General features: G+C 32.8%; 1 protein-coding gene across 1 annotated transcript; it reads right to left on the bottom strand.

Moving 5' to 3' along the window:
• Positions 1 to 35929: 35929 nt before the first annotated feature.
• LOC129231262 (uncharacterized) lies at positions 35930 to 94471 on the bottom strand. Its single transcript, XM_054865543.1, has 10 exons — positions 93991 to 94471; positions 82887 to 82956; positions 63825 to 63861; positions 57607 to 57661; positions 50177 to 50245; positions 48428 to 48522; positions 43380 to 44867; positions 41481 to 41569; positions 41269 to 41329; positions 35930 to 36122 (listed from the first exon to the last, which is right to left on the bottom strand). Exons 1-10 carry the CDS (start codon positions 94469 to 94471, stop codon positions 36030 to 36032), a joined length of 2538 nt encoding a protein of 845 aa, XP_054721518.1. The 3' UTR covers positions 35930 to 36029.
• Positions 94472 to 120000: the final 25529 nt, after the last annotated feature.

Below are 120000 nucleotides of genomic sequence, written 5' to 3' on the forward strand. Positions count from 1 at the left end.
CAGTCGGGTATAGTGCTTGTTGCAATAAGATTTTCAATGTCTTTGTTAGGAACTTTTCGAAGAAAAGGTGGAGAAGATAACTTTGTCGTGTTCCAATTAGTAATCTCTGTGTAATCTTCTGCTTTGAAATTTAGAGATGGAATGACAAAGTTTCTAATGCTTTTGCCTTTAGAAACAGACTCCCTGGCTTTTAAGACGTTTTTAAACGCTAGTTCTCTTATGTGCCTCCTTTCATCAAACACCATTGCCATTAATAAGTTTTCGGGACGCGAAAAGAAAGAGTTTCTTTCAATGACAGGGTGAACAACTTGTATGAGATTGTCAGGTAAGTATCGACAGGTTTGAATTGTTCTGTAAACATGAATGGCACCGTCTGTGAAATTTTTGCGGTTCTTTATTTCAAACCAGACCGGCATGTAACATCTCAAAATAAAAGTCACTTTGTATTTTAAGTCACCTGATGGGATCGATACACTTACGTACAGTCTAAGGACTCTATTTGCACAAGTGAGACATCTGGAATGTGAGAGTGGGCCGGGGGTCACGATTTGACAAATCATTTGGGCAATTGCCACCCTTTATTGCCTGAGATACATCTAAAAGATATCTTTGATCCTTGCTCAAGCACTTTCTGTTTACATCTGGAATTGCACAGTCAATTGCTTGAAAATCTATTACTGGCAGTTTTTCGCAACCTCTGAGTTGATCTCCTATTGGTCCAGAAAACGAATTTGAGCCAGTTGTTGCACCATCCAAATACCGAAAAAGATGGCGGAAAGGCAATTCAATGAAATGTAATAAACAAATAGCCCATTGCAATGGTCGTCCAATATAAATTTCAAATTGACGAAAGTAGTATAAAAAGGAGAGTTCTGCCCCAGGAGGCGGAGGGCGGAGGGAACCACGCCCCCGCCCCAGGCTACTCCGCCTCTGCCCTCAGGCATTTCCCCCCGGGCATGCCCTGAGGCGTTTTTCGAGTGGAGTTGAGTTGTTTTAGCCTGAGGCGTTTTTCGAGTGGAGTTGAGTTGTTTTAGCCTCAGGCGTTTTTTGAGTGGAGTTGAGTTGTTTTAGCCTCAGGCGTTTTTTGAGTGGAGTTGAGTTGTTTTAGCCTCGGGCGTTTTTCGAGTGGAGTTGAGTTGTTTTAGCCTCAGGCATTTTTCGAGTGGAGTTGAGTTGTTTTAGCCTCAGGCATTTTTCGAGTAGTGTTGAGTTGTTTTAAAAAGTTTATAGTTTAGGAATGGCAACACCTTTTAGTTTCGGTTTCCATCATGCGCCCCCTAGCGGTAAATGATGGAACTACTATATCACTGTAACATTGATAATATTAGGAAAATTACTTTTTAGAATTTAAAAATTACATTTCTTAGGATGGCAACACCCTTTAGTTTCGGTTTCCCATACTCCGCCTCCTAGTGGTGAATGATGGAATTACTATATCACTGTAACATTGATAATATTAGAAAAAGTGCTTTCTTTTTGAAAGTTTTTATTTCTAGGATGGCAACACCCTTTAGTTTCGGTTTTCTTCCCTCCGCCTCTTAGTGCTGAATAATGGAACTACTATTACCCATTCAAAGTGTTAACATAGGAAAAAAGGCTTTATTTTATAAACGTTTATATTTCTAGGATGGCAACAGCTCTTAGTTTTGGTTTTCAACCCTCCGCCTCCTCGTAGTGATTATGGGAACTACTTTAATGCAGCTTAAAATGTTTATATTTTTAGGATGGCAACACTAACTAGTTTCAGCTTTAGAGTTTGATGTAACGTAAGAAAAAAAGATTGTGGCGCCATCTAGGAAAGGAAAATAGCACAATTATTAAATTTTATATTTTTTTGGAGTTTCTTTTTCCCTGTAACTAAATTATACTTTTGTATTCTTTCTTCTATCAATGAACAAAAATGTTTCCATATAATTAATTTTTACGTTTTTTGCACCGAGCGGGATTCGAACCCTCAACCGTCATAAAAGACCTCCGTGGCTGTCGAATTACATGCACATAAATCGACTGAGCCACGGAGGTCTGAAGTTTCTTTCGTTGTCTAACATCTCGATGTAATTTTTTGATGGATAAGTGCGCGTCTCGCCATCTATGAGGAGAAAATAGAAGTACATTTTCTTTAGAGACGTCCATATAACCTGATATATCTTGATGTTCTTTTTATTTATAAAAATGGCATCACAAGAAGAGGTTGTATGTATTACTATCCTTTATGCAAGTTTATCTCTCGTGATGGGTATAATATATATTTTAACGGGTAAATCAGACTTTGTGATTGATTTTCTAGTTAAACCGAACGATACGTCTAATTCGCTCATATCGTTTCGAGGATAATTAATATAAACGTCTCCAATAACCTATTCTCATGCTGTAATGAAGAAAGCTTACCAGGAACCGGCGCGAGAAGCAAGTTTTGGTGGTGTTGATGCATTATTTCGTGCTTCACGAGGAAAAGCATCGAAGAAAGAGATCAAGAAATGGTTGACGGGGGTTGACGCTTATACCTTACACAAGCCGGTGACAAGGAAATTTCCTACCAATCGAGTCATCGTACACGCAATCGATCATCAGTGGCAAGCAGATTTAGTCGATGTTTCAAGTTTACAAAAACATAATCGTGGATATCGATATATATTAACATGCATTGACATTTTATCAAAATATGCCTGGGTACATCCACTTAAATCAAAACGAGGTCAAGATATAGTTACTGTTTTCGAGAAAATCTTTTCTGAGCGAAAACCAAAACTTTTACAGACTGATCAAGGAGCTGAATTCAAAAATGCAAAATTTCAAAAGTTTCTACGAGACAATAAAGTCAAATTTTTCACGACATTTAATGCGACGAAAGCTTCCGTTGTGGAAAGATTTAACCGCACACTGAAAACGAAAATGTGGAAATATTTTACAAATCAAAACACCTATAATTTTATCGACGTATTAGACGATTTGGTGAAAAGCTACAATATTACTTACCATTCAACTATTAAGAGAGCACCAATAGATGTGAATGCGGATAATGAAGGCGAAGTTTATTTCACCGTCTACGGAGAAAATCAGGACGTACAGCAGAAACCTTGTCTTTTCAGCATAGGAGATATTGTTCGAATTTCCAAACAAAAACTTACTTTTGAAAAGGGATACGAGACGAATTGGACAGAGGAACTTTTTATCGTCACCGAATGTGTCAAAAGACATATTCCAGTATACCATGTGAAAGATTTAATGGGAGAGGCTATTCAAGGTACTTTTTATCCACAAGAATTGCAAAAAGTTAAACTAAAAGAAGATTACACCGTCGAAAAAATATTACGAAAGAGAAAAAAGGGGGAAAAAACGGAGTATTATGTAAAGTTCCGAGGATATTCGGACAAATTTAACCAATGGATTCCAGCTTCACAATTATCCAACCTATAAATACGGGGAACACGATTCATATTTGCTCAGTTTTTTCAAAATGTCATTCTACGTCACTTTACCCAGCGACAATTCTTTAAATTATTTTCCTGAGAATAAAATATCACATTTTATTACACGTTTACCGTCTCCAATCGAACTTACTGGTAATTGGGATTGTGCTTTAGTAGAACTGATCTATCCACATACTTGGTATAATGTAAACCGAGAGAATAACTTAATAGGATTCGATATAGGTGATGGAAAAGAATTAGGAAGAAATATCCCACCTGGGTGTTACGAAAGTGTACCAGATATTTTAAAAGCCATAAGTATATTTGATCACGAGAATAAAATTTCATTCAATTACAATCCAGTAACAAAACGAGTTCGTGTTAAAGTGAAAAACAATGCACGTGTGGTCTTTCATGAAGGGTTATCGCAGATGTTAGGATTCCCACCTACAGTCATATGTGTTGAAAACAACAAAAATACCGAACAAACAGTATTTAGCCCCCAAATAGCCGATCCAAATGCGCATTTCAAAGTGTTGATGATTTATACAGATATTATTGAACCACAGATTGTAGGCGATGTTTATGCTCCTCTTCTTCGGACTGTTAGAGTGACAGGCACTGATGGAGAAACGATAAGTGTAGAATATGAAAGACCTCATTATTTGCCTGTGAGTCGAAAAATTATAGACACTATAGAAATAGTTATAAGAACCAACACTGGATTACTAGTGCCATTTGAACGTGGAAGATCGTACGTGAAACTTCACTTTCGTCAGAAATACTTAGCGTGATGTATGTGCCATATAGATGTTGTCAAAAATCCTTCGAGGACTACTACAGCCTTCAATCGGGAAATGAAGATATGAACTCAGTAAAAATAGTAAAACATTTGATATGATTGGACAATTGCACAGTGATATATTCAAACAACCCCGGCTCATGTTGAATTTAGTCGATATTAAAATTAAAATGATTCGAAGCAATGCTTCCTTTTGTCTTTTATCACCAAAAGCGGATGCTGCTTACAAGGTGATATTAGATCATGCATCTTTATTTATTAGAAAGGTTAAAGTTAGCCCAGGAGTTTCTCTGGGTCATGCGAAAGCTTTAGAAAAGAGCTCTGCCAAGTATCCTATCGACAGAGTGCTTTGCAAAACGTATTCCATTTCTAAAGGAAGTTTTTCCTTCATGCAGGATAATGTATTTTTAGGTGTGATGCCTAAAAGGGTGGTGATTGGATGTGTCGAGAATGCTGCTATGAATGGTCAATATTCCAAAAACCCTTTTCTATTTTCCCATCACAATGTAAATTTTGTATCTATTTATGTGGATGGACAACCTGTACCAAGTAAACCCCTTGAATTAGATTTTGAAAACAATAATTATATTCGAGCGTATCACAGTTTGTTTGACGGATTAAATAGTGATAAAGGCATCTATTTATCACGTGAACAATATGCACAAGGAGCAGTGTTGTACAGTTTCGATCTCTCAGCTGACCTATGCAATGGCCCTCATTTGAATTTGCAACAGCAAGGAAATTTAAGAGTCGAAATTAAATTTAGCAAAGCAATAACACAAACTTTATCGTTATTGATCTATGCTGAATTTCAAAACGTGATTGAAATAACTAAATCACGTCATGTACTATGTGATTTTGCCAATTAGAAAAAATAATGGATTCCAATCAAATACGGAATATTTTACAGCATGATTCAATCACTAAAAATATTTCATAGATGTATTTCCAAGTGATCACCTCGCCAGCATTGACATCGATACAACCCCTACATGTTTTATCGCAAATGTCGACACTTCTAAAGAGTCTGGGAGTCATTGGGTTGCTTTCTATGTGGAGGGCGAACATCGCCAATTAGAGTTTTTTGATTCGTATGGAAATGCACCGTCCTTTTTCAAAGGACCAATTCATGATTTTGTATCTCAATTTTCAAATGTAACCCACAACCCCATGACATTACAAAGCAATGTCACGGCTGTGTGTGGACAGTATTGTATTTATTATTTATATTCTAAATGTCGCGGACATTCATTGAAAAATATATTATCTACTTTTGTAAATAACCATGTGTCTAATGATAAACGTGTATACAATTTTGTAGCAAAACATTTTCATGTATTTCCAAATTTCAATCAATAAATATATTTAAATGAATATCATTCTCGTCTCTCTCTCATTTACGATGGAGTTTCCAAAGTTACAAGTTAGCTTTACGATGGTCGCAGCCGGTCCAACTTCGTCTGGGAAGTCATTTTTTATATCAAATCTGCTTAAACATAGACAAGAAATGTTTTCAACGGTACCTGATAAAGTGATATGGTTCTACGGTATCTATCAAGATTTATACGATACAATCCCAGATGTGACGTTTGTCGAAGGAATACCTTCTAATTACCGAGAGTATTTAGGAAACCATACGGTTTTTATCGTTGACGACCTGATGGCAGAGGCCTGTAGAAATAATACTCTAACACAACTTTTCACGCGAGGAAGTCATCATTTGAATATATCTGTGATTTTCATTACGCAAAACTTTTTCCACAAAGGAAAAGAAATGCGTGAAATTACTTTAAATGCTCAGTATATCCTTCTTTTCAAAAATAGGAGAGATCTTTCACAAGTGACTCATTTAGGAAAACAACTATTTCCCAGGCATTTAAAATTTTTTCAAGAAGTGTACGAAGATGCAACGAAGGAGAAATTTTCATATTTATTGATTGATCTAAAAAACGACACACCGGAAGAATTACGATTACGTACAAATATTCTACCCAATGAAACTCAGTATATATATCAAAGAAAACTAATATAAAAGTGATCAACTATAAGTAAAGACGGTCATTTTTGAAAATGGCATTAACGAAAGAACAATTGCGAGATCTGCACCTCCTTCACTTGTGTCCTCAAAAGTTGCAAAAGGTTTTATTGAAAAATATAAATGTAAACTGCATCAAAGCCATTTGTGAGTGCTGTCACAATACATTGAAAGGAAATATTCCTTTATCAAAACCTCGGAAGAAAGTTCTTTCTAAACATAAGAAGACTCTGCGAAGTTTAGCAAATCGAAAATTAAGTCTTGCTAAGAAACGCAAGTTACTTGTACAGAAAGGTGGATTCTTGAATTTTTTAATTCCCGCTGCAATAAGTATATTATCAACGCTCATCAATGGAAAAAACTAGAAAATTTGCTCTTGTTCCAGAAGAAATGGTTTCAAAACACACTATAACTCAAAAACAACTTAGCGAACTTGATCGCGAAATGTTGAAGATTCTACACAGCAATTTGGAAGAACACGATAAACTAACTAAGTATACGGAATTACTGCAAAAGAAAATACACATGACTGAGTTTAATTCGACGTGGAACCAAGCATCTCAAGAAAAAAAATATAAAGAAGAAGAAAAAACCAACAAATGAAGATGATACTTACGGTTTAACAATTATGAATAGTGTTGCAAAGAATTATCAACACCAGGCAAAAACCCTTTTGGAACTTATGAAAAAACATTCAGATCTTCTATCATGGGACAAAAACGGACAGATTATTTACAAAAATCAGAAAGTTGCAAATACCAATATTGCTGACTTAATGAATTTAATTTTTAGCAATAGAAAAAAAATTCATATACCCTGGAAAGATGAATTTTTAAGCACCCTGAAAGAAATGAACATTCCTCAACACTTTGTGAAAAATGTGTATTTATCTAATGTAAATCCATCTCTTTCACCCAAAGCTGTTATTTCACCGAAAAGGATGAGGCAAAAGAGACAGCCTGATGTCAAGTGGGAAAATATGTATTAATAAAATTTTTCTTAATCATTTTTACTGTCTTATTATTGTATACTTTTGAAATTCATCATGAAAATAATGCCAATCAATGATAATTTTGTTTTCAAGTAAAATTGAGAAAATAAAGCTCGTTTGTAGGTAATCCCCGTAACTGCTAACTTCATGGACCGAGTTGCACGAATTTCGTTATTATTTAATTCAAACAATTGTAACAATAATTAAAGTGGAAATTTGTATTTATCTCGTTGAAACGCGTATTTAATTGCATTCGTAGTCGCAGTAATCAGATTTTACAACCTTAAGATTTTTTTTTTTTAAAGAAATACTTATTAAATAATTTTAAAAATTAATCAATTTCTATAAGTAAGAAAAACACATAAAGAAATATATAAATTCATATATAAGTAATAATTTTTATATATAAGTAATAATTTTTTAAAAATCTAGTAATGCTTCTTATTTTTTTCGAATGGCCAGTTAAGTTCATCCTACCAGTTTTCCGACTAGAAATAAGTGTTGTCGGCTAACATAGTTTAAAGAAACTCTTTAAGCTGTATTCAATGGAAAACCTTACACACCTGCCAACCCCTAAGGATACGTCTCTCCCCCAACTCCCTTAAGCGCTGCCTTTCTTAGAGAAGGTACGGCTGCTCTTTTCACTTTGCAAGGGACAAGTCTGGACAAAGGTAATTTGGGGTCGCCTAACCGTAGGTGTACGAACAGGTTTAGGACAATTTGACTGATAGCACAGCAAGAGCTATTTCGATTCACTTTCAGAAAAGTACTCGATCAGTTCGCACAAGTTTTCTGTTAGTAGTTTCTTTTTTTTGGTGTCCTGAGCGATATTTTGTTGTTATCTTAAAGTTATTTCAGAAATTTTTTTTCATTACAATGGATAACGCTATAGCCGGACCGAGTGGTGCTCAAAACAACTTGTTCCATTGTGAAATTTGTGATAAGTCTTTTTCTAGAAAAGATAATTTGAAGCGTCATTTGAAAATACATTCAGGACAAAAGGACTTCGCATGTCAGAACTGTAGCAAAACTTTTAGCAGAAAGGATGACCTAAACCGCCATATGATTTCTCACTTGCCAGAACGAACCTACGAATGCGTAGAATGTAACCTGACCTTTACGCGTCATGATAATCTAAAAAGACATTTGCAGCTGCATTTCAATTCCTTCAAATGCGACCAGTGCACAAGTATGTTTGTTCGTAAGAGTAATTTATTGCAACATGTACGTCTACAACATGGTTCACACAAACGAAAGAATGATGAAGAAAGTGCAACTGTAAATGCGAAGAAACGAAAGAATAATCAAGAAAATGTGGGTACAAATGCAAAACCAAAAGAGGATTCCAAGGTATTGGATGTGTTTTCGAAAGTGGAGCTTGCAATTCCTGAAAATTCCTGTTCTGATTTGAATGTGTGCATGAATGTTATGAGACCAGTGATAACCGAACATTTAGAAGAACGTGTGTCTGAAGATAGATCCATAAAGTTTTATTTAATGATAAAGTGTCAATTCAGTCGAAAAACAATTGATGGAGGAATAGAACGCATGACTACTTACTTAAGAAGTAAAAATCTAATAATTCTGAACATAGAAAATATTTCAGAACAACTTGATGAAGCTTATGCTAAAGTTGAAGAATCGTTTGCAGAATTCCTTCGAAGAGGCTCTGGTTGGAAGTTAGATAAAGTTCTAACAGTGGAAGTTTTTTCTGAAAAATATAAACCCTTGACTGGAAGTAATTATATTCCCTTACCTCCGAAGTTGAGTAAGAAAAAGGCTATCTTAAACATCCAAAACGAGGATGACAAATGTTTACTATGGTGTTTGGTAGCACAAAACATAAAAATCGACCGTAAAAATCATCCAGAACGAGTAAATAATTACTTACCTCACGAAAATTCTATTAAAATGGATGGACTAACATATCCTGTATCTGTACAGAAAATTCCTGTGGTGGAGCGGCAAAATGATCTACGTATAAATGTTTTTGGATATGAAGATGGCCAGATATTTCCGGTGTACATTTCAAAGAAGATGAATGAAGAGTGCGTGAACTTACTCCTACTTAGCAATGGTGAAGTACAACACTATACTCTTATAACAAACATGTCAAGATTGTTGTGTGATGAAAGCAACCATAATGGCAAAACTTTTATTTGTTTCCGATGTCTTCACCGATTTTCAAGAGAAGATTTGTTGAAGGACCATACTAAATACTGCAGTGAGCATGGTGCTCAAAAGGTAAAGATGCCTGTTGAAGGAAGCAACTTGTTGTACTTTAAGAACCAGCATTTCCAACACGATATTCCGTACACTATTTTTGCTGACTTTGAATCAATATTAGTGCCAATCGATGGCGTGAAGCCCGATTTAAACATGGCATTCACCCAAAAGTCCGCAATACACATTCCTAGTGGATATGCATACGTTATAATTGGCCCCGATGGGCAGTGCGTGAAACCAATGCATTGTTACAGAGGGGAAAATGCTGTAAATAATTTCTTGGAGAAATTATTAGAAGAAAAAAAAATTTTAGAAAATATATTATTTGCCATCAAACCATTAAAACTTAGTTTTGATGAAGAACTCTCCTTTCAGCAGGCTACGCATTGCTTCTTGTGCAAGAAAGAGCTGAAAGAAGATCGGGTAAGAGATCACGATCACCTATCGGGTAGATATAGAGGTGCTTTACATAGACAGTGCAATTTAAACTTCAGCTTGAAGAAGGTAGTTCCTGTGGTATTCCACAATCTGAAAAACTACGACGCCCACCACATTATGTGTGAAATTGGAAAAATTAAAGGATACGAGTTGAGTGTCATCGCCACCAATATGGAGAAATATATTTCATTTTCATTAACGAATAAAAGTAAGGAGAAAAAAATTGAATTGAAATTTATTGATAGTTTGCAGTTCATGCCGTCTTCAATAGAAAAGCTTGTTTCGATTTTATCCGAAGAAAATTTCGTGGTGCTAAAGCAAACCTTCCCAGTGAACTCTAACTTACTGATTAGAAAGGGTATTTACCCATATGAATATGTTACATGCTTTGAAAAATTTGACGAAAAGGAACTGCCGAGCAAAGATGCATTTTACAGTTCGCTGAAAAAAGAAGGAGTAAGTGATGAGGAATATGCCTATGCAAAACTAATTTGGGATAAATTCAAGATAAGTTGCTTAGGGGAATATCACGACTTATATGTCAAGACTGACGTGGCTCTTCTAGCTGATATTTTTACTCATTTCAGATCCGTCTGTAAACGGCATTACGGCTTAGAGTGTCTCCACGTGATGACGTCACCCGGGCTAGCCTGGCAAGCTTCACTTAAAATGTTGGAACGCCCCTTGCAACTTTTCACAGACATTGAAATGCATCTTTTTATTGAGCGAGGAATTCGTGGCGGAATTTCGATGGTAACGAAGAGGTTTTCCCAGGCGAACAATTCGTACATGGAAGCTTACGATGATTCCAAACCTTCTAAATTCATTGCATATTGGGACGCCAATAACTTGTATGGCTGGGCAATGTCCCAACCACTTCCTTGCGGATCGTTTCAGTGGGTTTCGGTTCAAGGTCTTGATGAGGCCTGGATAAAGAGTATTCCGGATGATGGAGAAAATGGATACATTTTAGAAGTGTCACTCTTGTATCCTACTTCTTTACATGATACACATGCAGACTATCCCTTAGCAGTAGAAAGAATGAAAATTTCAAAAGAAATGCTATCAGACTTTACTAAACGGTACTCGAGCCACAATGTTACCCTCCGAAAAGTTAGTGCCCAATCTATTGGATAAAGAAAATTATGTAGTGCACTACAGGAATTTGAAATTATATCTTAGTTTAGGTATGAAACTTTCGCAGGTGCACAAAGTTTTAAAGTTTGAACAAAGTCCATGGTTAAAAAGATATATCGACTACAACACGGAACAAAGAAAACTTAGCACGACGCCGTTTGAAAAAGACTTTTTCAAACTAATGAACAATTCAGTCTATGGAAAGACAATGGAAAATGTCCGGAACCGTATAGATGTAAAGTTAGTTTCCGAAGAGAAAAAAGCCCTAAAAATGGTTGCTTCGCCTTCCTTTGACTCGTTTACAATTTTTAACGAGGACTTAGTCGGAGTGAAGCGTCTGAAAAAAAGTATTCTCCTTAATCGTCCAATTTTTGCAGGCTTTACCGTGTTGGAATTAAGTAAAGTTCTTATGTACTCATTTCACTACAATTTTGTAAAGAAATTGTATGGCAACAGAGCACAATTGCTTTTTACTGACACAGACTCTTTTTCATATGAAATAGAAACTCCAGATTTGTATGAGGATATGGCAGCTCACATGGATATGTTTGACACTTCGGACTATCCTAAAACTCACCCTCTCTACAGCGAAATTAATAAAAAAAAAATAGGGTGTTTCAAAGATGAGCTAAACTCTAAAATTGGACTGGAATTTGTAGGCCTTCGGTCTAAAATGTATTCTTTGTTGCCTGAAGAAGGAGAAAAAAAGACTGCAAAAGGAGTGTCACGAACGGTTGTGGAAAAAAATATCAGCCACGCACAGTACAAAGAGTGTGTTCTAAATGTAAAATGCACTAGGGAAATTCAGTCGCGGATCCAGAGCGAAAAACATGCTCTATATACAGTGGAGACTAATAAAATTGCATTGTCCCCGTTTGATGACAAACGCTATGTATTGGAGAATGGTATTGACACTCTACCTTACGTTCATTACAGGATTCAAAAAGAAGAATCGTAAGTCTTTTCTATCACAAAATTATATTTATAAGTAAAACGATATTAACTTTCCATATTTTCGAGTATTTCTTTTTTTTAAAAAAATCGAGGAGTTTTTATTTAAAGGAACCAATAATATTTTAAACTATTTGCTTCATCTCAAAATGAATGAAATCAGATAATGTGTCATTTTTATCATTTGTATATACGTGTGTATGTTTAAGTGTAGGACTTATACTTTTAATATATTTGTTTCCAATATTTTTTATTTCTTGTTATACATTCACTTGACTCATTAGTTTAGCTGCTATGTGTTCTCACTTAAGGGAGCAAATAAACTTTCAAAGTATTTGCTTCATCTTCTTTAAATGAGCGAAATCGTAAAATGTGTAATATTTATAATATGTATATATATATGTATAAAAGTTGTGTTTATGTGTGTTTAAGTATTTGTTTCTACTTTTAATATATTTGTCTACAATATTTTTTATTACCTTGTTATACATTCACTCGATCTATTAGTTTAACTGTTATGCGCATCTGTAGGAATCTAGTCTTGATAATTTGCTTTCTTTCTTTTTTTTTTTGAAACTTTCACTATGTTTTTATAATTATATGTACATAAATAATAGAATTGGTGATAATAGTAATAATAATAATAGTATTAGTAGTTATTTGATGATGCTCATAACGTATCGGGTGGTGGTGGGAACAACCTAAATAATCATTGTAACGTATTTCTTTAAAGCATCGATTTCTTAATGATAGTAATATCTGCTTAAAAGATATGTTTGAACATGTCAGCTTACTCTTCCCATTGTTATAAGAATCTATATCCGTAGGCGTGTCGTTTAGAGCTATTAGTGACGTCAATACATACAGTTCTTCTTATTGGATAAAGTAAATATGCCCTGGTCGATAGTAGACGTTCAGAGAATCATTTTCCGTGCAGTGCTGTGTTTGGAAGGACATCGAATAATTTTGTTCTATGTATCTTGGCTTTTTCTTCATTCACTGGTGCCAAAGCTTAGTTTGATTTACTTTTTATGTTCAAAGAAAATACATTTTACTATGGAAACTTCTAATCCATCGAAAAAGTTAAAAATGGACGATATGACAAATGGTAAAGATGTAACTGGAAAATATGTTCAGCAACAAGACATTGGATTCCAGTTGGATTGCATTCCTAAGAATCACTACTATCTTGGTGGAGAGGTTTTTGCGGTTGTCTCGTGTTTCCTAGGATACACAAGGGTTCATATTAGAAGATATGTTGCTGGTGATATTGATGGAAATCTATTACCGACAAAAAATGGAGTTTCTCTTACACCGACCGTATGGGAGTCATTACAACGCCAGTTGAACACATACGTAACATTCGCTGACAACAATACAGCATTAGTTATTTCGAAAGATTTATTCGTCACAAAGGACAAAACTGACGGTAAATTACGTGTAAACCTTCAACGAATGTTTCGGAAAAAGGACTTGTGCTTTCAATTTGTGCCACAGTATGTAAGCTTAGAACACTTTCAAATTAGAAAGCTGTGTTATAACATGAATGCTATTTCTGAAGTTTTGCGCGATACTCTACTGCGTTCTACACTCGAATATCACGTACTTCAAAAGCTTAAAGATTACTCGCCCTCGAAAATGTCTGAGTATTGTGGTGATCCCGATAATCCCGAAGGTTTAGAAGAACTAACTCTATCTGTGAGTAAAATTTTAAAAGATTTTATAAGTAAACATATAAAGAAACATATTGAATGTTTCAGTAGTGTTTCGGACATAGAACCTAGGTACGATCGCATGTGCTTGCAAATGAATCAAAGTGAAAAATGGGACAATTATCATGAGTTAGCTTTGTATGATATCAATTGGGCTGAAGTTGCTGAAAAAATTGTATGTGATAATGCTAAATTTGATTACTTTTGGTATCTTGTGAAAATATTTGAATTTTTTGAATGTTTAGACTCTAAGAGCATTTACAAATCTGTAAAAAATCTGTATCTCAAGGATGAATCATACTCTTTTTATACGAATGTTATATGAATACATTTGATTGTAACTGTTTATTTGTAATGTCGCTAAGTGTGAATAAATATGTAATGATTTGAAACTATATGACTCTTTACTGAATTTTGCGATGTAGCATACTTATATTAAACGTTACACTAAACACACTTGATATTAATTTCTAATCTAACTTCGAAATAAAGAATATAATCCAGTACAAATAAAATATATAAATTAGCTTATTAATGCCGATTTCAATCTTAAAAAAAAAATGATAAAGTTAACTACAAGAACACATTTTTTCTTTTTGTTCATTGATAGAAGAAAGAATACAAAAGTATAATTTAGTTACAGGGAAAAAGAAACTCCAAAAAAATATAAAATTTAATAATTGTGCTATTTTCCTTTCCTAGATGGCGCCACAATCTTTTTTTCTTACGTTACATCAAACTCTAAAGCTGAAACTAGTTAGTGTTGCCATCCTAAAAATATAAACATTTTAAGCTGCATTAAAGTAGTTCCCATAATCACTACGAGGAGGCGGAGGGTTGAAAACCAAAACTAAGAGCTGTTGCCATCCTAGAAATATAAACGTTTATAAAATAAAGCCTTTTTTCCTATGTTAACACTTTGAATGGGTAATAGTAGTTCCATTATTCAGCACTAAGAGGCGGAGGGAAGAAAACCGAAACTAAAGGGTGTTGCCATCCTAGAAATAAAAACTTTCAAAAAGAAAGCACTTTTTCTAATATTATCAATGTTACAGTGATATAGTAATTCCATCATTCACCACTAGGAGGCGGAGTATGGGAAACCGAAACTAAAGGGTGTTGCCATCCTAAGAAATGTAATTTTTAAATTCTAAAAAGTAATTTTCCTAATATTATCAATGTTACAGTGATATAGTAGTTCCATCATTTACCGCTAGGGGGCGCATGATGGAAACCGAAACTAAAAGGTGTTGCCATTCCTAAACTATAAACTTTTTAAAACAACTCAACACTACTCGAAAAATGCCTGAGGCTAAAACAACTCAACTCCACTCGAAAAACGCCTGAGGCTAAAACAACTCAACTCCACTCGAAAAACGCCCGAGGCTAAAACAACTCAACTCCACTCAAAAAACGCCTGAGGCTAAAACAACTCAACTCCACTCAAAAAACGCCTGAGGCTAAAACAACTCAACTCCACTCGAAAAACGCCTCAGGCTAAAACAACTCAACTCCACTCGAAAAACGCCTCAGGGCATGCCCGGGGGGAAATGCCTGAGGGCAGAGGCGGAGTAGCCTGGGGCGGGGGCGTGGTTCCCTCCGCCCTCCGCCTCCTGGGGCAGAACTCTCCTTTTTATACTACTTGCATACGTATTGATATGACAGGATAATATCAAGATGTTGTCATGACAGCATGAAATCAAGGTCTAGGCAAGATGATCTTGCTTTTGTAATCTTGCATACGTATTGATATGACAGGATAATATCAAGATGTTGTCATGACAGCATGAAATCAAGGTCTAGGCAAGATGATCTTGCTTTTGTAATATTGCATACGTATTGGTATGACAGGAAAATATCAGGATACATTGACATGACAGTATGAAATCAGCACGTTTGCAAGGTGTTTTATCCATTTATTTATTTGTATTATTTTCACTTCAAACTCGAAGATTAAATTTCATTCTTTAATTATTTCTGTTATTCTTCAAGATAGTTTTCTAGTCTGAGAATATTTTCTTAAAGCTGACATCTGATCGGAAATTCATATAAAGATATTAATAGTACTCGCAATTTAATTTAAAAAAAATGAAAGTTTCTTCGTTTTTGCGTAATACTTGACTTATTTTTTAAATTCTTGCTTCTAATTGTATTATAAAGACATAAAATGCCTATTTAGAAATAATTGCGGAAGTTTTTATAGCACATTTAAGAGTAAAGGTAGCAAAATAATAAATAAATACAATAAAGTACATTTTCAAATGGATGTCAGCATTGAAAATATCCCATGGACAAAACATATGAATTTATCTCAAAGAATAACATAAATAACCATTGAATAAAATTACTCTTACTTGTGAGATTGAAGTGATAATACGAAATTCTGGACTTCATGTCCTTTGTTATTTTCGGCCATTTCTAACATTGATCGCACATCGTCTGCGATATGACTTGTTTAGTACTATATTAATAAACAAATGCAAATATCAGTTATTCATAGGTTATTCCTAAAACAATACTATTCCACACTAATAACTAAGCAACCAACTTAACGAAGCCTAAAAAATGCAAAGCCACGTGCAACTCCTCTGAACCGACTGAATCAATGTGCCAGCAATGCGAGGGACGCTGGGTAGAAAGAACTGTGCGCATGCGCAAGTATCAACGAAGGTCCACCTGCTCTATTGTGTACTAATTACCTTGACGGCGACAGCATGAAATCAATATCATCTTGACGGCATCAACATGTATGCAATGTTGTTATTTTAAGGTAATATCAATATTGATATTTTAAGATGAATGCAATGTTGCATACGTGTTGTTATAGTAATATTGCTTTTTAATCTTTATGCAAGCTTTATGCAGTATGAAACACGTCAATATTGACGCCGTCAGTATAATATCAAGATCTGTCAAGGTTGATGCAAGAAATTTTGCTAGTAGGGGGGGGACAGGAGCCGTTTCTAGAAAGAATAACTCCAATGAGTAGGGTCCTGTCGTGATTGCGAAAAACATAATTTGAATTCAAAATTTCAAAATTCAAATTAATTTTTTTTTCTTTCTTTTTTTATGCAATTTCTGAGTAGTGTTCAGCCGCACTTCGAGTCTTACTGTTTCTAGGTCGCTTTTCGTTTCAAAGGTGTATTTTCGTAATCTAGCCATAAGATATCTCCAAGTATGTTCCATTAAGTTTAAATCTGGCGATTAATAAGGAGATAATTCTAAGCTTAAGGACAAATTTTGAGGCACCAAACGTAAGCGTGTGTGCTTCTTATCGTTATTTTGATAAAAAACAAAGTTGTTTCCGACTACCAAATTTTGGGCTAATAGTTTAAAATTGTTTTTTAAAATATTTAAATGAACAGCATGATTCATTATTTCATCAAAAAATTCCATATTTCCAAGTCCTGATGCTGAGATGCATCCTCCCGTCCTCATTAACTGATCCAACTAAGTTCTTTAGATAAAATTCTTCATTTTTTTTCTTCCATTTACAATTATACAACAATTTAACCCAAAATGTTGAATTTATTTTCATCTCTAAGTAAGACGCTGTTCCAAAACGCTTTGAGCTTATTTATTATTGATTTCACGGCGGAAAGCGTAAGCTTACTGTTTTTCGTAGGAACAAGAAAATTTCTGCGGGAAGAGGTCCCATTTAATCCAGCTAATCAGCTTGGTGAACAATTTTAGGTGAAAATTTAACGTAAAATGGTTCATTCAATTCTGCATAACTTTTTCAGTTCTGAAATATGTATTTTTAATATTTCTTTTAACTGTAAACCTCCGATCACGCATTGTTAACTTTGCCAGTTGACTTTTGATGCTTACATTGTTTTCGATCCTATTCTTGTCTTTAAAGCATTTTATCAAGCACTTCATTATAGAATGGTATAAATTTACCAATTTAGAGACATTTCAAACCAATTGACGGCTACTGTGAGGGGAAAAAATTAAATTTCGAATCGTATTTGTTGTTTTCTACGCATACCCGCTATTTTAAAATAATAAGCAGAATATTAGGGAATAAATAAACAAAAATTAAAGACAAATGACTTATCAGTGTCATTACAATGCAAAAATAATAAAAAAACCACATATGAGAATTTTAATTATGAATTTATTCGAAAATATTTCAGTGTACGATGATTTTTGTGGCGAATTTTTTCGGTCTCTTCGTTTTTTGACAAATTTCAAAAAATAAAATCTGGCAATATTTTGAAAAAAAAAAAAAAAAAACTACTGGGTTTTGTTCAGAATGGCATAGGAATGGTGTGAAAAAAAATTGGACTTTATATTCGAATTCACATTTGCATTAATTTGGTTTTACTACAAAGTTTCAAGGTATACGAACACTTTTGGGAGCCACTGTATCTCTTCTTTCAGAACATTTTTTATAGCACTTATGGAGCACCAGTAGTTTTTGCTGTTAATTTTACAGAAATATCACAAGGCAATGAACGGTCTTCAACCAGGGAAACAATCCTTTTTGACGGCACTCGACTGCGATTCATTGTAACAAAATTTCTAGTAGTGTCATGTCATATTGAGAGCTTGTAGCAGTTGAAATTGTATTTCTATTTCTACGCACGTACTAGAACGCGATGATTTTACAAGTGTGGCCAAATGAGTTCCCTATCTAGTCGCAAATATGCCCAGTGGCGTAGCAAAGGATGGGAGGGGAAGGGGGCAGGGGGGTCCGGCGGATCCCCTCCGAAATGACTAAGTGTCAATATATGATTGGAGAAAAAAATTCCTTGTGTGTAAAACAAGCATTTTTCATCAAGTAAAAAAAGGAACAAAAAAAAAAAGTTTTTATATTTCTCCTGTACAATATGTGACATATATTTTTTTTCTTTTGAAGGAGAATTGGAACAGTAAAAGGAACTAAACGGGAGGGGGGGCGAGGGGCATGAAATGAGGGGAGACGTAAGGCGTTGAGCTTTATTGCAATGATTCTCAATTTGTTCCTAATGTGCAAGATTATTCCTCTCTCCAGTCTTCAAAACGTTTTTTACCCTTGTATCCTACCAGGGCCGATCCTAGGGTGTCGGCCGCCCGTGTGCAAAGACCTGATGTGCCGCCCCTGAAGTCCAATTTGCATGTTTTGATTATAACGCCCATATAAATCTATGTAAATCTTTCTTCAAATTTCTGTATCAAGTTCTAATCAAAAAAAAAAAAAAATATATATATATATATATATATATATATATATATATATATATATATATATATATATATATATATATATATATATATATATATATATATATATATATATATATACAGAAGAAGGATGAATTTATATAAAAAGTTAGAAAAACTCCTTAGGTACAATTTATATCTTTGAAGAAAGTAATAGGTACAGAACATTTACTAGTCGTAAAAATGCATTTTATAGTCTGTCGTTGGTGACATCAGAGGAAAGACAGAGGAAGGAGAAACGGGGGGGGGGGGATCGTCCTCAGAAAATATTCGAAATTGGCGTATAAAAAATAGCTGTAATTAATCTTTGGTTGTGTTTGATTGCAAGGACGAAAGAGTCGGGAACATTCAAGGTCCATGGAGAAATTTTCAATATTGACGTCAAAAATTGCAATTTTAGGAAATTTTTCGAGACTTAAGGGGAAAAAATGTTGGAGTTCTTTTCTAAAATTCTTTAAAAATTGATGTTTAAATTGCAGCTATTCTTTGTGACCTTAGTTTAGAAAGGATCGACTCTCTTCCAGAAAATTTTCTGAAACGAAAGTTTTAAACAGGCAATTTTGGGAAATATTTGTTGATGTTGCTGGAGGGAGGGAGATTCGGTCGTCTTCTATCGAAAGTTTTCAAAATTGAAGTTTAAATTCAAATTTAGGCTGTCTTTGGTGACGGTAGGGTGTCTGGCATCTTTCCTCTGGTAATTTATCGGCACTATTGATTCAAAAACACATTTTTTGCTAGATTTGGACAGGATAGGGGAAACAGGAAAATATTCCGATCTGAGAGAAATAGTTTTCGGAATTAAAATCAATTTTAGGCTAGTTTTGTGAAAGAAGGGTTTTAGGGCTCTAAAAAGCGCAATTTCGTACTATCTTTGGTGACGTTAAGGAAACCGAGAAGCTTCAGCGGATCTTTCTGAATATTTTTCGATATTAATATCTGAAAAATACAACTTAAGACTTGTCTCCGATTGATGGGGGATGCTGGATGCCCTAGCGCTGTGAAAATTTACGTAAGCCATCCGGAATTTTTTAGAAATGGAAGTCCCAAATTCGTATTTTAGGCATTGTTTGATAACGATGGGACAAAGAGCGGTTGAATGAAACTGAAGTCAATTTCAGGCTAGTTTAGGCAGGAAGGGTTTGGTGGCTCACGGAACCATCTAAAAACGAAAGTTTGAGATATAGTGATTACGTTGGAGAAAAGGGGGATCCGCAGTATTTCCCCCAAAGTTCTTCGAAACTGATGATTGGAAAACGCAATTTTAGTTTGTTTTAGAATACGTTAAGTGAGAGGGGGTAGGATTGGGGGCCTCTCTAGAGACGCTAATTCAAATCATCTTTGCTAGTAATCTTAGGTAATGAATTTCAGAGCCCTCTATCGCAAACATTTCAAAAAATAAATTCGAAAAATACCATTGAGCAATTTTTGATGACGTTAGGAAGGGCTGACCCCAGAAAAGACATTTTGAATTTTGGAGCCGTCATTTTTAGGCTATGTTTGATTACATTAAGGTAGAAAGGGTGAATAAGAGACTTAATTGGATCCTTAAAAACGGTGGTTCAACCAGCGAAGTTTTCTGGAATTAGAGTCCTAAAAACGCAGTTTGAAAGCTTTTTTAGTCTCGTCAAGGCATCCTTTTGGATCTTCGTTTTGGACAGGGCCGATCCTAGCAGGTGTGCAGAGTGTGCGCCGCACAAGGGCGGCCAAAGCAAGGGGCGGCCGCAGGCCGCATCATATAGTTCTTATAATCAAGCAAAATTCCTCAAGAATTTCTCACAAGATAACTTATAATAAGTAGAATAAATATGCTGATTTTTAAATGTTCAATTGTCAAAGTATGTTTCGATTTCCCGACAGCATAGCATAGTTTAAGAAAAATAGAATGTTAGGGAACATGGTGTGGGTTCATTGTCCATTAATATCTACTCTTAACACACATGCTTCATTTGGTTGCAAAGTTTGTGACAGAACTGGTAATCAGGCATGGATACTGGGGAGGGGAAAGGCCCCCTTCTGAAGCATGAAATGGTGCCGTCTAAAAGGAGCACCGAGGGCGACCACTAATGTTTACCCCTCAAGCTTTTATAGACCTAAACAATGATGACATATTTTATTTATTAAAAAAAAGCTATACTGATTAGATATTCTCGAAAGCATTTCAAACAACAAGCTATGTAACAAACTCTCTGTTTAACAATCGTGGATGCGTGGAGAGAAAGTGGAAAATTGCGACTCCCTTGAGAGTAGCATATATGAATGACAAACTAAAATGTTGTACTTTTCCCTCTTTACGACAATTTTTCTGATTAAAATCTTAAATGAACTGCCCGGTTTCAGATCAGGTAGGAGGCAGGGCCCTTGCCCCGGGAAGCAAAGTTAAATGTAGCTCCAAAACGAAGATCCGAAAGGATGCCATGACCTCCTTGACGACACTAAAGAAGACTTAAAATTGCGTTTCTAGGACTTTACTTTCGGAAAATTTCGCTGGTTGAACCATCGATCTTAAGGACCCAATTAAGTCTCTGATTCACCTCTTCCACCTTAACTTAATCAAACATAGCCTAAAAATGTTGGCTCCAAAATTCAAAACGTGTTTTCAGACAACAGCCCTTCCTATCACCAAACGTCATATAAAACTGCTTTGGCATTTTTCGAAATTTTTGCAGTGGAGAACCCCGAAATCCATTCACAAACATTACTACGAAAGACAGTCTCAATTAGCGTCTTTAGAGAAGCCCCTAATTCCACTCCCTCTCACTTAACGTATTGAAAAACAAACTAAAATTGTGTTTTTCAAACATCAGTTTCAAGAACTTTTGGGGGAAGACTCCGGATCCCCTTTTTCTTTAACGCAATCACTATACCTGACAATTTCGGCTTTAGACGGTTCCGTGGAGCCACAGCTTCCTGGCTAAACTGGCCTGAAATTGACTTCAGTTTCAAAAACACAGTTCGTGAGGACACACTGAACCCCCGCCTGCTCTTAGTCCCATCGTTATCAAACAATGCTTAAAATACGATTCTGGGACTTATATTTCTAAAGAATTCCGGAGGAGAACTGTCAGGCTTATGTAACTTTTCACAGCGCTAGGGCATATCCATCAATTGTCGAGGTGAGGTGGACAATAGTCTATAGTTATATTTTTCAGATATCAATGTTGAAAAATATCCGAAAGATCCGTAGAATCTTCCCAGTTTTGTTAACGTCAACAAAGTTAACATAAAATTGCGATTTTAGAAATATCCGCTTAAGAGCTCCAAAATCCTTCCTTCCCAAAAATAGCCTATAATGGATTTCAGTTCCGAAAAATATTTTGGTTCGGAATATTTTGACGTTTCCCCTATTGTTTCCAAATCTAGCCAAAAACGGGTTTTTGAAAAAATAGTGCCAAGAAATTACCCGGAGGATAGCCGCCAGATCCCTACCGTCACCAAAGACCGCTAAATTTGCGTTTTAAACTTATATTTCGAAATCTTTCGGTGGGAGACGATTGAATCTCCCTCCCTCTTGCAACGTCAACAAAGGTAACCCAAAATTGCGGGTTTAAAATTTCAGTTTCGGAGATTTTTCGGGAAGAACGCCGATCTTTCCTAAGCTACGGTCTTAAAGAAATGCAACATTAATTTCACCTAAAGTCTCGAAAATGTTCCTAAAATTGCGATATTTGACGTTAATTTCGAAAATTTCTCTATGCATCTTGAATATACTTGAATCTTTTGTCCTTGCAACCAAACATAACTAAAGATTAACTAAAAATATTTTTCATACGCCAATTTTGATAATCTTGGAGCAATCCTCCTCCCCTGAACACCTGACACCTCCCCCCACGCTTCCCCCTTCTTCCGTCCCTTCTCTGTCACCGAAGAAAGACTATAAAATGCGTTTTTACGACTAGTAAATTTTGGTATCTATTACTTTCTTCAAAGATATAAATTGTACCTAAGGAGTTAGTTTGTTATTATAAAAAATTTCTTCCTTTTTATAAGATCATTCTTCTGTTCCCCCTCCCCCCTTTTTTTTAAATTCGAACTTGGCATAGAAATTTAAAGAAAGGTTTATATAGACGTTCAAGATTAGTAAAAATATGCAAATTACTCTTGAGGGGCGGCACATTAGGTCTTTGCACACGGGCGGCCGACACCCTAGGATCGGCCCTGGTTTTGGAGCTACACTTAAAATTCGTAACCCGGGGCAAGGGCCCTGTACTCCTACCTGATCTGAAACCGGGCAGTTGATTCGTGATTTTAATTAGAAAAAATTGCTGTAAAGGAGGAAAATTAAAAATTTTAGTTCGTAGATTATGTATGTTTGACTCTCAGGGGAGTCGCAATTTTCCATTGTCTCTCCAGTCTCCACGACTGTTGAACACAGAATTTGTTGTTTGAAATACTTGCGAGAGTATCCTATCAGCATAGTTTTTTTTTTTTTACATAAAATATGTCTTCATTGTTAAGGGTCAATAAAAGCTTGCCACGCTGGGGATTAGCATTAGTAGCCTTTAGAAGGCACCCTTTCATGCTTTGGGGGGGGGGGGGGATTTCCGTCATTGCTTCTCCCTGTATCCATGCCTGATTTCCAGTTCTGTCACAAATTTTGCAACCAAATGAAGCATGTCAGTAAAGAGTTGATATTAATGGATAATGGAACAACACAACGTGCTCTAACATTCCATTTTTCTTAATATGCCATGCTGTCGGAAAATTTGAACCTATTTTGATAATTGAACATTTAAAATTCTGCATATTTATTCGACTTATTATGCCATCTTGTGAGAAATTCTTGGGGAATTTTATTTGATTAAAAGAACTATATGAGGCGGCCTGCGGCCGCCCCTTGCTTTGGCCGCCCTTGTGCGGTGCACACTCTGCACACCTGCTAGGATCGGCCCTGTATCCTACACACATTTTTTTTTATTTTAAGTTAATTATTGATTCCATCAAGATGAATTAGTAGACGAATCGCGGCAATACATTCCCTTGAATTCGAAACCAGTGAGTTAAATGTATTCTGCCACTCTGGGCCTCGGACTCCAGTATTACTTCTTTAGTAAACAAAAATGTTTTTATTCAAAATATGCTGTTTACGTTTTGTGTTCTTTTTAATTTACTATAGAAAAAATGCAGAAGTCCATTAAAAATAATAATAAAATAGTTAAATTAATTAATTCTCTTGGGGGGGGGGGCACGGGCCCTTTTGACCCCCCCCCCCAAAATCCTCTACTGAGACCGTTTACTGAGCATCTCTATGTCAGGGGCGTGAGGTTTTACTTAGACACAACTCCCCCCCTCCCCCACCTTCATAAAAAATCCCGACACAAGGAAAATTCATTTTGAGCTGTACATGAACAAATTCAAAAGTAAATCACATAAAAGTAAAATTTTCAAATTAATGAAGAAAACAAAAATGGAAGATTTTTTTTATATTTATAGATTACTCACTTTTACAAACTAGACCAGTGCCAGTGACTCACAGCTTGCGAAAGCTGACGACACTCATAAGAACGTATTTTTGTTCATCAATGAGGCAGAGCAAATGAACACTACTTGTCATATTTTAGCCATGAAAATGACGCTCAAAAATGACGCTTGATGTACTAAAAATATTTTATTTGCTGTGGTAGATGTTGAACATTTGCTATGAGATACAATATATAGTACTTGCACTTCAACAGTTTGCGCTTTTAACGTTGTGTGAAAGAGGGCTTTCCTTTGTTTTCAAAATTGTAGTTCTAAAAACGCAGTTTTAGACTATCTGTGGTAATATTAGGGAAAGAAGAGATCCTATAGGGCTTGCCCCAGGAAAATTTTCAAAATTAAAGTCTTAAAAACGCTATCTATGGTTGGGGGGGAGAAACAGTTTTCTGAAATTGAAGCTCTAAAATCGCAGTTGTAGCCGACCTTTGTTACGTTAAGAAAACGAGTTTTCGGAAGCTCTTTTCCGGAATTTTCTCGAAATTGAAGCCCTGAAAACCAAATTTAACACGATTTTTAAATAATGTTGACGAGAGTAGGGGAGGGAGAGGGGCGCTCCACTTAAATTTTCGAACTTGTAGCTTTAAAAACGCAGTTTTGATAGATCTGGATAATGTTAGTTGAAGGTGAATTTTGGTGCCATTCCCTCGGCAATTGTTTGAAATTGATACTCCAAAAACGCAATTCTTTGATCGTGTTAAGGAAAGAGAGGAGGAGGGGGGGGAATTAGGGGCTCTCTCCTATAAATTTTTCAAAATTGCAGTTCGACAAACGCAGTTTTAGATGACTCTTAATGATAAAGAGGGTGTTATTCTGGCGCTACAGTAGGGAGTGCTCTCCTGGAAGTTTTCCAAAATTGATGTTGCATATACCCCAAAAAGATGGATCAGACACACCGTGACAGATATGTTTCGGAAATCCTCAAAACTGGATTCAGCTATTCAGCACACATCGAAAATCAGAACTCGAGAATTTTAATGCATCAAATATTCTTCTATACATGTTAGATATAGAAGAAAGTAAATATGATTTACGAAACATAATTTAAACACCTTAAGAACAGACTGTTCTACCTCCATCAGCGAAAACCAACATCGCTGAAAGTTTTAATAAAAATCATCTAATAATAAATTGAAACAATCAGCTTAAAAATGGTAGAGAAGATGGGAGTAAAGTGTGAAATGAAAAATTCTTCACAAGCTTAAGCTCGTTAATGAAGAAAATATATTAACTGTCAATTGGAGGGATAAAAAATATGTTATTAGCAAACTTCAAAACTAGTTCTTAACGATTGTCGAGGTGCAAAATGAATCAATGGAAGACTAGAGCATACTGGTCAGAATTATTACAAACAATAAAACACTTTTGACCTCTCTCCCTCTCATCATTTTTACACACGCATTCTTCATGCAGAATTGTGCTACTTTAAGAAAATTTATAAAAAAAATTGAAAAGAAATCAAATCGTTTGATACAGCTTTGAAACGGACACCAACTCCATCAGGCACGTAGCTAGAGCTTTGTTAAGGGGGGGGGGGGGCAAGGTTGCAAGAACTTCAAAAGAGGAGGCATGCTAAAGCAGAATAGCTCATAATTACACAAGATAAGATAAACCCAATTAAAACTGATTATAAAATATGATAATTAACTAAAATCAATTAAATAATTGAAATTAATAGAGCCATTAGTTAAAATTAGTTAACAAAAATTTTATATTAAGTGGTAAATTAATTATTGTCAGTTTGCAAAATTAACATTAAACTGAAAGTTATCCCATAGAAAGTTTCCAAATATGGGTAAAAAAAATTCCATCACAAAAGCGTCCTCTGTTTTAATGCTTTGAAAATGAGTGATATAATTCCTATTAATAAAAAGTGCACAATAAAAGAAAATCGGAAACCGAAAACTGTTCTAGAGATTACTTGGAAAATGCATGCGAAATTTGAATAAAATATTAAAGCTTTGTAATATATTTCAACAAAATATGCACATTTATACTTATGCCATTTTATTTGAAAATAAATAAATCTATATCTATGGAGTTGAATGTATATAACTATATGAATGCTATATAACGTATAACCCTGTCCGACTTGAACATCATTTCAGGCCTTAAAGAAAGAAAGTGGCGCTCTTTCATTTCTACAAAAAACTTTGAGCTCTATTACAAACTTAAAAATTTACAAATAGAAGAAAATTGCAAAATATGGCCTGAAGCTTGATTTTAAGAACAATTATAGCCTTTAACAGGCGTTCATAAAAGATAGAGATGGCATTGATTTATTTTGTGTACAATGAAGTTAATATCAATAAAACATACATTTAGCAGCAGTTAATTATTTTTATGTAAAAGGCTTTTATATTTCTTTACTTGTCGCTTTTCATAGCTTAAAACATTATTTTTGTTGTTGAAAAACTTTAGAAAAAGAACACACAGAATTCGTATGTAGACTGATTTCTACTACGTACATAATCAATTGCTTTACTTTTCTATATTGTTCTTCAGCTGTAAATCAGTGATTTCGGCTATGAAAAGAGACAACGATAGGGGGGAAGCCCTTTCGCATAAAAATTGATAGCTATTTAATTTGTGGTTTATGGCTGTTAATTTTACTGTACAAATCATTTATAAAACTGTATACTACTGCTACTTTTATGGCGCAGTGCAGCTGATTTCGCAGTATATTACTGCTAACTTTACAGTTTGATACTGTTAATTTTGCAGGGCAATTCCATTAAAAAAACAATATATTATTGTTAATTTTACATATAATCTCTGTTAAATTTACAGGCCAAGTCATTCCCAAAACAGTATATTACTGCTAATTTTACAGTTTGATACTGTAAGTTTTACAGGGCAGTTCCATTAAAAAACAGTATATTACTACTCATTTTACAGTTAATCATTGTTAATTTCACAGGGCAATTCCATTAAAGACAATATATTACTGCTAATTTTACAGTTAATCACTTAAATTTCACAGTAAAAGTCTGTTATAAGACAGTATACTACTGCAAATTTTACAGTTTAGAATTGTAAATTTTACAGTTTTTCTTTGAAATCTCAGCTGCCAGTATTATACTGTAAAAACAACAGTTTTTTTTTCTTTTTGCAGTATAGATCCTAAAAAATTTCTTTTAAAAAAGAGAGAAAAACCTATGCTGCTGCTGCTTTTTTTCTGGTGGATGCAGTTAACCAAAACATATGCTCAATATAAAGCTGTTTGTTTTATCTATATACTTTTTTACTCTTGCAATCATTTCTTTTCTGCAAGAAATATATAAAAATGAAATAGTAAAAAAATAAAAACAGCTGTGCAGCAAATGTTGCAGAAAAAGAGTTAAAGGAAAGGAATAGAATATGATATTTTTGAATTTTCTTCTTTTAAAATAAATGAAAAATATGTTAACCAGGGCCGGAGGGGGGGGGGGGGGGTTCTCCTTCTCTCAAATTGTAGTTATGTGGTCGAGGGGGGGGGAAGTGAAGAGTTTCATAGCTTATTGAAATAAAATAAATACAATGTGTTGAGTTAGAACCCAACTATAAACACTTGGATCAAAAAATGTATTTAGAGCAAAATTTAAATGGGTTGTCCCCAGACGGGAAGTCATTTTATTTTTATAGTGCTTTTCTTGTGTAGTGGTCTGAGCAATACCTTGTCCTTTCAGTACAAAGAGTTAGTTTGCTTTGTGTTTCTGTTCAGTGAAGTTCGGAGATTCTTTCTTGCACATATATAATTTTTAAATTTAGTCACTAACTTTTCCTTTAATAACGTAAACAGTAATTTGTTCTATTTGAATGCCACGGAAAATGAAATTCTCTTCTTTGTGGTTGGAAAAAGCAGACAAAAAAGCATGCAACATCAGCAAGCACATGGTGCAATGCAGAAAATGATGAATTTAAAGCATTTTGTTCTGGTTGTACGTTATCTTTCCAATATTGAAAATCAAGGATTTTCACAAGAAGTCTGATTCTGATGTGGCGTACATAAGAGGTTTAAAGTAGCTTGAGAAATCAAGCTCTGTTTTAAATTCCATAATCTTCCTCCTCTTCTGAAAACAAATTAGTTGTGATAAAGCAATCCAAAGCTTTTGTGCCAAATTCAATCCAAGATAAAATTTTGAAAGTGGAGGTTTTCATAGTTTTAGTTGTCGTAGAAAAAAATCATTGATTTGCATCTTTAAATGATTTATCTGTAATTTAGAGGGATATTTTTGATGATTCCGCGATGGCAAAAAAAGTATCAAATTATCTGATAAAAGTTAAGTACCCAATAAATTTTGGACTTGCACCCTACTTTAAATCCCTCCTTATTAAGGATATTTCTTTCTCATTGTTTAATTCACTTTGATGAAACAATAGCAAGGCAAGTAAAGAAGCAATTGGACATACATTTATCCTACCGGTAAATGTTTCTACTTCATAACGTGTCACTGTGTTAAATAATAAAAGATTGAATGCATTATATTGTAGTTTTCAAGAATTTAAAACGTTTTATCATTCATTACGAAAATCAAGCTTATGAACCGCATTTAAATTAAAAAAAAACATGATATGTGATGTCTTTAAAACGTAATAAAATTTTTATCAAAATTGTGTCCTAAAATTTTTGAAATTGCACTTGCATAATTTTAACAAAATGCATTTTTTTGTTTGTTTAAAGGGGACGATATTAAAACAAAGAAGAGTTTTTAATATTTTTGGATGGAAAGCATCAGTATCTGCAAGTAATATATTTTTGCATTAGTTCATTCAGCGGTATGTTGGTATTGTCATGCATATGTGACTTAATTTTAATAACTAAAGTAAGTTATAGTTAACATTTGGGTATGTTTGTTTGGGAAGTATTTACCAAGACCCATCCAAAAATATACACTTTTCTAGTAAAACAAATGCATTTAACATTTATTTAGAAAAGAAATTGGCAATCGTGTTTTGTTGAAAGAGGTCAAGAGAGAAAAAAAATTCTGTCCAGTAGAATTTTTATGTATTTGTTCCAGCCCTTCTCATTGTCATTGTCTCTTATGGAACACATCTTCAATCTCCTAGCGCATCTTTATTACTATTACAGGTGTAGGAATTGCTCTAATTAAAAAATAATAATAATAAACTCCTATAATTCCTAATATTTTGAAATTTATACTAAATATCATAACATTTTCATAACTTTACATCACATTTTTTCAGAAAAAGAAAAATTTCTTGCTTAAATTGGTTCAAACTTTTTTATTATTCTTGTTTACTAATTTTTTTTACGTCTCACAATTCCAATTAGGGAGTGTGCAGTTGTGTGTGTATGGCAGAAGTTACTTTTCAGTCGAAAGTTGCATGTGGTATGATGTAACCTTAGGAGAGATTAATCACTAGCATATGAAACCTCAAATGGGAGACTTCAGAATTCAAACTTTTAGCCAATGCTAAATTGACTTGCAAAAAATCTAGAAAATTGTTTTTGAGTGATCTCAGTACCAGTCTGACCATATGAACATACAAGTAAATTTATGACAATGTTTCCTTTTTTCGGTGTAAATTAAGATTTTTCACTTTTGCAATTTGTTCTAAGGTGAATGGCGGGACACCTATGAACAACATCTAAGGGCACATGTGAACAGTTCCCATATCCTGTCCATTAATATTAATATTACTGTAATATACTGTAAGTGTTTTTAAAAAATGCATAGGTAAATGCAACAAAATTACATCACTTTTGGAATGTTGATTATTCATGGATGGGGTTGTGTGTGTGCAACTATGTTAACATTTTTCATCTTCAAATGTTTTTTAAGTCACTTAAAATATAGAAGCCAATTCTTTCAAATATTTTTTTCTTCTTATTTTCGAAAAGAATGCTCACCTTTAATTGACTCAAGGTAAGGAAAAGGGCAAGAATTCATTAAACAAATAGCAGGCATAGTGCTGCACCCTTCTTAGTTTAGTTTTACTGTCTTGTAATAATTTTTCTTTTCTTTCAGTGTCTTTGCAGAAATAAACCGGGAAAGAAGAACCAAGAGCAGAAAAAATTACTTTACAAAAAGTGATCAAAGTGTTATGTGATCAAAATGCTTAGATTTGGTGCCTTTGCTATTAATATTTTATTTCTGTGCTATATCTTTCAAGTACAGTATATTTCGAAAACCTTGATATGAAGAAAAATTATTTTCCCCCTTGTTTTTGCATATTTATCTAATGTTATTTTTCATTCTTATGTCGAAGAGTTTTTAATCAAAACCTTGTTATGTCGAATATTTTTCAAAGTCAAATATGATTTTTTCAGAAAAACCACAGTTTATTGTCTCGAAGCCACTCAAGGAATGTTTCCAAACATTTCTCACCCCCTTCATTATTTCTTTCAGGGGTTAGGAATGATTCGGAGAAGCTGATCTACAGTCACTTTCATTGTAAAGCCTGGGGAATTCAGAAAATTTAAGTCCTAAGAAGCCCAAGAAAACGTACTGAAAACTTTTTGCCCCCCTTCTCACGCCATTTTGGTGGACCTTTTGACCCTATTTTCACCTTTATAAAAAGGGGAGATGCACGGAAAACCCCTTTAGAGACACAGGGAATGGTGCAATCCTTTGTCCAACTTCTTTTGTTCCGGAGCGCTCAAAACTTGTTTGAAACTGTTCTGTAACTTGGTAATCCAAATCTTCCATCAGTTTAGTCGTGGTAAATCACTACATTTTGCTACTTCTTTAGAGCTTTTATTTTTCTCTATTATTTTTAGCTCATTTTAAAAATTAAAATTTTTGTTATTGTATTAAGACTTTTTTTCAACTTTCATTACATGTTTCCATTTATTTTTAACTATTGTGACTAATTTTTAGAATTTTTTTAAAAATTATGATTATGACCTTGTTATTTCGAAAACTCGATATCTCAAACTTTTTTTACCGTCCTTTCGACTTCGTGATATCGAGAGTATACTGTATTTGAAACATTTTAAGAATAGTTTCTTCATTAATGTTCTGCAACTTATCAACAAATGATTTAATTAAAGTTTTAGGACCAGCTGATAATGGGAATGTTATTCTTCATTGATTAAACAACGTGGTTGTTTTCTTCAGTCTAAAGTTCTACTTTTAGTCACTGGAGTTGATAATAATAATAATAACGTGGACCCGGAAAATATTTTCATTTTCCCAGCAGTTATTTTTCAATTAATTTTTTAAAATGTCCAATTTTTCAAACAAGGCTATTTATGACATCACAAATTATGAATTACGCGCATATTCCACTGGTGCTCTGAATGCTTACACTTGCTGCTTACAGCGGTTCCACATTATGATAATCAAGAAGCAAATTTGATATTGCACTCTACGCTTGTTATCAACCATATCGTTGCCATACATGTGAGTAAAGAAGCGAATTAAATATTATGCTCTGTGCAAATGGCAACAGTGAATGGTAGTTCATCATGGGCAGAAGAGTAGAAAATGAAATTGAGTCTATGCATTGATTTAAATAATTTTTTAAAAATAGTTAACTTTGTCAAATTATTTAAAAAATGGTCAAATACTATATTTTTAAGCATGCTCTTTCAGAAAAAAATACTTTCAAAATTTAGGAAATGACCCCATTCAGTAATGATTTGGTATAAAATTATCCTTGCAAATTATGCTTTTGTTTAAAGTGTCAATTTTTTAAAATTACTGCATTAAAAAAATATCCTTAGTGGCACAGAACTCACAAAAAATATTTGAGGTTTTACACAAGACCCTAAGTTTTTTAAAAAAAATGTTTTTTTTGTTTGAACAATTTGTGAAAAGCATAATGTTCCCTGCTGAAATAAATCTAATTGGCAGAAAAATTGATTCATAAAAAAATTAGTCATTTAAAAATTAAAAGACAGACTTAAAATTTTAATAGAAGAAATGTTAATGAATTAGTAAATATGAATGAATAAACATTGATGTCAGAAGTCGCTATCTAAATGCTAATTTTGCTACATTGGAAATTATTACCAATAATTCTGTATTACTTTATGGTGTTTATTATGGGATTAGCTTTATTTTAATAACATGCTATTACAACTAAAACTACATTGTTGGTTCAAAGTTAATGGCTGAAATAGTGCCGCCATCTGGCTGAAATTTGATAAAACAAATCTATTTAATAAATCTCTGGACTTGAATTGAAATTTACAAGAACTATTAATTTTAATGAAATATTTACTAAGTTTGCTGACCAAATTCGCTCTAAGCACACAATTTGTAGTCTTTTCTCTCATTTCTTCTCATGTTCTTTGGTCCGATTAAGCGGATTATTGGTCCTAATAAGGGAATCATTTTAGGCTTATGTAATAGGAAATGATTTGGTTCTTTAGTATTTGGTCCGAATAAGTGGCTGGTCTTATTAACCGGTGGTCCCATTAAGTGGATTCCACTGTACTGCTTTAAAAGTTCATTGGAATAGAAATATAAATAAGAGGAGGGTTTACAAAAACTTTAATAATAAGACAAATATGAGTTTTAATTTTCTTTTTCTTCATCGTTGTCTTCAGGTGGCTGGAAAATTTCTGATTCATTATCATTAGTTTCGTCGTCAACGAAATTTGTCTTCAGATCTTCCAAGAATTTCGGGTCAAAGGTACTATTTATCGAGATCGCTGTGATACCGTCAAACATTGAAGCATGCTTGCCCATTACACTGACTACAAGCTGAAGAACATTGCAACCCTGATTTGCTGCATGCCCAGCATGAACCACAACCATTCTTGCAGTAGCAAAAATTGCATTTAGTAATTCATCTGGAGCTGATGGCAATATTGTCGAACTTGGTTCCAGAAATTCATTTCAGAGTATCCAACCCCATTCCAAGGGTTCTTAATTGTTCCCTAACCAAGTTAGAATTTGATAATATACACACACAGCTGATATGAAGATGAGCAACTGCACTTGCTGGTGGAAGAATGGATAACTGTACTGGTTTATTGAGCTTTGTTGACTTGACAAATAGTGTGTAACGAAGAAGATGACTGATCGCTCTCCTCAGATTTTGGAAGCAAAAAATTGCCTGCAAGATGCATACTCCATTTTCATAAGCATCTTGCAGGTTTTTATTATTTTTTATTTTATTATTATTATTATTATTTTTTTTTTTTTTTGCCGCAAAGTGTAATTAAATGGATGAACTCTATCTACATGGGCCCAAAAAATCGCATTCATCATGTCTTCTAAGCACAAACCCTCAAAATAACTGAAAAAGTACAGAAAAATCAAGCAAAAATACCAGCTGTTGCCTGGGTCAGTAATATTTATGAGAAACATTAGCTACTTTCATTTGTTGTCTTTTTTTAACTGGAAGAACTCAAAGCAAACGGCTTTGAGGTGATTAAAAATCTAGCTACATCCTTCATCATAAGACTTACATAACAATAAGTACATAGATCAAAATAGTATTAATTACGAGAAGGAAGTATGACATTTTAGCATATACAAATTTGAAGAATTTCCAAAATAGAAAATTAATCTTTACTTGTTTAAAAAGATTTATCTGTTAATTTTATTTTTATTTATTTATTATTATTTTTTTTTAAACTTTGCATCTGAAACCTGCTCCATATGACTATTGAAGTGCAAACTGTTAAAAAAATGTAGCCGCTCATAATCCCTCTCTACTTGCATAAGTTATTTGAGAAAACTTTAATTATTGTGGCTTCTTGGTGGAATTTAAAATGTTGCCTAATTTGTGCTAATCGTGTTGGAATACCTTGGATAATGCTCCTCCTCCCTACTTTGAAAAATGGTCTGTCACTAAATTTCACCAAAGAGATATTGTTGCCAAATGAAGGGACACATTTGGTGATCATAAAATGACGTCAAAAAATTTTCATGCCAAATGTTTTTCAAATGAGTATTAGAATTTCTTGATTGTTTGAAATTGTGCAAAAAAGACAAATACATTTTTATGTCATCTAATTTGGTTGCCAGATTATTTTACATATTAACAAAAGTTTTAAAGATTCTTTTAATGGTGATATATGGGTACATTGTGAAAGTCAAGAAACAATATTATAGTCTTTGGTTTCAAAAACAGCAACAGTTGAAAAAATTGCCGAGAGCCTCAGCCATTGAAATCATTTTGCAAAACGTTTGGTGAGATTTCTGGGCAATTGAATAATAATTAAGTGTCTAAGCAGCGCAAATAAATAATAAAAAAAATACATCAAAGTTCCGTAAAAATAGAAAATACCCAGCCAAATCCATTTATTGTAAACCAATATTGTGGAAAAAATGTTACTTCAAGAATTGACTAGAGAAAAGCCTTGAACAGTCACACAAAAAGCAGAAATGATACCCAATTGTAATATCAACAGAGAGTTGAGATGATGCACTAAATACTGAATTAGGTTGAGGAAAGCCTTTGAGCATGAGAACTAAAAAGCAACTAGCTTGTTTTTTCTTAGAAATTTGGAACAAATGCCATCCACATTAGAAATATCAACTCTTTCAATGGACATATGAGGCAGTGAGAAGCAAAGGGATGCAAGTGGAAATTTTCAAGTTTTGAGTAAAACTCGTTTAAAGATAACATCCTAGGTAGGCTTTCATTGATTTTTTTCTCTAAATCATGCTGTACAGCAGCACCTACCAGGGCTACTAGTACTATCTCTTGCCCAAAGACAGAGGAGGGGTTCACCTTCCATTTGTACTGGTTATCTCCAAATTTTTAATTTTGCCACTTACATCCCTTTGCTTCTCACTGCTGTAATTTTGAAGTATTTTTTTGACCCGCATATTAGGGAATTTATGCAAAAATCATGTCTTAACTCCCTTTAAGGGGGTTTTTCCCCTCACAGTGAGACAAAAACTACCCAGCCTGAATATTTGAACACCAAAGGACCTTTGCCAAATTTGGAACAAATCTGACGTAAACTGTGGATTTCTTTAAGGAACATACATACACACAAATTATACTCCATTTATATATATATAAATAAATAGATTAGTGATTTAGTTTGTATTTTTCAAGAATTCATTTCTGTTTACTATTTTTATAATTAACCAAGAAAAAGGTTTAATGAATGATTATTTATATTCAAAAGTAATAGCTTTAGACTCAAAAACCTCAGATAATTAGAGAATATCAGGGAATTCAACAGCTCCCCAATAGGCACTGTTAATTAAAGAAAATTTTAAAAACAAGTAAGCTAATTGATCCCCAAAGATAAATATAATCACCAAAAGTTATATGAATAAGCAAGGTAGTTGTTGCCAAAGGTATTTTTTACAAATAGACAGAGCTCAACAAGAGTTGGAGATGGCACAATGTTAATGACTCTAACTCCTTTACCCCAAACCAGCCTAACTTCCACTCCACAGTCCTGGTTGATAGCAGCTGTTACTTGGTAGTTCAAAGCTTGGGGATATGCGCAGAATGTCACCTAGTTTATTCTCCTAATGAAATTTTTTGAGTTTGTTTTCAAATTTATATGTTTTTGATATACTTTTCCCATTTACATTTTATAGCATTAAAGAAACATTTGAATTCAGAGAAAGTTATAAAACCAACAAAACAAATGTCACACCAAACTTAATATTTGGACATTTTGGCCCATATTTATATAAAATAGAGCTCGGTTTTTATTTAAACAAAATATATAAATTGATACAGTAAGTATAACTGAAGATTAAAGCTTTTAAAAATTTTAAAGACCAACAAGAAGGTTATTCACTTTTTCAAACATAAAATCAACAACCAAGTCTCGTAAAGTATCCATAGGCACAAGATCAGGATTTTCCTGCATAGAAAATAAAGTACAATTAAAATTATTGCAAATACTTTTGTAAGTAAGCTTAAAAGAAGAAAGCACCAACGTTAAACAAACAAAACTGTCATCAAAATCCCTAGTACCTTTTTGAGTAACTTTACCTGCATATAAAAACCATCAAAAACACTTGAAGTATGTTTGGCTAAAGCTTGCAATTAAATTTATATTGCAACCAAAACATATTTACAAATGTTTCTTAAAAGAAAAACATTTGAATACTATATTTTACACTTTATGTTATAGAAGACTATATAATCAAATGTTCATAGAATTTAAAACAAAAACTCTTTTATTATATTTTGAATTGCCATTAGTACCCTATCAAATGACTAGGGTTGCCACTTGATTAAGGTGCTTGGAGTATTTTAAACTTTAAAATAAAGTTATATCTTACTTTGATATGTTTTAAAATGTTTTTCTACATGATTTTGCAAACATTTATAAAATTAAGCAGTGAAAGCTCTGAAATGACAAAATCATTATATATATATATATATATATATATTAGGGTGGTTCTTATTTTTGAAGTTGCAGATATTTTACGCGACGCCCCCTCATTTTGTTCCATTATACAAATAAATGATCCATGCAAAATTTTAAGTCAATCCATGAATATTACCACGTGCCCCTAGGGCCCCCTTTTTTGAGTTTCGAAGAAAAAATTGCAGATTTTTCTCATTTTTATGTAAAAGTATTCTAACGTTTTATATTTAAAGTAATTTTGACCCTCAATAGATGCTGCTACTTCCAGATCGACCATTCTTTTGCTTTCATTCTGTAAAATTTTACATGTTACAGAGGGTACATGTAGACCAATGGCCTTGGGTCACGCATACCGCTATTCTGCACTCGTTTCAGATCATGCGACAGGGGAACATTTCTTTCCACCAAGATGGACACAAGAGATTCTAAAGGCCATTAATGAATGATCTTTGACAAAAACAAAGTGCCTCCTCCAGGCTTTGGGGGGTGTTGATTTACGAAATTTCCTGTGTATGTTATAGGTGTGGCAAATAGGATTGCAAGGTTTTAATACTATAAATATAAGTAACGACAATTATGCTTTAATTCACTATTCTTTAGTTAAAAATATACCTAAATGCTTACGCAATTTTTTATTTTTAAAGTATAAATTTCGAAAAATCCTTGATTAATCAAACATAAAAATATACTGTATTTTCCATAACTAAAATATAAATTTAAAAAAAAATTCCCAATCGGAATAATGTAAAAATCTATACTTGAAATTAATTTTCTTCTATTTCAGTACTTAGTCCATTATTATCATCCAATTCTTCTTGCGATTCACAAGATTTAGTAACCGAAATGGGTATCTATCCTAACCTATTGAACCTTTTCTACATCTGGTCTACCACAACGCAAAAACGCTCGACAACTATTGCTATTTGCTCGCCTTTCATCACTGTTAGATAAATGCCATATTAGGCATAGAGATGCTGTTCATTTATTAACAGTCTATATAGATGTAGTAAATTAAAATCCAAATGACCTTGTGATCAATTGTACATCCCTTAAGAGAGCAAGAGAAAATTTTCGAGAGGTAAAATCAGATTTCATGAATTTAAATTTAGATTTTGTAGTTATTCGATGGGATACAAAGCTACATCCAGATGTAACTGGAAAGGAACGCCGATAGGCTTACCGTGATAGCTTCAGGTCCCAATGTTGAACAGCTACTCGGAATTCCTTAGATATTTCTTCAGTTGTATGTGATATCTTAGATGATTGCTCTTTATTGCTAACAGTTCAAGCTGTAGTGTTTGATACAACGGCTTGCAACACCGGCCATATAAATTGCGCACGCAATGTTTTAGAGCAAAAACTAAATGGTGATATATTACATTAGTCACACAAATCGTACTGCAGAATGTGTTTATGAAGAAGTTCTTGCCTTTCTTAATTCTAGATCCGATATTCCATTATTTAAGGGCTTCAAAATTTTGAGGAAAGATCTTCATCATTCAGAACTTATAACATTTCAATCAAGTACTTAATTATTAATCACTACTTAAATTCTAAAATACGAAGTTGATGACATATTATCGTTCGTAAAAAGCAGAATTGAGAAAGATCTTTCACTTTAAGATTACAGGGAATTTTCATAACTTGTAATAAAATGTCGTGGTGTTTCTAGAGGGATGTGTTTTCGGCAACCTGGAGCTTATCCCTGAGCCAGATGGGTGGCAAAAAGAATTTGTTGTTTGAAAATTTATATATTTAGGAAACAATTTAAATTGACCTTACATGAAGAGAAAACACTTGATTGCTGTTTTACAGTTAAATGCTGTATGAAAATATGGTTTTTTCGCAGCAAAATAATCTAGGCTCCTTTAAATAATATAATGTGTCTAAAAAACTAGCAGCATACAAAATGATGACAGACACACAGAAGAAGCAGCGATTTTAAAATTTATAAATCATTCATGGTATTTAGGAGATAAACTAGTAACTTTGTCCGTATTAGATTAAGGAACTAACTTTGAAAATAGGAAAAGACTAATCCAAAAAATACTTGTGACACGGAAGATGTGTCTGATGACTGTTTAACAAATTTCAGATGAGAGTAGATGATTTGGAATATTTTCTTAGTAAAGATCTTCCTCTTTATAGAATCAATTACAAGTAAATAAAACTGTTTGATAAGTTGCAAATACTAAAAGATTTTTTCCGATTTGATCCTGATTCATGGCAAAATGAAGGAAGCTATTTAAAGGAAAGAGAGATCGCTAAAATGCTGAAAGTTCTGAATGATACAACTAAAAGAGGAGCACAATTAATCGAAGTATTTCACAACCAATTTACCCAATATGAGTCACAAAAGCAATTTATTTTACAGACTGTCCAAGACTATCGGAAAAAAATACACACTATCGAGATACATTGAGAAAAGTGTACAATTAAGGAAAGTTTCTTAAGCATTATTTCATTCTTATTCAACGTAAAATCTTAAGATGATATAAAGTTATTAAAAATATTAATTTAAGTGCTACCTCACTGTAAAAATATTTCACAAAATTAGGAGAAAAGATGTGGGTCTGAAGTAAAAACTGGAAAATTTGATTGGAAAATTATCAAAAGTGTTAAAGTTCAACGTCCTAGGGGCACGTGTTATTGTTGACCGATCAAGTTCAAATTTTGCACACCTTACTTTTTATTCTAGTGTCACAGAACTAGGGGGGCGTCACTTGTTGAATTTTGAAATTTTTTTCCCATATAAATAAGGACCACCCTTATATATACTGGAAAAAGTGGTAAATACCGGGGAATACTTCTAAATAACAATATGTAAGAAATATTTTGGCTATCTGAATCTGATGTGTAGACTGAAGGTTAGAAATAAAGTTATTACAAATTTCCATTGGGTTTTAAATTATTGTGTAGGAAAGGAATATAAATAAATAAGAATTATTGCATATAACCAGGGCCGTCCGAAGAGGTAGGGCGAGTGGGGCAATCGCCTCGGGTGCCATGATCTAAAGGGGTGCCATAAACTAAGCTTTTGCTGCATTATAAATTCCTTTTTAGATTTATTCTTTTTTAAAGAATATTTTTTATAATCTAACACAGGTTTCAGATTACATGTTTAATTATGTACAGCCTAGTGCTCACACTTGGGACACTACCCTAACTTGGGACATTGCAGAATTTAGTTTTGAGGGCTGGTACACCAGTATAAAATAAATGTTATTTATACAGAATAAAGGAATCATTATCTTTTGAGGCTATCTGAGTTAAAGTTTAAGTATCATCTTTATGGGTTAGTTGAATGAATTTGTTAAGACATTACTTATGTTGGTTCTTACTAATGAAATTGTGTCTCATAGTATAGATGTGATAAAATTTGTTGTGAATTTCGCATATTATGCAGGAATGAAAAAGAATGAAAATATGACGAAACGAGGAACATTGTGAGAGCTAAAAATCAGCGGCATTAAAAATTATTTGGTTTCACCAATTGTTTTTTGCTTCCAAATATAGAAGGAAAATTAAAGCGGAAATATTACATTTAAAAGAATTAAGAAGACTAGGGAGACATTTAATATTTTTAGGTGCAAGTATACATTCTGAAACACCAACCCACCATTAATACGCCACTAGTGTATATATTTATTTAAATATAATGCATATTTAAATTTGCAAAAGTATTGAAATATTTGTATTCTTTTAAATTTTTGTTTTGTTTACAGTTACTTTTGACCTCATGGCGGGAAGGGGGGGGGGGCTACAGCCCCCTGAACCTGGGTATGAAGTTAAATATATATGGCTGGTTTATAAGTTGAAAGTAATAACTTTCAGATTGAAAAAAAAAAAAAAGATTGCAGAATGAAGCTATTTCCCCCAAGCCTTTCCATTCAATTGCAGATCACAATTTAATCTATTTTAAATTTTGACCAAATGGGAGAATGGGAGGGGCTACAGTCTCCTAGTCCCCCCCCCCACTTCTATTAATATGCTACTATATATATACTATATATAGTAATTATATTTAAATGTAATGTAATTTAAATTCACAAATGTATAGCAGTATTCGATTTTATCTAGTGTATGTCAGACCTCAAGGGGGGCTATAGCCCCCTTAGTCCACCACTGTGTGTGCCCTTGTGCTTGATGGAGCTAGGTACCTTAGTTAAAAGCCAACAGATTTTACATGTTCAGAAAAATAGCCAAGTAATTGGCATAAGAAAAAACAAGAAACAAATGCAGAACTAAATTTTAACTGTGGAAAGTTTCCATATGAACATACTACCCTTCGGGGAGTAGATTCATCTGCAAGTCTTAAGTTCATTTTTCATAAAGGGCTGCCCACAAATGATATCATGCCTTTTTTGGGGGGGGGGGCATGAAATTGTGAGTTTGTGACAAGGGGGAGAGGGAGGGAGGGGACAACAAGAAGTGTGACATCCGTCATTTTTATAACAATATGCTTACAAAAAAAACAGCTTGACATGTGACAAGGGGAGGAGTGAGGAAAAATGTGACACCTAGTGAAAAAGTGAGGGATTGGGTCAAAACTATTGAAAAAAGTGTCACCATTTATAGACAGCCCCTAATTTAATTAGTAAAGATGTTTTTTCTGCAAAAAAAAAAAACTTACCTGAAGGACATCAAACAAATCATCTGTTAAGGCATCAATACTTGAATGACGAGCAGGTTCTCTAGAAATAAAGAGAAAAATATAGGAAAATGTCTACATAATAGTCAACTGACATGCAATTCAAATTTAAAGAATCAAAAACATTTATGCTTCACTAAAAGTTTGTAGTCCATTAATATGCAGTTCAAATTTAAAAAAGAAATAACATTTACGTTTCACTAAAAGTTTGGCTTCTCTGCTTTTCCCATAATTCATCACGTTTCTCAAGCACCATATCTCGTAAAAGTTCATGTATATAAAGCTGAAAGAATATGATGATTAAAATTTACATTGAATATCAAAATTGATATAAGTAATAGTTATTAAAACTATACATAAGCAACAGCATAGGCCTTGTATTTATACAAATTTAGTTGTAAATGATCAATATGAAGGGTACCCATTTATTATACATTTTCATACATGAATATATCTGTAATTGAAAAATAAAAAATGTGCATATGTTGTCTGGGCTAATGGTGCAACAACAATGTTTTTACCATCCATGTCTGACGGTCCATGGTTTTTCTAACATCAATGTTTTGTGTTCCATGTTTTTTCGATGTGGTCATTTTATATTTGAACCAAAAATACCCTTTGAAACTGTGAAAAAAATTACAGTTAACAGTTATGCTGAAAGCTTTATTATCAATTAGTTATTGCGAGAGCTAAGACACTGGAAAGAGTGCCCTATTGTTAGTTGCCTATAGCTTATATTGCAGAAAAGTGAATAATCCTTTTTTTCCAGCACACTGAAAAATAATATGGAGTTTTTCTGAAGTTTTCCCTAAATACGTATAAACATGAGTTTTTAATTGTAGTTTTCCTCTAAGATATATGGATGCTTCACTTGCCAAATCAATTAACTCCATAAAACAAAAAGCAGAGAAAAGTGATGAAGAAAATTGTGTTACACATCTTAAAAATAACAAAATACAAGGGTAAATAGGACCTTGTGTTACATTTTCCGCCATCACATGGTCAGAAATGTACTGAACCAAAACTTTAAAATAAATTCACATGCTAAGCATTGATTAAGCACTATTAAAGCAGAAATTAAGATTTTTTAAACAAGTGGAGTTAATCGATTTGGCAACTGAGGCATCCATATATGTACCTATATTATTATCCCTAGTTTTCAATAAGTCATTTATTTAAAAACTATAATTTTACTTTTAAATGTACTTAGGATGGACTTTGAAGTTACTATAAATATTTGTAAATCTTTGAATATAATTTGAGTTTTTAAATATAATTTGTACATTTCTTCCATATAATTACATTCGAATTAAGTGTATAATGCATAAAATTTAATTATGTATTATATATTTCCTGTTATAATTATTTGTATTGGTGTTTCAGTTTTTTGTATTTTAAATGTATAAGTTATTTATCCATTTGCATTATTAAATTGGAATGTTAATAATTTAACATCATTTTTTTATTATTAGCTTTTCCTTTACCCTTTAACAGTTAAAAAACTTCTTAGTTTATAAATTGATTACAGTGAATTTAGTCAAAATTTGAGCCTGTTGTAATAATGTTATATATGTAAAACAAAAGCAACATCTAATAAAAAAAAAAAAAAACATTATGAGCATTTAGGATTTATTTCCGTACTTTAAACTATAGGAATTTTCTTGGAAATCTAAAGCTAAAAATGAAACAAAATTGTTTTGGGCTGTACGTTATACTTTCCCGAATATAAAATAAATTCAACCAATTTAAGCAAGAGTAAAATGAAAAAAATGTTCATCCATGCTATTTGAGTCTTTTCATTTTATGATCTACCCAATATGGTCACCGCTGGCTGACAGCTACGTCTAGTGTGATAATGCTGGGAGATATAAGCTGTGTTCCCTTCTGTACTCTTACCTCCATAAATTTTATCCTTTTTTTATAGTACAGATTTAAGTAAAATTTTGTGGAATTTGAACTTAGACTAATGAAGAGTTGTGAGGTGGGGGAGAAAGAAGATTAACCATATGGTTTAAGTGTTTGGCCAAAGTAAATACAATTACACTTATGTTTGCACAAATCTGGATGCAACTTAAGAATAATAAACTGCTTACCTCTGTTGCCTGATTTATGCCTTCCAAAACCATCTCATCAATGCCTTTCTTATGATAATCATCCTCTAAAACTTCTAAGCAAATTTCGGATGCCGAGGGCACTCCAAGTGCAACATAGAATGGAATGGCATTGATATCTGAATCTTCTAAAGAATCATTATCACCAGCACTATTTGATTCAGTTTCACTGTTTTGCATATCAGGATTTTCAATGCACAAGTTAGCAGTATCATCTTTTTTCTGCACTTTAGTTTGACTAAAATCTGAATCCTTTAACTCATTAAATGAGCAAGAAACAGTATTAAATTGGTTTGACAAGCAACAGTCGGTAAAATTACTAGTTTCTTCAACATTATTGGGAAGCTCTCCTTCATAAGGATCACAAGAATTTATCACAGTAACAACTTTAGGAACTTCATGATCAGATACATCTCTGCCTGGGGAATCTAGTTCAGAGTTTGGAGAATCTTGCCGATTACTTTCATCAAATGTATAATCTACGTGTTCACAAGATGGGAGTTCTGCATGAATTTCACTCAAATGATTAAAAGCAGTGGAACAATCTTCAGGAACATGAGGTGGTTGAAATTGATTAAAAGGAAAAAAATATTCGTGGTTGAATGTTTCATCCGATAGTTTTGAAGACTGGGCATTATAATTAAAAGAAAATTCAGATTCAGATATTGCACAGGAGTTGGCAGACAAATTTTCTGAAGGATTACTTACAAAACTAAATTCATTATCAAATGACATAGGAACACTGGATTGAAAACTAGAGGCATTCTCTTCAGTCATCATGGCATCTACATCCCTCTCAACATTACCAATATCAACAGGACACGAACGAATTACATAGTTAGTTTCCTGGCTGATAAAAGTTATGGCAGTTTGATTATCAGGAAGAGCAGACACTTGAACTTGTTGAAAATGTAAAGAGTTAGATGCACTCATTTCCTGACCATCAGCTTTAACAAACTGCTCAGCATAGATCATTTCAAAAGGTTGCATTATCTGGACATTAGAGTTTCCATCAGGATTAGAAGGCACAGACTCCAGATTAAAAATACTACTCATGTTTGATGAGCCCACATCGGCATTTGTTTGGAACTGAACTTGATTAGCTGCAAAAAGATGAGAAGCATTGAACTGACAATATGCTTCATTCAATTCATTTTGAAACGAATTTACAACGTTAACCGGAGTTTCATTATTCAATATAGAAAATTCCTGATGACATCTAGAAACATATGAATAAGATGTACTAGCAGAATCTTGCCAATTATTTCCTAAAGGATATGAAATATTTTCAGATCTTTCCCAAAATCTGTTGCCAAGATTAGGATTATAGTTTGTGTTGAAATCATCTGGCATCTGATTTGGCTGTACATGATCAGATTCAGCTTGAGCTGGTTCCGCTGCAGGGTTGGTCGTCATATCCTCCTCTGCATCAGAAATATCCGAATATACCTGAGGACCTTTTTTAGCTGTCTGTAAAAAATATAATTTCAACATGCATGAAAGTTCCTATTTAAATAGTGAATTTTTACACTAAAAAATAGAAAAAAAAAGCATATTGTCGCATTAGAGGTACAGTAGGATATCTTACTGTTATTTCTAGAATTAGATGTCTTACTGTTGCTCTGAGGCGACAATATGTAAAATGATATATGTAAAATTCATTTGAAATATTGAATATACAAAATCTGTGTTCCAAACAAATATCTAAGCACTTATATTACATTATTTACTTAGCAATGTAGTTACAAAGACTTGTCACTAATATCCTTTGCCTTTATACATCTTTCAAATGAAAACAACAATTTTCAGCTATTGCTGCCAGCATATACAGTATGAAATTCTAGTCTATAAATCTCTTTTAGTGTTTGTGAGAAAAAATGAAGCAAAATTGCAACTCACAGAACCTGCACCTAAAAAGCTATTTTCAAAGTTATTTTAATAGAAATAAATTTACAAAAAAAGAAAAAAAAAAATGCAGCATCAAATACATAATCCATGAAGGTAAAGACAATAATGAATTTGTAGATGCAGGAGAAATTCCCCAACTTATATGAAAACCATTAAGAAACATTACAAACTATGTTATTGAAGTTCAATTCAGGGCGTAAGTTAACATTTTCCCACTCTTTGGACTTAAGGCAGCATATGAAACTTGTTGATTAAAAAAAAGAACTTGTTATTTTGGAGAGAAAAAAAAATCTGTTTATAAACTTCACTCAGTGGCGCAACAGCCTATCTGGGCCAAGACCTACTGAGCCTATCTCAGTTTTTGTGGCTGAGGGCGTTGGGTTGCCAAGGCAGATGTTCCAGTTAGGCATGCAGCCGAACACAGAACTCTGGTGTTTAGTAAACTTAATATTAGATGACTGTTGATAACATATGCAGGGGAGGGGGGGGGGCTCTCCCATGATTTTTTTTTTTTTAATGAAGCCCTGCAAATGCAATTGAAAGCAATTTTGGAAACATTAGATGAAGGGATGGGGTTCAGGGACACTCTTACAGCAATTTTTTGAAACAAAGAGTTCCAAAATATCAATATTAGGTCTGAATATATTGGAGAGAGGAGGGTTGATGTCTTACATTATTTCTATTCCCCCCTTTTTTTATAATATTATGCATGTTAATTTCATCAAAAATGACAAATATATCTTTAATTTTGATGCCCTCATTTCAGACATCATCAAGACACGAAGATTTAAATTCTTATTATTAAGACTGGCACAAGATCATCATGGGGAAATGATAAACTGACTAGGGCCAGCCTAGATGAGCCCAGATCCTATTATAGGTCATCACATTTCTATTTTTATTTGATTGTATTTGCATTAAAATTGAAAAATTACATTAAATGTACATGCAGCAATATAAATCACATATAACTATAGGGTCCAACCCTGGCAAACTTAAGAAATTGCGCCCCCCCCCCCACCAGATCGCCCAGAAGTCACCGGAGGTCACTGTTACCTCCGACAAAAAAATTAGGGGGGGGGGGAGAGGGGACATTTTGACTAATTGATTCGACATATTAGGAGACAGCATTGCAAGTTTAATATTATTATTTTCTTTTTTTAAATTGTTTTCAATGATGACCAATGTTCCTTCGCAGTAGATGTTATATATGTATGTTTATGTGTGTGTACTCCAATTTTATCATTCGGTAAAATTAGGATTTCATTTGGCAAATTGAGAATTTTCCCTTTCCCCCCCAAAAACTTCAGCTCTCCCCCCACCATTTCACAAAAATTCAATAAAACCAATAATATTTGCAATTCATTAATAAATATAAATAATGTAAGTTTTTGAACCAAATGAGAATAAACATTTTACAGTTCCTTTTATAGCAATGTATTTATTATTTTTTCAAAACAACTTTAACTTTAAATATGAGGGCTGTTCAATAAGTAATAAGACTAAATTTATAAAAAATACAGCACAACTTTAATCGCCACAATTTACATGTTTTTTTTTAAATAACTTCTGCGAGACTAAATACATTTATTCCAACGTTCTGTCAACGTCTTAAAAACTTGTGAATGTTAAGTTTGTGAGAACTATTTCAAAGTTGCCTCCGAAAACTGAAGAGTTTAGACATGCTTTGTTGATTTCAAAATGTTTGCCACATAATGGTTTCTTAAATTGAGGAAACTGACTGATGTAAAATAATTCTGAGATTCCCTTTGATAATAATAGCAGCAGTGTTAATCATTGTCTCCGTGATGGATGTTGAAGGTTGTCCCTCATGTTCAATATCTTCCATATTTTGCCTGCCTTCCTTAAAAGCTTTATGCCAGCAAAAAGTACCGACTCTAAGCATTGCTTCAACGTTAAAAACTTCACGTGTCATATCAAAGATCTCCGATGCTGATTTTTGCTGACGAAAACAAACTTTTTAATCGCATAACTTTTTTTTTCAACAATGCTTCCATTTTGACAACTGGCTGCGTCTTGTAGGCGCCCGCCAACAGGCTTAAATTCAAACACGTAATACTCAGGAACATGATTCTGTACAAGCCAACTATTGGTAGGTTTTGGTTATACAGACAACAGGCATTTTTCATGCTACAGGAATTAACATTCTTATGAGTGGTTTCGCAGCAGCAAAATTAGTCTTATTACTTATTGAACAGCCCACGTTGAATTTGTTTCAAAACACTAGCAGAGTGTACAATAAACATAATTTACACATTTACTAAAAGAAAGAAAGAAACCTTAAAAAAATGTTTAAATAAAAATCAAAGCATATAAAAAAAATCCTAGCATAATTAGGAAAGCAAAGCAAATATAAAAAGCATTGCTGATCTGAAAATGGCTTATAAAACACGACCATTTACATACAGGCAAAATAAAAATATTATACATTCGCTAATTACGACCTCCCAATATTTCGTTCAAATAAGACTTTGAATGCTTACATTATTTATTATAATGAGAATATTTGGCGTAATAAAAACTATACATTACAAAGTGTCACTCCTCTCCACAAAAGAAATATTTTTTTTAAAAAAGGAATAATCCAGTATGGAACACCCTCCACCACCGCTCCCTGGTAAACAAATTGTGTATAGAAGTCTTAAACTAACTCATTGAATCGGAATGGAATTTAACACTACGAGTAAATCCCACCCCCTGCCTTTTTTTTTTTTTGAGAATTAAGGATTGTTTCATTTTTTCCTCTAACTCTTTTTTTTTTTTTTGCGAGTTTCTACTTATATGATCAATTTTATAAAAACATTCAAAAAAAAATCAATCAGTCGAAATGCCGCCCCCTTGGCTGCTGTGCCACTGGCGAGAGCCACTCCTGCCAACCCGTAGTCACGCCACCGAAGAAATGTTACAGGAAACTTCTCTTTCTATGCAAAAGTTAACATTGCGGCTGAAAGACAGATAATTTTTCATCTATATAAGCTCACTTCTTATTGAAAAAAAAGGGAGTTGTTCTAGCAGCCTAAAAAACATGTGCTGGCATTATTTTTATATCCATTCATTGTAATTTAATTTCAATAAAATGGATAGTAGAGAAATAGATTTACCTGATCATTCTCAGGAGGGGCTTCAGCTTGCCAATCCCAAAAATCCTCTTCATACCATGGAGTAATAGGTTCATGAAATCTACCTTTCGTTTTATCTGAAGAAATATGAGTTTTCACTTACGGACTAAAACAAGTTTATTTGTAAATGCAATATACAATTTGAAATAAAAGCTAAAATCAAACCTAAACCAGTAATTCCCAATCTCGGGGCCATTGCCTCCAAAAGAGGGGATTTGACTCCACAAACCGGTGATAAATTGGCAAGGGGCAATAGGAGGGATGAGTATTTAAAAGGCAAATTAATAATAATAAAACGTCAGTGAATGTCTAAATTTAAAACTTATATGAAACCGAGTGTTAAGTGTTCACATAATCACAAGTTAAAAAGGAAGCAAACTAAAGTTCTGGAGCCTCCTCCTCATACCTTGGCTGAACCTTAAGGACTTATTTCCTCATTCATTGGCTACTTAATTACTTTCCTTTTTTTTAAATAAAGTGCCTGTTTTTAACTCTCCCAGATTCTAATTTTAAGAAAAAAGAAGCATAAAAAATATGTACTTCGGTTTTGAAAAATACATCAATGTCAATTTTTGTTAAGTTTTCCTTCCAAATACTGACCAATTTTGAAAGGAAAAAAACACTAAAAAAGGCACTTTTATTTATTTAATTATTTTCAGAGAGATTGGATAAAATTCCTTATTATATACATTTTACTTCAAATTAAAATTAGGCATATACAATCAAATCTCGATGACTCGAATATTCCTTTATCTCAAAGTTTTGATCGGGTCCCAAATTCTTGAGACTGTTATAGAAACTTCCCATAATTCAAACTACTAATAACTCGAATGTTTTAGCCCGTCCCTTGGGACTTCAAGTTCTCGAGAGTTGACTGCATATTTTCAATAATATCGATGTTTACTAGCACTAACTTATGGTTTTTTTTTTTTTCAAGAAACATAAGGAGGGGGCGATAGGTTTCATTCAACCTTTAGAAGGGGGTAATCAACCCAAAAAGGTTGGGAATCACTGATCTAAACTATTATTACCACTACAACATAGCTAAAAAAGAAATAAATGGAATCCCAAAATTTTTGCAAGATTTGAATTAAATGGGAAATTAATTATTTTAGCATTGATCACAAAAAAAAAGTAAACAGTTTGGAAGCTGATAGTTTAGAGTGAGTGAAATTGCAACATTGAACAAGAGAACAAGGCACTTTCATTGTTGAACAATTTGATTTTTGCAGGAGGCTTTTTCCCGTTTCAGTGATCAGAATTGCCTCCTAGATCATGTGATTTAACCTTACTGGAGTCCTTTCTATGGGGTTATTTGAAGTCAAACTTCTATGTAAACAAGCTGACACCCACTCGTGCATTGAAGAAGAAGATTCCCCTGCATTAATGAAATTTAGCCAAATTTATTCAAAAATTTTCTACATTTCAACAAAAAAGTGCCTATGTGCTAGCAAAGCCATGGAAATCATTTACTTGTGGGGATATTTCATAAATAACCCTATCCTATGTCCTTTGCTTCAATAGAAAAAACATTTAAAAACAAATTCTATTTAATACGAATCTTGTGTAAATTTTGGGATACTCAATACATCTTGGATCATTAAAACAATTGTCATTCATTTCTTTTTACTAAAGTTTATTCAAACCTTTTCGGGGGGGGGGGGGGGATATACCTTAAGTACTGTATCAAAACATTAAACAGTTAATGAAGTACTAATTTTCAATACTTACTAGGTCTTGGTTCAATGAATTTTGAATATTTAATCAGGAATGTACGGAAGAGGTTTGTGTGAGCCATCACTGGAAAAACAAAACAAAAACTTTTATAACAATACAGAGCTCTCCAAAATACAACACATTTTACCCGGCACGCGGGAAGCTTGGGAACTAAAAAAAAAAAAAATTCCTCCTCTCTCTAAGGGAGAGTCTTAATTTTCACTTTCCTTTAGTCAACAAAGATAATTTCAAATTGTATTTTTAGGAATCCAATTTCAAAAAAATTCTGGAAGAGAGTCACTTCCTGTTCTTTCTCCCTTATTTGGCTAAAATATTCTTAAATGGTTCTTTAGTGATTTTAATTTCAAACCATTTCTGGGCAGAGATTCCAAGGAATCCTCTCTATATGTCTCAACAAAAATAGCTTAAAATTGCTTTGAAACTTAAATATAAAAATTTCAACGGCTCCCCTGAATTCTGACCATTCTTCTAACACTATCAAAGATGTCCTGAAAAGTGTTTTTAGGACTTTATTCCATGGGCGCCCATATAGGGGGACAAGTGGGAGCTCAAGGTCCCTTAGAAATTAAAACTTCCTTGCTTTTAGAACTTTTTTTTTTGCAAAAATTTAAAAACATTTCTTCTCCAGCCATTAATGAATAAGTTAGTAAAAATGTCAAACTTTACTAACTCTAATCTGTACAGAAATCGGTTTCTATGGGGAAAATATCTGAGCTCCCCCTCCCCCTTAAAATGTTGAATATGGGCGCCCATGCTTCATTCCCAGAAAGTTTCTGAAGAGAACATCTGAATCCTTCCTCATTTTCTTAACATTGCAAATCACCAAAGATAATCTAAAATAGCATTTTCAAAAACTAATTTGTTATGAGAAAAACCTTTGACATCACCAAAGAGAACCTAAAATAAACTTCATTTTTGAAAAATAATTTTGGGGATAAAATTACAACCCCTCTTTCCCTTAATTTTACTAAAATTGCCTGATAAGGCGAATTTTGATATGAGTTTCGAAAACTTCTCCGGAGGTGGACGCTGAAATTTGTCCCTGGACCACTTCTTCCGCCACCAAAAATTGATTAAAACTGCATTTTTAAGACTTCAATTCAGAAAAACCTGCAGGGTATATGACTCAATCCCCTGACCTCTGCCCTTCTTCTGATTCAAAGTCAGCATAAAACATTTAAGGGCCCTTGCCCCGGGTAACAAATTTAAGTGTGGCTCCAAAAGGATGCCATGACCTCCTTGATGAGACTAAAGAAGTTTTCAAACTGCGTTTTTAGGACTTTCATTTTGGAAAATTTCGCTGGTTGAACCACCGATCTTAAGGATCCAATTAAGTCTCTTATTCACCCTTTCTACCTTAATTTAATCAAACATAGCCTAAAAATGATGGCTCCAAAATCCAAAATGTCTTTTCTGGGGACAGCCCTTCCTAACATCATCAAAAATTGCTCAATGCCTTTTTTTGAATTTCTTTTTCGAAATTTTTGCAGTAGAGGGCCCTGAAAATCCATTCCCTAACATTACTACCAAAGATAGTCTGAATTAGCGTCTCTAGAGAGGCCCCTAATCCCCTCTCAACTAACGTATTCAGAAACAAACTAAAATTGCGTTTTTCAATCATCAGTTTCAAAGAACTTTCAGGGAAATACCCCAGATCCCCCTTTTCTCCAACGTAAACACTATAGCTAAAATTTTTGTTTTTAGACGGTTCTGTGGAGCCACCAAACCCTTCCTGCCTAAACTAGCCCTAAATTGACATCAGTTTCAAAAAACAGTTCGTGAGGGCACACTGAACCCCCGCCCGCTCTTTGTCCCTTCGTTATCAAACAATGCATAAAATACGATTTTAGGCACAGTGCCCATATGGCGGGAGGCAAATGGGGGCTCAAGCCCTCCTTTGAAATTAGAACTTCCTTGCTTTTAGTACTTTTTCTTCGCAAAAAATGTAAAAACATTTCTTCTTCAGAAATTAATGAATAAGTTATTAAAAATGTCAAATTTTAATAACTCCAATCTGTACTGAAATCGGTTTCTATGGGGAAAACATCCAGCTAAACCATGGAGAAAATATTTGAGCCCCCTCCCCTTAAAATTTTGCATATGGGCGCCCTTGATTTTAGGACTTCAATTTCTAAAGAATTCCGGACGGCTTATGTAAATTTTCATGGCACTAGGGCATCTGGCATCCCCCATCAATCGTTGAGGTGAGGTGGAGAAAGGTCTTTAGTTGTATTTTTCAGGTATTAATATCGAAAAATATTCAGAAAGATACGCTGAAGCTTCCCAGTTTCCTTAACGTCACCAAAGATAGTACACAATTGCGCTTTTAGAAATATCCGCTTGGGAGCCCCAAAACCCTTCCTTCACAAAAAGAGCATAAAATTGATTTTAGTTCCAAAAAAATTTTTCAGTTCGGAATATTTTACCGTTTCCCCTTTATGTTCAAATATAGCCAAAATTGTGTTTTTGAAACAACAGTGCTGATAAATTACTGGAGGAAAGATGCCGACCCCCTACCGTCATCAAAGGCAGCCTAAATTTGAGTTTTAAACTTCAATTTTGAAAACTTTCGGTAAGAGATAACCGAATCTCCCTCCCTCCAGCAACGTCAACAAAGATAACACAAAACTGGGTGTTTGAAACATCCGTTTCAGAACATTTTCAGGAAGAGCCCCGATCCTTCCTAAGCTAAGGTCACAAAAAACAACTGCAAATTGACATCAATTTTGAAAGAATTTTAGGAAATAACTCCAACATTACTTTCCCCTCCAGTCTCGAAAAATTGCCTGAAATTGTGATTTTGACGTCAATATCGAAAACTTCTCCATGGACCTTGAATGTTCCCAAATCTTTTGTCCTTGCAACCAAACACAACCAAAGATTAATTACAGCTATTTTTCATACGCCTGTTTTGAATGTTTTCTGGGGATGATTCCCCACCCTATTTCTCCCTCCTTCATCCTTCCTCTGATGTCACCAAAGACAGACTATAAAATGCGTTTTTATGACTAGTTAATTTTGGTATCTATTACTTTTTTCAAAGATATAAACTGCACCTAAGGAGTTTCTTACTATAAAACTTTTCTTCCTTTTTACATAAGTTCAACCTTCTTCTGTTTTTTTTTCTTTTCAATTAGAACTTGATACAGAAATTTGAAGAAAGATTTATGTGGACGTTAAGTGTTAGTCAAAATATGCAAATCGCTCTTCAGGAGCGGCACATTAGATCTTTTCACACGAGCTGCCGACACCCTAGGTTTGGCCCTGGCAAGAATGGTAAGGGCGGCTGAGTTAAGTCTATGCTTGGTCTCAAAAAAAACTAATAAAGGCACTGGGCCAAAAGGCAGCTAAAAGCCGCCATTTTGTTGTACCTTGTCATGGTCGTCCCTACCGTGAATTCTGGCTACACTTACACTACTGAACACTTATTACGAAAGAAAAAAATATGGGGGGGGGGAGGGCTAGTGTTAACTAAACCATCTGAACTGAAATATTGTTGGATTCTTGGCATGCCTTGCCTCCAAAAATTTACATTGTGGCCGTTGAGCAAAAAAGGTTGGAGACTACGGAGGATCAATTTCTTTTTTTTTTCGGAATTCCAAATCCACCAAGGTGAAAAAAGTTGTCCACAATGGCTAACAGTTAAATGTGAAATTTAAATTGGTCAGATAAAATCTTCATGCTCTGCAAGGCGGTCTTACGGCCCTATTCTCAATACCGTCACAGTACAGAGATGAAACTCGGCTCCCCAAAACCGAGAACTAAGGGAAAACTAGCTTCGAAAGTGGTGCGTATTCTCCAAGTTGTTTCAAGCACAAATTGCATTAGCCGAGTTTTAACTGAAGTAGAAATGAAACGGCTGTGGCCATTGGGTAGAGTGACTCAAGTAACATTTTCTACCTGACTGCATTCCACGTGGTAGCTAAATTCGCGAGCTGAAGAATGATTGACATAAGAATTAGGAGTAGCAAAATGGATCTAGTTCATGCAATTATTTTTTATTAAGACTCAATTTGAAATTTAATGCAGTTTTTTAAAGTTTCTAGAAAGAAACTTAAAACGTTATTTCATCTTGTTATTAATTAAATGCTTATTTCATCTCGTTATTAATCAACATGCAATAAAAACTAATTCAATAATATAGTCACTTTCTTCGCAAAGGATTCTTCGCTTTTAGGATAAAACCTCTATTGTTGACTCATTCCTTCGTGACTAACGTAATATTCAGAGACTGCTTCAATGCATATCAAGAGTTTTAAATGTCCAATAATCATTTACTTGTAGTTTTTGCAAAATTTTGTGAAAGAATAAAACTTCGGTGTAATATTCATGAAATAAAACATAATATAAATCACATACACGGTTTTTGAAACTAAAAAACTATAGTGTGAGGAAGGTAACATTTTTGCAACCTTGAATTTGCAACATGAAATTTAGCTATCATTTTCTCAAAAGTTTAGGTAAATGTTATTGTAAAAACAATGCAATGCATTATTTTCATTCCTTAACTTTTATTTTTACTCATTTCTTAACTCATTTTTTTCATAATGTGACAGATTTATTTCTTCAAAACATGACATGTGACGAATGTTAACCGCAACAAACGTAACTCTGAAGTTACCTTAGTCATGGTTACTGACAGTTTGATAGTAGACCGTTACATGTCTAAATATTAATAAGTAAACACTTTTTGATACTTTTATTATAATTAACACTTTTATCAACAAATTTTCACTATGGATAAATAAATGCTTTTTCATTGGCTTTGGGAAAAATTATTTTTTTCTCCTCTGTTTTGAAGTGAAACTTTTAATGCGAGAGCTTTGAATTTCTGATCTCCAACCTTTCTGTGTGATGGAAGTGGCGTAATTGTTTTTTAGTTGCTGCCAACAATAATGAAAAGTGATAGTATCTATATAAATTCAGTTTTGTTAATAAAATTAACAGTTTTATCTCAAAGCTAAACTTAAGTAAGCATATATTTGTGGAATTTTGTCACTTTAGGTGTTAAATAAGGCAGGCTTTCGAGGATTTCTTTGATTCAAGTCAAGTCATCACTTTAAGAGTGTAATTCACATTGCTGAGGTTTTGCCTTGAATTTAGTTTGTTAACTTTTACTATCAAAATTAACTTCATTATTACTATTATTTTTTTTTTTCGTTTTTGGTTAGATAAAAAATGGATTTTAAGTAATTTTTGGTTTTTTTAATGATTATGATCTATTTTCTTCTTTGAAATATACAGTCTTCTTGTGAATATGCCTAAGTCAGGAGCAGAAACAAGAGCTTGGCACAAGAGAAAACGTATGGGTGAAATGACAGCTTAGAATGTAAAAAAGAAAAGATAGAAGTTTTACTTCTATCTTGAGTCTTTACAACACGCTTTTTTATAAAAAATCACTCACAAGCGAAGCTTCTTTTTCCAGAAAACTATCAAGAAATGTAATCTTTACGAAATCAAAGTCAATTTTAAGGATTGTTTTTTCAAGAAGGCTTTTTCCAGGGACTTTTTTACTTTCATTTCTGCCACAGTAATTCCAATATTATTATTATTTAGCATGATAACATATAAGAGCCTATTTTTTCCTAGAATTACTTGGAAGAGCATGCTTTTTGCATCTTTCCCTAAACTTTGCATGCTGAGAAAGGTGAAGTTGCATTATTTTACAACTCTATACAAAGTTTACTTAGAAGCTTCCCTGCAATTGATTTTCATCTCCTGACTTCATTTTTGATTCCTTAATCTTCTTGATTTTTTTATCGTTTTTTTAAATATATATTTATTTATGTATTTATTTATTTTTTTAGCCGTAATATTCGCATTCGCTCTCTTGCTTTTTTCCTGTCATTTTCTTTTTGTTTACCTACCATGCTTGCTCTGCTTTAATCCTTTTTTTTTTGAACCGCTGTTTTTTCCATAAAATACAACTGATGAAAATTCCACAAATATGTGTAAAATAATAGAGTTAATTATTGTGAAAATTACAAAATATTATACAGTGACATTTAGAAAACATTTCTTTGAGTCCCGGTCCCTTTATATACATTTTTCAATATTATTCATTCTTAATGTCTTACACTACAAAAAATGGACAGTTATTTAAACAAAATAAAGTTTTTAGTTTTTCAATTGCTAGACTAAAATTTTAAACCAGCAAATAAATAACAATTTTCCTATTAAGTTCTAGTTTTTGTTATTTCCAATTCTTTAGTTCAGAAAAATATTTACCTAATTCTAGAGAGTATAGTGTTTTAATTTATCTAAGTCAGAAATTTAAAGCAAATTCATTTACCTATTCCAGCAGCATTAAAATTTTTAAAAAAGTATAACTAAGAAATCTCTTTTTGAAAGATTCGTCTGAAAAAGAAAAAAGATTAAATAAATAGAATTTTTCTACTGCTACATGTTTTATTTATGATTTGCCAAATTCCATTTTTTTTTTTTAATCATAATCTTATTTTCTAAATAATGTTTTGGAAATAAATTCTATTCTACTAAATGTGTTGCGTTACAAATAATGCTAGGAGAATTACTTTTCTTTTTCTTTTTTTTTTTGCACCAATACTATGACATTTTTTTGGGACAGGAGATTGACATTTTCCTTGTAATTTGCCAGTTGCCTTGTAAAGCCCAAGATTATAATTAAAGTAACTAATGTTATTTTTCGATTCCAACCTCTTAATTCAACTACACACTATGAATAGAATTATTATATTTTGCTTTTATTTAACACAGAAATTTTGTCCCCCCCCCCCAGGAGAATGACAGCAAAAATATTACATACCCATTTTTGAACTTTAAAGTTTTAGTAAGAACAGCAGACAAATCACAGTAACTTAATACTCAAGGATTCTAACAAAATGGTAACAATAAACAGTGTTGTAGCACAGCAAATCAAAAATTTTTTTTTAAATCTATAATAATTGAACTCATTCCTAGGACAGGAGAATGACATGAAACCTGGAGACAAACATTAAAATGATGTACCTTGATCATTTAAATAATTAAATTTGTTTAAGAGTCATTTTACACCTTTAAGTATCCATAACTTAGTACTACAATATAAATTTGTGGAATGTTGATATAATTTTTTTAAAAAAATTCAATTATCTTTGAGAAACAAATGGAGACGTCAAAATAGTGACTTTCTGGTTATTCAAAAATTTTTGTAAGAAAAAAAATGAGTTATTGTTTTAATAAGAATGGAATAACATTGGAATAGTTGTTTCTAACTATTAAAAAAAAAGAAAAAAAACTAGGTCAAATAATCCTTGTGTTAGGCTCTCCTGAAAACTAATGCTGTTAGGATTTTGGAGAATCACCCACTTATATTTTACTGTGATATTTAAAGCAAAGACTAGAAAATATTTTAAAACATAGATATTCACATGCAATCAGATGATGTTATTCCAAAAAAACTATACCTTCAGCTTTGGTAAGAAACTTCAGCATTTCCGCTTCTAGTTCTTCTCGAGAGAGCTGTTAAAGAAATAAAATATAATTATAATTAAAGTAAAAAGTTTGTATCAACCAACTCAATTTCAATAAAAAATACAAAATTTTATCAATGTGGAATCGACAGGATTATGTGCACATACATGTATACATACCATATTTTCTGATAATGTTGCACAGAATATTAGGTACTCTGTGTGTCAATATTTATTTTTATTTAGGGAGCTAGTTTAACACTGCACAAAGAATAATGAATTTTAAAAAACATATATAGTGCTTGAAAATGTTATAACTGAAGTTCTATGGGTGCTACAGAGTTGTACAATAGCTCATTTTAAGGAAAATTATATGGACTATAATTTCATATACATGCAACTTAAATAGCTTACAAGAAAAATGCTTTTCACAAAATATTAAATTTTAAAAAAGTTGATATTTTTAAGATTTTTTAGATCAAGATTTAGTTTTTATTTTTTCTTAAAGAAAAAAAATATATTTCTAATGTATTTTTATGGTGATATCCAAAACATTTTAAAGTGGGATCATGATTGGATCAACAGTTACTGCGAACAATATGGGAAAACTCTTGCAAGTTTTGCTAAAATTTTGTTTCTGTGGGAGCTACAGAGTTGTATAATAGCTTATTTTAAGAAACTTGCTTGCAATTAATTTGGTATATAACTGGAATAATTAAGGAGTTTTTTTTTCTCTCTCAAAAGTTATTCTATTACCACCTCACATTGGCCAGCATGCCACAAAACTCTTTCAGGTAATGTGACCAGCCAGTTATTAGAACCAAAATGATCCCATAACGATGTGTTATGATCAACAAGAATTGACTATATTACCTTTATTGTTTTCTGATTTGAAGGTTTTTTTTTTTTTTTTTTGCCTTTTCTAAAGCGTTCTCCTTCATTAAATCCATGATGAGTAGATACTTATTTTTTGAAAAAAAAAAAAGCCTTTTTCTTCACCATTTATTAATAAATAACGTCCTGGGTCTTCCAACCATTTTGACTTGCATGCACTATTATCCTCTTAGGGAAGTTATCTTTAGAGATTCTTTCTCTTAAATATAACCATCAGGAACAATTTATACCCTGATGATTAACAAGAAAACACTAATGTAAAGACTTTTGTTTTGTTCCTGTTTTAATCATAGAGACAGACTTTACAACAGCAAAATCTGCTGAAGGAGATGCGGGTATTTGGAATGATAAGAGGACCTCATCCATAAAATCAAACAGCAGGAAAAAAATTTAAGATATGAGAAATTTTAGGAAAATTAGAACAACTCCTAGCCTGAGAAAGTCAACAGCTATAAATACTTTAAAATTAAAAGGGAAAATGACCGTTGGTTTAAAGCTTTGAGTAGTAATTGGAATGGTCCCAGCTTTTGAAAAGCAACTTGAAAAGCAACAACAATGCTATAAACTTCAAAGGTTTGACTTGGATTAGAACATTCCATGAATCAAGAGCATCACAATTTGGGCTTAGTGGATCATATCCCCACAACTTTTGGGGCTGAGAGAATTTTCTGAAAGTGCAACATGTTGTTTTAGGGGACCAACTGGAACAGTTATTACTACTTGAAAGTGAAGTTTCAATGCACCCGTTGCTTTAACTAGTAGCTTATTGATTCTTTTTCTGAAACTCAACATCATATGACATTCAAGTAAAACAAAACAAAAGTCGTTAACAACAGACTTACCTTATTTTCTCATCTCAGTAGCAACCAGCTGTGATGAACATACATGAAACATTAGGTCAACAATAAAACAAACCTGAAACTTTTGGTCAAGTCCTGATCTGATGACATTCAGTTCGAAAACTCAGTGAATGTAACAGCAAATGCTGGTTTTTTACCAAACAGGGCTTTACTCAACTTAGCTACCTATTTAATCTATACAAATAATATGAAGCAGTAGACTTTGTTTGTTTGAATGCCCTAATCTCAGGAACTACTGGTTTGAATTGAAAAAATTTTTTTGTGTTGAACATTCCATTCATTGAGGAAGGATATAGGTTGTATAACATCACACTATGACTGATAGGAGTGGAGCAGCAATAAAAAATGTTATGAAAACAGGAAAAATTTATATCATAACATAAAATGCTTTGAACGCAGCATATGCCTGGTTCTGTGGCTTAACCTGAAAATGCGTTTTTCACAATCCAGTGGGCATGTGTTCGAGTCAGCTATTAGGCAAATCTAGAGGGTACTATTTATAGAAAATCCTATGCGATGCTAAAAATGATTTGTAATATATATCATATTGTTTTATTTTTCTTGTAACTAATAACTAACAAAGTAAAAAACTGAAGAGTTTGTTTGTTTGAATGCGCTAATCTCAGGAACTATTGGTTCGAATAGAAAAATTATTTTTGCGTTGAATAGTCCATTTGTTGAGGAAGGCTATAAGCTATTTCTTTTTCAATCAGATTGACCAAAATATTTGTAAATGCAAATGAAATGTTTACTTAATTGTTTAGTTCTATAAATTCCTAATAGATGGCGGGGAAGTTAACTCTTCGAAAGGGTACTGGCCTACAGTGTCGATAGATGTGAGGAACCATGCCCATGCAACTTTGTTGTGATCAGCGAATAGATTTTTGAATGCTTTTTTTTTCGATGTTCAGGTACATAATTTGATTTTGTAGGATTTTTCTATTGGGTTTTGTTTTCCTTCTTTCTTCAATGTTTACTTTTGTTCTTATAGTTGAAGATATATAGTTCAAGTTAACTTATCTAAGCAATTTGATTCGTCATATTATTCAATAGTGATTGCTCTTTATAACCTTTTTATTACTGCATTGTTTATTTGGCAAAACACTTATACGAATATCTGACAAAAAGTAAAATTCAAGCTGCTATTAGCCAATATACAAAGCAAAAAAAAGCAAATAATACTGATTTATCAAGAACCGACAGCCTTTTAGAGGTATTTGAAGGTGACATAGAAAATAGACATTTAGAGGAAAGTGAAGCAGATAATGTTCATGAAAACTTTTTCATTGCTATGGACATAAATAGGAAAGTATTATCTTGGGATTGATATGATAAATCAATATATATATATATATATATATATATATATATATATATATATATATATATATATATATATATATATATATAATATCGATTTATCGTATTCTGATTTACCTGCGATTAAAATACCATCAATTTGTAAAAATCAGAAAAATAAAGTATTGCTAGTCTTCTTCTCTTTCTGTATACACACATATATACATTCCTACTACATCCTTTAAGTTTTAGCAGATCTAGTTTGCGTACTGGACACACGTTTTACGTACGAGAAAGCGCATAAAATGAGCTACAAAAAAATTATTTTCTGGAAAACAAGAAGAGATCTCGTGCTGCATTCTTTTTCATGATGTTTTACACATAGCCAGGTACCACAATATGTAAAAGGTTTTTTTCCCTAGTGATGCTGTTTTGAGTTAATTGCGATCAAAAAAGCACAATTTTTGAAAATTTAAAAAATATCAGGGTATATTTCTCCCCAAAAAAAAATGAAACCTCAAATAAATTTTGTGCCATTTACTCTCTTCATAGTATAAACTTTCAGTATATGTTACATTTTTTTCGGGGGGTGGCTTTTTGGTTGAAATAATACAGGTTAAACTTACGCAAAAACGGATAAAATCCATACTTTGCGACTCCTTATCTGAAGAAAGCAACAAACCCCAACCAAAATAACTATGAAGTCATCATCACTAGATACAGTACAACCAATAAATATAAACATAACCATGAGGTGGTGTTTCTGTAAAGAGTTAAAGCGCACCGAAGTACGACTTTTAGAATTTTTCTAAAAAAGCGCTGCAAAACCTCTAACTTTGGGAATTTTTAACATGCGAAAAAAATTTTTTTGGAAGGCTTAAAATTCCAGAATGATCACTTCTCATGACCTAATTTGACATATAAAAAAAAAAAAATAGAAAAATCAAAAATGGTCACTGCCACACCTTGTCTGAACTTCAAAATAATGGCTCTTAAGCGATGAACTATGTAGTTCAAGCATTATTTTGAGTTTTAAAGCTACTGTTAATATTTTTACGTGTTTTGGCGAATAGTTTTAAATTTCAAAGACACTTTAATAGGTCTTTTGAAAAGGCGTTTATGCTTCCTAGTTGAAAAAAAAATGATCATTTCAATATTGCGGAAAGGAAGCAATCATTTCTGAAAAGTCTTGCTGGCTCTATTTATACAGTGTCAGAAAAAGCAGAATATTGTTTTCAGAGGCGGATCACAGCTCAGGTGCATGAGGCGCAAGCTTTGGCTTAGCAAAGTAAAGGGCTTCAGAATTGCAGTGCCTCAATCTCAAAACAAAATTAATTTTGGTTTTGATCTGCAATGGCGGATTTACAGATTACAGGTTTAGGGGCTCATCACAATTTACTTTTTAGGGCTCATTTGCCTGTCCTAGAACTGTGTTAAACATTTATCATGTGCATTTTTTGAATCCCCCCCCCCCCAGTTTGATATGGTTAATCCGCCGTCGATTCTCTACAGAAACAGAGACTTAGGCACGGTTTGGGACACAGAGTCGATATAATGTAAATTTAAAAAATAATATTGTATAAATATCAAAAAATAAGTTAAAGAAACAATACAACTGGGCGTTACCATTTTGCAAGAGTGAAATTGGGGGAGTGATGGACAAAGAGTACGGGGTTAATCTTGCTGATAAAGAATGTAGTAACAATGATTCTTCCTTGCACATTTTTTCAATGTTTATATTCCTGACACCTGGCAGAGTTGATGGTAAGGTGGGAGATAGCTACCAGTTATTCAGAAAAAAACCTCTAATTTGATTTTGTTGTTGTAAGAAAATTAAAACCTTAGCAGTGCTCAAAATTAATATTAAAAAAAATAAACATTGAACAAGTGAATAAAGACGGCACAACGTGGTGTTTTTTCTGTTAAATTAAAATGTAAGAAGCAATTTTAAAATTTTAGTAAGGAACATTAAATCATTTTTTTAAAGGATGAATAAATAAAACATACATAATAGCTTTATAGGAACTGCTCACTGACTTATTTACATTTCTGAACTCTAATTTTTAAAAATTTCCAGAAGAGAGAAAGGAACTCGATCTCTTCCATCATTAAAGATGGCCTACTGTTGCGTGTTTAGGATTCTAATTTCGAAAAATTTGGAGAAAGACCCAAAAAACTGCTGGGTGAAAGTTATTCATAACAAAACCAAAAACTGCCAATTACGTTTTTATGACTTCAATTTTGAAAACTTAATAAGGAAAGCCCGGCAAACCTCCCCTCTTCCTAATATGACAAAAGATCATCTAAAATGGTGTTTTTTGAACTATAATTTCGAAACTTTTCTGGGGGTGAGCTCTCGCAACCCCTATTACGGCGTGAATATTGTATTTAATACTAGCTTTATATTTTTGATTATTTGATATTTCCGTATTTATAACACTATTCTCTTGATTTTTAAGCTTGACTTACGTAGCGCTCATATCCCAGTAATAAAGTACCATTTTCAGCTATGCTTATATTAGTGAATTGTTCCATTTTAGTAAAGTCATTATATGGGCCTCATAGTATTTACCATTTATTTTCTGATATAAATAAAATTTGAACAATGTGTAAAAATTCACCTTACATTTAAACAATTCACAATAGTCCTTACTCAAATTAAGCACTGGGCATTTCTAATGCAGCAACAGCAAAAATTCATTTCAAAAACTTTTTATACTGATTTATTTCCCTAAGATTGGGACCCAAGTTTTTTGCTTAAGTGACAATGTATTTTCCAGTCAAAACAAACCACAAAAGTTTTATATCATCAAAGTTTACAATTACCTACACTTACCTTACAATTACCTACAATTCTAAAGAATAAAAGTATAAAAAAACTTCGAGGAAATTTTAGTACCATTCCCACATTTTTTTAAATTTAGTTCAATAGCCTCTGGCCATAGAAGGGGAGCAAGTTGTCAGAACTTAGTCCCCCTCCCCTTAATTTTAACCCTGAGTACACCACTGATGGTATGTAATGTAGAATTTATTGATGTACAATTAGCTTTTTTTTTTTTTGTACAATTCTTTCTTACATAAATTATTTTCTTTATGATAAGGAAATACACTTAACTTTAAGAAATTGATTCCAAATCAAAAATTAAAAGTTCAACTTACATAACCAAAAAGATAACATGCCAGCACAGTGAAGTACCTGAAAGGGGTAAAATCATTTAAATATTTTTAAAAAATAAAATCAATCATGCAGTACTCATTCTGGAGTAAGGTGGCATGCCTGCCCTTTTGACAAGGGAATCCAATGCCTTTGCCCTTAAAAGCCATTTTCAGAAATCATATAAATAGCATCCACAATTCTATCTTTGTAAAGCAACACTTCTTTTTAAATGGTCATCTGTTAACTTCAAGAAAGTATGGGAAAAGCTTAATTCCAGGCATGCCAATTTTTCAAATATTTGAGGGTGAGAAAATCTTACTCAATTTAAAGTTATATAATATAATAACGCTTCAAGAAACGAAAATGGAAATACTACTCCAAAATGGATGCAACAACCAGAAAAAAATTATAATTGTGAACCTCTACAAAAGTTGCAATCACAAAAAACAACCTTACATTAAAATCACAATTTCAAAAACAGATCATTCTCATAAAAAAGTGAAAATAGCTTTTTTTTATTTTCATTCTTTTGAAAATGATTTAATCCAACATTCATGGTACATTTAACAAAATGTGTTTTCAAAGAAGATATGTAGGGTGTGCTGAACAAATCCTTAACTACTAAAGTAGAAAACTCTATTTTATTTTATTTACTCATTCTTGTCTTGTATTTCTCGTTCACTTGTCCGTTGTTGAACTGAGTGAACCATTTTTCTTTTTGCACTGGTGAAGGGATTTGCTTTTATAACCTCAAAACAGCTGTTTGAAGAATTTTTTTAAACTCTTTTTGATTGTTTTTATTTGTACAAGCATACAGGTCCTGGTAATTTTTATTCATTCTATTGTACAAAGTTTCTGACTTTTTTTTTACACATCAAAAGAAGTTGTTTAAATGGAATAAAGTACAAAAAACCTTACAAATTTAAAAGCTTCATTCCACCAAATAAAAGTCAAATAATACAGTCAACAATTAACTAGTGCAATGAGAAATTCTGTGGAAGTCTGATAATAATTCTTTACCTGATGATAGTTGGTTTTTTTTCTTGTGTGTGTTATGAAGGTTAGGGACACCAACTATGCATTTAGGGCAAAAAAAGAAACTTTTTAAGAAGTGGAAAATATATTTTTGGTTTAGGTATAAATACATACAAACACCAGTGATGTAGTCTATTAATACCTTCTATGAAATAAAAAGTACAAAAGAGAAACATACATGAATATTTGAACTAAAACTTGTTACTTTCATTTTAAGAACAAGAACTGTAATTTTTGTATTACCGAACAAAATGATAAACATTTGAAATTCTGAAAGCAAGCATTTGCAAGGAAAGAAAACAGTGTATGGCTGATCAAACCTAATTTTATAGGAACTGCTGAAATTTCCTGTATACTCAGGAAGACTGAAGGGACCAGTGTGGCCAATACCCATTTTTGAGGTGAATTATTTTTAAAATTCTTTCTGAGTGAGTTCACATGCCTAATGCACCTTCTTTTATGTGTGTGACTAAAAAAAACAAATGCATAATCATTTTCAATTTTTCTGTCTTTACTCGCTAAAAGGTAGAATTAGTTTATCTTTCCAAGAGCAATGGGTACCGTTTGACTGGTAAGCAATTAGTACTGTTCATAGTACTTGGATATCCAACCGGCTAAATAAAGAGCCAAGTTACAGGCTAAACTAGAGTAAATAGCATTTTTTATATGTTGCAACAGTTAGGAGAAAGGAAAAAAAAATATATATTTTTTAATTTTAAAATAGTTCTTGGGCCACAGTGGTCCCTCCTGTCTTTTTAGGTGTAAGGATCAGTGTTTACAGTACTATGAGGTGGATGATTAAATAAGGGTGGAGAGGGGAAAAAAATTGCGAGTTGCTATAGCGCGTAAAACTTGCCATTGGTGAAGACTTAAAAAACAAAATTAATTTTATTATATCTTCTGCAACGAGCCTGAAATTTCCAAAAAATGTAAAATTTCATGTTTTGTTACGGATTTTTTAAAAGTTTTGTTTTGATGTTTCTTTTTAATGCTCTAAGATAGAAGAATTGCGATTGGTAAAACCTTCAGAAATTTAAAAGAAATATTGAAATCAAAAAATACCTTCTAATCCAGGAACAATCCTGAAAATCGAAAAAAATGGAGAATTTCATCATTTCGTTGTGATTTTTAAAAAAATTGTTCTCTTTTTTTTTCCAGAAATATAGGAAAAATCCCTTTTAAAATCTACTATACTTCACATAAACATTATTTCACAATTTTAAAGGTATCTTCAAACCATACAGAAGTTCCATTCTTTACAGCATTGAGCCATTTTCAGATAATAGAAGATTATAAAATAGTTTTGGTTTGGTAAGTGGGACCCCTTTTGACAACAGTTCGCTTTTGAAACCTTATACAAAAATTTTGAAAAAAAAAAAAAAAGAACTTATTGTCTGATTTTATCTTAGACATGATTAATAAACATAAATTCATCATTATTTTCTAAAATAAAGCTTTAAATATTCGTAACGTTTATATTTTTTAAAAATTCGGTTGGGCCTCCCACTTACCTGATAGTAAGGGGTAAGTGGGTCCCCCCCCCTTATTTAAATTTAATTGAAACATATCTAAAAAAGAGGCAAGGGGGTCTTACATGATAAAGTATGTAAATTTTTAGTGTGATTTTTTTTCTTGTAAATGCATCCATTTATGAGATATTTAGTCTTTTAAACCTGTATCATGGAAAATTAAAAAAAAAAAAAAACAATTTCATTTGTGAAATTTATTGAAAGCCTATAGGTATATATTTTACTTTTACATATAAAGGTGCGTTGAATGAACGTAATACAGTAGAAGACCGTTATAACCAGGGCTGTGGAGTCGGAGTCAAAGAGTCGGAGTCGGATAGATTTTGGGGTAAAGGAGTCGGAGTCAGATTTGTTCAAAAACATGCCGACTCCGAGCTTCTTTTTTTCTATCCTTTTCACTGATTCTCCTTGCATTTTTTAAAAACTGATTACCAATTGGTTCGATTACATGGATAAAAAGATAATAATGAGAAAATAACAGCCATTATGGCAATCAGCTAGCTTGAGTGTTTACCGAACTTTCTGTAGCCGTCCCCTAGTTTGCTTGCTTTTGAACTTAACTAATAGCAACTGTCAGCAAACGATTTTGTTGCCTAACATTTTCAAGTAATCACTTTCAAATAAAAATAGAAATATAGTGTTTTGTTCGATCTCGGTTATAAAATAGTAAAAGAAATGTAAAAAAATTAGTAAGTCGAGGCCCGTAGCTAAGGTTGAACCGTTTAAGGGTGATCGGCAAATTCAAAAAAGTTATGGCGCGAAAGCACGAATCCAAAAGATCCGATGAAATAATCAAATGTTTTTTTTTCTTTATTAAGACTATTTCTATAAGCTTGGTTCTCACTAAAAAGTATGGAACAAAATAAGTGTAAATGATTTCTTGATTACAACACTCAATAATTGCAGTTAATCTTAAAATCTTCATATTAAGGTTAATTTTAAAGCAGCCAATAAAATTTAAATTAAAAATTTAGCAAAGAAGAAATATAGGTATATTAAAAGCTATTCGTACAAATTTATATAACCCCGCATTTTGTGTAAAATTAGCTCCTGACGTATATGTGCCCTATTTTCGCTGAAATTTTATTGATGAAATACAATTTAAAATATATTCGCGAAAATTTTCAGAATTAAAATATTTCTATTTTTTTATAAACTCTGAAATTAACTTTTGGTGTCATCTACCAGATGGGTGTCACCCGGAGCAACCACCCCCTCTCAAGAACTTGGATTTAGAAAAAAAGCATTTTTCTCTCAAGTTACAGCTTTCAAAAATTGAAAGCACACGATTTGATCAATATCAATTTGTTAAACATTAAAGGGGGGCAAATTACAGATAATCCTTTTCAAATTTTTTAAAAGGGATTTTTAAGTTATCTCACTTTTTAACTCGTAACTATTGGAAAATTTGATTTTTAAATTGAATTTCTAACGTTGTATGCGTCTTGGGTTTACAATAAAAAACAAAATGCGAAATTTTCATAAAAAGGAATTAATATTTAAATCTCTGTTTAGAGGTTTCAACCCTTCCCCTGAAGGGAGAGAGGGAGTTGAAAAAATACAATTAAAAAAAATAATAAAAGAAATCCGGAGTCGGAGTCGGGCATTTCAAAATCCAGGAGTCGGAGTCGGGGTCGGAGTCGGCCATTTTCCTTCCAACTCCTCAGCCCTGGTTATAACGCCGACCTATATAACGCAATTCTCTATAAAACGTACAACTTTACAGAAGTAAACAATATGTTTTGAAGTTTAAAAAATCACTCTGTTTTGCTTTGCAAGCACTAAAATTGTAAGGAAAATCAAATTTTGAAATAGTTTCTCATCTTTCCATCTTAATTCAAAGCTTTTAAGGGAAAATTAGTACTTACAGTAAATAGAAAATACCAGATGGCTCTTGAAAATGCAGCTGTTATGCAAACCATGAACCAACAGAAGTGCAGGATGATGCACTTTCTTTTGATTGTGAAACATATTTATTTGTGAACAACTAATTGTAATATTGGTGCTTAAATACTCATTGCAGATAAAACTCATTCTGAAATGCTAATATATAGATATATTCTGAATATTAATTTCAAAATTTGTGAAATGATCTATATAACGCAAAAACCTGTATAACGCAAAAGCTCTGGCCCCAAGGTGTGCGTTATAACGGTCTTCTACTGTACAGTTGATTAGGATCAATTTTGGTAATTTAGCCAAAACTATACGTTGAAAAAGAAATTTGAAACACTCTAAACGACTGCGTCTATGTAAAGTTGGCAAAGGAATAACCATTATCACTTCATCCTTAGTAGTTATTTCAACATCATCTGCACCATGCCAATAAAAAGTCACTATTTCTATTTGTTCCTGCAAATTCAACAGTATTTTTTCATTTGTATTATCAACTTCCAATATTAGACCTACATAAATCTTAATGGTTTTCTTTGATGTAAGTTTCACAAATCTTTGATCACTTTGATGTAAGCTTTAGCTGTTTTTGTAGCTGAACTATCAATTCCTACTAAGTCATCATAGTTGTCTTGTATTTCACTAATACAAATATTTCATCAGAGTTGCTTTTGATTTTCAAATCCTCACTATAAGGGGAGGGGGGACCCACTTATCCCTTATAGTGAAAATTTACGGGGTAAGTAGGACCTCTATTCTTCAACAGTTACTAATATTAATTTATTCAAAAATTCTTGTTGCAGTATCCACTTTAAGTTAAACTATACATGATGGTTTAATGGTCATAAAAAAAACTAACTGGGAAACACTTCTTTGAAAAATGTTGCTTGAACTCTCAAAAAAATATGTTTTAGATTTTTTTTTTGACTAAGTTCTATGCCGTAGAAAAACTTCCACGAAACCCAAATATATGCAAAACCAATCACTGTGATCAAGTATGACATGATCAATGTTAAAAAGAATAGAAACCATATGCATATTTCAGTTTTAGGGGGATGACCCACTTACCCCATTGACCCACTTCCCCCAACCAACCCAATTTAGCAAAATTTCTACCATCCAGTACACAAGTTTTATTGTTTTAAGTGTTACTTTTTGAACCTAATTTATAATCAGATTTTTGGAAAACTTGGGCATAATTGATTCGGATTTCAATGTTGCTCTTATGTAGCTATCTCTTGATTTAAATTCGCAAACTTTAAGCAAAGCCATGTGCCTCCAAACTTCGCATCAGCCAAACACATAGTGCATAGCATTGTTTCATACCTAAATGAACAACAAATTTCACTATAGTTGAGGCAAAACTAACCTAAGCTTCGTAATGCTGTGATTAGTATCTGCGTAGTCTTCACAATGCTGCCAGGTTAGGTTTTCCCCAACTATAGAGGACTTTCACATCGTAGGTGAGATGTGTGACTGCACTAAAATTAGTACTGGGTGGAAAAGTGACACAATTCGTCAATTTGAAATTCATGTTGGACGACCATTGCAATGGGTTATTTATTCCATTTCATCAAGTTTCATATTTGTCATTTGAATGGTGAAACAACCATCCCAAGTTCATTTTCTGGACCAATAGGAGAACATTTCAGAGGTTGTGAAAAAGTGCCAGTAGTAGTTAATTTAATGTACAACTCTGAAGGTTAACAGAAAGTGCTTGAGTAAGGATCAAAGGCATTTTTTAGATATATCTCAAGCAATTAAGAGTGGCAATTGTTCAAATGATTAGTCAAATACTGACCCCAGCTCACTCTCACATTCCAGATGGCTCACTTGTGCAAACAGTCCTCATACTGTACGTAAATGTAACAATCCCATCAAATGCATTAAAAGACATAATTACTTTTATCTTGAAATGTTACATGCCAGTCCAGTTTGAAATAAATAACAGCAAAAACTCCATAAACGGTCCCATTCATGTTTACAAAACTATTCAAACTTGTCGATGCTTGCCTGACAACCTGAAACAAATTGTTTAACCTGTCATTAAAAGAAACTCTCTCTTTGGGCATCCCGAAGATTTATTAATGGCCAATGTTTTTGATGAAAGGAGACATATATCAGAACTAGGGGCTTTTCAACGGTTTCAAAAGCTAGAAAGTATGTTTCCAAATGCAAAAAATTTAGAAACTGTGTCATTCCATTACTAAATTTCGAAGCCGCAGCTTTACACAGAGATGTTTGGAGCATGACAAAGTTATCTTCTCCACCTTTTCCTGGAAAAGTTACTAACGAAAACTGTAAATACTATTTTATTGAAACAGGTATTGCACTAGACTTGGATATAAAATTATTTCCTTACCATACACAAACCGTTGAAAGATGCGTGAAGCTAGTGACGGAGGCTTCACTTAAAGTTGGCAGATTTAAATCAAGAGTAGCAACAAAAGAACAACAATGAAATCCAAATCAATTTATGCCAGAATGTTTCAAAAAATATTATAAATTAGGTTCAACATGTAACACTTAAAATAATAAGACTATTGTACTGGATGGTAGCAATTTTGCTACATATTTTATAATATTCTATTATCTGAAAATGGCTCATTGCTGCAAAGAATGGGATTTCTGCAAGGTTACACTGTAAAAAATTTCAGAAACTTTACTGTACATTTAGGGTAAGCTTCCCGAACATACAGGAAAGTGACATATAAAACGCCCTTTCTTGTCCTTTTGGAAAAGAAACTGAAACAGACGAAAATTCAATGCGGCGGAAATTGTGCCTGGTTGTCATCTGCACAAAAAAAAAAAAAAAAAAAAAACAGATGCCAGAGACGTCCTTTCCAGTTCCAGTCGGAACCGCGTATAACGCTTTTGTATGAATTGAGTAGTAATCTTTAGTTTACTTTTGTGTGATCTAAAATTGGATTTGATGAGCTGCGAATTTGCAAGCAATGCGATGTAATAAGCGAAGAATACATCAAATGCAACTTCTTGACCCATGTAAACTTCATGACAGAGCAAATTCAAACTAATACTTTCTTCCTCAACCAAAAACAAAGCAGAATGGAAGTCGTACCCAAGAATGAATTTTGTAACTAGATGAGTCATTTTTTTGGCAGAATTTCCTTCTGTCATTCAGTTGATTTCTCTGGTATTAAATATCAATAAAAGGTTTTCACAGAAGGACTAAGCAAGTCTCTTTGAAAAATTTTCACCTGCATTATTTTTGTTTTTGTTGCTGCAAAGATTTAAGTGTGTCTGATTTTTCTATCAAGTCTCTAAGTTGAAGAATGTAAGAAATCCAAAATATATGTTATTATGTATGCTGTTTTTATGTGTCAATCCCTGTTTACCATTAGTAGTTTATTAAAATGTATTTTATTGAACATTTATGCATGAAAACTTATGAATTGAAATAATCTTTTAATAGGCTAATATTGAAAAATTTGATAATTCATCTATAAGGTTGACTGTTTTCACTCTCTCGTAAACAACGTAATTAGGATAAAGAAAGAAAAAGCTTGCTTATATTATGAGAAATTGAAAACATGGCTGTTTAACTAACAATGTCAATTTTGGACAGTCCCCCCCCCTTCTGTGTGGCCCCAAAGAATATAAAAACATTTGCATCTTTCATGATGAGAAACATAGTGTTTTGGTATTTTTTTAAAATGCTGATATCTCTAAAAATACTGACATTTGCATTAACTTCCCACGCTCTAAATCAGTTAAACTTGTATGAATTTCTGTAAAAAATAGATTTATAAGGGATTGTATAGTAGGGGAATAAAGGGCAAAGTGCAATGGTTAAGGTGACTGAGCTTTTTCAAATGAGCAAATTGGAAATTTGTTTTGAAAATTACAGTATATAAAGAAAGTTTATCTAATTTTTATCTAATAAAGAAAGAGTATGGTATTTTAAAATAAAACTTGCATTGAAACATAATTTTTTAATTTTGGCAGTAAAATTTTGCCTTAAAAAATGGAAAATTTTCACTTTTTTTTTCATGGGGCAAAGTGAAAGGGTTTACTGGGAATAAAAGGGTTTACTGGGACCCTATATTACTGGGGAAAAAAGAGGGGAAAAAAAGAGAACAATTTCTTTTTGATCACAATAAAATGATGAAATTCTCAATTTTGTCAATTTTTTAGGCTTGTTCCTGGATCAGAAGGTATTATTCGATTTCAATATTTCTTTTCAATTTCTGAAGGCTTGACTAATAGTAACTTTTCCATCTTAGAGCATTAAAAAAATATCAAAACAAAATTTTTAAAAAAATCACTTAAAAAACATGAAATTTACCATTTTTTCCAATTTTTAGGCTCTTTGCACAATTGCAAGATATTTTCCGATTTTCGTTTTTAAGTCATCATGAATTGCAACTTTTCTGCGGTATAGCAACTTGTAAAGATTTTTTTTTTTTTTTTTTGCTCCACCATATTAAATAAACATTCAAATAGCATCATATAATCAGAGATGTTTTCATCAATTTTTCTGTGGCTATACTCTCAGTAGTACATTATGCACAATAAATGTATGCGATCATATATGAATGCGAATTATAAATGAAACTTTTTGAAGCTTGAGGGTATAAGTTATATGTCTAAAAAATGTTTGAGAGTTTATAGCGTATATGGAGACCCTATGAGCACACCCATGCATGTAAGGAAAAGTCAGAAAATTCCAATAAGCTCCATTAGACATTATCCAAGTTATTAAACAACAAAGTATGCAATGAGTCACACAGGCCTCTCTGTCTTTCTAGTGTTAAACAGTCCAACTCTCATTATCAACAATTCTTATATAGATATCTCATCTACAAAGATACAATACAATACAATACAAATGTGATGACCAGCAACAGGCTCTGGGCCCAGCTAGGCTGGTCCTAGTCAATTTATTAGTCCCCAATGAAGATCAATGTCCCTCTTAAAGCTATCCACCCCGTTGCTCATTACCACCTCTTCCGGTAAACTGCTACAAGTGCCCGAAACCCTACTAAAAAAGTAGTTTTACCTAATTTCCAGGTTAGCCAGAGATTTGAATAGCTTAAAACAATGACCCCTGGTCCTGCTTTCCATGCAAAAATTTAATCCATTAACTTCTTTCATTTTGATAAATTTAAACTGAATCATGTCCCCTCTGACTCTCCTTTGCTCCAGGCTATACATATTAAGTCTGGTATCATAATCTAAATCTGAAAGTCCCCTTATTAGTCTAGTTACCCTTCAAAGATGGGTAACTAGACTAATTAGGACTAAACTAGACTTTCTTTCCAATACAGAAATATCTTTCTTCAGATAAGGCAACCAAAACTGAACAGCATACTCCAAATGAGGTTTTACTAAACTCCTATATAAAGGCAGAAGAATCTTCTTAGATTTGTTTGAAATAGATCTATTGATAAACTCAAGCATTCTGTTGGCTTTGTTACTTGCAATGCTGCACTGTAAGCTAAACTTGAAGTCCTGATTTATTAAGATACCCAGATCAATAACATTTTCTGACTGAAAAATGATTGAAACCTGTAAACAATAACTCATATGCTTATTTCCATGACCTAAATGTAGCGCTCGACATTTCCCAACATTAACTGCCAAACTCCACTTATTCGCCCACTTAGTAATATGATTTAAATCCTCTTGAAGCTGTTTTACTTGTTCTTCATTTTCTACAATCCCCATAACTTTTACATCGTCAGAAAAACAATTCATGCTTCCAGAAATATTTTCATTGATGTCATTCATAACAACAATAAGCAAGAAAGGCCCTAAAACTGAACCCTGAGGAACCCCGCTTAAAACATCACTCCATTTAGAATGATTATTTTCTTTCAGTAAGCCAATTTCTAACCCAAAGTAAAGTTTTTCCTCATATTCCTATAGCAGCTAGTTTGCTGAGAAGAGCAACATGCGGTACTTTATCAAAAGCTTTTTGAAAATCAATACAAAGAACATCAACACACTTTTTGTTATATAAAGCCGAGGTAACCTTGTAGTAGAAACGCAATAAATTAGTAGCACACGATTTTACCTTTCCTGAACCCTTACTGCAAACTAGTCAACACACTATTAGTCTCTAAGAAATTCATCATCTTAATTTTGATCAAAGTTTCGAAAATCTTGCAAACCACTGAAGTCAGACTTATAACTACCAGCATCACCTTTAGACCCTTTCTTGAAGAGCGGCATTATGTTAGCCAGTTTCCAGTCCTCTGGCACTGTCCCTGAGTTATAAGAAGCATTGAAAATATTTAAAATAACATCCACTAATTCCTCTGCACATTCAAGTAAAATTTTTGAATACATATTATCTGGTCCCGGAGCTTTAGTTGCTTCATTTTTTTTCAAATGAAATAGAACCTCCTGCCTGAAAAACACAAGATCTTCAAGCTGCATAATAGCTTGTGTCTTGCTAGTATCAACTGTTGAGATACAGTTATCGTTAAACATACTGGAAAAAAAGTTATTAAGAACATTTGCCATATCTCCATCATTTTGGATTAAATTTCCATGCTCATCAACCAATGGCCCAATGTGATTATTTTGAGCTTTCACAGAATTAGCACAAGCAAAAAACATGTTAGGATTTCCATAAATGTTATCTGCTAGCCTTTGCTCCAATTCCCTTTTCTGAATCCATACCAAATACTTAAAATTTCGCCTTGCCTTACAATACTGGAGCCTATCCACACTCTGACCTTTTTCCTAAAACATAAGAAAAGCCACTTGCTTATAATTTAGAGCTTCTTTAATCTCTGGAAAACCAAATGGGCCGAATTTTAGTACTAACACCTTTTCTCCTAAATGGAACATAATCCCCAACCGTTCTTACTAGTTTTTCCTTAAATTTCGTCCACTGCTGATCTACGTCGTTATTTTCCAATCCTGAAGAAAAAACCTCTTTTGTCCACTTAACTGTTTTGTCTTCAATAAAAAATAATAAATAGCAAAGGGTTCAAAACAAAAACCTGAAGGAAATGATTTAAAACATCTCAACAGAATGAATGATTGTTCTTTTCTAGAATCCCTATCTCTCACTTTATAACTTATCCAATTACTAAGTTCCCCTTGTCTTTAATACCAAGAAACTCTGTTAAACAAGCACCAACAGGAATCTCCTGAAAAGCAAGGTAAACGTCAATATGAAAGAAGATCAATAAACTACCTTTTATACAGAACAATACCAATATCATGCACACCACACCACCTCTATAAACCACACAACTTCTCGGGGGGGGGGGGGGGGGTATAAATCCGCAATTAAGAAATACCTATGCTTTCTTCTGCTCAAAAATGGCATTCAATGGCAAAATAATGGTAAACTATGCTAAAACAATTAGTATACTGCAATTAAAATTAACAAAGACTCACCTGTAACATACCATATACATCATTGCATCAGCTATAACAATATAAAAAAACAACTTCCAAAACATACCCCTAGTTCTGACACATTTACTATTGACCTTATTCATATAGCCAACAGTATTACAAATAGCTCTAATCAAACATCATTCATGTTCTGTCTCAAAATTGATCTTTGAGTTGACCGGGGTTCGAAAATATCATGATATTTTTGAAAATATCCGATATTTTGATATATATCCCATATTTTGATATACATTGGATATTTTCACTCAGCGAAAAATAAAGTCTTTAAATATTAATATTCTCAAATCATTGTTGTTTATTTTTGTTTTATTATTATTACCTATAGTAAATTGGTAGACTTAAAACTAACATTTCTTTCATTATTCATTTATGAATATACATTTTATGTAGAAATGTATTGTACTTGAAATGGTTTGAATATGCATGTGCCTGGTAAAAATCATAAAAAAAAAACAACAAAGTATCAGCTTCATAAGTTTTCAGTACGCAAAATTAAATGAAGAAAAAGTTTTAGTTTTTTTAGAAAATTTCACAAAATTATATTATTTAGAAATATAAATACTCATTTATCTATCCACAGTCATAAGACATTTTCCTTTTTTCTGATGAACTTTCAACTAGGCATTTTAAATCTATATTAAAATTGCTATATTACTAATAATTTTATGAATATAAAAAAATATTACATTTTTATATTGATAAAATATCAAAATATAGTACAAATATAGTTAATTATTTTTTGGTTCTTGTTAATAATTAAGGAATAATGTTCAATGGATTAATACATGTACTTTTTGTGTTGCTTATATTGTAGTTCGAAAAATAAATATTGAAAATATCAAAATATTATGATAGTTTCAAAATAAATACTGAATACATATTGGGATATATATCATAATATATCGGCAAATCCTAGGGAAGACAAAAAGATACCATGTAATTTAAACATTCAGTCTGACTTGACCAGTAAGTAGTTTATATGCTTTGGTTTAGTTGGATAAGTTCTATACTTACTTCGTTCAAACAAAATCATACTAATGTAGGGCCATAAATTGTATCATTCCATGACTTAGTCAGTCTTGTGTGTGGTCAACAGGCATTTCTAAGTGACCAAAATATGTAATATTCATTAGGGTGGAGAGAAAAACACTACCTAAGTTAGCTAAGTAAGCTTTTCATGATCCGATAATATCGTTTGCCTCTGATACCGGCTGAGTAAAAATTTAAAATTTTGGAAAAATATGGCGTTTTTCTTATTTTTCCTAAAAAACAATTAAGCTCAATGGGCTAGAAATAGTAAGTGCTAAAAGGTATGCATTTGCAATACCTATAAACAGGTCTAGAATAAGACTGATCAAATGATACCTTTTGCCTTCAACAGTTTGTCAAAAATAGAAAACTTTTGTTAAAAACGTCATTTGGGGATGTCCACAAAATGATGTCACATTTAGAAAGGAGAAGGAGTTTCATGAAATTGCGAGTTTGGGAAGAGGGGGGAGGGAGACGGCAACAAGTGTGACACCACACATTTTGTATAACAACATGTTTCTGAAAAATAGTGTAATATATGACAAGGGGAGGTGAGGGGTAAGATGAAGAGTCACATTTTGTGACAAAGGGGGTAGGAGAGAGGGTCAAATTGTAGAAAAAAAATATGATATCATTTACAAATAGCTCATTTTCTGATCAATGTTTTCTGGGCCTTTCTAAAACCTTAACATTACATAGATAGTGAATAATCTGAGTAGTACTCACATGAAACAGAGCCTCATGTCCTTATAAAACACATAATTTTGCTCAAAATACTTTATTGACTCTAGGGCTGAGCAAACCAAAAATGAGTTGTTACAGGTAAAAATTGGGATAATATAATCTTTTCTGATGAGAAAAAGTTTAATTAGGATGGACTAGATGGTTTTAGCTACGTTTGGTACAAACTCTGTGAAGGAAAAAAAATCATTTGGAGGAGGCTCAGTAATGGTCCGAGGAAGTTTTGTAAAGGACGGAAACTAGTCCAATAATATTTTGTGCACGGCAGAATTAATTTTGGGAGTAATGTTGATGTACTGAGCAATATTTTTTTTTAAAACCAAAAGCACCATTAATTACGAGTTAGGACAACTTGTTCCAGCAGGATAATGACAAATTACATTGTTTCTTAAATTTCAAAATCATTGCTTGATACTTATTTCTAGAAATTACTGTACTGGCGGGACAAAAGGCTCTGGCATCCGAGGGATTTTTGAACCTAAAGTATGAAAAAATGGTACTCAATATTGAAACAGGTAAGAACTTATTTTTCTCCATAGAAAAAGCCAGGATAAAAATTTCCAAGAACGTTCCTCAACTTCCATGACATCAAGACTGATAAAAGTGATTGAAAAAAGGGTGGATAACATTAGTTACTAGGGTTTTTCAGGGCAAAACACTCGTTGTCCTTATAATTTTGTCCAGTTATGACATTTTTTCGTTAATCACGGCAAAACATTTAAATTTTGTGAATAAATTCACCGAATTATTTCAGAAATATTTATTTTTCTGTTTAACCTACTGCCGTCATTATAATTCTGTCCATCACTGTATTTTTATAAGATACAGTAATCTCTGTGTATGCAGATGTGTGATAGCAAATAATGTTATCAATCCCTTATTGTAAAGCAACCTCCTACCAAATGCAGAAATAAGGAATGCACTGAAAGTATCGAAAACGTGGAATACAAAAGAAAACTGATATTTTTAAAAAACACAAATTAATTTTAATTTCAAGCAATTAAAAAATGAGAGTCTAAAAAGTCGTCGATTCTCAACTAGGGACGTGCCAATAAAAACACTGGGGTATTAATCGGCAGTGCCGATTAATAATCATAATGATAATTTGTAACGTTGCCAATTTTTCCATCATTTTTTCACTAGTAATTTTGACTCAAGAAATAGCTAATAGTTTATTTCTAAGAGATGATTTATTTTTCTCCACTTTCCTAATTTTCAAACTAATTTTTCAATTTCATCTCATTTCTTTAAGCCAATTTCAGTATTATTGTTGATAAAATTACATTAAGCTAACTAGACATGAAAGTTTAAAAATATTAGGGACAGCCATTGGTCAGCAGGCTAATGTAGGAGCACTTTTAGTTTAAATTCATTTTTTAATTACTAGTAGCCATTTAATCCAAGATTTCTCTTATTCATAAAAATCAAAAGGTTACCTATAAGTTTTATTCTGAATGGAAAAAGTATCAACACATGAGAAATGTTGCAACATTGCATACATGTGGATACAGTCAAACCTCGTTATCATGTCACTTTTCGGACTGTCAACATAGCCGGAGTGACGCATAACCGGAATAGTTTTAAAATTCATAATTAAACATTAGTTTATAAGAAAATTACAGATTCAAATTAATCATTTTGATGTTTTTAATTAGATTTAACTGATGTAAATTTTAATTATCGGTGGATAAAGCTAAAATTATAAGAAAAAAATACTTCACTTTTTTTTTCCTTTTTTTCCAATTCTAAAATACTTTCCAATAAGGGTTTTCTTAGCCTTTGAATAACATTTTTAACACACACTAAGCTGATTATTGAGTGAATACAAAAAAGGGTTTTGTAATTATCAGCAAGAAAAAATCAAACTAAGAACTCTTCACTTTTCTCCACAATTTGATTAGATTTTGTGCGCTAAACTCCACCTTTTGAAAGTGGAAAAGCGCTTTCAATTTTTTTCTCCACTTTAATGTGGTGTGTTTCTTTTCAATCCAATGTGAAGCTCTTTATCTTGTAGTGGTCACCTATAGCTTAAGGTAGCTATGGCTTTTCTCTTCTTGTGCTGTTTTCCTAGGACAGTATAAAATTCCACCTACTATATATTCATTTTTATTAACAATTTTGTTAAAGTCTGAAACCTGTAGCTTTCAGAACTTATCTACTCGCCCTCCGCCATTCTTGAAAAAGTGATGTGACATCCGGAGTGTCAAAAAAGCCGGGTGTTGAGGTTTGACGGTAGGTATTTATTAAAAATAGAAAAAATAAATAAAAAAAATTACATTACTTCAACCATCAGCTTGTAAATTAATTTGTAAATAATATTAAGGTATATATAATTCGTTTTTAAAATCAAATGACATTTATTAATAATTAATGTTTTTTTTAATCAAAACTCAATAACTTAAAGAGTAAGTAGAAAAATGTATGATGTAATCATTTGTGCAGTTACAAGGAACAAAATAACTGGAAAAAAAAATTGTCTTATCAAAAGGAACTTGGGAAATGATCCTTCAATATTTAATTCTGTTTTATGCACTTTCTTAACTATTTGTTTTGTTTTTACTCAGAACACTTTCATACTACATGTTACGGTATTGCTTGCAAAAATTTATTTATTTATTGGTAACAAATGCATTCTTTACAGTTTCTTGTTAACGGTATGCTTCAAAAAAATTATTTTAGAAAATATATTTTTCCGCCGATCAATCGACGAAATTTGGTTGATTATAAAAAGTCAGCACAGTGGCTAATTGTGACCGATTAATCGACACATCCCTAGTCTCAAGTTGATGAGTTTTTTAAAGTTTTGTACATATTCTCTTATTTTACATGAAAATATACAATCTTATATATTAAAATCCGATGGTATCTATGTATGTCATCAGAGCCATGTCCAAGGGGTGGGTTTTAGGGGTTAAACCCCTTCCATTGGGAAAAAAATATGTATATCAAATGAAGAAAATTATTGACTTAAATTAACTTTAATGTGAAAGTCTGTGTTTAGCCTTTTTTTCCCCTTTCTCTTTGAAGTTTTTCTGTAATTTAACTCAGTAAACGCTTGCCTTTCTTTCTTCTTTTTTAACTTAAAAGCTTACATCTCTTTGCTTCTCACTGCCTCAATTGTTAAAACTTTACTGACTGAAATAATATTTTGGAAAAACTGTGGTGGTAGAACCGCTGAATGATCTACCAACACAAAGCATTGATATTGCTTATTGTAAGGAGGTAATGATAAATTTGTCATATGTTGCAGCTATGAAGATGTATTATTGATTGTGTTTAGTAATGTAATTTGCTTCTACAATAAGCTCGTTCTTGTTTAGTTCATAAGTAATTACGTATTAAGCATTATTTCAGAACATAAAATCTGATACTCATTCTACATTATAAAAGAAGTTGTGGAGAGTTTTTAATACTTGTTGCAATAAACAGCATAGGAAACAGATTTAATTTAAAAGAAACAAACAAGGTTTGATTAAAGTGAACTTGTAAAATGAAGGAATACTTTGTTCCCTTGTGCAGCCAGAATTATCCTTCTAGGGGAATAGGTGGGGTGGGGGGGATACAGCAGTATAAACGCCATACTGGGATCGACAGTTGATCGTAACACTAAAAGTTGTGAGATGTGGAATGTTGAATTCCCTCCTCCCCCACAGGTAAGATTAAAACCCCTCCCTTTAGGAAAATCTGGACACGGGCCTGTATGTCATCATAACTTCTTGCACACAATAGAGATCACCAAACCAGGTATCGATAGATTTGTAACTTTTCAAGCTACATGTTTGGCTAGGTTTCATAACTGTACAACTTTAATTAGCAGACATATTAATTGAAAACAAGTTTTTTCTTCTGATACAATTGACCCTCGTTTTACGGGGATTTGATTATATGTGGTTTAAGATTTGACTCTTTTATTTTATTTTACGCAAATGAGTTTTGATTTTACAAGGATGCGGAATTGCAAACAGATTAAATTTTTACCTCTTTCAAAATCGAAACTCCTGAGATTGCAGATAACCCGTAATAAACTGTATATTGGAGTGCTAATAAGTGAGCTTGGATGACCAGAGACCTTTTTTGCAATTGATTCCATAGCTCTTTTTAGAAGCATAATTAAATCCACACAATGCAGAGCTCACTGGTAGAAGAGCTTTTAGAAATGACAAAAGAGAACGAAACCAACGAGAATACCTACATTGATGACACGTAACCAAAAGCTTTCACGCTGAAAATTTTGGGTCATTCCTTGACAATGGCCAATGATCTTTCTGATTTGTTAGTGAAGGAAAATCCTGTCATGGAAACGATGGGACTGATCATGGAAGAGTTAATTTCCCACACAGAACTACATAAATAAATAACAGCTACCAAAAAAATATCATTTTTTTTTTATAAACACTAAGTAAGTTCACGTTTTCTGTATACACATTCTGCATACATATTGGAACAAATACACATTAAACTTACTAGAAATATTGATCTATTACTAAAATGAAGTACTTTTTCCACCTATGGAACTTAACCCCTATTTCTTCCCTACTATTAAGTATTAATTAACGTGGAATTTCCATAGAACGTAACCCCTGCGTAAAACGAGGGTCTACTGTATTTTTGCTTTTCCTTTTGACTTTAATGCTCCTCAAATTGTTTCTTTTTAAGACTATAACACCATTTCACTTGTTCTGAGCAATGTAGAAGCTAGCAAAAAAGTGGGATAAGTTAGAGGTATGCCATGCCGGAAATTAAAGTATAGCTAATTATTGCACCACTGCAGGTAACAAGAAGCCCCCAAAAGTACACCACTACAGAGGGTGTAAACCAACCTGCTGCAGGTGGGTTCCATTATCCCCCTCTGCAGCAAGTACATAAATAAAAGATAAACCTTTTCCATTTAATTCTGAAACTCAATACATAGGGATTAAAGTGATAAATTTATCAGATTTCATGATTTGTTTATTGTCATAAAAATTTTATTTCCTAAAGTGATAATATTTAGCAAGGACTACTGTATTATCTTTGAAATACTTTTCTCCGCACACACCCCACCTCTTAGCCGTAGGCCTTAGGTTCCACCGCCCGGGGGGGTCCGCGTAGCATCTTTGAAATACTGATCAAAATGTTGATTAAGTATGGCAAATTAAGTTAACGTGGGTTTGCCCATTTATCGTTCAATTTCAAACACTTCAATATGCTTAACTATTGCTTTGTTTTAAAAAAAATCAAGCAATCAGACTATTTAATAAAGTATGCTAATTGAACAACAAGATTCTCTCGAGTTGACACTTTTACCTTTTTGCCCAGACACTGCAGTATGATTGTGGTTTGCATTTTGGTGACCTACCTCTTCTATAAGTTTGAGCCTATTCACGCAAATCCATCTATATAGCCAATGAGATTCAACTACTTAGAAAAAATTAAATAAAACATTTGCTGAGAACTTACTTCTTAGTTCGGTGGCCCAGGATAATTTTTAGCCTGTTCACATGCTCTCTTAACTCAACTTCAGCTTCACCTATTTTAAATTTGAAGGAAAAATAAATAATGTAAGCATTCAACACAGTGCTAATAAGCATTTCCATCTAATACATTAATGACTATGAAAAACATGCAGGGGAGCAAGTTTTACAAAATGCAAAACTTATAGAACAGTAGATAACAATTCAGATCCATGCATGAATGAAAATTAATAAAATAAAAATACAATGTAAATAATGCAAATTATAACAAATAACAAATAGCTATTTTATGGCAACAATGGAATCCCTTCATCAGTGCTAAAAGTGATCAACACACCTAAACCAAGAAAATCACGAACGCACACCTCAGCAAAAGCCCACTTAGTTTTTTCATACGTAAGTTTACAAAGAAGCACTTCAAATTAGCTCAGAGTTCAAATAAAAGTTATTATGAAAGTAGTAGGTGTACCTATGCACCTGGTAATTAGCAGGTTTTTAATTTCCTCCACCAGGTGGCGGGTAATCCACAATGTTAGTTTCTTGCTTGTAGCGGGAGTCATCATTAGCATCAAGGATATCAGATTAGAAACATGTGATAAAATATTTGCGCTTAGAGAATACTTATAAGACGTTACAGAAAATAGGTAAAATATGTGGAGCAAGTACAGCAATAGTACAACCAACAATGAGTACAACCAATCACAATAGAAAATGCAGCCAAAAAGGTAAACTTCGGCTTGTGACGACAATATTTTACATGGAATGAGTGATATAAGCCTCGACCAACCAGTTTTGACTTGTCCCAGTCCATGGTGGTAACTGGTGTCGATATTGCACCTTTAACGGTGCAATACAGGCTGCTAGAAAAATGGGTGGAGAGGACCCTAACCGTTCAAGATGCAGCTTCTCACATCTCATATGACAAAAAAAAAGGTTAGAATGAGCATAGAAATACAAAACATAGACTGAGAAGGTTCTCTTTTCTGACTAAATAGATTATGTGGTTCAGGAGTTTAAATCCAAATATGAGAGTAGGAGCAGAGGAAGACCTCTCCAGCACTACATCAATCAAGAACCCATGTACCCGCCCAAAAAGAAGTTTTGGGGTTGTTTCTGTGCTTGGGAGGCCTTATCTCTTTTTCCTGTAAAAGGAATAATATCTCACGTTTCTGTAGAAGGAATAATGAACAGTTCCAGTTACGAAGTCATACTGTACCGATAAAAGTTTCCAATCACATTGAAATTATGGCAGAACAGAAATTACTTTTTCCAAAATACAGAGCATGATGCTCTTTTGAAGCAAGTTAAAAATTTCTGCTCAAAAAAAAAAAAAAAAAAAAAAAAACTTACTGTGCTGGACTGGTTTGAGAATTTAAAGGACTTGAATCTGAAAGCAAATTTGTGGGCTATCGCCAAAAACAACTTGATAAATTTGATTGCACGACAGAGAAGCTAATTTTGGCCATTATTGACATATGGTTAAGAGATGTTGAAATTAAAACAATATGTGCCAGTCTAGTACATTCCATGATGAGATGTGTCTATGATGTTATGTCTCGTGGAGGTCACATAAGCTATTAATTTTGAATGTATTCATAGAAAATTTTAATACAACTGAGTTTTACACAAAAAATGCATTTCTCAATTAATTGCCACAATACTGCATTTATACCAATTAGGTCAGATTAGAAGTTAAGAGCCAATATTTATAAGAGTCTCCAAGGTCAGATACATGTCATTTTTGATTTCGCTAAAAATTTTACAGTGGTTTCTTTGAATGATTTTAGAAGACACGTATTTTTTATTTTCTTCGAAAAAATTTTTGTGACCCACAAAAATTCCGAAAGTTGATCCAGACTTGGGGTTTTTCTCAAATTGACATTTTTTAATATTCAATTATCTCTGCGCATTGAGCATCAGCAAAAGTAATCTTTGTGTGATTACAACATGATATTTAGTACCTCAAATGAAATACCTTGTAAATTTTATGACTGACCTTCAGTGAACATGACTTCCTGGCTACACCATTGATTGGACCCCCCCCCCCCCAAATGAAATCCAGGCTATGCCACTATCAATAACATCAATTTTCTTTAATTTTAAGTAATATATATATATATATATATATATATATATATATATATATATTTAAATTAAAAACAGTTGATTAAGATATTGAAAATGAGAACGTAGATTTTAAAATTAGGTTTATTTTTAGTAGGGATGCACCGGACATCCGGTAATTATCCGGTATCTGGCCTATTTTTTAACTATCCGGAACTATGAGGTATCCGATCCGGCAGGTCACTCCGGATCCGGATATCCAACAGTTTTTTGCAGGATATCCGGGCAGTTATCCAGTAAAAATGTGAGAGATATCCGAGGTTGATGTGGGGTTATCCGGTACGAAATGAGGGTTCAATTTTGAATTTACTTTTGCAAAAATTCCAGTTAAAGAATTCAGTTTCATAAACTTTTCGATGATGCTTTCTCTTTTAATTGCTGCTTCAAAAACGACCATTCCTCTTCAAACCTAGCTTCTGGCATTCCCCCGCATCATCCCCCCCTCTCCTTCGCGAATCTGCTGACGGTATGTTGCCAATAATTTCTCCCTCCCTCTCTCACTCTCTCTGCTTTAACACACTGAAGTGAAAAGTCGACCTTGAAATGGTTCATATCAAAGTGCTTGAAGTTGGAGGAGCGGCCGTGTTGAAATTTAAAATAGAGTCAAGTTCCGACTTGTGGGAGGAATGCATTCCACTACCAGGGGTCTGGCCAGAGGAAATTTGGGTCCGTTAACGGACTCTTCACAAACATCTGATCAACCAAAACGGACCTTTCACAAAATCCCGACCAACCAAAACGGACCCTTCACAAAATTCTGATAAACAAAAACGGATCTTTCACAAATTGTTTATTGGAAGAGCAAATCTCAAATCAAAATAACGCAGCATGTTTGGAACCTTTTTTAAAGTTATATTAGAGGTATCAACTTATACAAAACCTGCTAGTTTTGCAAAAGAAAAAAAAAAAGGCGCTCTTGTGATGCTCCTGCAAGCGATAAATAACTACTAAGGCCTAATAAATGCTTGTTGTTGGTTTCTATGAAAGAAATTAACAGCTGAAAGTCAGTTTGGTTTATAATTTTGCTTGTTTGTTTTATGCAGCCGTGTTGTTGCAAACTTCTCTGAAAAAGTGAGTCGTCAGCACTTTTCTCCTGACTCATGATTTAATAAACAATAATATACAGCGAAATAAACTTAGGACTGCAAAGGATAGTCGGGATGAGGGGGGGGGATGAATGTGATCGCTTTAGATAGGTTTACCAACTTTAAACTTATCGTCACTTAGCATCTGGCGGGTGCGATGTTTAGCTGTTATTTTGGGAGAAAGTTATATGGGTTTGATTTTTTGATGCTAAATGGATAATTAATTTTAAATGAACTCTTTTATTTATTGTTTTTTTTCTTTAGATGCCTACATTTCGAAAAGCGCAATCTTTTTACATTCGATATGAGAATCATACTTTATTCTTTTTTCAAGTTAACTTCGCTTTATTAGGATGCAAATAAATGAAAAATCTTTTTATTTTTGTAACAACGCTTATTTTAAGTTTTTAAAGAGGAATTCCATTTTCTTTTATGAGTCAAAAAATTAAATGCTGAATCGATGGTTTATTTTTTATTTATTTATTTATTTTGATTCAACAGTGTCCAGACATTATTGAAATGTTTATCATAGGACTCTAAAGTGCAATTCTAAAATAATTTTATCAGAAATATTTATTTTACAAGCCGTTTTTATATTTTGATGCTTTCACTTTGAGGATTGCGATATCTTTGCATCCTCTTTGCATCTGCTATGGGAATCTGATTTTTCGAATTTTCGATGTTTAGAACGCTTTGTTAAGAGGTAAACAATTAAAATATTTTTTATTTTTGTAAAAATCATGGAGTTTATAAGTTTTAAACGAAATTCTATGCTTTTTAACAATGTCTTGGTTCAAAAAGTTAAATGCTGAACCCCTGCCTGAATTTCTTCATTACAACTACTTTAAATACTATACATATACATTTCTAGTATAATTTAACATAATGTAGAATGGTAAATAAATATTGATACTTCAGGGGTGCCCATCTTTCAGAGTGTAATGTCGCCCCCCTCCCGTACTCCAATACTCAAAACACACTCAAGAATGATATTCTCAACAGAAAAGAGGGAAAACACTCAACATTAAGTGTCAATGATGCAGTTTGCGCCACCTCAAAATTCAAAAATTTTGTTTAAAAAAAAAATTGCAAAATTTGATTTTTCACAAAAGTAATTGATTTTTCACAAAAATAATTGATTATTCACAAAAAACAGACCCTGTGAAAAATCCTGGACAGACCCCTGACTACTCCTCTGGCGTAAGTTGAAATTTAGCGTAGTGGAAAAATGTATGAATTCATATTTTTAGAAACACACTAAAAAATTTTAGGCATTTGTAAGCAATTTGTTGTTGTACTTAAATGCTCCACCAAGTTCAGTAAACTCAGAACGTTTATTTAGTGGAGCTAAAAGAATTTACACAAAAAACAGAAACCGACTTTCACCGAATAATGCAGAAAAACTTCTGTTTGTAATGAAAAATCTAAAATATTCCCCTGCATTGATAAATAAGGATTCTTAAGTGTATATTGCATGAAAGGAAGCATAATTCTAACTGTCATGTTCAACACCGATCTTAACTTGAGTCCATTGGAAATTTTAGAATGTTGAATAAAGTAATATTTGCTTTTCCCAGAATAATTATTTTAACTAAGACTTTCAACTGATATTTAGCATTTAAAATAGATGGTGAATATAGCAGTGAGAAATAACAGCCATAAGTTATTGCTTCATTTTCTTCTTTCTAATTTTTTAATTGTATAGTATAATTTTTAATAATATATTTAAGAATTTAATTTGTATTTTTTAAGAATGTGTATTTTTATTTTTTCTAGAATTAAAGTAAAATTTAAGGGTACAGATGTGATATACCCCCCCCCCCCCCTTGGCGGGGATAGAATTTTTAGCTCATTTCGAAAATCGCCAACGTTGGCGATAAAACTTTTTCCGGTAGCCCTAGTAACCCTGCAGAATATACCTGGGAAGTACAGATGTGAACTAATTCTTTTTGCACGTGTGTCCGTGGAGGTAGGTGCACATATGTTCCGCTCTTAGGGGGATTTTACGACATGGTGTTGTTTCGTGCAATATACCTTACAGGAATGCTTATTTTGTGTTAGTTTAAATTCAGTAGTTGTGTTTTGATGTAAAAACATTAGAAAATGCCAGTTTCTTCAAACTTGAAGGTTAATTAAAAGTTAACTCCAACGTGGTGTGTATCTGTAACGTGCCATTGTCATATGATGTATTGTTTTAGACTGAGTGTGAATATTTATACCATATAAAAAGGTAAGTTCTTTATTTTAGAATTAAAAAAAAAACTCTCACTTCCAAAATTCTTTGTTTTTACAAATCCTTGAGGGGTTCTTGTAGTATATATAACTGTGATCATACTCCGACTGTAATGTATATTAACAGTCGGAGGGATAACGGACCGAGCGGAGCGAGGTCCTGGCGAGCCAGAGGTCTCATATCCCGGAGAAATGATGAAAAAAAATTAATGCATTAATTTCGACTTGTAATTAATACAATAATTTATTTCATTGTACTTTAATATGTTTACAAAAAACCCCGGCCCTGTACATTTTTGAAGCATATATTCGTGATGTTTTTTGTTGTGCTTTTATGTTGTTTTTATATATATTGTGTTCTCAAGTGCTTTGATCATGTTTTCTTATCTGATTTTTTCCTGTTGGCGCTAAAAAAGCATCGCTAAGAACGATGTATGACATATGTCGTCATACATCGTTTTCTTGGCGACGCTTTCTTGGCGCCAACAGGAAAAAGTCGCCAAGGGTGGGGTATATCACATCAGTTCCAATTTAAGTTTATTGTTCAATATAAATTTATAAATTCATTTAAGAAAGATTAAACATGTTTAGCATATTTTTTAATATTATATATAAGATGTTAATTTGCATCATTAAGAATGTGTAACTTTATTTTTTGAAATTTAGTAAAATTTCAAGTTGATTATTTAAGAATTGGTTTATTAATTTTTAAAAGCGTGAATATGTTTAACACGACTCTTAATAGTTTGTTTAAAATGTTAATTTGCATCATTTACCGAATGTGAATCTTTATTTTCTGAAATTAAGTGAAATTTTCAATTGATTATTTAAGTATAATTTTATTTTTGTTTAAAAAAAATTGTTAACATGTTGAGAACGACTTTTAATACTATATTTAAGATATTAATTTGTATTTTTTAATAATGTGAATCATTATTTTCTGGAATTAATGGGAAATTTTAAGTTGATTATTAAAGCGTAAGTTTATTAATTTGTTTTTAAAAAGTGAACGCGTTGAGAATGACTCTTAATACTGTATTTAAGATGTTAATTTGCATCTTTTAAGAGAGTGAATCTTTGTTTTATGGAATTAAAGTAAAATTTTCAGTTGATTATTTTAGCATAAATTTATTAATTTGTTAACTGGGTTGTCCACCTAGGGGGTGGGGTGTTTTAGGGGTATTTTCTCTTTTTTTGGGGGGGGGGAGCTTTCTATTTGGGGGGATATTTATGGTTTTTAGGGGGCTCTTAGGGGGCCCTTTCCTTTGCTCTTAGGGGAGGGGGACATCCCTGTATTTAAGATGCTAATTTGCATCTTTAGAGAAAAAATGTACCTTTATTTCTGGATTTAAAGTAAAATTTTAAGTTGATTATTTAAGTTTATTTATTTATTTTTTGAGTCAAACTGGCCCTGTTTTAATATTTTCTTTGGAACTGATGTGATATACCCCACCCTTGGCGACTTTTTCCTGTTGGCGCCAAGAAAGCGTCGCCAAGAAAACGATGTATGATGACATATGTCATACATCGTTCTTAGCGATGCTTTTTTAGCGCCAACAGGAAAAAATCAGATAAGAAAACATGATCAAAGCACTTCAGAACCCAATATATATATAAAAACAACATAAAAGCACAACAAAAAACATCACGAATATATGCTTCAAAAATGTACAGGGCCGGGGTTTTTTGTAAACATATTAAAGTACAATGAAATAAATTATTGTATTAATTACAAGTCGAAATTAATGCATTAATTTTTTTTTCATCATTTCTCCGGGATACGAGCCCTCGGTCTCATAGTACTTTCGTAATGAGACCTCGGCTCGCCGGCCCTGCCTCGGTCTCATTACGAAAGTACGATGAGACCTCTGGCTCGCCAGGACCTCGCTTCGCTCGGTCCGTTATCCCTCCGACTGTTAATATACATTACAGTCGGAGTATGATCACAGTTATGTATACTACAAGAATCCCTCAAGGATTTGTAAAAACAAAGAATTTTGGAAGTGAGAGGTTTTTTTTGAATTCTAAAATAAAGAACTTACCTTTTTATATGGTATAAATATTCACACTCAGTCTAAAACAATACACCATATGACAATGGCACGTTACAGATACACACCACGTTGGAGTTAACTTTTAATTAACCTTCAAGTTTGAAGAAACTGGCATTTTCTAATGTTTTTACTTCAAAACACAACTACTGAATTTAAACTAACACAAAATAAGCATTCCTGTAAGGTATATTGCACGAAACAACACCACGTCGTAAAATCCCCCTAAGAGCGGAACATATGTGCACCTACCTCCACGGACACACGTGCGAAAAGAATTAGTTCACATCTCTACTTCCCAGGTATATTCTGCAGGGTTACTAGGGCTACCGGAAAAAGTTTTATCGCCAACGTTGGCGATTTTCGAAATGAGCTAAAAATTCTATCCTCGCCGGGGGGGGGGGGGGGGGGGGGGGGGTATATCACATCTGTACCACATTTTCTTGTTTCCAATTTAGAAATAACAAAAAATAAAACTTTGCTTTGAAATCATTTTTATTACAGATAATACATGTGTAAAATTTTTCTAACATACAAGTTAAAAAAGAAAAGGTACAGATGTGATCTATCCTCGCCAAGGGGGGGGGGCCCTTGGCGAGGATAGAATTTTTAGCTCATTTCGAAAATCGCTAACGTTGGCGATAAAACTTTTTCCGGTAGCCCTAGTAACCCTGCAGAATATACCTGGGAAGTACAGATGTGAACTAATTCTTTTCGCACGTGTGTCCGTGGAGGTAGGTGCACATATGTTCCGCTCTTAGGGGCATTTTACGACGTGGTGTTGTCTTGTGCAATATACCTTACAGGAATGCTTATTTTGTGTTAGTTTAAATTCAGTAGTTGTGTTTTGAAGTAAAAACATTAGAAAATGCCAGTTTCTTCAAACTTGAAGGTTAATTAAAAGTTAACTCCAACGTGGTGTGTATCTGTAACGTGCCATTGTCATATGATGTATTGTTTTAGACTGAGTGTGAATATTTATACCATATAAAAAGGTAAGTTCTTTATTTTAGAATTCAAAAAAAAACCTCTCACTTCCAAAATTCTTTGTTTTTACAAATCCTTGAGGGGTTCTTGTAGTATACATAACTGTGATCATACTCCGACTGTAATGTATATTAACAGTCGGAGGGATAACGGAGCGAGGGTCCTGGCGAGCCAGAGGTCTCATCGTACTTTCGTAATGAGACCGAGGCAGGGCCGGCGAGCCGAGGTCTCATTACGAAAGTACTATGAGACCAAGGGCTCGTATCCCGGAGAAATGATGAAAAAAAAATTAATGCATTAATTTCGACTTGTAATTAATACAATAATTTATTTCATTGTACTTTAATATGTTTACAAAAAACCCCGGCCCTGTACATTTTTGAAGCATATATTCGTGATGTTTTTTGTTGTGCTTTTATGTTGTTTTTATATATATTGGGTTCTGAAGTGCTTTGATCATGTTTTCTTATCTGATTTTTTCCTGTTGGCGCTAAAAAAGCATCGCTAAGAACGATGTATGACATATGTCATCATACATCGTTTTCTTGGCGACGCTTTCTTGGCGCCAACAGGAAAAAGTCGCCAAGGGTGGGGTATATCACATCAGTTCCGAAAATGTATTACTTTATGATGAAGTTTAAAAAAGTTTCTACACGTCATGCAAATCTAATAACAAATACGACTCATTATACGACCTTTAAGATTTCAACTATGAATAATTAAAAGTTTAAACCATGTGTACATTACATACAGAATTAATTTTTGCCGAAAGTTTGTCTCTTTCGAAAAAATCCGTCGAAATAAAACAATATTTTAATGCTTCATTTTATATATAGCACAATTCCTAAATTAAAATATACAGGCTCTAAAAAAGTACATTTGAATGTACTTAACATGTTTTTAAAGAAATCATATATGGAACAAGTTTGATTTATTGTTTTGAAACGGCGTTGTAGAAAAATATGCAAACATGCAATGCAATCGAAATGCCGGATATCCGAATCCGGCAGGTAAGGGGGCATCGGATATCCGGCAAAATCACTATCCGGTGCATCCCTAATTTTTAGAGTAAAAATTTATAACGGAGTGAAAAATTAAGCTTTCTTTATGTGGTAGAACATACTTCTCTCAGGGATAATTGAAAATAAATAAATAAATATGTATATAAATAAAACTGGTAATTCTTTTTCCTTGCATTGTAACTCAAAATTTGGTTTGAAAAATTTCATAAAACTATTTCAGGATCAAAAGAACAACTTGAAGTTGCTTCAATTTATCATGAAATTCCAAAAAACTTTCACAGGCTGTAAAGCCTAAACGATTAAAGATTCATCATAAGTATTTTGAATGCTTTCTTAAATACAAAAGAAAGTAACCATGCCAAGCTTAAATACAACCCGAGACTGGGAGTTTGACCAAATTTTTTTGATTGACTTTTGCATTTTTTCTAAAATAAATTTGAGAAATAAAAGATATGAAGTAGCATATGGTAATAAAACCTTCCAAGAATAAAAATGATTGACATGTTTGTAAGATGCAAAAAGATTGAAATCTCAAACCAGGGCATGCAATTTTTGGCGAAACACATGTTTGACGTTGTTAGCATGTTTCCCAAACATATGTTTTCGGCAGGTATCGTGGAGGATGAAGATTTTAGGGGAGGAAATAGAAAAATAAGAAAATGGAGACCGAACTAAGTATTTTTTAAAAAATAAGGAAATTTAAAAAAATTAAGGACTTCTTAAGAGTTTTTTGAGGACCTTAGTTTTGCTTGATGAAATTAAGGGTTTTTTAAGGAAGTACGAACTCTGCAGGGATCACAGTGCTTGCCCTCATTTCGAGAGCCCATTTTTACCTTTATACATACAAAAGTCTGTGCTTTAATTAAAAAAAAATAAGCTTTTTTATTTTGTCATGTATGCAATCAAAACTGTAAACTTTTGTCTTCAAGCTGTGCGAAAGAACTTGTTCTGCGTGCGTGTTGTTGTGAACCGTAATGGAGATTGGAGATGTGTAACGCTTTACGTACGTCGGTGATTAGCGATGCTTGAAGTTGCACTTTAATAAACCTTTTTTTGGTAATTCACTGCTGGTTGTTTAATTCACCACTGTTCTGCTACAAATTTACCTGACCATTTAATCTTATGTAGAAAAACCTGATCTAAACAAAGAGAGAAAGAGAAAGAAGTTAAAACGAATAAAGAACAGGAAAAGTTTAATTTTTTTTTCTCTCATGGCGTAGGGCCTCCAGAAGTGCTGTGCCCGTAACATTTACTACTTCTGCTCTATGGTTAATCTGACCCAGCATGAACTCTACTTTCTCGACTCTCCACTTTTAACAACGCAAAGATATCAAAATTTCTTTTTTTTTAACTTTATTTTCGAAAAATTTCCGAGGTTGATCCTCCCTTTGGTGGGGGGTTGGGGGGGGGGTCAAATCCCCAGATTCCCTAAGTGGAAATTAAGGTTGACAGCCAATTAGAAGACTCAGTGTGCCCCTGTTTTCTAGTACCAATTCACCACCATATTTGTATATATGTATATACATTAAGAAGAGTTTGATATTTTTTGTGTGTAAAATATCTGGTGATTTAACACTAAAGATACTTACTTGAACTTGTTTCCCATTCTTCCTCACCTCCATAAAATTCACCTGATGAAATAGAATCATCACTATCCTCATCTTTACATGAAGAGTTTATTTTTTTATCTCCAATAAAATTGCCTTGTGAAGTAGGAACATCGCTTTCCTCATCCTGACTCGAAGATTCCATAAGTTTTGAACACAAAAACATATAAGAATTTTCGTTATCATCTTCTTCACAATGTTTTAAATAAACTGACTTTAAAAAAGTATTTTCAGTGGATTCTTTATCCTTATTTTCATTTGAACCATCTACATTCAAACTATTTTTATTTACACAAAGTTTATTTTCAGTTTTACTACGATGGTTGAATAGCTCAGAAAGTGGAAGGTCCAATTGACTAGGTGCCATTAAACCATCTAACAGTTTTCTATTTGTATTCTTTTTAAAGTTCGTAAAATTAAAGTTTGCTTTATTAAGCATTTCCTGAATCGAAGTTCTCTTCATCTTTTTCTTTACTGATGACACTTCCTTTACAAAAGGTTTCTTGCTACATCCTCCCACAATTTTATTAAATGTCTTCCTTGCATTCTGTTTCGATAATTTCTTTTCAATCACCTTTGGAAATGCACCATGTGACAACTTCTTTTTAGACTTAGAAAGTAATGATTTGGATGATTTCTCTTTTATACATAAATCTTGATGCAACTGTATTTTAGATGATTTCTTTTCAGATAAAGACTTTTTAATTGATTGCTTTCTAATTTCATTTCCAGATCCCTGATATTCACAAGTTTGTTCGGATAATTTCTCAGACAACTTGTTCATCAATGCCTTCTTCATGTGTCTTTCTGGTTTGTTCTTTCTTTTTATGCTGGGAAGGTAATGATCTAGATGATTTCTGAGATAATTCTTTCTTATGTATCTGTTCAGTATTAGCATTTTCACTAGGCAAAATCTGATCGTCAATGCTTTCTTCATCTCTCTTTTCCTCACGTGTCTGCGGCAATTCTTTTGATATCTCGGGAGACTTTTCTTTGCTTACAGGTTCACACTTTTCCGAGCCTGAACCTAGGACCAGCTCCGAAGTTTCAACGTCAAATGTTGGGCAAATATCCTCACAAGTTATAGCAGTATTTTCAATGGTAGTTTCTTCATGCCCGTGATGGTTACTTTCAATTTCTTCAAAATTTCCACTATTTATAACCTCTTCAGGTTTGGTAGAAAATAAGAATTCATAAAAATCTATATTCTGGGCTATTTCTTCAGAAGACGGTTCTTCTGAGATTGAGCGAATGGCTTGCTCTAACTCAAGCTCATCAATACCTTGCAATGGTTGATCATTACAATCGAAATGTGAACTACAATTCAATTCATTTGTGTTTAGTTGTTCATGATAAAAATTTGAATTATAATTAAATTCATCTGGTTTCAGTTGCTCAAGATTTAGTTCTTCATAAGTTGTATCTTTACTTAAAAAAACCTGATCACCAATAGACAAAACTTGATAACCAGTAGACAAAACTTGATAACCAGTAGACAAAACCTGATCACCAGTAGACAATACCTGATAACCAGTAGACAAAACCTGATCACCAGTAGACAAAACCTGATCACCAGTAGACAAAACCTGATCACCAGTAGACAAAACCTGATCACCAGTAGACAAAACCTGATCACCAGTAGACAAAACCTGATCACCAGTAAACAAACCCTGATCACCAGTAGACAAAATCTGATCACCAGTAGACAAAACCTGATCACCAGTAGACAAAATCTGATCACCAGTAGACAAAACCTGATCACCAGTAGACAAAACCTGATCACCAGTAGACAAAATCTGATCACCAGTAGACAAAATCTGATCACTAGTAGACAAAACCTGATCACCAGCAGTTGCAGTTGTTGTATGTTCCTTTTTCGCAGGGTTCTTATGACTCTTAGAGTTTTGCCCAACAACTATGATTTCGTCAGTTGTCATAAGTTTTTCATTCTTCTCTTCACTGTTCTTTTCTTCATGTCTAATTATTTCCTTTCTTATTTTTCCTCCAAAATGTTGTCTAGCACTTTTGACTTGGTCAGATTTTTTCCTCTTCTCTTCACTCTTTGTTTCTTTACTGCTCTTTTTTCCCTGACAAGTGGTTTCTACTTTGCTTTTTTCTTTAGAATTTTGTCTGCCACTTTTGATTTCTTCAGTTTTTAAAAGTTTTTCCCTCTTTTCACTAATATTTTTCTCCTGTAATGCTGCTTCTTTTTTTCTTTTTGCTTTAGGACTTTGTGTAACAATTTTGATTTCGTCAGCAACAGGTTTTTTCTTCACCTCTTTGCTGCTGTTACGTTCCTGACAAGTTGTTTCTTCTTCTCTTTTTTCTTTTCCAGCAGAAGGAACTCGTCTGATAACTATCTTTCCATCATCAATTTGTGACGACTCATACAGTATTCTCTTTTCCTCGGGAGAAAAACTCCCATCACTATTTGATGGGAATTTTCTCTTGCGTATTGTACTAGAACTCACACGCTGCGAATTTCTGAATGGTACATCTTTTAATGACAAATTAGGCTTTCGGGATTGCTTTCGTTTCTCATTTTTTTCCACAACTTCAGACTCTGCATTTAAAACAGAACTCGCAACATGAGAAAAATTAACAGCCATATTAAAACAAAAAAATCATGTGCTTCAACAGTCATTTGAAATTACAAAATAAATAAAACGATTGCACTTAATTCAAACATATTCTTCAGCTGAAATGCCGCGAGCCATATATCAACAACTCTGCGTGAAAACATTTCCATTTCCATGGTCCGAACAACTGCAATTGTGGTTACAGTTTATCACTTAAACGAGGGATAGCGTTTCTAACACAGGGGATTCAAGTGAAACACGGCTGATCGCAATGCACCGCTGCGATCGCTATTTCCCAATTTGAATTCAACGCAGGGATTCAAGTGAAACACGGCCGATCGCAATGCACCGATGCGATCGCTATTTCCCAATTTGAATTCAACACAGGGATTCAAGTGAAACACGGCTGATCGCAATGCACCGATGCGATTGCTATTTCCCAATTTGAATTCAACACAGGGATTCAAGTGAAACACGGCTGATCGCAATGCACCGATGTGATCGCTATTTCCCAATTTGAATTCAAAAGTGGTAAAAGGAAGATGATTGAATGCTGCGGTTAGTAACCGGTCGACCGGTGAAGTTTGTCGAACGCAACCAATAAGTGTTCTTACTTAGGGGTGCATTCGGAAACGCGGATCGGTCGCCTCGGTGCAACCGCAAGCGTTCGGAAACGCTTGCGGTGGAACCGGTGACGTCACTTAACCGCGTTCGGAAACACTGCGGTTGTTTTCTGGCGGTCGACTTGGTAGCAACCTGTGGCACCGCTGTCTGGAAGCGGTTAGCGAGATCACAAACGTCACAAAGTCTGTGTTGGCCAATCCGGTCATGTTTCATGTTTTGATCGTAACACACGTGACTTGCCTATTATGAAAGTTACGCGTTGATTGGAGTGTCGTTTGCTGCTGAACTAGAATTACCGCGGTTTAACCACGAGCGTTCGGAAACACAGCTGTTCTACCGGAATTCCTGGAGAAATTCCAAATACGTCATAACCACACCGGACTAACCATGCGGTGTAACCGGTGGATCGTTTCCGAACGCAGCCTTAATTTTTTTCAAATAAATTCAAAATGTTTCTCATCAAAATTGTTTCTGAAAGCTGATTAATATTATTCGATTATCCGGGGAAATTATTCGATTAAGCAGGGATTTTTACCATTGCATCTATGGGGAAATATTCGGTTCCGGGGGGTTTTATTCGTATAAGCGGGTTATTCGTTTATCCGTTACCCGATTAAGCGCGGCTGACAGTATTCAATAGTTTCTAAAGTGCAGAAAAAATTCAAACTATTTTAAGCCGCAGATGCCATTGGCGATGTTTTTCATACCACGAATTCCTTGAGAAAAATAAGATAGTTCAAAGCAAATAGCTGACTTTGGCGCTTTATAGAAATATAAAAATAACGCAGTATATATAAATTTTCATGATTTTTCCACAAATTCTTTTTTTACGAGCACTCTGTTATATATAACAAGCAAATGCTGCAGTTTCTCTGTGCTTGCTTTTACTGAGTTGGACTGTACTACATATATGGGAGCAAATCCTTGCTAATGGCGGCAACTTCTGAAAGGTGGCAAAATTCACCATAATTATTTTCTTCAAATTCAACTTGATATAAAACCTTGAAGGTAGATGGGTGATGGCTAGTGATGGGTATAATAGGATCACTTGAGAACTCATATTAGCACGAATTCTTGGTTATTGATGGACTCAGCTCGAGTTCTCGATTTCAAAAGTTCTCGATTATCAATCGCTCAAGTTCTCGATTTGGAAAGATCTTGATTATCGAAAGGTTTCGATAATGGCCATCACTAGTGAGGGCATGAGTTTCAACATTTGCCACAGAAATATAAAAATAACAGAAAAATTAAAGATCTGGCACTACTCGCTTAGGACTATCACCCCCCTCCTCCCAAACCAATATTAAATGGCTGAATTCGAAATTTGCCCCCCTTGTCTGACTATGTTGCGTATATGCACCTTTGTGTAGTACTGCCATTATTTTTTTCTTAATTGAAAAAAAAAGCAACGGGATTTTGCCTATTATTTATTTCTTTCATTTATTTACAGCGAAATGTTTCTGCCAATTACTTTTTTAAAAGCATATGTATACTGTACATATACAGTGGCTCCCAAAAGTGTTCGTACACTTTGAAATTTTTTAGTAAAACCAAAATAACGCAAAACTTAATTCGAATATGAAGTCCAATATTTTTTCACATCATTCCTATGTCATTCTAAGTAAAATTCTGTATTCTTTTTAAAATATTGACGGATCTTCTTTTTGAAATGGGTCAAAAAACGAAGAGACAGAGAAATCATATGCCACAAAAGTCATCGTACACTCAAATATTTTGGAATAAATTCATGATTAAAATTATAATATGTCGTTTTTTTTAATTATTTTTGCATTCTGTTGCCCTTAAAAGTCATTCGGCTTTACATTTTTGTTTATTTATTTCTTAACACAGTTCTTATTACTTTAAAATGGCTGGTATTCGTAAAAACCACAAACACCATTCGAAATTTGAATTTTTTCCTCACAGTGGCGGTAAATTGGTTTGAAATGTCTCTAAATTAGTTAATTTTTCCATTCTATAGTAAAGTGCTTGATAAAATGCTTTAAAGAAAAGAATCGAACCGAAAACAAGGGAAGAAAAGGTCAACCGGCAAAGTTGACAAAGCGTGATCGGAGGTTTACAGTTAAAAAAAATATGAAAAAGACACATTTGAGTGTTGTAAAAGTTTATGCAGTGATAAACGCAGAAATTTTTTTGCCCGTGCGAAAAACAGAAAGCTTACGCTTTTCGTCGTAAAATCAATGATAAATAAGCTCAAAACGTTTTGAAATTACGTCTTACTTACAAATAAAAATGCATTCAACATTTTTGGTTAAATTTTTGTGTAATTGCAAATAGAAGAAAGAATTAAGAACTTAAATCTTAAGAATTTAGTTGAACCAGTTAATCAGGACGGTGAAGGCGTTCTTGTGTGAGGGTGCATATTAGCACCAGAACTTGGCAGTTTGGAATTTTTTGCTGAAATAATGAATCATGCTGTTCATTTAAATATTTTGAAAACCAATTTTAAACTATTAGCCAAAAATTTGGTTATCGGAAACAACTTTGTTTTTTATCAATACAACGATAAGAAGCACACGGTTTTCAACGTTTGCGTCTAGTGCCTCAAAAATGGTCCTAAAGTTTAGGAAATATCCCTTCAATCTCCAGATCTGAACTTAATGTAACATATTTAGAGATATCCGGAGGCTAGATTACGAAAATACGACCTTGAAACGAAAATAGAGCTAGTAACAATAAGACTCGAAGTGTAGTTGAACACTTACTCAGAAATTACGCAAAAAAAGAAAGAAATCTATTCCCAGATGTTTAAAAGGTGTTATTCATACTGCATGATATTCTACTAAATAATAACTCAATAAAAAGTTAGATTATTCAATAATATATAGACGTTTTTCAAAGTGTACGAAGACTTTTGTGAGATAAAATTTCCGGCACTTTTTGGTTTTTGATTTTTAAAAAATTAAGTTTTAATATTTTTTAAAAAAATTTTATGTCGTTTTGTTGAAAATTGATCATAGATCTTATAATAAAATACCTATTCCGAAACATCAATTCTAACCAATGGATAGGGCTATTTCATTGAAAGTTGAAGGTGTACGAACACTTATGGGAGCCACTGTATGTTACAGTAAAACACCAAAATTAAAGAATGTCGACTAATACTGATGATTCACCAGAAATATTAAGTATATCACTGATGTCTTTGGTATGTGTATGTGGATATGCACTGGCTAATGTCGACATTTACCAGATTTGAGACTTTCACACTTTAACTTTTAATGGGAGTACAATGCATGTCATTGTAGGAACTTATGCCGGGGCCATGTAGCTGAGTTTGATGCATTTTGTTATTGTACCATAATACGCAAGTACATGCAGTTTTAGCAAATAATTAAAAAATACTAGCCTAGAATTGAGATTTTATATTAGTAAGATAGTGAACGTTAAACAAATTCACTCACTTTCGACAGTACTTTTTCTTTTTCTTTCTCAACTACTATAGTACTAACTAGTAAAATTACAACAATGAAGAGAATTTAATTATAATTTCTCATCACAGTCGTAATTCAACTTGTACTGTTGTTCAGCCGGAAAAAAATTCGTTGATTTCTTCAAAATGACGAAGTAGTATAATGACTATGCAGAATATTATTATGCAATCAAGTATTGAGTCATTCGGAACTCCAGCGCTCGAATACGCTACCTTGCGGTGATTTACAAAACTGCAAATGAAACTAAAACATTGCCACGTTGCGTTCCACGTGTGTCTGTTGACGTAAACACAGGCAGTTTGTTCTGAGTATTTATTAACGCAATCGATGTGTCTTAGTTTGCTTTCAGCTACAGAAATTAATTCGTCCCTTAGTAGTATTCTCGAGCTTCTCAAAATAATGTTAGTTTTCATTATTTCCTTAATAATTGGTGAAAGCGAAAATTCTGGATTAACAAACTTGGATAACGTTATACAAGGTAAAAAATTTTATTGTTTTGTATGAATTTGTAAGAATATGGGGTTTTTTTAAATCTTAAATTAATTAAACTTACCATATTTTACAGCAGCATTTAGTTGGAATGGACAGTATGCAAAATATTTTCTTGAATATATTATCGTAGAACAAAATGAATAAATGAGAAAGAATTTACTTTATTCCTTTTATTCTCAGCTGAAAGGTTTCGCCAAATTTGTTTAGGGTTATAGTTTTAGTATAGTGTGAGCAAAGTAGCCTTGGCGAGATTTCGCGTTTTTAGTTAAACCATTTTTAATTCTTATCATGAATGGAATAAAATATTAGTAAGATTACAGAATTCGATAAGTGAAAAGAAATAATGGTCAATCAACTGAAAAGAAAACTACCACCATATATCCGTGAAAATTTTGTTGATGATTTGCATAACATGACACAATTAAATCGTAACTCAGAAATTAGAAAAATCGAAACAGAAAATTTTTAAATTAACCGATTCGGGAATTCGAGAGAAATAACTCAGCTACAAATGGAAAACAATAAGCGCTAGCCAAGCAAGGCAAAAAAGTATCATCTGCTTTCGATAACAATTTGTAATGTCATATTGAATTTTCTAGCATTAATTTTTATTCTTGTCAGGCCACAATTATTATTTAGTTTTATCAAGAATTGATAAATATCGAATTCACCATCGTGGAAATAGCTGCTTAGAACTACGAACTACGTAGTTTGCATTAATCTTTGACGTTTAGTAATGCTTCTTGAATTCTCATTTCTTTCTACGTGGGCCAGAATATCCACAAGACTTTGAAAATTAATTTAAAAAGAATAAAGCGAAAAAATCATACGTACGAACAAAAATCACAACACTTTTAGCATTTTCTTCATTACCGTGTGCGTTTGTTTTAGTTTTTAAGTCCGCCATTAGACAGTGACTTCAGTGCCCCCTATACTTCGTTGGAGTTGCGAATAATTAAAATAAGTACTGCATTTGTGGATGAAAACAAAGTTAAATTGAGGAAATATCGCATATTTTAAGTATATAAAACCAATTATACTTCCAATTGAAAATGAAGGCTACTACAAAAATGCTACTGTAAACAAAAAACGAGTCTTGCATTGAGTTGCCAATTTAGAATTGAAAATTTTTAACAATAACATTCCATTAATTCTAAAATAAACTTTGCATTCAAAACAGACGTCATTGATGTTTTTCTGCACTTGCGAGGGATATTCCAAACTTATGACAGCTCGAGAGTAATTGTAAATTTTGCGAGAGAATCGGGACTGAAGACAATCGCAATGTTACACTTCCGATTCCTATTCCTATTCAGAGTCACTACTCACTACAACTGTATTTATGTCGAGGATTGCATACTAAGTGCCTTGCCTCCATTATTTTATATACCGATAGATGGCGGCACCATCACCGGATCGAACAGTTAATGAGAATTTAGAACTAGTCCAGGAGCTAGTAGCTACCTAGTACTAGCACCCCCAGAGGTATCGTTTCACTTGGAGGACATTGAGACCACGAGCATATTTAACGTCGCCCAGTCCCCTTTAATGACGACGGTGGGTCTTCGACCATCGAGGTTCGAACCCAGGACCCTCCGGCCCCGAATCCGACACTCTACCGATCGGGCTACCACGACCCCAAAAGCTACTGTAAACAAAAAACGAGTCTTGCATTCAGTTGCCAATTTAGAATTGAAAATTTTTAACAATAACATTCCGTTAATTCTAAAATAAACTTTGCATTCAAAACAGACGTCATTGATGTTTTTCTGCACTTGCGAGGGATTTTACAAACTTATGACAGCTCGAAAGCAATTGCAAATTTTGCGAGGGAATCGGGACTGAAGACAATCGCAATGTTACACTTGAATTCAAATTGGGGAAATAGCGATCACAGCGGTGCATTGCGATCGGCCGTTTTTCACTTGAATCCCTGTGAAGGAGGGGGAAAAGGGTATCAGAAAGTGTTCCCAAAAGATCTTGAGCGAGCAATCGCTTATTATGGAATTTTTCAAAAAACAATGTTCTGAAAAAAAGCGCCAAAAATTAAAATTTCATAACTGAAGTTGTAAGCTATTTTTTATACTTTTCATACGTACTTGTAATACACTTGTTTATATAAGAAACAATTTTGTTGTTTATTTAGCTTATTTCTGAAATATAAAAAATAACACTAATTATTTCCCTTAAAAACTTGTTTTTTTATTATTATGTTTTAAGACAAGTTGTAAATTTGAAAAGGTAAGTAAAATTTCCCCACTTAATCAAATGCCCCACTTGATCAAATAATATTTCTTGAAACCGACGATATTTGATTAAGCCGGGCTGACAGTATGTCCAACGCTATTGAACTTTAAATTTCTCACATTTGTTGCTGTTGTAGTCACTTTCTTTTCTTTTCATCTGCATTAGCTTGACTTAGAACTACAATATCCTTGAAAGTATATCTCGGAAATGATTTAACATTCGCTTCAACAAATATAATTTCTAAATCCTCCTTTACTCCACGATTTTTTTTTTAAAAAGGCTGTGTCTTCACTTTTTCTCTGGATTTATGTTTTTTTTTTTTTTAAATTCAAAATGTTAATGAAATTTTTCGAAAAATAGAATAATGTTTCCTGCAGTGGAAATTGACAGAAATTTTTTGAATGACAAAAATATTGCTCTTTACTAGGCAGTATATTGCAATTAATATTAAAAACCGCCCACAGATTCTTTTACAATGTATCATGTATATTCGGTTTCATATTTTAAAATAATGCTTGATAAACCAAACAAGAAAAAGCTTATTGTAGAAGCAAATTACATTACCAAACACATTCAATGTATATTCATCGTTTGGCAGATACTTGGCGGGCAAACTAGATATCATAATTTTTTATGACTGAAGGTTTTTGGGTTTAGGAGGCAGGGTTTTCTTTATTGTGCGGAAAAGTTAAAGGTTTCCTTGGCGGGGAAATTTTTACAACAGGGTTGTTTTTGATGAGATTAATATTACAGTAATAATACATAGAAGTCATGAGTTTCGAATTTCAGAGCACATAATATCGCGATTCGTTTATTCATTCATTCTTCTTTGATAGAAAAAAGTACAAATTATGTATTAATAACCTCTTGTTTTAATCATTATGACAACGTTTCTAAGTAATACCGTGTATATTTATACAACTATGGTGAAATTATATAAGGTTAAACAGTTTATTGGCCTAAAATTTCAAAAAAAAAGATATTTTGCGACCACATTGGAAGAAATCAATATAGACTCTCACTTTGAACACTCCGTAATGTGCTGAACACCCCCGATATTCTGAACACATTTTAATGGCGAATCCGAATCCATATAATAGTAAGATATCCTACTGTTGCTTTGTGGCGACAATGTTTTATCCAATCGCCCTTTATAATGAACAAAACCCCACAACCAGAACATTTTTGTTCCATTCCACGAGTGTCCAGGTTAGAAATAATTTACTGTACAATATTTCTGCTCTTTAAAGAAGATTTATTGGCTTTAAGGGCTTTTTGAAAACATTATAAAGAACCCCATGATAATATTTATTTTATTTTTCAATTGTATGGGGGGGGGGGCTATTTTTACCTCTAGGTACCCCTCCGAAAAACTATTTCTGCATCCGCCCTTGCATGTATGGGGGATTTTGGTTCGTGAAATAGATTTTTATATTTCCAAAATAGGTTTGTGACTGAATTGAAACTTATTATTTCAGTCAAGTCCATGTTCTTGTATGCTATGTATACTAGTGCAATTACTTCCAATTGTTCCTGAAAATGTAGTTGAAAGAAAGAATAAATTTCAACTCAAGACATTTGTAAAAAAATTTCATGTGTTGCAGTTCCTACTATAAATAAAACAAGTGTAATAAATCTAAGAATTCGAAAATCGAAATATAAAATTAATGAAAAATTTCTTGTATACACATAACAATACAAGTTTTCTATAGCAATGAAATATATACTTCTTGTTGACTTTGATTGCATGAGCAAAAATATGTAGAAAGATAAATTTTTGAATTTTTTAAAGCTGCGGTGATGAAACAAGGAAGATATGATTTTAAAGCAAAAAAATGTATTTTGTTGTGCAGAAAGTAATGTTTGGGTAGTAAAATATCCGCATTGGAGTAACAAAAGATCATTTTGGAGTGAGAAAGTATAAATTTAGGAGTCAATTGAAGAAAAAAAAAGCAGCTATACATTTGTCCGCAAAAGGGGGGGGGGGGGACAGCTACACATTTGAACCGCAAAAAGGAAAAAAAAAAAAAAGAACATGAGACGTAGAAAGTATAAGAGAGAATTGGGCAAAGTGAGACAAGAAAAATAGTGAGACAACAAAAATGTCTTTTATGTTTAGCTAACTTCTTTTTTAATTGTAAAGTCTGCTTCAGTTACGTCCTGAAAAAAAAAAAAAAAAAATGAATAAAACCAATCTGCTGACAATTTGTAACTATGATGAGGAAAATTTCGCTCTCTAAATAAATACTAAAAACAACCATCGTCATGGTAATCTGTAAAATTGAGAGTACCATCAAGTTTGGTGAAGTGAGGATAGTATACAATTCGTCATTGCTCAAAAAAAGCCCTGAAAAAACATAAATAAAATCAAACTGCACATTATTTGTAACTATGAAGGCGAAAATTTCACTCTTAAATAAGTACTAAAAACAACCATCGACATGGTAATCTGAAAAATCAGAGCTACATCAAACTTGGGAAAGTAAGGATGGTGCGCAATTCGTGATTGCTCAAAAAAAAAAAAAAAAAAAAAAAAAGTAGTTCATTTTAAAAGTGTTTGGACTGACTTGTTGATAGCAATCGCATCACATTTTTCCTGCTTACGAAAGGATTCGTTTGGGACTTTTGATTCATATTGAACTGAAGTTATAACCTTTCTCAAGTAAGTTTTAAGAACAATTCTAAGCCTTTATTTACACGATTGGTAACGATTTTATTATTGGCACACAATAGTAGAAAGCTCAATCATTTAAAATTCCTATCTACTGTCAATTCATATCTCAGCAAAAACAACCCTGTTGTAAAAATTTTCCCGCCAAGAAAACCTTTTTTTCCGCAAAAAAAAGAAAACCAGCATCCTAAACCCAAAAACCCTCAGCCATAAAAAGTTATGATATCTAGATTGCCCGCCAAGTATCTGCCAAACTATCATCCTCCCTCTTCTCCTTTTTCATCACACGTACTTCCATTAGATCCTCCTCCCACCTTCAACTCCTCAGAAATATGGATAGATCCTTTAAATTGTTTTATCTAGTTTGGCGGGAAGCTTTTTGCTCACCAAGCAACCACCTCAACTAGAAAAGCTTCCCGCCAAACAAGATAAACAATTAGGACAACGACAAGACAAACAACCAAGACAAAACAAACAACCCGCCAAACAAGCTTTTCTAGTTGAGGTGGTTGCTTGGTGAGCAAAAAGCTTCCCGCCAAACTAGATAAAACAATTTAAAGGATCTATTCATATTTTTGAGGTGTTTGTAGGTGGGAGAAGGATCGAACGGAAGTAGGTGTGATGAAAGAGGAGAACAGGGAGGATGATAGTTTGGTAGATACTTGGCAGGCAAACTAGGTATCCTGACTTTTTAAGGCTGAGGTTTTTTTAGTTTAGGATGAAGGCTTTCTTTTTTGTGGGGAAGAGTTAAAGGTTTTCTTGGCGGGGAAATTTTTGCTGAGATATCACATCTTTTTGCATTGATAATATTACTTTGTCTGTATTTTTAGAATTGAGAATTTCAAGTCATAAATATTCAATCGAAACAACGTTGTTTTGTGTTTTTAAGGAACAATGATGGCAAGCTTAATTTTACGTCATGTTATTTTCTGACCAGTAAGATTCTATGTTCGTTTGGTGAGAATTGGGCCGTTTAAATTTTATTGCAATTCTTGTATCCTCTTGTTGCAAAGAAAACTGCTTGGATAATCAAATACTATATTTTAAATTATATTGTTTCCAAGTATTTTACAAGTTCGCAATAAATTCTATTACAGTTTCTTTATTTGATGGATTATTCAACATTTTGAAATTGTAAATATTATTAATTGTAATAATTGAAACTTTTAAAAATGCAATTTTTATCGTCGATTTGGGAAGCTCTATCCCAGAAATTGCTTGAAATCGTTGTCCTAACTATGCAATTTTAGACGAACTTTCATGATGTAGCAAAGAGAGATTCGGGGGCTCTCTCTCAGAAAGTTTTCGCAATTTAGCTATTAAAACGCGATTAAAATTAGCTACCGAAACTAAGTTTTTAGAGCACGTTTGGTAATGTTGGTTAGGAAAGTTCGCGAACCCTTCATCGGTATTTTCTGAAATTGAAATTCCAAAAATGCAATTCTAGATGAGCTTCAATGATGTTATCAAGCAGTTCGGGTGCTTTCCCCCGGTAGTTTTTCCGACATTGAAGCCCTAAAATTGAAATTTTATATGATCTTTGATGATATCAAGTTGAAGGGTGGTAGTAGGGGATAAAGGCCGGTTCTGCGCCAGCCTGCGGCTCTGCGGCTATGCATCTGCAATCCGCCTCCCGATAGTCCCCTCCCAATCCCCCTCTGACTTTGGGTTGATCCCTCTCTGATCTCATGGCTGCGCGTCCGTGTAATCTTTGTAGAAGATTACGGGGGTATTTTCGCGATTTTTTCCCCCGCGTTTTTGGACTTTGTCGTTTTTAGCCGTGAAAGAAGACTAGGAGTAGTTTACGCGCGCTTTTTTTTTTCTTTTTTTTTCCCGCGTTTTCGGACTTTGTCACCTTTTTCTCATAATCTTTTACGAGGATATTTTCGCGCGTTTTTAGATATTTTCCTGTGAATTTTATTTATTTACGGTCATACTGGACTTAGTCGTTTTTTCTCACAAACTTTTACGAGGATATTTTCACGCGTTTTGATTTATTTTCAAGAATTTTTGAGTTCGAGGATTATTTTACCGTTTTAGTCTTAGACTATTCTAAAGTCTTTTAATCTTTGATTATTTTCTCACATTTTTAGTCTTTCACTATTTTTAATCATTTCAGACTTTGAATATTTTTCACAAGTTAGATTTTTTTTCATGCATTTTTGGACTAGAAATTTTTTTCACATCCATACATTTAGGATTTCGATTTTTTTTTTCTAGTTAAGTCTCAGACTATTTCAAAGCTCTTTTGTCTATTTTTAGCAATTTGTAGACTTAGTTTCTTTTTATACCTTTCGATTTTTAATTATTTTTGCATCTTTTATTTATTTACAACTGTACTCGACTTTATCATTTTTCCAACTTTAACTATTTTCGTTCATTTAGGAGTTCAATTGTATTTTCATACATATTTACACTTAAAATATTTTTCGAATTTTGATTTTTTTTCATACATTTCATACTTTATCATTTTTACAACTTAGATTATTTGCATGCCTTTTGAACTTCAAAGTTTTTCTTACTAAGTTTATTTTCAATTATTTTCTCACATTTTTAGTCTTTAACTAATTTTAACCATTTCAGACTTAGATTATTTTTTCGCGATTTCGATTTTTTTTAAGCATATTTTAGAGTTTGATAATTTTCTCGCTTGTTTTAACTTTATTGTTTTTTTTCCGATACTTTTAAACTTAGAAATTTTTCACAATTAGTCACAGGAATCGAACCCTCAAATTTTTCGAAACATTATCATGTCTTCAATTTTCATCCAACCAAATTAATTTAAAAACTTGCAATCAATTTACTCTTAGTAGTAATTAACACTTATTATAAACATACTTTCATTGAATTTAAAAATCAACTTAAATATTTTTTTTCCAGTAAGCAATTTTCGCCCTCAAGTTACATTTCATCACTACATATGCTTTTCAAGAGTTTTATTTAATTTATCGCATTTCATTTAATTATTTTTTGATTAGTATTTAACTTAGACACTTTATCGCATGTATTTTTACTTTATTTATTTTTTCATACAAGCACTCTTGTTGGAATAAAACAAAATTTTCAATTTTCATGAAGTATATTCACTTTGACTATTTCATTTTCACAATAATATTTTACTTTGCTTAACCATATTCTCACGTGTTTTACTATTTTTCATACATTTAGGAGTTCAATTGTATTTTTTATACATGTTTACACTTAAAATATATTTCAAACTTTGATTTTTTTTCATGCATTTCATCCTTTATCATTTTTTTTCTCGACTTAGATTTTTTTCATGCATTTTGGACTAGATGTATTTTTCACATTCATACATTTAGGATTTCGATTATTTTTTTCCATTCAGGTCTTAGACTATTTTAAAGCTCTTTTGCTTATTTTTAGCAATTTGTAGACTTAGTTTATTTTTATACCTTTTAATCATTAAATATTTTTGTATCTTTTATTTATTTACAAGTATACTCAACTTTATCATTTTTCCTGACTTTAACTGTGTTCATTAATTTAGGAGTCCAATTGTTTTTATGCATATTTACACTTGAAATATTTTTCGAACTTTAATTTATTCACACATTTCGAACTTTATCATTTTTACAACTTAGATTATTTGAACACCTTTCAAACTTCGTAGTGTTTCTGACATAGTTTATTTTCAATTATTTCGAATTTTATCATTCTTTCAAACATTTTGTATTTTAACGTTTTTTTCCCGTCACTAAGCATTTTGATTATTTTTCACTATTTTCGGCTTAGATTTTATTCATGAGTTTAATTATTTTCTCGCTTGTTTTGACTTTATAGTTTTTTTTTTTTTTTTTTTTCACACATTTTAGAGCTTAGAAATTTTTTCACAATCAGTGATAGGAATCGAATCGAACAATTTATTTTTATCGCAATTCCTACATACCGTGTCTTAAATTTTCAGCCAAACAATTTAAAAAAACTTGCAATCACTTTACTATTAGTATTATTTTTCTCACATCACTAATCCATTTACTCACAGTACTAATTAACAAACATCATTAAATGAATTTCAACATATATTTAAATTTACCATTATTAATATTTTCTATAATAACGAAGTTTTTCACTTAATTAAAGATTTATTTAAATATAACCCATTCGCGATTTAGATTTAATTCAATGATTAACTATTTCAAAGTAATTAATTCTGATTACCATTTTTCATCATCAGTTTACTTGCTCACATAATCAAGGGCTTTATTATTTTCACATATTTATGCAATTAATTTTATTATACTATTTATCATTTTAGAACGAAACATTTTAAAGGTCAGTTACACATTTAATTAAGAAACTTAATCTAAAATTTCTCAAAATTAAGTTATAACTAAATACCGAGTAAAATTAAGTACTAAAGAAACTAAACTTCATTAGTTGAATCCACAGTCACAGGCATGTGATGATATTCAAAAACAATGAATGAACTTGTAATAAGTGGATTGTAAATTATAATTCAATCGCACAAATTACAACAACACCCATGTTTTTATTTAAAGTCACACGATAGACTCTCCACAAAGCGATGAAGAATTCTCCTTCTTTCGGGAATAGTGTACCTGGTAGATCCACAATAAACAGCGTCTTACTCCAACAAATTTCAGAGAAGAAATAACCCTTATCTACTTTTCGTTATCAGAAAGGAAATGACTCAAACTCCAATCCTTTGAACACCCCAAATGATGATTAATTCTTCGAACAACTAAAAATCACGTGATCTTACTATCTACGTCTTACAAAGTTTACTGCAATGAAATCAGACACACACGCTTTGTAGTATGCGATAAAATAATGCAGTTACCAAAAACTAATTAATTAAAAAAATAATCGTAGAATTTTAATCAATCGATTTAACATGGATAAATTTTTCTTTTCGCTCATCAAATGACATAATTTTTTCTAAATATATGTATGCAAACTAACAATCAAATTATTTTTTGAACTTAAAAAAACTTCTGTTTAAAAAAATAAATAAATAGTTTTAACCAATCGTTTCTCGCGCACACACACTTAAAGATTTGATTTTTTCTATTCGCAATCATTCCACCATTACATTTCGTGTTTTCAAAAAGATCATAGTTATTACTTTTTTAAACTTAGTTGTTTTTCAATGATTATTTCACTGTAGAGATTATTTTCAAAGCGTTCTTATTCTTTTACTAGTTTTCATCAATTAAGCATTACAATTATTTATTCTTCCAAAAACATAGTGATTTTCACATTTCTAAAAATATTTCTAGTGATTTTATTTTTACAACAGCGAATTGAATTTCTTTAGAGCTTTTGTAATGGAAAATCATAGGGAAAACTCGAATATAGTTGATGCTGGTGTGAGTCGCGAAGATGTTTTATCATCACATGTATTTATTTTTGAGTGTGTTATGTGATAATTGTTTTGTTGAAATATTTAAGGGTCCTAGCAATATGTTAATAATATAATTAATGATTTTGGGTAAAGATTTTATCAATTTTTCTATTTCAAAAGTGCGAGTACGAAATATTCATTTCATGAAAATTGATTAATATTTGCACAGGATGTGCTTTACTTGAAGGTTCGCGCTTATTTGATAAGTATCTTATTTTAATATTCTAAAGAAGCTTGTTAGTTTAGTGAAAAATTGTACATGCTGAATTTTGGTAGCGGAACGATAAACGATATTGTGTGTGCAATATTTTTTAAGTGAACTTTTATAAAAATTTCAACTTTTGGATCCTTCTCTTATTGAAAGAATTGAATATGATGTAACCCAGAGTTTTGTTTTCACGTTTTATGTATTTATTTACATTTCATTTGAGTTTAAATTTAGATGATGAAATGATGTTGAGAAAGTATATAGCACGAAACTTCATATGTGCTAGTGTTTTAAATGCTATTTTCGATGATAGAATTGACTTAAATAAAAAAAGTTTGTAATAATTTTTGATTTATTATTCTTTTATATCTGTTTATAGGTATGTGCTTCATGTGGGAAGCAATTTAGTTCAAATTCAAATTTGAATCAACACCTTAAAACTCATTCAGGGATGAAACCATTTAGTTGTATGGAATGTAATGCTTCCTTTGGGCGTGAGTCTACTTTGAGAAGTTATCATAAGATACATTCTAGAAAGAAGTCTTATAGATGTGAAAAGTGCGACATGCTATTCGATGAAAGAAAGCATTTGAATCTACATATCAAGGAGCATGGTCCCTCATTCATATGTCAAGAATGTGGAAAGTCATTCAAGTGGAAATCTGCTTTGAATCGTCATTTGAAGATTCATAATTCTACTACCACCTTTGCATGTTCGAAGTGTGACAGAAAGTTTAAACGAGAGGATAGTTTGAAAAGGCATATCCTGATACATGGACGAAGCTATACATGTGATCAGTGCGGAAAAGTGCTTGCTAGTAAATCTACCCTTTTGCATCACGTTCGTGTTATGCATAGTGCAGTGAAGCAAGTTACAATGAAAACTCATGTCCCAAAGAGATTGAGACCTACTCGACGAACTGCATTCGGTGTTTTTGCTACGGAGTTTGTAACACCTGCTCCTCAAAATTCTCAAGACATAAAAATGTGTTTTGATGAGTTAAGACTCCAAATTATTCAAATATTGGAGGATGAAATAGATGAAAAACGATGCATTAAATGGTGTATAGTAATGAAGGCTGTGCTGAGTCGTCATGTGGGTGATTATGATGATGATGATGATAATTTGATCACTTCTTATTTTAGAAGTGCAATGCGAATAGAACTTGTTAAGGACACTATCTTAGAACATTTGAATGATGCTATTGGTCAGGTTGAAAATGCCTTAGAGGCGTTTATACAACTTGGATCTGGGTGGATGTTAGATCATATTGTCAATGTGGAAGTTCAGACTGCGAAATACGCACCGTTAGCTAAGAAGTAAATTAATAAGTTTTATAAATGAATTACCTCTATCCTTCAAAATGTATCTGTTATCCTTTAAGGCACTTAAACTTGTTACATTGCTTTGCGTTGTATATAGTTGATGTTTTGTGCTTTGAAATTAATCTTTCATATATTTCTACATGCGTTTTCTTGTAAGCAAGCTTTAGAATGCCTGTATTTTGTTTGTTTCACTGTATGGTATTGTAATAAAGTTTGAGTGAGAATATGATTTGTGATATTTCAATAGATTGACACACATAAAATATTTCGACATATGCTAAGAAAAAGTTGAAAATTATGATAGTGAACCTTAAACAAGTTAATGGATTGAAAAATAATATACAGTCACATTCACATGCTGAAATTCATACGTATCAATACTGGACTCGATATTGGAGAAAAACCTTAAAGACTTATAAATTCTAATATGAAATGTGAGCGCTCTTTCTCAACTATGTTGTTCTCTCAATTGATAAAAGACACTCACCTGCTCGTAAACCATTTCGACCGATGTGTTACTGAGTGTGTAATAGTTTTTAATTTTTTCTTAAATTCAAAGTTAATTGCATGATTATATTAATTGCTAAAAATGTGATATTTTCGCTTATAATTTCGATTGATGAGTAAAGTTTCATTACATGTTCCCTCACATGATTGAACAATAACATGATAATTGGATATTTGAAAGCTTGAGTGAATGATTTATAAGTATCTTAAACATTATTATTATTATTATTTGTAATGCGTTTATGCTAATTAATACTGAGAGTGCAAAGAGTAAATGGATTAGTGATATTCGTTATTAATTCAAAGAGTAAATTGATTGCTAGTTTTAAAATTAATTAAAACACTGTGTTTGAAGATTCAGTAAAGGAAATTTATTTTTGTAAGTTAAAAAAAAAATTTGAAACAAAAAAAAAAGTTTTATGGAAAAAAAAAATGTTTTTTAAAAAAAAAATATACTTATAAGATGAATTTTTAAAAATAAGTTTGAAAAGAAAAAGAAATTAAAGCATCGATTTGGAAATAGACTACATGTGAATAACTCAATTAAGACTTGAAATTATTCGTTCAAGGTTGATTACTACATCATGTATATATGTATAACTTAAATATTGCATTCGTTTTAATATGATAAAATACATTCGAAATTTTCAAAGGAAATTGAATTCGCTGTTGTAAAAATAAAATCACTAGAAATATTTTTAGAAATGTGAAAATCACTATGTTTTTGGAAGAATAAATAATTGTAATGCTTAATTGATGAAAACTATTAAAAGAATAAGAACGCTTTGAAAATAATCTCTACAGTGAAATAATCATTGAAAAACAACTAAGTTAAAAAAAGTAATAACTATGATCTTTTTGAAAACACGAAATGTCATGGTGGAATGATTGCGAATAGAAAAACTCAAATCTTTAAGTGTGTGTGCGCGATAAACGATTGGTTAAAACTATTTATTTATTTTTTTAAACAGAAGTTTTTTAAGTTCAAAAAATAATTTGATTGTTAGTTTGCATGAATATATTTAGAAAAAATTATGTCATTTGATGAGCGAAAGGAAAAATTTATCCATGTTAACTCGATTAAAATTCTACGATTATTTTTTTAATTAATTAGTTTTTGGTAACCGCATTATTTTATCGCATACTACAAAGCGTGTGTGTCTGATTTCATTGCAGTAAACTTTGTAAGACGTAGATTGTAAGATCACGTGATTTTTAGTTGTTCGAAGAATTAATCATCATTTGGGGTGTTCAAAGGATTGGAGTTTGAGTCATTCCCTTTCTGATAACGAAAAGTAGATAAGGGTTATTTCTTCTCTGAAATTTGTTGGAGTAAGACGCTGTTTCTTGTGGCTCTACCAGCTACACTATTACCGAAAGAAGGAGAATTCTTCATCGCTTTGTGGAGATGTATATTAGGGGATTACCTGTGCTTTCCGTCGGTGGAGAGTCTATCGTGTGACTTTAAATAAAAACATGGGTGTTGTTGTAATTTGTGCGATTGAATTATAATTTACAATCCACTTATTACAAGTTCATTCATTGTTTTTGAATATCATCACATGCCTGTGACTGTGGATTCAACTAATGAAGGTTAGTTTCTTTAGTACTTAATTTTACTCGGTATTTAGTTATAACTTAATTTTGAGAAATTTTAGATTAAGTTTCTTAATTAAATGTGTAAATGACCTTTAAAATGTTTCGTTCTAAAATGATAAATAGTAGAATAAAATTAATTGCATAAATATGTGAAAATAATAAAGCCCTTGATTATGTGAGCAAGTCAACTGATGATGAAAAATGGTAATCAGAATTAATTACTTTGAAATAGTTAATCATTGAATTAAATCTAAATCGCGAATGGGTTATATTTAAATAAATCTTTAATTAAGTGAAAAACTTCGTTATTATAGAAAATATTAATAATGGTATTTAAATATATGTTGAAATTCATTTAATGATGTTTGTTAATTAGTACTGTGAGTAAATGGATTAGTGACATGAGAAAAATAATACTAATAGTAAAGTGATTGCAAGTTTTTTAAATTGTTTGGCTGAAAATTTAAGACACGGTATGTAGGAATTGCGATAAAAATAAATTGTTCGATTCCTATCACTGATTGTGAAAAAATTTCTAAGCTCTAAAATGTGTGAAAAAAAAACTATAAAGTCAAAACAAGCGAGAAAATAATTAAACTCATGAATAAAATCTAAGCCGAAAATAGTGAAAAATAATCAAAATGCTTAGTGACGGGAAAAAAACGTTAAAGTACAAAATGTATGAAAGAATGATAAAATTCGAAATAATTGAAAATAAACTATGTCAGAAACACTACGAAGTTTGAAAGGTGTTCAAATAATCTAAGTTGTAAAAATGATTAAGTTCGAAATGGGTGAATAAATTAAAGTTCGAAAAATATTTCAAGTGTAAATATGCATAAAAACAATTGGACTCCTAAATTAATGAACATAGTTAAAGTCAGGAAAATGATAAAGTTGAGTATACTTGTAAATAAATAAAAGATACAAAAATATTTAATGATTAAAAGGTATAAAAATAAACTAAGTCTGTGAGAAAATAATTGAAAATAAACTTAGTAAGAAAAACTTTGAAGTTCGAAAGGCATGCAAATAATCTAAGTTGTAAAAATGATAAAGTATGAAATGTATGAAAAAAAAAAAAATCAAAATTCGAAAAATATTTTAAGTGTAAATATGTATGAAAATACAATTGAACTCCTAAATGAACGAAAATAGTTAAAGTTAAAAAAATGATAAAGTCGAGTACAGATGTAAGTAAATAAAAGATGCAAAAATATTTAATGATTAAAAGGTATAAAAAGAAACTAAGTCTACAAATTGCTAAAAATAGACAAAAGAGCTTTGAAATAGTCTGAGACTTAACTAGAAAAAAAAAATCGAAATCCTAAATGTATGGATGTGAAAAAAATTTCTAGTCCAAAAATGCATGAAAAAAAAATCTAACTTGTGAAAAATATTCAAAGTCTGAAATGATTAAAAATAGTGAAAGACTAAAAATGTGAGAAAATAATCAAAGATTAAAAGACTTTAGAATAGTCTAAGACTAAAACGGTAAAATAATCCTCGAACTCTAAAATTCTTGAAAATAAATCAAAACGCGTGAAAATATCCTCGTAAAAGTTTGTGAGAAAAAGGTGACGAAGTCCGAAAACGCGGGAAAAAAAAGAAAAAAAAAAGCGCGCGTAAACTACTCCTAGTCTTCTTTCACGGCTAAAAACGACAAAGTCCAAAAACGCGGGGGAAAAAATCGCGAAAATACCCCCGTAATCTTCTACAAAGATTACACGGACGCGCAGCCATGAGATCAGAGAGGGATCAACCCAAGGTCAGAGGGGGATTGGGAGGGGGCTATCGGGAGGCGGATTGCAGATGCATAGCTGCAGAGCCGCCGGCTGGCGCAGAACCGGCCTTTATCCCCTACTGGTGGTTTGGGGGATCCCAGAAAAATTTTACAAATTAAAGTCCTAAAGATGAAAGTTTAGGCAATCAATAATGATGGATAGGATGCGTTTCTCACGGATTTAGGTTGGGAGTTTCTCGAGGATTTTAGTGGTAGCGCTCCCTTTGACGTTTTTCAGGATTGACGTAACTATGTAATTGTAGGCTATCCCTGATTACGATAGGGGAAATGATGGGTCTTGGGAACTCTCCACCGGACTTTTTTCAAAATCAAAGTTTCAAAAACCCTCTTCTATACTACCTTTGGTAGCGTAAAAATAAGGATGAATTTCGGGGACCTCCCAGATTCCCTCCCTACCCTTTCTTTGCTATGTCCATATCTTATTTTTTATGTCAATAATTGATATATTGTGGAAACCCTTTTCCGAGTTTTTCTTCCTTAAAATCATTTGAGTGCTTTTGTTTTAAACAATGAAATTTTCTATTTCCAGCCTGATATGTCTATTTGTTTGAAATATGAGCGTTTGCAATCTCAGTAAAAAATACTTATAAGTAACATTTTTGACTCATGTGGTACCTTTTAGTGAAACAAGTAACTCTCGGCAAGGGTGCAACAAGAAGAAGGGCCGTAATTTGCCAAGATTATTTCGAAAAAATATGAGTTTAAAGTTAATTACTTTAATTATTTTTTCAAAGAAAATTAGTTACAATAGAGCTAGAAGGATGAAAGAGGCAATCCCTGATGCCCTATCTCTCTCTCAAAAAAAAAAAAAAAAAAAAAATTGCGTGCACAGCGTATTTCCTGAGTCTTCTTAATACTTCAACGCTGCAGTGGCGTATCTGAGAGGTGTGAGGGACGGCTAATCCCTCTTTTTCGAAAAGGGGGCGGCATTTTAACTCTGATTGGGAAAAGAAATATTTTAAAATATTACTCAAATAAGATAATATATGTATTACAAATTAAAAGAGGAGCTAACTCCTTCCAGAAATATTACAAAAGATCGACTCAACCTGCGGTTTGAAAACGACAACTTCAAAAATATTCCTGGAGATTGTCTCCCCTTCTCTCGTTAAAAAAACCTTCAAGGTAGCATTAAATTTTGACTTCAATTTCATAAATGGTCCGAGTGAGAATCCTTGAAAACTCATCTAAATTATAAAATGTATATTTAAGGCTAAAAAAACATTTTTGGTGTTTCAATTTCGAAAAGTTTCCAGAGAGGACCTTGAATCTCTCCTCCTACTAAGCATCACCTGAAATCGTCTAGCACTGCGTTTTTCGAACTATAATTTCGAAAATTAGAGGGGGGGGACTCCCCTTACCCCCTCTCTCTAAAATAGTCGAAGTTGATCTACAGCAACGTTTTTAGAAATTTAATTGCAAAATTTGGGGAGGGGGGGGAGCAACCTTTTGTAACCCAAGACCTACATTATCAAACATCATCTGAAACTGCGTTTTTACAACTACAACATCGAGACTTTTCTACTCCGGATCCCGTTTCTACATGAATATTTTACTTACGAAGATTTCATATGAAATTGCTACCTGTTATTTACATTAATGATTAATGAATTTCCATGAAACAGTGTAGACCGAAGACGCTATACACTCCACTGAGCATCTTAATTATTTCCTTTTACAAAAACAGAAGTATTGTATTCTCAAAAAAAAAAAAAAATCACTAAAAAATCGGCCTTAATTTCCATTTTTCTCACCCCTGAATGAATGTTGAGTTTTTTTTTCAACCCGACCACATGTAGATAAGTGCCTAAAAACGTATGGGCCCCTGAAATATCTATTTTGACAATCCCCAAGTTAATTACAACGAGTTTTCTCGTGATGTCCGTATGTACATGTTATGTATGCGCGGATGTATGTCGCATAACTCAAGAACGGTATATCCTAGAAAGTTGAAATTTGGTACGTAGACTCCTAGTGGGGTCTAGTTGTGCACCTCCCCTTTTGGTTGTATTCGGGTGTTTCTAAAGGGGGTCTTTTGCACCTTTTTTGGGGGAAATCATTGTTAATTTCGATGCAAACTCAAGTGGTGTTATAATTTGGCACACACTTGGCGATATATCACCAGTCTTTTGGTCGCCAACTTGGCGACAAATTTGGAGATTTTTTTTTTAATTTTTTAAATCTGGTTTCAATTTGGTCACTGTTGGTGATATTTAGAGTTAACTATTGAATCACATTAAAATTGCCAATACTGGAAAAATTAACGAAAAATAACGAAAGGCGCACATATTGAACATTTGTGAGTGAAAAAAACAACTTGAACAGTTCATCTTTTGTGTAATTTTTAAAGTGTTTCCTTGCTTATTACAAGGCACTACATATTAGTATTAAATAGTCGTAAAAGGAAGTCATGTGATGCACACGTCAGCTTGTTTTTATTTTATGAAAAGCATAATATTCCTTAATATTTTAACTAAGTGTTAAAATATTCTGAACTTTGCGTAAAAAGGGAGTACAAAATTAATTTAAAGTGTGCCAAAAAGAGTTCCCATTCAATTTTAGAACCTAAATAAATTTTGTAAAACAAAGCCGTACAGCACCGTTTCATGAAGACATTTTTTTTTCATAACATAAATGAAATGCGTGTACAAGAAGAAATGATGAAAACTGTGTGTGATGTGGAAGCTGAAGTTGCCTTGCCCGTCAGCCACAGCCACCTCATTCTCATTTCAGTCGCATACACATTACAGCAAAACACTATGGCGCTCCGGACTTTTAATCTCATCTTTTTTTTTTTTTGGAGCTAATGGGGGTACCGCGGTACCCCTGGTGACCCCCATGTGCACGCCTCTGCTTATCATAATTTGCAGTTTTCCATCGGTTAGCTGCCCAGCTTGGCAGACTGATTCATAAATTGCCGAGTTCTTGAAAGTCGCCTGATCATTTGTTTACGAAGCTCGTAGAGAGTTGGGAGCTGCAAAGGGGGATGTGGTAACAGATTTAAAAAGGAATTGACATTGTCGACGTTCCGACAGTGTCAGGACACCAGAATGTCAGCTGGTCCCATAAGGGCACTTGCTAATGAACAGCA

The sequence above is a fragment of the Uloborus diversus genome, chromosome 10, assembly GCF_026930045.1.
Source record: "Uloborus diversus isolate 005 chromosome 10, Udiv.v.3.1, whole genome shotgun sequence".
Taxonomy (NCBI): Eukaryota; Metazoa; Arthropoda; class Arachnida; order Araneae; family Uloboridae; genus Uloborus; species Uloborus diversus.

What these genes read in the sequence shown, in the direction of transcription:
- LOC129231262 (XM_054865543.1), bottom strand. Translation starts at nt 94,471, where the DNA reads ATGAAGAGAACTTCGATTCAGGAAATGCTTAATAAAGCAAACTTTAAT. An exon ending in AGCCAAACTTTTAGTGAAAC is followed by an intron (nt 41,330 to 41,480) that starts GTAAATGTTATT and finishes CTTTATTTCTAG; the next exon opens with AGAACCTGCTCGTCATTCAA. An exon ending in ATTTGTTTGATGTCCTTCAG is followed by an intron (nt 36,123 to 41,268) that starts GTAAGTTTTTTT and finishes TTTTCTATGCAG; the next exon opens with GAAAATCCTGATCTTGTGCC.